This window comes from Panthera onca, chromosome B2 (assembly GCF_046562875.1).
Source record: "Panthera onca isolate mPanOnc1 chromosome B2, mPanOnc1 haplotype 2, whole genome shotgun sequence".
NCBI classification, from domain to species: domain Eukaryota; kingdom Metazoa; phylum Chordata; class Mammalia; order Carnivora; family Felidae; genus Panthera; species Panthera onca.
This window is the reverse complement of record NC_138343.1, coordinates 127384244-127506139: the sequence shown is the minus strand read 5'-3', so window position 1 is coordinate 127506139 and position 121896 is coordinate 127384244. Positions and strand designations below refer to the sequence as shown.

At 35.9% G+C, this 121896-nt stretch overlaps 3 protein-coding genes across 8 annotated transcripts in view; 1 reads left to right on the top strand and 2 right to left on the bottom strand.

Moving 5' to 3' along the window:
• Positions 1-949: 949 nt before the first annotated feature.
• On the bottom strand, positions 950-70024 carry VTA1 (vesicle trafficking 1). Of its 6 annotated transcripts, XM_078447390.1 has the most exons (9): positions 69852-69961; positions 65568-65675; positions 48050-48144; positions 45069-45196; positions 44327-44402; positions 27252-27360; positions 14564-14737; positions 8667-8747; positions 950-2048 (listed from the first exon to the last, which is right to left on the bottom strand). In XM_078447390.1, exons 3-9 carry the CDS (start codon positions 48128-48130, stop codon positions 1903-1905), a joined length of 795 nt encoding a protein of 264 aa, XP_078303516.1. In that variant the 5' UTR covers positions 48131-48144; positions 65568-65675; positions 69852-69961; the 3' UTR covers positions 950-1902. The 6 variants fall into 6 exon arrangements, with proteins under 6 accessions (XP_078303516.1, XP_060472784.1, XP_060472785.1 ...); XM_060616801.2 differs by lacking the exon at positions 65568-65675 and having other exon boundaries at positions 69852-70024; XM_060616802.3 differs by lacking the exons at positions 65568-65675; positions 69852-69961 and adding an exon at positions 69464-69810.
• An 8469-nt stretch (positions 70025-78493) lies between these two features.
• GJE1 (gap junction protein epsilon 1) lies at positions 78494-81249 on the bottom strand. The gene is made up of 3 exons (XM_060614542.2): positions 80940-81249; positions 80074-80256; positions 78494-79537 (listed from the first exon to the last, which is right to left on the bottom strand). Exons 1-3 carry the CDS (start codon positions 80976-80978, stop codon positions 79142-79144), a joined length of 618 nt encoding a protein of 205 aa, XP_060470525.1. The 5' UTR covers positions 80979-81249; the 3' UTR covers positions 78494-79141.
• A 25928-nt stretch (positions 81250-107177) lies between these two features.
• Positions 107178-121896, top strand: part of NMBR (neuromedin B receptor) — an 18040-nt gene continuing 3321 nt past the window's right edge. The window contains exons 1-2 of the mRNA XM_060616800.2: positions 107178-107810; positions 120484-120832. Coding sequence (XP_060472783.2) covers positions 107389-107810; positions 120484-120832 — 771 coding nt within the window. The 5' untranslated portion in view covers positions 107178-107388. The remainder of the gene's footprint in view (positions 107811-120483; positions 120833-121896) is intronic.

Below are 121896 nucleotides of genomic sequence, written 5' to 3'. Positions count from 1 at the left end.
TTCTGAGGAGGCTGGCGATGTGGCTTCCATTTTAGAGATAAGGGCTGTTATAACACAGCACACTTGTCAGCGGACTCCGGGGTTTCCACATTATCTTTTCCCCTCAATGTGCTCTCCCAATAGGGAGCAACAAAGTAGGGTGTGAGATGGGAGGTGACAGTTTTCTTTCTGGTATCCACACACGTTAAAATCTGAATTAAACTTCACTGAATTTATTTACTTCTTACAACATTAAAAGATCATCCTAGACACTCTTGTACTACAATAAAGTGCTAGAGAAATGTTTCAGAGCACTGGAGTTCTAGATGCAAACATCAAATTCCACAAATGATATAGGAATTTAGTTGTGAAAGGTATGAAAATGTTTTTCAGGAGGCATGGTTTGTGGGCTTGTTTTTGTAATGATTTACAATAGTTTATTCTGTCTGAGTATTCATTCTATCAAGTGCTATGCAATAGCATTATACTTACGCAAAGAAAAACTGAAAGACGAATGGTTATGAGATAATGATTCATTTTCTTTGGAATAGACTGTTAGAACAGGTTCAGCAAATGTTTTCTTAAAGAGCCAAAGAGTAAATATTTTAGACTTGCAGGCCATGTGATTCTATAGTCAGGAAAAGCAACCACAGATTAAACATAAATAATGGGCAAGGTTTTAGTTCAATAAAACTTTATTTACATAACTGGTGGTCTGCCCATTGACCATACATAGTTTGTGGACCCCTACGTTAAATGACTCCAATCTCAGTGGGATGAATGAAATAGACCAGATAAATTTCAGGTAAATTTAGCAAATTTATCTCCCTCTTTTTAAAAATTGTTCGCCTTTTACTTTAGAAACATCCATATTCCTGTAACCAAACATAATGACTTAAAAAAAAAAAAGATAACTCTAGCATGCAAATTAAAACAGACATTTGGCTTTGTAATAAACGGAACGAGTTAAAAGAATCCTTGTATTTATTTTTTACACAGCACAAATGTAGGTGACACACAGTAAGTCCATCACTTCCCACAAAACTTATAAACTGAACAACTGAGAGTCTAAATTCTCATAGTCTTCTGCAGCGCTCAGAGCTATCCACTTTATGGAATCCATTCCATAGCAGCAGAGGAGAACCTTAACTTAAAGCACCAAGTTTCCAGGCATTACTACAAATGTCTTCTTTTCATTCCCTAATACATGCAGTCAAATTGCCTATGAATAAATACCAATTCACTTTAAGCTTCAATGGAGAAGGGAAAGCTGTTGGGAAACCAACATTATTCTTAAGTCTGAAAGTGATTCTACCTCTTTACCTTGGTTTCTTCTGTAACAATTTTCACTTTTAATGTAGTTCTATTAAACATGAACATATTTTAATTTTGAACATAATCCCTTTCAAATTCATCTAACAGTTTAGGATGTTCATATTTGTTTTATAAATCCGGGGGGGGGGGGGAGGGTGGAAACATGATCTCTAATCTAGAATATTCTGGCAATTTCTATTAAAAGTTAAATTTAGAATTTTATAGCAAAGTAATATAGCCTGTGCGTCCAAATTATAAGATTTTTAAAAGTCTTTAATTTATGTATATTAAGATACAATGTGAATCCCAATACATTTTATAGAAGTGTGATTTCATTCTCTGAAGCAGGGTTCAATGGGCATTTCTGGATCTTGCTAACATCAGCCCGATATACCCGGAGATTACTGGATCCACTAAATGGACAATGAAAACTGGTTGAGGCTGCTGCTGAATGCTTCAACAGGAATCTGATACACAGACACAGATTTCATTGTTATAGTCAATGCGACTGAAGTCTTCCTTAAAACTGTGCTCCTGATAGGCTGAAGAGAGAGTAATGGACTGTTAGTTCTTTAAGCCAAAAATGTACGGACGTGTGGTACAAAGGCTTCATTCTCTGCCCGTAGTTAGCAACTTGAGGGCCTTCTGTAGATTCTGCACCGCTGTGCTGACATCCTCATACTGCAGAGCACTGCCAGCATACTTGCAGTATTTCTGAGCTCTGGCAAAGTCCTCTGGTGTTAGACGGACATCCGCTGGAAGACAAACAGAATAATTAAGACTATCCGTAAGAATAGAAACGTATTCTGTTAGGTTCAATGCTTATTACATTTAAAATTATAAAAAAAATATTTAAGGTTATATAAAAACATGAAGGCTTTTTTCAACCCCAGGGTATTTAAATAAGTTTTTTCCACGCTTTTCAAATTTTTTCTTACTCATATAAACTATACACATGCCACTACACAATAACTTATATGAAAAGGTTTTTTTCCCCCAAGTAATAAACTAGAGGCCCTTGTATTTTGGTAGATTAATTGCAAAAAAAAATTATATTCTGTGTAAAATAAGGACAGTAGTTTAGGTGTTTATGTTAGAATTGCTAAGCCTCTCTTTTCATGGAACAATACACACAGACTAAACCATTGAACCCTCATTTGAACTAGAATATAAATATAATTCTCAATGACAAAAATAAATAACATTTTTAAAAAATTACATAAGCCATTTGACTTTTATTTTAGCATGAAAATATTTTGTGTTTTTGTGCCATCCGTATATAAAACTCTAAGGTTTAACGAACATACTATCATTGAACTACAAAATTCAACACGTGAACAACTTTTACAATTTATGTCCAAAATTTATTCTTGGCAAGTTTTCCAGTTACATATATGGTTAATATGGGTAGTGCTCAACTAAATAATCTGGGTAAAAAAGAAAACCAAAATGCTAAAAACATTTCATTTAATCTAAAATTTGAATATACCTGAATATATATTTCTAAAGATGAAATTAAAAACTGACTTTATGTCTTGTCTTTTGAAATACCATTTTCTTTAGAATTTTTTATGAGGATTCTAAAAAGAAGTGATAGGAGGCTGAGGCACAGAATATAACGAGCAAATAATATATTTCAAATTCTATTTATAAGTCTGTACTTATAAACAGACTATTTTTGTTTAGTTACCTTTAATTTTGCCAAAGATATATGTGCGTATGTTATACATATCTATACATATAGCAACTGCAGGTATCTGGACACTAAGTTCTGATCCAAATTATTGTTTTCTTTAAAATTTTCAAAAGAGTTCTGAAATAATGGATCATAAAGTTTCTAGGGCAGGGTCAGGCACCGATAAGTGCTGAAGAACTTTAATGAATGAATATGTTTCCACTTCATATTATTTCCTACATTTTAAAATGAATCAAGTTCATACAGAATTACATATTAATTTCTGACTTTAAGAGAATATAAATATACACATATCTACATATGGTAACTAGCCAGTGTGCTACATATAAATTCTTCAAATACTTGTTGAATGCTATTAAAGTTATAATGGTTAATCTTACTATTGTAAGAAATTACACATTCCAATTTTGACAGAACTTACTTCAATTTTCTTAAGTTCCAGTCTTGCTTAAAAAGCAAAAAATACAAATCAATAAACTAATAAAATGTAATTATATATTTAAAAAAAAAGTTCTCCAGTAGTACCAAAAGTTTTAGTACTACTGAAAGTACTAAATTCTTTTAGTATTTAGTGACTTGGCATTTGTTACCACTTAAACTTAAAAACCAATTATCCTGCAGCTCTATTGACAATTTAGTCAGGACACTTTAGGTTGTATTTCTTTCTTGAAAATACCTACTAGATTTTTCAAAGTTTTTTCTAGATATATTAAGAGGCTCTGGTCATCTAGAGCTAGACATACTATCTAGGTGTGTGAGACATCTTTGAAAACTGAGTTTACCCCACTCATCATTTTGTACTTTAACAGCCTATCCTCTTATCTCAGGGCAATTTTTAAATATGTAGGGCATCCATCTAGAATTTACTGGACTTGCTGGAAGAAAATCCAATGCACAGAACTAATATTTTTATACCATTAGCCTTAGCACTGTTTTGCTGACATACCACTTACTTATTAATAAGATGTCTGTAGTGGCAAGAACTCTGTGACTATTTTAGTTTTTACAAACTAAACTTATACACCAATGATAAAACTATTTTAAAACACAAATATTCAGAAAATATGAATGGAAGTATTTTAACAGGAAAATGTCATTACAGATACATATGTATCTTATAAACTTGTATGAAATTATGTAACTAGCAGGTAAAATATCATTAGATAATAACCATCTTACACATTCAGATACAAAATGTAACTTACAGATTTATATAGAGATGTTAGATTTATTTTCAACAATTAAAAGAACTTAAAAAGCCATGTCAAATAGTTACTTTTGCTATTCTGTAACACTTCAGGCTTTCCTTCATTTAACAAATATCATCTAAGAGTCATCAATAATAAAACATGTCATTAAACTTTCAAATTAAAAAAAATAAAATCTGCTTAATTATGATTCTTTTAAATTAGCAGTTGAAAACTGAAGTGGAAAATACATAAGAGAACAAGTGTTCAATTTCAGTATCTGATATTATATTCCAAATTGTAAAAACTTCTTCATGCACCCATATAGAAGCTGTTTTTCCAATTACTAAAATTTACTAGAGGCCATAATCAGACCAGAGAGAGCATATTGTGGACCTAAAAGGTGTTTAAAGGATTAGAGAGGCTGTCTAACAGAATATCTCTTTTCTGAACTCTATGCCTAATATGTTTCCAGTGGCTTTAGGCAAGACAGTCCTCATCACAGGGCTGCTTTTCTCCTTTACAGGGCAGTACGAGAAGGCAGAAGACAGCTAGGGCTATTAGTGAAGTTCCCTATTGCAGCAGAAAGAGCCTGGGTCAGCACTGGATCAAAGATAACATTTTTGGTGTAAAGAGAAAATCTCTGCACACTCAGTTGACAGGATAGAAGAATCCATTTCCAAGGCTGATTTATCTAATGTCATGACAGAGCATAGAATATTTCATTGTAAAAATTTCCAAAATGGGTCTTTAAAGACTCTTTTCTATCTAACTGGGTAATTTTAGAAATTCATGTCAGGGACTTTGGATAATCTGACCCTAGTGGACTCTATAATCCTCTGACTTGAATGGAAAGCACAGGCAGGATCATAGGGGAACCATCTGATACCCAGTAAACCTTAAGGGTAAAGACAAACCTCAGTACTAAACCCTCATATCCAGGCACTGCCAAGATATGTCACTTAAAAATGGCAACAGCAGTAATGATTTGAGGCAGAATTTGACTGCATCGGGCACTGTGCTAAATACTTTTCAGATATTCCATTGAATCTTCCAAAAAAACCTATGAGGTACGTTGTTATTCGCATTCTAATACTATATAAACAAGTTCAAAAGGGAAATGCTCTGCTTCCTGTATCTACCACCTTTCCAATCCCATTCTCTTCTCCACAGTCAGCCACAGACTCACTACAAAAATATTTAATATATTAACACACATATAATATGGGAACTAAAAGGTGATGAGTACTAAGCACTAAAGAGAAAAATGTAGCAGCAAAGGGGTTTAGGGAGTATTAGAGGTGGTGGTGAAGCTAGTGATGGTTATGAGATGACTAGTTGTAGTCTGTGCATTCTCTAGAATTTTTCTATGTACTTAAACACATATGTACATGCGGGAAGATAGAGTTTTAATTTTTTTCCCCAAACAGGGTCATACTATACAGAATGTTCTACAACTTGCTTTTTTAATTCAGTATATGGAGGAGATCTTTCATGTCAGAGTTACTATATTCTTTTTTAATATGTGCTCAGTAGTCCATAGGACAAATGGACCATAATTTTCATTATTATCAAATAATACCATAAGATTATTTTCTACTACTATGATGATGTTGAAATAAAATATCCTTGTAAACATGTTTAGTGTTTATGTCTACGTATTTCTTTAAGACAGATTCCTAAAAGTGGAACATAGCCGGGTCAAAAAATTAGTGACGGGGGCGCCTGGGTGGCGCAGTCGGTTAAGCATCCGACTTCAGCCGGGTCACGATCTCGCGGTCCGTGAGTTCGAGCCCCGCGTCAGGCTCTGGGCTGATGGCTCGGAGCCTGGAGCCTGTTTCCGATTCTGTGTCTCCCTCTCTCTCTGCCCCTCCCCTGTTCATGCTCTGTCTCTCTCTGTCCCAAAAATAAATAAAAAACGTTGAAAAAAAAAAAAAAATTAGTGACATAATACTGCTACAAAAAACTTTACTAACGTATACTGCCCAGCAACAGCATGCCAAGAGTCATTCCCTAGGTCTTCACTGACACTGTAGATTATCAATCCTTTAAAATATATTTTAATTTTTGTAATTAAAAAAACATTACATTCCACGTTAGTTAGCATATAGTGCAACAACGATTGCAGGAGTAGACTCCTTAATGTCCTTAATTCCTTAATTCCTAATTCCTTCATTTAGCCCATCCCCCTCCCACCACCCCTCCAGTAACCCTGTTTGTTCTCCATATTTAAGAGCCTCTTATGTTCTGTCCCCCGCCCTGTTTTCATATTATTTTTGCTTCCCTTCCCTTGTGTTCATCTGTTCTGTGTCTTAAAGTCCTCATATGACTGAAGTCATGTATTTGTCTTTCTCTAATTCTGCTTAGCATAATACCCTCTAGTTCCATTCACGTTGTTGCAAATGGCAAGATTCCATTCTTTTTGATTGCTGAGTAATACTCCATTGTATATATATACCACATCTTCTTTATCCATGCATCCATAGATGGACATTTGGGCTCTTTCCATACTTTGGCTATTGTTGATAGTGCTGCTATAAACATGGGGGTTGCATGTGCCCCTTTGAAACAGCATAACCTGTATCCCTTGGATAAATACCTAGTAGTGCAATTGCTGGGTTCTAGGGTAATTCCATTTTTAATTTTTTGAGAAACCTCCATACTGTTTTCCAGAGTGGCTGCACCAGTTTTCATTCCCACCAGCAGTGCAAAAGAGATCCTCTTTCTCCGCATCCTTGCCAACATCTATTGTTGCCTGAGTTGTTAATGTCCGCCATTCTGACAGGCGCGAGGTGGTATCTCACTGTGGTTTTGATTTGTGTTTCCCTGGTGATGACTGATGGTTAGCATTTTTTCATGTGTTGGTTGGCCATCTGGATGTCTTCTTTGCTTCATGTCTTTTGCCCATGTCTTCACTGGATTATTTGTTTTTTGGGTGTTGAGTCTGAAAAGTTCTTTATAGATTTTGGATACTAACTCTTTATCTGATATGTCATCTGCAAATTTCCCCCATTCCGTCAGTTGCCTTTTAGTTTTGCTGTTTCCTTTGCTGTACAGAACCTTTTTATTTTGATGAGGTCCCAATAGTTTATTTTTGCTTTTGTTTCCCTTGCCTCTGGAGACATGTTGAGTAAGAAGTTGCTGAGGCCAAGATCAAAGAGGTTTTTGCCTGCTTTCTCTTCGAGGATTTGATGGCTTCCTGTCTTACATTTAGGTATTCCATCTATTTTGAGTTTATTTTTGTGCATGGTCTAAGAGAGTGGTCCAGGTTCATTCTTTGGTTTTTTGTTTTTTTTGGGTTTTTTTTGGTGAACTGAGTTTTAGTTATTCATCTGTAGAAGCTCTTTATATATGCTCTGGACATTAATTCTTTAAGTTTCAATTCCCTCCTGGTCTATTAGTTGCATTTTAAGAACGTAATGGGGAAGAGGGAATCTTCCGTGGTATGGAATTTATTATTTTTCACTAGTTAAGCCTGTTAAGATGCAACTAAATCAGATATGAGAACTGGGAGACAGAATCTAATATATATTTTTTCCTGATAACCAACTGTTGTAACATCACTTTTGAATATATATTCTCGCAACATTGCTCCAAATGCCACCTTTATCATTAATTTCCATACTGGGTGGCCTGGTTTCCAGATTCCCTACTGTGTCATTGATCTATCTTTTTCAGATATTTTCACAGCAGATTTTAGACAGAGCTTTTAAAATTGAGGGGGATTAGGGGCGCCTGGGTGGCTCAGTCGGTTAAGCGTCCGACTTCGGCTCAGGTCACAATCTCACGGTCCGTGAGTTCGAGCCCCGCGTCGGGCTCTGGGCTGACTGCTCAGAGCCTGGAGCCTGTTTCAGATTCTGTGTCTCCCTCTCTCTGACCCTCCCCCGTTCATGCTCTGTCTCTCTCTGTCTCAAAAATAAATAAACGTTTAAAAAAAAAAAATTAAAAAAAAAATAAATAAAATTGAGGGGGATTATAGAGGGGAGTCTGGAAACCAAATTTAACAGAGGAATATGGTATTCATTGGGCAAGTGATATGTTTTCCATTATGTTGTTGGGTAATCTGCCAGTTTATTAAAGGTTCTTTTTTGTTTTTATTTTCAATTACAGTCAGTTCTCTTTTCGGATAATCTAATAATTTAATGTAGTAGATAAGGAAGACCATAATCATAACACATGGTAATTCTGAAGTAAAGTCATCTAGTATAAGCTTTCATGATAGCTTTGGCTATATGTTTGTGCCACGATATCCAGCATTATGCAAAAAAAGGAACTGTAAAACTAAAAAAAAAAAGGGAATGCCTTCAAAGTTGGGTATTTTGGATAATATGAAATAATCTTGGCTCACTGGAGAATCTAGTGAACACAGCCATTCAAAGAAATGTGTTTCAAATTACCTAGGCATTCAAATATACAACACTCTTCAGGTAAAATTACCAAACAACGCCCAAAGCAGGAGATACAATATATCACAAAAACAGCTGACTTACCCTGGGACACTGTACTGAAAAGTGCAGGATCAATAGCCGGAACAGTCTGGGGAGTAGGCTGGATAGTATTACTTGTTACACCTGCAAATCGGAGAAGCACAAATGGGCATTACAGTTATACCTCTTAATTATACACTAGGAAAGCGTTTAGAGGATCATGAAGGAATTTCATTTCTTAGTTAGTATTTTGGAACCTTATTGAATTATAATTTGACATACTTATTTGATGTTGGAAGCTGCAATGGAAAACATGCAGGAAAATATATTTTGAGTGCTTACATACGTATTTAACGCAAATGGTAATATGTCTGCATACTATACTATTTTGTACATTTTTCACTTAATATATTTTCGCAGTTTACCTTATTAATTTACATGGGTACATAAGTGTTCCATTTCATGTATGAGCCACAATTTATAAAGCAGTCCTTTACTGATGGACATGTAGGTTGCTTTCATTCTTTTGCTACTATAGATAACACTACAGTGAATATTCTTATACAGTGTGTACATATACATATGTACAATGTGTATGAATTTATTTATAGGAAAAATTTAAAGAAGTGTAACTGCAAAGTCAGGTTTTAATTTTAAACTGACCAATTTAATGACTATCTTTTGCTTGATTTTGATAATTGCTAACCAAATATATTAAACTATCCACATCTGACATAATTGTTCCCACAAAACTTGTTAACCTTTAAAGGCACATAATAAATAACATTAACAAAAAAAAGGGAATGCAACCTTTGGGAGGGATCTTCAAGACGACCTAATCAAGTGTAGTGTTTTGATGTATCTAAAGCATAGAGACATGACTATATATTTTTCATATTGATGTTAAAAAAACATGAGCAGATCAATCTAGATATCATTGCCATTCCTTGCTAAATAATTTGTGTTTCTATCTAAATTAAGTTCTCCAAACAAATCCCTTTCTCTATGGAGAAGAAATATTTTTATTAATCAGCATCTTGCTATTTAAAAATTTTTAAAAATGTTTATTTATTTTTGAGAGAGAGTGAGCGAGAACGAGTGGGTGAGGGAGAGAGAGAGGGAGACACAGAATCCGAAGCAGGCTCCAGGCTCTGCGCTGTCTGCATAGAGCCCGTTGCGAGGTTCAAACCCACAGACCTCGAGATCATGACCTGAGCCAAACACTTAACCTGGACACTTAACCAACTGAGCCACCCAGATGCCCCAATCAGCATCTTGTTATTAAATTTTAAATGCTTATTTGTACATCTTCACATGACTAACTAGACAATATTAATTAACAAGAACAAAACAGAATTTGCACAGAAATTTAGTTATGTAGTAAAATTTTATTTAAGCAATACTAAAAAAAAATTATGTGGTGTGTATTTTATTAAGAACTTGTGGTCACAGTCGTTCAACCAAGACTTGAACTGACAACACAGGCTGTTCAGCGCCTCACGCAGCAGTAAGAAGATACTGCCTCCATTTGTCCTGATGCATGAGCCAAGGGGTGTCCTTTGGCAGCCATCATGACATGTTCCCAGGGGGACCTAGTGTACAGGCCCAACACAAGCTCATAAATACTTGTTTTGTTTTTTTACATTTTATATATTTTTGATAGAGAGAGAGACAGACAAACAGACAGACAGAGCACAAGTGGGGGAGAGGCAGAGAGAGAGGGAGACACAATCCAAAGCAGGCTCCAGGCTCTGAGCTGTCGGCACAGAGACCGACACAGGGCTCAAACTCACAGACCGTGAGATCACGACCTGAGCCGAAGTCAGGCGCTTAACTGACTGAGCCACCCAGGCGCCCCTCATAAATACTTGTTAAATTTGTAAAAATAGCTTGTGGTTTATGTTACTTTTTTTTTTTTTTTTCGAGATGCCCAAATCTATTTTTCTTTCTTTCTTTCTCTCTCTCTCTCTCGGGATTTGGAAAGGTCTCGTTTGTCAATTCATAAATGGATCGCAGCCCCCAAGACTGCAATATGCTGGAGTGATGTGACCATAAAAACATTCCTGGGGAAAGCAGAACTGTGTTGGAAATTTCCTTCCTTCTGTTATTTAACAAAAAGAGGTATTAACAAGTAACTTCTGGTTAATTTTTAAGTAGATGGTTACATAGCTTATTAAATGGCATTAATATACATTCAAGAATTAAACATTAAAAAATGTCTAATTAAGTATTGAATTGTTCTACTGCCTACATGATGTGGGGATTCTGAAAAGGGAGAAAAAATAGGTAGTGGTTAGAAAACTAGAAGATTATCCAAAAAGTATAACCCTAAAGAGTAACATTTGGAGAGGCAAAGAAAAGACATGCTATCTACAAGGAACACTGTAAGCAGAGGTAAGAAAATGGGAGGATTGGGTTGAGTAAAACCTCAGTATAATCACGGAAAATAGCATTGACTGAAATGGTTAGGACAAAATATTAACAACTCTGAAAGCTGTATAGGAGAACTCAAATGCAGTGCTGATACTTAAAAGAACAACAATAAAAGCGCTAAGTTTTTGATCTCTGTATGTGCTGAGCTACATTTATCATCAAAAGGCTAGCATTAATTATAAGACAGTTCTAATATTTAATCTATTTAGATTTATTACTGAGCTCTTCTTCCTGAGCACTTACAGGCTGTGTAAAGCATATGTTTCAAGAGAAAGGAAAAACCATCTGCTCCATCACCTACTTCTGATAGTCCACAGTGTTAACGTTAAATACAAGAGGCAAACACTCCCCCTGCTTAAACAAACGTTATCGCTGCCCTCCTTGCACCTCGGTGCGTTTTTGTGGAAGAACTAAAAACCGTATATTAGTACATACTATTCTTTTCAGCTATCTTAAGGATTTCCCTTTGATAAAAGTGCATCCTGGATCTTTATATGAGGGAAAGTAAATCAATCTTAAAGTGAGTAAGAGGGGAAACATCTGCTATATTTATAAACTAGAAATGTTATTTCATTTGCTATTAGGCAACTGTGGACTTTTTTTTTTTTTTTTTTTTAACTGTTTTAAATATAATAGAAAAAAAAATCTGCCAGCTAAGAAGAGATTCCAAAATCTTAAACCAGTATTAAGGGGTAAATTACTATATGGGAAAAGTAGATTTTGATTTAACAGGGTTTTAGTTCCTTGGAGGAAGAGACAGAAAGGAGGTGCCAAAAACAAAATCAGAAAGACACGGGTTCAGTTTCTAGTTCTGTCACTAACAGGTATGCCTGTACATTTGTTTTCATGGGACAATTGCTTAATTTCTTTACAGTATGTAAATAAGAGACAACAATTTCTAATATAGTTGCTGTAAGAATTAACTTATAAAATAGCTATGGCAATTATTTAAATGCTAAGTCTATTTAGAGTGTATATAAAGTAACACAAGAGAACCTCAACCTAAATAAGTTCCAAGGCTTTTGGTTTTATGTGCTCACTCTGAGGAACAAAAGAGAAAACATAAAATAAAATAAATAAGGTTTATGCCAGTTAACTGGATCAAAATTAACTGCTTATGCCAGAAAACTTCCTAACAGAAAACTACCTCGATATCTATGTTTACGTATGTCATGGATATTCTAAGCAGGAGATACTGTTAGTCTGAACGTATGAAACTACTAATATTTGATCACTTTTGCTGTACCAAACCTAATTCAGCCTTCCTACTAGAAATATGCTTTCCCTCTTCTATGTATGTACTGTAGAACTATATATTAAATATACAAATATATGCCTATACAGAATTCTGCCCAAAGATATTTTGTCTAAACCAACACCCCTCATGCAACTTTTTTTAAGGTCAATATCCTACCCCCAAAGGTGACACTTCCCTTGATTCACAAAATGGTTTTAAGTGTTCATTAGCTTGCTGCTAAATACCCTGTCTTTGGCACAGAAATAGGAAGGAAGCGAAAAAAAAAAAAAAAGGAAAAGGAAACTAATTTGCTGAACACTGATTTTGTGTTAGGCATAGTAGTAGTGAATTTTCAACCTTTTTCCCCTTTAATAATTAAAATCAGTATGAGAGTATGGTTAATTTCATTTTAGAAAGAGGCAAAACCTAGGTTAGGAGAAGCTATATAACAGTTGAGTCTGTGCTTTAGCAAGGGGTAGGCACTAATAACCAATACAATTTGACTTCAAAATGCATTTTATTTTCTAAAACTGGTGTGTCTGAGGCTCCTGGTTAGTGTTTAAATTCAGTAGTATAATTAGAATAGTATTAACCTAAAGCAAATACATATAAGTAGTTGGTGGTGTTGCTTATATTGTTCTACCCGAAAATATTGAGTATATCTAAAAGAAAAGAAAATATTTATAATTCTGTTCCATGATACTTACAGAACAAACTCAAATTGGTGTGCTATTAAAGTCATCATACAGACCGTAAAACAAAGTCAGGTTAAAATATGCAGAATGGTGACACAAAAGAGGTCAGTGTTAAAATGACCACATTCATCAATATTCTTCAAGACAAAAATGACAGCAATATTTGCAGGTAATATAAAACTAAAAGTTTTAAAGGTTTTCTTTTTGTTTGTTTCTTTTATTTATCTGAGAGAGACAGAGGCTCAGGGAGGGGTGGGGACAGAGGATCTGAAGCAGGAAATCCTGACCTGAGCCAAAGTCGGACACTTAACTGACTGAGCCACCAGGTGCCCCTAAAGCTAAAAAAGTTTTAAAATAGGAGGAAAGAAACTAACAATAACTGGTACTACAATGGTCAAGTAGAACACTTTTAGACAGTGGTCAACTCATGCAAAATAACCTAGAATGGTTTGGGTAAACTGAGGCTGAAAATTTAAAAGTCAATGAAGTAATGATGTGTTATTAATGGGACTCAAAGGATGACTTTCCTATCGATCAAATATTCTGAAATGTTTGGGGGCGCCTGGGTGGCTCAGTTGGTTAAAGCGTCTGACCCTTGATCTCAGCTCAGGTCATGATCTCACGGTTCATCTGTGGGACTGAGTCCCATGTCAGGCTCTGTGCTGACAGCAGGGAATCTCTCTCTGCCCTTCCCTTACTCACACGCATGCTACCAAAAAATAAATAAACATTAAAAAATATATTTTGAAATGTTTGTACAGTTTACTACCATAGATTATGCGGAGATAAAAGAAATATCGTAAGAATAATTTTTGGAAAAAAATCAAGATATTAAATCATGGTTTTAAATGCCCTTCTATTTGAAAAGTAAGGGTGATCTTTTGTCAACAATGCAAGTACATGTCTGCAATTTTTAAAAGTATCTTTCATTTACTGACATTGACATTACTAGAGACTAGTGTTGTCAGATCTCTTCCATGAAAGCACAGACCTATGATACTGATTTATTCAAGGATAGTAGTTATCACTTCCCTTTTTTTCCTTTAGTCAACTGTTTGTAATATTAAAGGAAACAACCCAAATCCCCTGTTTTCAGTTGTCTGTGATTCCACTGCTATTGAGATTCTGTGCCTCAGTGCCTGCTCCCTCCATCAATAATGTCTATGTTGAGGGCAGAGGTCAGGTCCTAAGGAAATAAAGCAAGAAAAATGAAATCTTGCTCATACAGTGGGACGCTGACCAACACTTCCTGTAATAGACCAGCTCACCTCACTGCTAATCCTGAACAGCACTAAAGGGCAAAAAAAGGGAGAGGAAAAAAAGAAAATATGACTCATGAAAAGCACAGAAGTTCTTAGTAATAAAATATACAAAGTTAATAGTAACATATGTAAATGTTTTATCATTTCTCAAAAGGAAAGACAATTACTATTAAAACTTCAACAAAAAGGATTTAACATTTTTTGTGGGTTCAAATAGAATTTAAAGATCTTGCCATGTTTTATGACCATCACTATGAGGCATAAACATGAGGAAAAGTGCGGTTCTTGTTTACGAAAGGAAGAGTTCAAAACTGGTTAACTTGAACTTCCTACCTGCGCTGGAAGGCACTTCCGCTGGCGTGTTGGCTGGAGCGTGTGCACCGGGGGGGATCTGGATTCCCGTGAAGCTGCTGGACGGCACGCTGCCTGGGTCGTAAGCTGAAGATGAAGGCCGGGGTGGCTGGGTAGGCAGGGGTGCGGCCCCGGCATCTTCATTTTCTTCAACATCTATCATATAACATATATGTAAAGCGAAATTAGGTATTTTGAAGTAAACATGCCAAATATTCTTATCTCGCTATACAGATAAGACAGACCTTCAAAGGCAATTCTATTTAATGCAGTCGATAAGCAGGCTTTATCTCTTAAAATACTAGTTTTAACTGTTTTCTTTTTTTGAAACACTTAATTGTGCCTGACAATATGATTGTCACTTCTTTCAAGTTAAGACTTTTTACAATTATATAAAATCTTTGCATATAGTATATTTTTCTTAAAAATCAGTTTTCTTTAAACTCACTCTTTAAACTCACGAAAAACAGGATATTTTTGGCAAAACATGTCACATTTAATGCTATCCATAAGAACTTTATTTTTCTGACAGCAGCCTTTTACTCAGCATTTGTTGTTTACACTAGCTATAAAATGATCACCTGTGTGTTTGTTGTTCAAGTATTAGGTTCATCAACAAAAACAAAGAAAATGAAATTTCACATTGAGCTACCTGCACAGAAAGGAGTAGTAAGAGACTTGTGTTGAGAAGTTTTGAGATACAGACTTAAAATATACTATATTATTAGCTGAATTTGATAACTACCTTGGGAAAGTTAAATATTGACAGTCTATTTAAAAATTACAATTAGTGGGGCGCTTGGATGGCTGAGTCAGTTAAGCGGCTGACTTTGGCTCAGGTCATGATCTCATGGTTCATGGGTTTGAGCCCCATATCAGGCTCTCTCTGCTGTCAGCACAGAGCCTGCTTCAGATCCTCTGTGTCCCTCTCTTTCTGCCCCTCCCACTGCTCATGCTCTCTCCCTCTCTCAAAAATAAACAAACATCAAAAAAAAAAAAAAAAAAAAAGAAAAAAAATGACAATTAGCCACTTTTGGGAATCTTAGTAATTTGAAATGCAAACTAGAGCAACAGATTTCTGAAATCAATTTATTTCCTATCAACTTTTTAAATAACATTTTTGTCTGATCATAGCCACATTATATATCCAATGCAGATAATTTTAAGCAACCAAAAAACTCTACCTACTCTGAAATATATGTTACTAAGTAACCGTGTACATGTATTTATATTTTATATACACTAAAATAATTTTCTCTTCTATTAGAGAACTGTAACATTAATTCATCCTAAATGAAAGATAGGAAGGAACCTTTCAGTCCAATGTTTAAAGGCACTAGAAAGTGACTAAAAGCCGGAAGAAACCAGGGTGAAGATGGCCCCCAGGAGAAGAAATCTCACCAGGCAAGGTTTGCTTTCATGTGGCTTTTCACCTGCAGCACTCAACAGTCTGAGCAAAAGAAAGAACTGGAGAGAAGTGAGCCTTGAAATATGTGTATGAACCCCAACTAAATGCTGTAGGACCCTGAATTATGCACGCACAGTCCAGAGAGATTCTTGAGGGTCCTGGTAAAGGCAACAGCCTTAAAGGTGAAAGACGGACGGTGTTCGAGTTCAGGCAAGTTAACTGCCATTAGAACAGTAAGCAAGAACTTGCAGGGGAAGATAACAAAATGCAAAGGAGCTACAAGAGGGGATCAGCAATAAAAATTAATAGAAATATGGGTGGGAGGGAGGAAGAAAATGTGACCAGAGTCAGGAGAAAAAGAGAGTCTATAGAAATAGACCACAAAGACCCAGATACCAAAATTAGTAAAATAAATAAATAAATAAACACATAAATAAATAATCACTTTAAAGCAGGTATTATAAATATGTTCAGAATCACAGAAAAAAATATAGTCATAATGAAAGAAGAAAAACTCACCAGAGAAAAGAAACTGTAAGAGGGACAAAAACAGGACTAACAGAAAACAAATGGTAAAAATAATAGGCTTAAATCTAGCTATAGAAATAATTACATTAAATGGACCAAAAATTATTTTGAAGGCTGATGTTGGCCGACACAAAATACAACAACAAAAAACAAACAAACAAAAAAGGGGCGCCTGGGTGGCTCAGTCAGTTAAGTGCCTGACTTCTTGGGTTCAGCTCAGGTCGTGATCTCACGGTTTGTGAGTTTGAGCCCTGAGTCGTGCTCTGCACTATCAGCATGGAGTCCACTCTGGATTCTCTCTCTCCCTCTTTCTCTCCCCCTTCCCTTCTTGCTCTCTCTCTCAAAATAAATAACTTTTTTAAAAAATGAAAAACAAACAAACAAACCCTATATGCTTTAAGACTCAGATATGTTTATACTAAAATGATGAAAATAGATATACTATGTAAATACCAAGTAAAAGCTGAAATGGCTAAATCCAATAATAGACACAATAGGATTCATTTCAAGGAATATTAGTAGAGATACAAGGAGATGTTTCATAATGATAAAAAGGTGAAGTCATTAAAAAAAAAAATCAAACAATTATAAAGGTGTATGTGCCTAATAAAAATGAAACGAAAGCTGACAGAACTAGTAAAATCCTCACAGTTGAAACTTTAATATGCTTCTATGACTCACATTCATGGGACACCACACAAATAAATGCAGAATATTTTCTTTTCAAATGCAAGTAGCATATTCACCAAGACAGATCATATTTTGTACCATGAAATAAATCTTAGTAAACTCTGATATATTGAAATCTTGCAAAGTATGTTCCCTGACCAAAGAGAACTGAATTAGAAATCAAAAAGAAAAGTCCCAAATATTTTTAAATTACACAACATATTTCTAAATAATCCATCTCTCAAAGAACAAAGGAAATAAATATTTTGAATTAAATGATATCAAAATTTGTGAGATGTCATTAAATCAGTCCCCACAGGGAAGATAAATGATGCTTTAAGTGCTTTTTCTAATAAAGAAAAGCTTAAAATAAAAAGTCTACATTTTCTCTTAAAAAGCTACAAAATCAAAACTAAAAGAAAATTAAATCTCAAGTACAAAGAAGGAAAAAATAATATAAAAACAAACATAAAGGAAATAGAAAATAAAGATATTAGAACAATTAAAAAAACTGAAAAATAACCAGATTAGAAAAAGGACAGAGAAATGGATAATATAAATATTAGTAATTAAAGAGGCACTATCAATACACATTCTTCAGATATTAAAAGGATAATGAGGAAAGAAAGGAAATATAAAGTCAATGAATTACACAATCTAAGGGAAATGTCATTATCCTTTCAATGTCCGTATGATTATCATCATTATGAAAAATACAGACACAAACTACCAAGACTTACCCAAGAAGAAATGATCCGAATAGTTTGGTATCTATTGAAGAAATTGAACTCACAGCAAAAAAACTTTCTATAAAGAAAATGCCTAGCCTAGATAAAGTGGCAAATTCTATCAAACATTTAAGTAAGAGATAATATCTATCTTATCCAAACACATTCAGGAAACAGGAATAGGAATCACTGTCAACTTATTTATGAGGCTGGTCTAACTCTGATAGCAAACCTCATAAATGTGAACACATATCCAAAGATCCTTAGTGTGAGAACCAAACCTGGCTATATATTGTAAAGACATTACACATCATGACCAAATGGCGCTTACCAAGGAGTGCAGAATTGATTTATCGTTTGAAAATCAATCAATGTCATTCATATTGACAGAATAAAGAAAGAAAAACCATATGATAATTCAATAAATGCATAAAAAGCACTTGATAAAGTTTAACCTCCCTTTAAAACAAAAGTTTTCAGTTCCCTGGAAGTGGGGCTTGGGGGGGGGGGGCGGGGAGGGGACTCCTTAGATGAGACGGGGCCATAAACAAAACAAAACCACACACATAAATATCATTGCTGGTGCAACAGACAAGAAAAAGAAAGAAAAGACATAAAGATTGGAAAGAAAGAAGCAAAACTGTCTCTCCTTACAGATAACATGATTACCTACACAGAAACTCTCAAGGAATCTACAAAGCAACCACAACTAACAAGTAAATTTAGCAAGGTTGTACGATACAACATTATACAAAAATCAACTGTATTTCATATTAGAAGTAAACAAGGGAATGAAAAAACACATTTCTTGGAAATTAACAAAAGAGGTTCAAAATCTATACTCTGAAAAATACAAAATACTGTTGATAAAAATTAATGCAGGCTTAATAAATGGAAAAATGTATCATATTCGTACAATTAAAGACTCAGCTTTGTTAAGGTATACATTCACTCTAAATTGATGTATAAATTCAATGTAATATCACTCCTAATTCCAGTAGGTTTTGTTTTTTTTTTCTTAACAGAAACTGAAAAAACCTACTTTAAACTTTATGTGGAAACTCAAAGGACACAGAACAGCTAAGAACATGTGGATAAAGGAGATACCAGAACAGGGGGATGACTTCTGCCAGCTGACCTCAAGATTTACTGTAAAAAGATGGAAGGCAGTGTGCTATTAGTATAGACAAAAAAATATACCAATGTAACTGAACAGAGTCCAGAAATAGAATCACACAATTAACTGAATTTCTGACAATGTGTAACAACTGGTGATGAAATAATAGGATACCCTTATGGGGGAAAGAATCCTGAATCCCTACCTCACACCACGTGCACAAAAAAATTTAAGGTCTCTCACAAGCCTAAAAGTAAAAATGCAAACTACAAATCTTCGTGATTAAATATATATAAAAGAATTTTCGAGGTAGAAAAAAAGACTGGGCAGGACACAAGAAATAGCCATAAATTTTCTAAAATTATAAATTATACTTATCAGTATTAAAGATTCTTGTACTTAAAAGATAATTAAAAGAACAAGGTAAGCAACAGACTGGGAGTCAATATTGGTAAAACATGTATGTGACAAAGGACTTATGTTCATAATTTATAAAAAAAATCAATACTAGAATGACACATAATCCATTAAAAACAGGCAAGTATACTAATGTTCATAGCATTATTCACAACAACCAAAATGTGGAAACAGTCACAATGTACACCACTAGATGAATAAATACAATGTGTACATGCATACAATGGGATATTATTCAGCCTTTGGAATGAAATTCTAAAACATCCTATAACATGGATGAACCTTGGGGTGCCTGGATGGCTCAGTCAGTTAAATGTCCAACTTCAGCTCAGGTCATGATCTCACGGTTCATGAGTTCAAGCCCCATGTCGGGCTGTGTGTTGACAAGTGTGGAGCCTGGAGCCTGCTTTGGATTCTGTGTCTCCCTCTCCCTCTGTCCCCCCTGCCCCCTACTCACACTCTGTCTCTGTCTCTCTCTCTCAAAATATTAAACGTTAAAAAAAAAAAAGGATGAACCTTGAATACATTACAATAAATGAAAGAAACCAGTCACAAAAGGTCAGAGACTATATGATTCCACATGTATGAGGTACCTAGAGTAGTCAAATCCACAGATACAGAAGACAGAATGGTGGTGACCTGGGGCTGGGGATCCACAGTGGAAAGGGGACTTACAGTTTAATGGGTACAGAGTTTCAATTTAAGAAGATGAAAAATGTTTTGGAGATACATGGTGATGATAAACTGAACAAGATGAATGTATTTAATGCCACTGAACCACACAATTAAATAACTAAATGGTAAATTTTATGTTATGTATATCTTACCACAACAAAAAAGAATAGGCAAAAGATTTAAACAGATGCTTCACCAATAAAGATATAGGAAAAGCTAATAAGTACATTTAACAGAGTTCAGTAACATTTAGTCATTGGGAAAATGCAAGTTAAATCACAATGAAGAGTCACTTTACATGGGTCAGAATGGCTAAATTTAAAAATGCTAACAATACCAAGTGTTAGCAATGACATAGAATTACAGAAACTCTAATACATGGCTGATGAAAGTGTAAATGGTACAATGACTTTAAAAATAGTTTGGGAATTCCTTAAAAATTAAACATATATAACCTAGCAATTCTGCTCCAGCTATTGACCCAGAGCAATGGAACACATGCCATGTGTTCACATATAATGTGAAGTATGTCAAAAACCACATGTATTTGCATTTAAATGTCATGTATTTAAGTGTCAAGAAGCTTAATTCTTCATAACCTCAAACTAGAAACAGCTAAAATATTCATTAGCAGATGAACTGATAAATAAATTATTTGTATCCACAAAGTGAACTACTACTCAGCCGTAAAAAAGAATGGATTACTCATACACAAGACATAGATGAATCTCACAGATGTGATGCTGAGAGAAAGAAGCTGGGTGCAAAAGAATATTGTATGACTCCATTTACACAATGCTCCAGGTCAGGTAAAACTAAATTTTGATTAAACAAACAACTAAATCAGTTGCTTCTCAAGGTAGGAATGGACTGGGAAAGAGTATGAGGAATTTTGAGAGGTAATGGAAATATTATTTATGTAGAGGGATGTGTGTCAAAAGTCACCGAGTCACTGAATTACTCTAAGTAAACAGGTTAACTTTAATTTCTATCTTTGCTTTTTTACAGTGGTACAGATTACCAATTCTGACTCTATCATTTGTTTTCCAGACATGAGTAAATGGATGACTAAACTGAAGCTAATGAAAGCTAGAATACTTAGTGTTGAAGAATGAAAATAATGTGTGTGTGTGTGTGTGTGTGTGTGTGTGTGTGTGTCCCTTGCTGTGTTCTGAGAAGGCCTAGAAGCAATGATATATCAGCAGCAATGCAGACACCTAGTGCCTATCATGCCCAGGTTCCCAGGTCTTGGCTTCCATTCTCCAGTAAAAAGGACCAAGGGCTCTTTAAATTTTTTTTTTTTAAACGTTTTTATTTATTTTTGAGACAGAGAGAGACAGAGCATGAACGGGGGAGGGAGACACAGAATCTGAAACAGGCTCCAGGCTCTGAGCTGTCAGCACAGAGCCCGATGCGGGGCTCGAACTCACGGACCGTGAGATCATGACCTGAGCTGAAGTCGGACACTCAACCGATCGAGACACCCAGGTGCCCCCAAGGGCTCTTTAAAGAAAAAGCTGATTCTAGTGCTGGGTCAAAAAAAGAACTAGATGCACTTGTAGCATTCTGATGTGTCAGAAAGCGAGGAAGTGTATACCACCAAGAACGACAGAAACACACAAAAAGGACACAGGAGCCAGACTGAAAAACTCCCACTGTCTGAATCTGGGACAATTTTGACCAACATAAAAAGAGATGATAGTAATGGATTATAATCACTGAATATAAATTCATGAGCCCATACTGATGGTAATAGATAATTAAATGAGTAAATACACAGATGAAAGAGATAGGAACACTCTTACAGTATAATGCCAACTTATTAATATAGAAGGAATAATGGTGTTAGAAAATCATCGGTAGATGCTAACGATGGTGGGGTAATATTCCATTAAAAATACGGTATTTACATAGCCTCAAAGTATCTTCCACAAACAACTTATTAATAACAAAGGGAAAATTATTTTAAAGTATAATAACCCAGAGGATACCACATTATCTGAGTGATCAGTTAATATCACCATTATTTCACCAATATGTCACAATATTATACACTTCCAATGGGAGGTAAGGAACACAATCTCATTCTAGAGTATTTCTGCTAAAAATGCATAGTAGTAATCTAATTATGAGGGACAGTCTATAAGTAACTAGCCTGTGCTCTTCAAAAACATCAGGCCAAGAAACACCTACAAAGGCTAAAGAACCATTCCAGGTGAAAGGGACTAAGGAGACATGAAAAGTAGATGTAATGGGTTGATCCTAGACTGGATCTTGGACACAAAACGCCACCAAGGAGATTACTGAATCAACTGATCAAACTTAATATTTGAAATATTTAGAAGTAAAAGAGTGTATCTCCAATTTATTTTCAAATTCTTCAAAAAATGTGTATTTGTAAAATTATATCCTTTTGTAGAGCCATAAGCCATTTCTGAGAAGATACTGTTAAAGTTATGACATTAACACTAGATTAGGACACTTTAAGATTACATTTTAGATTCATAATGTATTGACTTATTTTATATCTCTCATATTCTTCAACTACAGGTCTTAAGAGCAAATATTTATCGAGGCTAAAAAATGCTGAGGTTAACTGTATCTTATGGTTTGTTGAGAGAGAGTAATTTTAAATCACTAGAAATATGAAATATGTAATTACCTTCTTTAGTTTTTATTGCTGGAGTATAGGTTAATAATGACCAGTCAGAAGTAATACCATTTTGCAGATACTGAATTCAAATGGACATGAAAACCTAGAGTTTGAATGTTAACAGAATTCCCTTCAGTTGAGCCTTTTCCCTAGAATGCTATTTTTGTACTAAGCATGTGGCTTCTTTATGGGCTTAATTCCATACAGTACTATTTTCAGGAGTAAGTATATTTCTCTTTTTTCTTACTCTAAATTAACTAAGGTGTGGTATCTACTTTTTTTTTTAAATGTTTTTACTAGAAATTAAATTCCAGAGAATTAGACTTTTGTTAAATGTAATACTTTTTATGTAAGTCAGGAGTTAATTTAAGAACACTAGAGAATATAATGGTACATTGAGAAAATCACAGTTTAAAGACGACTTTTCTCTTACACATTCAGATTTAAGGACATCCTCTGGTGGAGCCATAAACCACTTCTGAGCATATACTGTTAGAGGTTATGACATTGACACTGATTATGCCACCAGGTTACATTTTAAGTTGTTTTGAAAAAGCATAGAGTGAAAAAAACTCTTCATATTTTAAAGGATTTATTACTGGTATTCTGTAACTCATCATTTTCTACTATCTAGAAGCTCCACAAAAACAGAATAAAAGTAACGAATAGAAATTACAAGCTCCACTTAAGCCAACTTTTGGAAAACACAACAAAAATTATATAGATCTAATATTCTACTAAGGTAGTATTATAGAACCTAAAAGAAACCATTTCAGAACAAAAGTGATCATGATAATAATCAAAATGTAATACTTTCAAGGGCAAAAGTTAAAAATGTTAATATTAGAGAAGTCACTGATACTGAAAGAATGTCTAAAAAATAACACTGATTATTTGTTAGGCATTTTGATGTACCTAAAATGACACATTTGAAATAGTACTGAAAAAATAAAATGTTTAAAACAAAAAAGATATTTTCATGGTATATTTAAGAATATATGTATACCATATACAAGAAGTAAAGTGTCTCCAACCAAATGTTTGAACGTAATGAGAACTAGAACATGAGTAAACTTACTACAAATAATGTGTAAAAGGCACCTTAAATGTAATCAGATAATAGAAGTGGTTCAGCTTCGTTTTCCAATTTAATGTAATTACTGAACGTGAAGAAAGTTTCCATCTCTGGCCTTAGGTCCTAAGCTATCCATTCTCCATGGGTGATCCAACATTTTACTTTGGTTTCATCTCTTGCTTTCAGGCTGACAACTCCAAAGTTCTACCTTTAGCCCAGAACCTTCTCCTGCAATCTTTGGAAGAAGATCTGCCACTTGCGACTTCTCCAAGTAGTAATCACATGACTATCTCAGTGTCTTCTCTTAATTTTCCCCACCAAACCTGCTCATGTTGTATTAGTCATTTCTTTGAAAGGCTGGAAACTTAGGGATCATCTTCCATTTCCTCTGTCACTGAAGTATTCTACGTTCTATTGATTACACTTCCTTCTGTTTATCCTCATGGCCAATATCTCACCCAGGCTTTTGTTATTTATAATTTAGGTCATTAATAGCCCTTGAATTCATCTCACAATATGCAGAATTATCCTTCAACTCACTCCCCAAAATGCTCCTCCCCCCAAACAATACTTACAGTCCAGCCAGTTCTCAACTGGCCTCCCTGCTGCTTTGGAAGATGCTTTTTTCATCCTTTGTTTTTTGTTTACCTGACTTAATTCAACTTCTCTTTGGAGACTCAATAAGCACAATCTCTTACTATCATGTATTTATTATAACTGCTTATTAAACCTATTGCTCCCCATGAGGACGTAAGCTCTTAAGTAAAGGAGCTAAGCTTCTAAGGAGCTCGTAAGCTCCTGAGTAAAGGACCATGTCTCTTATTTATCTCTGGTACTCCCTGGTATCTATCCCTCGTACTATCCCTGGTACTCAGCATTAGCTGATAAATGACTTTTAAAAAATGACATTAAAACAAATTTAAATGACATTGAAAAAAATTTTCTTCAAAAATGAATGAAGAAAATTACATTTAAAAAATCTAAGTACAAAGGTATATCCTGGGAAGTGGGAGTTCATTCCAAATTTAGGGCTCTACATCATGTCTAAAGCACAGAAGTGTTCCTCATAATGTTGGTACTATGCTCTCAAGAGAATGTTAAATTAACAGTTATGTTGACTGGCTGACGTAGAAATTTTCTTGTAACACTCAGTGGGGAAGACAAATATGTATTGTCTTGTTATCTAATGTCAAACTGGTTGAAGGAAAAAATGCATCTGCTTAAATGTATAACAAGAGTACAGACTTCAGAATTAGAAAGATGTGGGTTCCAATACTGAGTTTCATTAACTAGTTATTAGAGCTTGAACAGGGATGTGAAGCTACCTTCAGAAACTCTGAGAACTAAATTATATACATAAAATACTTAGCACAGTGCCTAATACCTAGCAAGTGCCCCATAAATGATAAAAATTAACATAAGTTATGAAGATACTTTATTAAATGCTATGTATTTTATAAAGACTTTACAAACATATATAAACAAAATAGCTCTGCAGAAATTCAGATGAAGGAGAAAATATCACAGACAGGATTCAGATAAGTAAAGAAAGATGAGTATTTTAGGAGGGAGAAATGGTAAAGTAGGTTGATGCCACATTGTGATTACTCTTGCTTTGTAGCCTGAGGATGCTGGCTATTTTCCCATGGACGCTTGTTAACAGTAGGCCTGACATAGAACATTCTGGACTACAGTCGCTATTAAAGTAGGAAAGGAAGAATGTAAAAAACACAGGACTCCGAGTAAGTGGGCCAAGGCTCAAGTTCTAGTTCTCCTCTGTGAGGTTCTAAGTCCTTAGGCAGGCCCAAGCCCCTCAACTTCCTCCTTTGTAAAATAGTAGTAACAATTCCTAAGGGATTTCTGAGGGCTTCAGAAATGTGAAAATAATCTGTAAGTTTTAAGGCACTATATGAATGCAAGGTATTTATTACATAAAATAATTACAAGAAGAATTCTATGTGTAAAAGACTATTTAAAACATTAGATAAGGGGGGGTGCCAGGGTGGCTCAGTCGGTTGAGTGTCCGACTTTGGCTCAGGTCATGATCTCACGGTTTGTGGGTTCGAGCCCCACGTCTGGCTCTGTGCTGACAGGTCAGAGCCTGGGGTCTGCTTCAGATTCTGTGTCTCCCTCTCTCTCTCTGCCCCTCCCCTGCTTGTGCTCTATCTCTCTCTCAAAAATAAATAAACATTAAAAAACACTAAAAACAAAACAAAACAAAACAAAACATTAGATTAAGGGCATATCATGAAGAGCGTTTCAGGAATAGATAGCAAGAAATTAACCTGAAATGAAAGCATGAAATGCATGAAAGCTTGCATCTCTAAGATGTGGACTACAAAATCATTTACACAGAGTATTCATATGCAAAACCACAGTGTACCTTTCTCACCAAGTGGCATTATAACACTCTAAACAGTCTTCTGAATACTAAATAAATAGAACACAAAGGTTTTCTTTGTCTCCCCCCCAACCCCTTTGGTCTTCAAAAGGCAGGTTTAGTGATATATAATTTATATACAGTAAAATTCTTACTTTTTGGGTATACAGTTTTGATGAACTTATATACTGTACAACCACTACATCCCATCATCTCCAAACCTTTCCCGTGTTCCTTTGTAGTAAATCCACTCCCTCACTCTAGGTACTCACTTATCTGATTTCTGTCCCCAGAGCACTGCCTTCTCTGGGATGTTATATCAATACAATCATATAGTATTTAGCCTTTTGTGTTTGGCTTCTTTCACTTAGCATAAGACTTTTGAAATCAGGTGATATGGGCTCTGCTTCAGATTTTCTGTCTTCCTCTCTGCTCCTCCCCCGCTCTTTCTCTCAAAAATAAATAAAAACCTTAAAAAAAAAAAGAGGATATATATTCCTATATACTTGTAAATTCATAAAAAATCATATGGAAAGGTACACAAAAAACTGAAAATAATGTTTATTTGGGTTTTAGTAGAATCTGGGCAAATGAGGGATGTGGTGGAAAGGAGAAACTCATTTCATATATTTTATATCCTCTATAACTTTTGAACCATGTGAATGTACTATCTTCCCCTCTGCCAAAAAAATCTACCTCAAACAGATATGTAAAAAATAACAGTGTCTTTGTGGTTTGGAAATATTTTATGAATTATAAATGGATTACCTGTTCTATGTTGGAACAAAATCTGATTATAGGTAGGAGAGAGGCAGGCCATTTTGTTGACACAGACATTAGAGCAGTTTGGCCCTAATCTCTCACTGTCCCTAGATTTATGATTTCACACTTAACTTTCACAGATTTTAGAACTAACGCGACAAACAAAAGTGTACAGTTTCTTCCAAAAACTTTTAGTAATAATATTTGGAACAATTATGATTCTGCTAAGTCATTTTGCTTAGGTAAATAAATACATACCATTATCTTCTTCAATTCCAACAGGCCCTGCTTGAGGAGTCTCTCCATTCTTTAAACAGTTATGGATATATGTTGCCTTCCACCTTGCATACTTTCTGTGTTTCACATTCTAGAAGGAATATTTTAGTATTAGACTGCAGTAAATAAGTCAAATGAAAATATACATTTGTGATAACCTACACGGTATTTCTCAGATAAAACCCATTTTTGCATGTTGTATCTCTGCAAGAATATGGCAAAGAATCCCCTTTCCCCACTGGATCCTACCAGCTGTCTGGTGCTTGACAGACCATAAAAAGCTATCTTCCTCAAAACACATGCCTAGTTCCCTTTTATGATTTTCTAATTTTAGAAAAGGTCTGCAATGAAAATATGGGAGTGTCCTTCCAGCAAAACTTGTAACTCTAATGGACAGGGGAGAACTAAGCTAAATGGAATTCTAAAATTAAATGTAAAAGATAGTAACAACAGATTCAACTATTTCCACCAAAGAAGAAAAAATTGATCCGTACAAATCCATGAAAACACGTTTATGAAAACAAAAAGAAAAATAAGATGATGCAGTTGTTAAAACAGACACTAGACAGACAGCTAGGCAAATCTGACCTTTTAACTTTTTGACCACCTCCGAATCTCAGTTACCTCAATTCCAAAAAGGGGAAAAATAATACACCTCATGGGGTTGTTATAAGAACTGAAAATATCAATAAAGAACCTACGAGTTGCCTCCTCTTCCTTCCTGCCTTCAAATTGATGCTTACACACTATAAAATTAAGACAAAAATTTATAAATGTGAAACCTTTTAGAATTTTGGATGGGTTAGTAATTTTTAGTTTATATTCCAACTGACCTTTATGATAATCATGACTGGAGCTTGTTAGAAATGCAGAATCTTTAAGCACCTCCCAGACCTACTGAATTAGAATCCGCACCGTAACAAGATCTCCAGGCGACTTGTATGCGGTTTCATTATGTTGGAAACAATTATAATTTGCCTTTTGCAAAGATCCACTGAGTCGCCAATAAATAGAAATACTGCACACAGCACAGATACTTAGTTTTTTATGCAAAATGATCTAGATACTACTACAGATAAGTATATAGATACCTAAAAAAAAAGTTAACTCCCAGATTACTGAATTCGTACCATATTTAATTTCCCTTTTCTTATCAAACAATCCTCATATATTCTACTAAAAAGTCTTTTGTACAGGGTTTCCATTTTCTTCCAGGTATGATTATAATTTATTCTACTTCACAAAGAAGCTCTTCAAAAGAAGCATCCACATTTAAAGTTTTCATTTCTTCACAGTTACTCTAGAGAAAAAAGTCTCTGTTTCTCTTCTGTTTGGTTCTCATTTTCATCACACAGAAGGTCAGAGTCCAGATAGGACTGGCTCACCTACAGTGTTTTCTCATGCTAGTCTCCCTATCTAAGATGGTTTCCTCTTCTGACAAAAGTCTCCTTAGGCTCAGTTCAAATGTTTACTACCTTATCGGGCTCCCTGAATACCAGCAAGTCAACACATAATTTATCATTTATTCAAGTCAGGCACTATGCTGAGTGCTGGGGATAACGATGAACAAAGTAGGTGTGAACTTTGGAATCCAAAGTGAAAGCTGGGCAATAACTTCCATTACTACACGTGGCACTTGTACTACCCAAAGTCTGTAATATTTCCTTCGCCTTTCTCTCTTAGGATTCTGCAATCCCGTTATTATAAATATGAGGAAATGGCAATACAAAAGTAAATGGTTTACCCAAGGTCACACTATTTTGCAGTGAAGCCAACCACTCGATTCAGGGCTGCCTTAATAAGCTATAATTAGCACAGTGCACTTTGCAACTTAGGAATATATGAAATAAGGGAACACTAGCTTTAAAAGGTCAGCTACCAGGGGCGCCTGGGTGGCTCAGTCGGTTAAGCAGCCGACTTCGGCTCAGGTCATGATCTCACGGTCCGTGAGTTCGAGCCCCACGTCGGGCTCTGTGCTGATAGCTCAGAGCCTGGAGCCTGTTTCAGATTCTGTGTCTCCCTCTTTCTGACCCTCCCCCGTTCATGCTCTGTTTCTCTCTGTCTCAAAAATAAACGTTAAAAAAAATTAAAAAAAAAAAAAAAAAGGTCAGCTACTTAATGCATATTATATAGATTGTACTTTGGTATATATAAAGAGGACCCCTTTGAAAGAAAATGAATAAATTGCTTAAGAAAGTTTAATTTGCCTTCTTCAGCTTTAAGAATAGGACAGATTATTCTTGGCATGAAATAATTTAATGCTAAAGACTGAGTTGGGTTAAGTTGTATGGTGTTAACCTCAGGAGGTTCCTTCATTCCTAATATCATAGTACAAATAGTGTAAATATTTAAACCACATTGGGTTCCTTCATTAGTATGTGAAGTTTAAAAATGTTACGCTAACCTAAGATGGCTTCATTTTAGTATATACATTAAAAAAACATTTCCCCAGAGCAGATAAATCCATACAACAGTTTGTTTTTTATTCCGCACTGTTTTCAAAACACCCCTGCAACCTGGAGCTTATAATATATAATACAGAAAATTTTGGCAATTGTTAAAACGAATTTGCTTTTTAATTTTATTTTCTTTAAAATAAAGGATGCTAGATATAAAACAATGTTTTAAGAGGAAATTTTCAAGATGCCAATATTTTTGACATCTTTTAACTCTTTTTGGCTAATTAGACATCCTTTCTGGGAAACAGGAATTACAAAAAGAACTTTTACTTTTGTCCTTGGCCTTTAAGTTCCTGTTTTGTTACAGGATTGATGAGAATCACGGACAACTGCAAATTTGGGCCACTAGAGTCAGCAGTGGTAAGTAGAATTTCCATTTAATTTTTAAATCATTTGCGCTTGTTACACTGAAGAATGGTTAGCAAATACCAAGCACAGGCTACAGCAGAGGTTCTCAAACCTGGTGCATTTAAGAATCCCATGAAAATACAGTAACAAAACTTCTTAGCCTAAACTACGGGAAATCTTATGAAAACATTCTCTATTAGCATACCAAAAAGCCACTTTGAAAAAGAATGCTCCAATTCTTCCTCTTGGATTTTGGTCTTGAGCCCACCCAGTCAAGTTCTTGCTTTTGTCTAGGTTACAGATACTTCTCTCTTGCAAAATCCAGAGTTTAGAGGTCATCTTACTTGACTCCATCAGAGTGAAAAGTTGAGCACTTCCTCCTCTTTGCAACCTCCTTTCACTTGGTTTCTGGGTTATCAAGGTCATCTGGTTTTCTTTGCCTGGCAGGGTGCTCCTGATTCTAGCTCCAGGGTGGGGAAGGCCAGAGGCTTCAGTTCTTGCTTGGACTTCTCATCTTCTCTTCTGACACTTTACCTGAAGGATCTCATCTACTCTTATGGCTTTAAGTACCACCTTAGGCGGCCAACTCCCAAATTCGTATCTTCTGCTCAGTTCTGTCTTGTGAAAGTCAGGACTTATATTCACCGCACATTTCACTTGTATGGCAGAGAGTTGAAAACATTCAAAGTTCAACACCAACTTCTGATCTTTTCCTACTAAATTTGCTCCTCCATATGCCAGTAAATGGCAACTCCATTCCTGCAGTTGTTCAAGCCCAAACCACTGTTGTCATTTTTAGTCCTCAATTTCTCTTACAATCTACCAACGAATCTTTTAGAGTCTGTTAGCTCTCTGTTCAAAATATATCCAGAGTCCAGCCACTTCTCAGCATCTACTACTGCAAATTCTGGTCTGAGACAGTACTACTTCTGGTTTTGATTATTTAGTAATGAACTAATGGGTCTCCCTACTTCCACACTTGACCATTAGAGTGATAGAAATACTTTAAAAATAGCACTTAAATCCTATCAATTCTCACTGAACTCCTCCTTCCCCAGCCTCACCTCCCATTAATCTCTCTCACTCCAGATTCAGCCAGTCTTCACTGCTACTACCTGAACTTGAACAGACCTCCTTTACTATTTCAAAAGGTTTGTACTTTCTCTTGCCTCTTTCTGAACATCTCTGTATTTCATTCCCTTTATCTTTCAAGGCATTGTTAAATGTTGCTAAATGTGAGGCCATCCCCAACCACCTGTTTTAAATAGACCTTCCTATCTCTACCTTGAGTTTCTCCATGGCACTTGCCATCTGACATACTATGTATTTTATTTATTCATTTTTTTCATTGTCTGTCTCCACCAGAGAAATGTGATTCCCACGAGGACAGGGATTTTATTCACTGCTGCATTACTTGTGCCTAGAACCATGTTTGATATATAGTAGAGCTTAATAAATATTTGATGAATGGAAGGATACTAGATTCTGAAATACATGTTTTTTTAAAATCAAATACCCCAAATGATTCTGAAGGTGGCTGTCTTGGAACTATACTACGAAAAACACTAAACTGGAATAAAACATTTTTCACTAAGGAATAAATGTGAATATTACATTCGAGTATACAGTTTGACTTAGGCTTGCAAAGAAGGGTCAGTGGTTAGGGTAGAGGGTGTCTGTGAAACTTGCAGAATTATATGCAAAAATGTGATGCACAAATGCATGGGAGAGAATCCATAGCTTTCATAACATTTCAAAGCACTTAATGATACGAAGGAGAGGAATAATCTCTAACTCTGTGGCAATACCACAGATAATATATTTATACTTAGCCCCTTGATGCTCCCAAATATAGTATAGAAACAAGGGCTCTATTAAATTCCCAGGAACACTGGACAAAATACAATGAGAAATGCTTGAAAAACACACATTCAACAAATTTATTACCACAATGACTCAAACACTGAAGTATTTATAATCACAAATTACATGTACACAATTACATGTATTATTAAGATTTATTTAACATTTTTATACTTTTAGATTTTTCTTTTTTTGAATGTGTATTTATTTTTGAAGCAGAGAGAGACAGAGCACAAGTGGGGGAGGGGTGGAGAGAGAGGGAGACACAGATCCGAAGCAGGCTCCAGGCTCTGAGCTGTCAGCACAGAGCCCCATGAGGGGCTTGCACTCACAAGCCGTGAGACCATGACCTGAGCCAAAATTTTGGAGGCTCAACTGACTGAGCCACCCAGGCGCCCCTACTTATATTTTTCAAAACAACTAGAATTTTATAAAACTGTACCAAAAAATCATACCCATAATACATAAACATTTAAATTTACATGTACTTAATAAATAAATATACAAAACTATAATACACAAATACTTAAATTTAACTATACTAGTTTTATAATATTTGGAATGTACATTCAAATTAGCCAAAAGATTTTCAAAGAAGGTATGATTATTAACTGTTTAATACTTAATCCACTGGGGTAAGAAAGAACCAAAATTATCTTAAAATACATATATATATATATAGAGAGAGAGAGAGAGAGAGAGAGAGACACACACACACACACACACAGCTTTGTGAAATAATTTTTTATACAACTTCACGAAGCTTAGAAGAAAGTTTTACAAGACACTCTCTCATATACTTTTCATTTAGATGCCCCAATTGTTTACATTTTATCAATCCATTAATATACACATATTTATGCATATATCAATATGCAAAATGCTTATTTATATATATGCATTTTTTTTCTGTACCATTTAGGAGTAAGTCAGAAGTCACTGTGCCCCTTACCCTTCCATTGTGCATTTTCTAAGATCAAGGACAATCTTATGCACAATGGTTATTAAAATCAGGACATTTAACACTTATATAAGAATATTCTCTGATCCACAGTTCCAACAAATTCTGTCAATTTTATTAATGCCCCCAGTAGTTATTCCTCTTCTGGGTTTATATCATTTAAGAAGCTTGCATTATTTAGTTGTCATGTCTTTTTAGTCTTTAATCTGGAACCGCCAGCCTTTGTTAGTGTTTGCTTCTCAACCTCAACATTAAAAAACAAAACAAAACAAAACAAAACAGCCTAAGTTGTAAAGCATGTATTTATTAGGATTTGTCTGATATCTCCTTATGATTAGGTTCAGGTTATGCATTTTTAGCAGGATTAGCACTGAAGTGATGTTTGTCTTTTTCACTTTATCTTATTAGAAGGCATATGGTATTGGTTGGTTCCAATACTGGTTGTGTTAGATTTGATAACTTGGTTAAAGTGATGTCACACAGGTTTCTCCATTGAGACTATTTTCTCCTTTAAAATTAGTATGCAGTTTGAGAGGAGACATTTAGAAACTAATAGAAATACCTCACTCTTCATCAAACTTCCCACCCATTCGTTTTAAACCCGATTATTTCTACCTTTATCATTTTTCTACATTTATTAGAATTCTACTGTAAAAGGCCTTCTCTGTTTTTCCATCATTCATTCATTCATTCATTCATTCATTCATTCATGTATTTCATTGTATGTTTCAGTACAGACCCATTGATTCTTATTTTATTCATTGAGTTATCATTAATATCATTCTCATTTTGATTCTCAAATTGTCCCCAGCATGGACAGTGGAAACCCTTTCTAGTTGGTTTCTGGATCCTTTTGACATGTCCCCAAGATCATATAAACATTTTATTTTCTAGCACAAGACAAAGGGCCAGCTTCATCTAGTGTCTTCCCTGACCCAGTCCTAGATTCAGCCTTTCTATAAGAGTCCTGGTTCCTTTTATAGATGAACAGTATTTAGAACCCCAAATCAGACACTGGGGTACTCTCATTGCTATTGGTGCATCATTGCTTCTAGGTCCCTTATAAGAACTATATTTTATGTGCATGCATACACATATCTATGTATGTATGATATATGTATACACACAAATACATATATTATACATACATTTATAGTATATATACTACCTATACTACTACACAATTACTATACTATATGTATCCATTTTGCTCTATTTATCTAATATATTTAATAAGCACAAATAATATGGACATCTCCAATTCCAACCCAACAGCATAACACAATCTGGTCTTCTCCCATCCTATTGTAACTTCTTTCCCCAGAAGTGAGAAAACTGGCTCTCTCAATGTATTTCTACTCCTATGCTCCATCCTAGATTACAGAATAAGCAATTTTGGAATTGCCAACCTAATACCATTAAGAAAAACCAAACCTATAAATGATAGTTCAATATTTAACTTTTTTTTGCAGTAATAGTGATACACCTTGAGATGCATAAATCTTGTATATGAGTTTTGACAAATAGATATACCTATATAAAACATACTCCTATCAAAATAGAATACTTCTAGTTCCCCAGAAGTTTCCTTTATATCTCTCTCCAGATCAATTTGCCCTTGCACACACATACACAGACACAAACCCTAACTTTTTCACTAGAATAAATTTGTATATTGTACTTTATATGAAAGGAATCACAGCTTGCATTCTTTTGAGTCTTCTTTTGCTCAGCATAATCTCTTTAAGATCCATCCGTGTTGCAGGGTATATCGGCAGTACCTTTTTACATCTCAGTAACAGCTGAGATCAATTCACAGGTTGGTAGGCATCTGGGATCTTTCCAGCTTTGGGCTATTATGAATAAAGTTCCTATGAGCTCTCTTGAACAAGTCTTTTTCTGGACATAAGTTTTCATTTCTCTTGGATAAATACCAAGGAGGAATTGCTGGGTAAAAGGGTAGGTGTATATTTAACTTCATAAAAATATGCCAAATCTTTTCCAAAGTGGTTATAACATTTATCATTTTCACCAAGCAATGTATGAAAGCTCTTATTTTTTCTACATTCTAACCAATATTTGGCCAGTCTTTATTAATTTTACTGTTTTTAAACTACTCATTCTAATGATAACTGGGGGTGTTAACATCTGAAACTGTGACTATGAATTTTTCTATATTTCTATTTCTATTAATGTTTGTTTTATGTAGATTACAACTTAGTATGTACACATCTATAATACCTTGTTGATGAACTGAACCCTTTATTGTTATAAAATGTCCCATTTTACCTCTACTAACACATCTTCTTAAAGTTTGCTTTGTCTAATATTAATATTTCACTAAGAATTTTGTTTATTTAGTATTGGCATTCAGTATTTTTTCTGTCCTTTCATTTTCAAAATATGTTTCTGTACTTAAAAAGTGTCTCTTGTAAACAGTATAAAATTATAGCTTGCTTTTTTACATAGTTTGACAGTCTCTACTTTTATTTTTTTTTTATTTTTTTTTTTTTTTAACGTTTTTTATTTTTTATTTTTGGGACAGAGAGAGACAGAGCATGAACGGGGGAGGGGCAGAGAGAGAGGGAGACACAGAATCGGAAACAGGCTCCAGGCTCCGAGCCATCAGCCCAGAGCCCGACGCGGGGCTCGAACTCACGGACCGCGAGATCGTGACCTGGCTGAAGTCGGACGCTTAACCGACTGCGCCACCCAGGCGCCCCCAGTCTCTACTTTTAGAGTGTTAGTCCATTTACATTTACAGTATGTATTGATATAGCTGTATTTGGGCCTAAAATTTGCTAAATTGTTTTATATTACTCCCACCTGTTTTTACTTTCCTCTCTTCCCTTTATCTGCCTTCTTTTGGGTTTACCAAATATGTATATATAGTTATAATAATTTTTTACTTAAATAGGCATAGATCTTTTAAAGAAATGAAGGAAAAGAAAAAATATATAGTCTTTTAAATATATTTACATATTATGTCCAGTGTACTTCATTCCTTCCTGGAAATCCAAGCTGCCATCTGGTATCATTTTCCTTCAGGCCAAAGAAAGTTTCTTTCTGCTGTTCTTTAGCTCTTTAGAGCAGATTTGCTAGCAGTGAGCTAACCTGCCTGAAAATGTCCTTTATTTTACCTTCATTTTTTGAAGGATAGTTTTGCTCTATACAGAATTCTACACTGACAGGGTTTTTTTCCTTGCTTTTTCTTCCTTTTCCCTTTCAGTGCTTTGAATATGTGAATTTCATTATCTTTTTGCCACTACTTTTTCAAAAAATGAGAAGTCAACTATCCTTCAAAGCACTGTTACCTTCAAAGCACATTATACCTTGTACAATGTATTATTTCCCAAGACCACTCTCTCAAGATTTTCCCTTCCATCACTGAACTTCACTGGTTTGACCAAAATGTTCTCAGGTATGGTTTTCTTTGTATTTATTTTACTTAGGGTTCACTGACTTTGTTGGATTCATTTTAGAAAATCTATGGTCATTTATTTCTATAAATATTTTTTCTTCTATATTTTCTTTCTACTCTCTTTCTTGGGACTCCAACTGCACATGATGGGTCTCCAAACATAGTGGTAATGATATATAATGCTTACTTATTTCTGTATAATAAGTATTTCTGTATAATAAGGCATAAATTCATCTTAAGTAAATACATAAGATTGAGCAATTTAGGATAGTTTGCATTAAAACTGCCATGTATTTGCTGATGCCCTTTATAAATATAGTACAGTACAACATTATCCATCAAGGAGTGAAAGCAAAAACTAATGTTTTTAAAGCATCTACTATATGCTAGGCACTTTGCTAAAGGCTTTACATGCAATTTTTCATTTGAAGTCTAGAAAAACTTGAAAGAATAACTATTATAATTTTCTTCACCTTACAAACATAGGAACAGGCTTATATAAATCAAATAACTTACCAAAGTAACACAGTGATGAAGTGGGTATGGAATTGTGAAGCCAATGCCTTAGCATTCTTAGTCACATTGTACTAACACTACATGCAAACATACTCCACTCATTCACAATTAAATGAATATGAGGTGCACACACTTCTTGGCAATTATTACACAGAAACAAATACAAAATATATGGAATTCCTACTCTAGTAAGACATACTACCCTCATATTTTTGTTTGTTATTATAATTGCTGAGACCTTCAGTGTACATACAGTAAAAGTATAAAAACTAAGGTATGGTGTATGTACTGAACGCATGCTTTTGTAATTAGATAAATTACTCCTGATCCACCATGGTTTCTAGGTTAGCAATAAGATGTTGCTTAATTTAGAACCTTCTAGTGCAAATGGATACTTTAGACAGATTATCTCCTTCCCAGCCTGCTATTCATATACATAATCACTGCGGTAAGGTTGCAAAGCTCTGTTTTCTGAGCAGGGAGAGTCAGATCAGGATATAAACAGGATTCCCTGGGGGCTTCAAGAGAAGCCAATGATCGGTGCCAATCAAAAGACACCCAGTACGGGTGTGCAAACTGTTTACCAGTTTGTGACAAGATAGTACAGAAATTCGGAGTATTTAGGAAACTTATAACAAATTAGGCTTGTACTTTATATGTCTTTTTAAAAAATTTTTTGTTTTTAATTTTTATTTTAGAGAGAGAGAGAGCTTGTGACTGGGGGAGAAGGGCAGAAGGAGAGAAAAAGAGAATCTCAAGCAGGCACCGTGCTCTGCTCAGCATGGAGCCCAACATGGGGCTCAAGCCCAGGATCCTGGGATCATGACCTGAGTCAAAATCAAGAGCCCGATGCTCAACTGACTGAGCCATTCAGGTGCCCCTTACACATCTTTTTTAAATTTCACCTTTCTAGTAATTCAATTATTACTTGTATTTTACGAAACTATCAGTCTGCAACATAATGGAAAGTCCAAAGTAAAAAAAAAAAAAAAGAAAGAAAAAAAAAGGCTGGATGTTCATCAGAGTTTGAGAATACTGTTCCGGGCCACAGCACCTGGGGACAAAGTACTTATATTTTTCTGACTGGTGTTCTTACTGTAATTCAGAGTCGTAAAAGGTGAAATAAGGTTCATCTAAATTGTGTAAGCACAGTGCCAGGCAAGTGGCGGGAGTGGAATCTCTTCCCTGTACTTTATCATTACTACACCATATATCCTCATAATTAGTTATTTTGCTTCTCTTTTCAAATTAGAACACAAGCTCCGTGAGGGCAAGAAAACATGCCATATTCATTTGATTCCCCCCCAAATTAGCAGAAACTCAATAGATAAGAATAGTATTTTTACCTTTTACCTACGGTTTTTATTCTCTTCCTAAACTGCAGTATTAAACCTAAACCAAAGACCATGAAGGAAAAAGGGCAAAATGCTGTCTGCTCCTCAACACTGCCAGAAGTGAAACAAATCTAAAATACAATAGAAGTCTATCAACAATACTGGTCATGAACAGACTGCACAAGATACCATAGAAGGAAAATAAAGTATTTATGTTTTAAACATCCCTTGCTTTAAAATACAAAATTAAAAATTTTAATATATACTCTGGTGATTCTATTGCTAAAACTGGGACACTGATTTCCATGCAGCTACAGAAAAGCCAGAAGTTTATTTTAACAACAAATTTAAATACTGAGATGGAATTATAGAAGGCACAGTTAAAAGAGTTACACAGGTACAACTAAAACAGAGATAGCAGAGTTAAGATACAGAATGGTGGCAGATAAAATATTTAAAAAAAAAAAAGTCAAAAACTAAAGAAGATACAGACTTTACTTTTGTGCAACTATGACCTGAATTTAAAATGAAAATTATCAGGGAACAGACCAAGAAAAATGCTGTGAGTAAATGAAATCTATTACATTTTAGAAGAGTTAGGAAAGAAGTTCTGTGTAAACAAGTCTGAACCTTATCTCCATCTATAGATAGAAAAATGAAAAGCTGAACTATAGCAACATCTGAAGTACCAACTAATCACTGTTATGTTAATGGTACAAAAAAGCCACTGTTTTTTACTCTGAGATTTTCCTCAGGGTGGAAATTTACACTTAATGCCAAAGAAGATGTAAGAGTAGAATGAGACAAAGTCCCCCCTGCAAGGCAATACATTATAGAAGACTCAAAATTTTCATATACAAATGTCATACATTAGGCCCCAGGTGGTGTTCAGCTTGCCCACTCTCTGTGTTACAACACTCGGATAATGGTCCCTTTCCTCTCCCTTCCTCTTACTAGAAATTTGTACTTTGTGATATTTTCAGTGGGTCTACTTCCCACTTTCACTTATGTAACGATGTAAGTTAGCTTTTCACCCCTCCTTTTGTAGCTTCTAACCTAAAACTATTTTTGCTTTGCTTCTCTCCTTATTTTGTCTGCTTTTTCATCTTTGTTTTTCATTCTCCTTTTCCCAGCACCTCTCCCACACAAGGCACATATACTCATAGACTGGTGGAGCTGGCCTCCCAGTTTACAGAAGAAAAACCAAGTCCAAAGAGGTAAAATAACTTCTTGGTTTGGAGTTGAGTGGGGCTTGCGTTTGACAACCACTATCTCTTTACTTTTAAAGTAAATTTTCAGGGCTGATAGCAAAAAAAAAAAAAAAAAAAAAAAAAAAACAAAAAAAAAAACACAACATTTTAAGAACTTTAAAAAACATTAATTTAAAAACCACCATTCCCTTGTTTGTAAAGATAATAAAGTTAAAAGATAATTTAAAAATACAAAATAAAAAGTATGAGACAATTATAATGCTTTTCTCCTCCCCACTGTGTTGTTACAGATTTTAGCGTTTCTTAAAACAGCATTCTTTGAGAAGCAAGGAAAACAAGTATTTCTGAGGAAAGCTGCAGATTTGTTAAAAAGCTTTGGCATATATCTAGTTAAATGCAGCACTGCATTCACCTTATACATGAACAAATAAGTTACAGAATCCTGAACTATACCTACAGGAGTATATATTAAAAAAAAAAAATCTGCCTACCTGAAATCCTTAAACTCATTCTTTTCCCACTTGTTTCCTGCTAGTGTTTTTCAAGTGGATGAAACTAAGTGGAAGTGGAAAGGAGGGAATGAGTTAAAACTGCTAAATGCTTCAAGTAGCCAGTTTATACCCATAGCTTTTGAAACAGTTTTGTTTTTTTTAATTTTTTAAATGTCTTATTCAGTTTTTGAGAGGGACAGAGACAGGGCGTGAGTGGGGGAGGGGCAGACAGAGAGGGAGATACAGAATCTGAAGCCGGCTCCAGGTTCTGAGCTGTCAGCACAGAGTCCGATGCGGGGCTCGAACTCACAGTCTGCGAGATCATGACCTGAGCTGAAATTGTGATGCTTAACTGACTGAACCACTCAGGCACTCCTAAAATAGCTCATCTTTTTAACAGTTATTTTGAAATAAGAAATGTTATAAGAGTTAGTGTCTTGTTTTAGGCATACTGGGCTTACATCACAAGTAAATAAGTACAAGCCTCAGATTTTCTTAGGACACCCGCGAAGACGTAGGGGAGAGGGTTGGTGCCAATCACCATCCTGCTCATCTGTACTGGTGACAGCTGGTAAAGTCACAGCCAGAGTGGATTGCTCCCTATTCCACCCAGTGGAGCTTTACCTACAATTATCTGACATTTCAAACCATTATTTGGAAAAACCTAAATCTCAGTAATAATGATGAAGATGCCATTAGCAGACATGGAACATGATGAAACAAAAATCCAACATTAAAAGTAAGAGAAAAGAGAATCTGCAAGTATGCCGATAAACTGGTAGGCCTAGGCATTATGTTAATGGCAGATGGACAGTCAGCCTCACCCTTATTTTACTTTCCTTGTTGGCCGACTCTCTGTATTTAGTTCATGGTCAAAAATCAGTTCACAAGTCATATAAGAGCACTGTATGATAATGAATATGAGAAATGTCAGCACTGTGTGTCAAGCAATTTGTTGATTTTGATATGCACAACTTTCAACGGATGTACAAACTTTGCACGTTATAACATATGTAAGCAGTGAAGATATAATTACACATAAATTGTGCGTACACACATTTCCCAATTTAAATGTGCACAACTGGGCACCTGGGTGGCTCAGTCAGTTAAGCATCCGACCTGACTTTGGATCAGGTCATGATCTCATAGTATGTGGGTTCGAGACCCACATCGGGCCCTGCACTGACAGCGTGGAGCCTGTTTGGGATTCTCTCTCTCTGTCCCTCTCCCGCTGGCACTTTCTGTCTCTCTAAATAAATAAACTTAAAAAACAAGATTGCTTTTAATCAGTCAATCAATATGCATGATTTACATGGTGAAGGTGAAAGAATAAACCTCACCCCAATCAAGTAATTAGTAACACTTTCTTTTCAGGCTGGCCTTAGAATGCCGAACTTCTTTTCTCTATACCATCTTAGACCCCTCCAGCTACCTGGATCCTCTAACCACCAACACAGATGCTATTTGAGTCTAGTACCAATGCAAGGCAGAAGAACTTAGGTAGCAGGTTGTGTGGTGAGACAGGGAAAGAAAAGAGCGTCAACATTTTGGGAAAGTGTCTCTTTACTCTGTTGCTACATATATTCTTCAGTATCTTCAGTCTCTAAACAATTTCCCCTAACTCCTTTTGAAGCCCTCCCATTTACCCAAATATTCAGAGTTCCTGCCCTAGTTACTATATTCAAATAACTAAGGAAGCTGTTCTCTGTTAGGGATACCTAAATGTAAACCTAGATTTTTCTTCTGAAATGCAGATGAACTTCATGCTAATTATATGTGCAAGTATCCATGTATCTTTTAAGTTAAAAAAAAAAACAAAAAACAAAACCTGCATTACTCACTTAGGACTTCTGGACATTTTGTTCTTTTCCCCTGTATTGTTACTTTATCTACTATTGGGGATCCTCACAGTTGGCATTTAAAAGTTTAAAGGACTGTGGTCTTTCTTCTGAAACGGGAACAAAAGCAGCTTCCCTAAGTAAGTAGAAGAGGGAGAAGCAAGGCCAGTCCTTTTGGAAGTCTTGGGCAAATTCGATCTGCGTTTCTGCCTTATCATGATCTTCTCTCATATCTTGACTTTCTTCACTTCTCTATTTCTTAATTCACATCTTCCTCTTGCATTTTCAATAGGTGTTTACTAGGATGTTTACTTGACCATCTACTCTTTCAAACTATCTTCTTCCCCTAGTGTTTGTATAATCTAACTTGAACTGTCACCTCTATTTTTGCAGATTTCTTGTCTTTATTCCTTTTTTTTTTTTTTTTAACGTTTTATTTTTTGAGAAACAGAGAGAGACAGAGCATGAGCAGGGGAGGGGCAGAGAGAGGGAGACACAGAATGTGAAGCAGGCTCCAGGCTCTGAGCTGTCAGCACAGAGCCCAACGCGGGGATTGAACTCACCAGCTGCAAGATCATGACCTGGGCCGAAGTTGGATGCTCAACCAACTGAACCACCCAGGCGCTCCATCTTGTCTTTATTTCTAAGAGTCTTGTGTTGATTTATTTGTGGATGTCATACCTGCATCTCAAATTTTATAATCTGTCTGAACATATCGTTTTTCCTCAGATAAAAAAACCTACCTTGTACAAAGTTCCACAATAATTATTAACAGTTCTTTCATCAAATGACTTGCAGTTCTTCCTCCCGCTAGTCCATTCTACAGATTCCTAGCATACAAAGCACACCCGAGTATAGTTCTTTATTCAAAAAACCCACTAACTGAAGATTCCAGGCCTTCTATCTTCCTTCTGATCTGTCTTATGACTTACTTGTCTAATCTGAAGCCTCATTATTCTCCGTCACCCACCTGCTACTCTCCAAAACCATACTGAACTATCTAAAGCTTTAAACGTGACTATTCCACCATCATGTTTAAGCCACTTCTGTATCCTCAAGTATCTAGTATGTTGCTGCACACCGGAAAAACAGAAAGAACATCAGATCAGCAATAAAAGATGGGAAAGGGAGCTAAAACAGAGTGGCTCTATAGGGACCTCAGAATACAAAGAAGGGATACCCACTGAGAAGCATTTCAGGTTTCACACTCCAAGTCTGTTTTCTCTTACACTACTTTGTCTCAAGGAGACTCAAAACACTGACTTACAATGGGCATTGCCCCATACCCTAGGCATTGTTTTGGAAATATCTGGGGGTGGCTTCTGGTTATCTGAATGATTGGGAAATGCTATGTGGGCAAGGCCAGGGATGCTTGATGTTTTGAAATAAAAGAGATAGTACAGTTCCACATAATAAAAAACTGTTCCTTACTGGGCAGAGCCTTGAAACGTCCTGTACATCTCTGCCAATGCAAAAACCTAGCTTACAATCATCAAGCCTAGAGCTTAACTTAATTTTACATATAAACATAAATAATGGTGGGGCGCCTGGGTGGCTCAGTCAGTTGAGCCTCCGATTCGGTTCAGGTCATGATCTCACGGTCAGTGAGTTGGAGCCTGCATCCAGCTCCGTGCTGACACCTCAGAGCCTGGAGTGTTCTTTGGATCCTGTGTCTCCCTCTCTCTCTGTCCCTCCCCTGCTCACGCTCTGTTTCTCTCTCTCAAAAATAAACACACGTTAAAAAAAATTTTTAAACATAAATAATGTTTTACACAGTTTTTCTATTCTGTTTTATGAAAATGCAAACATCTCATAAGTAATATTCCATTTTGTTTTGAACTTTATACTATGAGCTGCTCATCATTTGGAAAAAACTCACATCACAGAAAGCAATGTTCTCCATAAATTCCAAATCACTAATACAACATGGCTTTATCAGTCTCATTTGTAGCTGTTTTTTTTTCTGTCTCTAGATTAGTATCTCCCCTCTCAAAAAGCACAATTTCCACGCCAATGGTAAAGTCTGCTACAGTGAAAACAACACTGAACTCACAGCAATAACTTCATCACTTAGCCTCAATTTGCTCATGTATAAAATGAATATATGCTCTACTTACCTTAGAGGTTATGAGAAACAACATGATAAAATGGATATGAAGCATCTCAGAAAATATCAAGTTCTATGGGTACTTTACAATGAGACGAATCATAGTATTTCTGACTAGAAATGAAATAGGAAGAAGGTCCTAAAAGTCTCTGCCCCCAGTATATTGATGAAATAACAGTGTAGAAATTTACTAGTATACAGGATTAATAATATTTAAACACTTAATAAAATCAAACCCTAAACCCGTGATACCCAATACAGTAGCTATGCTTTTGCCAAATTATAAAATACACACTAGATGCAAAGAACATATACTATTAAAAATAAAATATATTATTAAGAAATGTTTCATCTTCTTACTTTTACAAATGTAGCTAGTGGAACATTTTTTGCTTACACTGCATTTCTGATAGGCATGCTGCTGTAACTAAGCAAGGCAATAACAAAACCAAAAAAGCGTGACAATACCGATCTTTAGCTAATAAAACAATAAAGAATGCATACTCACTTCATCAGTGAGTTCTCCAAACACTGTTATGACATCTATTAAAAGACTTGCAGTATAGAAAGACTTGATCATGTTTCTAAACAAGAAGAGAGAGCTGGTTGAGTTAAATGAAAACCATTAAGCTGCAGAATTAGTCAGGTAACTATAAGAAAAAAAATTCTAGTGTTTTATAAAAGCAGTCAAAAATTAATGTTTTAAATAAAATCAGATTTCAAGACCACAACAAAGCTCCTTTTATAATCTGTATTGGGGGAAAGTAACAACACTCATAAGTAAATATACTACAGCAAAGTTTTATAGTCTACTTTTCATTAAAAAATGCAATTATAGTATTATTCAAATCTGTATCAAGCTACGTTCATTTCTTTGCGTTATTATTAAAATAATGACAAATCATTTCACTTGGCAGGTTGTGGTAATTAAAAAAAAATCAGTTTCACTGAAACAGGCTGTTGTTGGCTAAAATCAACTCTTAGATTTTACCAAATGTTAAATAATGGCTATTTGCAGAGTATTCACTGAAAAAATAAATCTGCCGTTGGTATTCTTCCTTCAGCAATTTTCTCCAAAAAGGCAGGATTGCTCTTGTAACTTAAAATGATTCTGAGATTCTACAAGTAATTAAAAAAAAATCTAAATCATTAATCAAGAGGTCTGAAAGCATTCAGTGGAAGACTGGATAATTCCAGTTACACAGTAATTTCAATTTTTAAGTTTAATTTAATTTTTCTGCCTTACTTACTTGTGAAATCGTCCAGCACGATCTTCATTATCTGCATACAAAAACATTTTCAAAGCATAATTCTCCAAGTGGGCAGAACCAACTATTTCTTGAGTAATAGCTTCATTATCACCCAACTGTTTCTTAAGCTAAAATTAAATCAGGTACAAAGCTTAAGATTTGGACTCACAAGAAGTCTACTTAAGTACAAATAATCCTATAATCCTAATAATCATTTTATATTTTAAAAATTACACCCATTTCAGTAGATCTATCAATGAAATCTCATAAAAATTGCTCTCCCTCAGCCCAAGGTTTTTAGAAAATCCAATGTTTACAAAATTTTGAAGAAACATATTTATAATAACCTGAAAGGATAATTTAGCTCTAAAAATCAAAATAAGCAAGAATAAAAAGATAACACATCCAACTATCTATGTAAAGCATCAGACAATATTTCAAGATAATAGTCAATATACTATCAGGTATCCTAAAAACAGAATTGGGAAATTCTTATGATTAGGAATTCCTAATTACAATTTAAAATTTTAATTTATTCCCATTTCAATTTCTTCTATCAAATATAAAAAATGAGATTAGGGAAATCATTACATCCTAAAATAGTATCACTCAGAGGATACTTGGAAAAAAAAAAAAAAAAGATCTATTTCTACAGTATAAGATCACAAACTGAGACTAGGATTACAGAAGTTTTTAAAATTTAGCCTAATACCTCAAAGTTAAAACACAATTCCCAACTGTAAATTTTCAGTCAGTACATCCCTTTCCCACACATACAATAATTTAAAATATCTTAAAATTTATTTATTTTGAAAGAGAGAGAGAGAGAGAGAGAGAGAGAGAGAGGGAGGGAGGGAGGGAGGGAGGAAGGGGGAGAAAGTGAGCGGGGGAGGGGCAGAGAGAGGGGGAGAGAATCCCAAGCAGCCTCTACACTGTCAGTGTAGAGTCGATCTTACAATGGTGAGATCGTGACCTGAGCTGAAATCAAGATTCAGATGCTTAACCAACTGAGCCACTCAGGTGTCCCAATAATTTAAAATATTTTAAACACAACAAATTAAGTTCCTACATCTTACCCAGACTGTTCTACTGGAATGAAATGACTTTCTGAAATATTAGATCTGAGTACCACACTACTGTTTAAAAATGGTTTTTCTCAAAGACACCATGAAGTAAAAAATCAAATTTAAAAAAGGCTTCAGGATTTTTCACAAAATCAGGAAAATAAATATCATTAAAATTACAACAGAATAATTTAAGTTCCAGAAGAGATATAATGTTGGAATTTAAGAATGTTTTCCCTATGCTTATCCTGATCAAAAACAGAAAAAACCCACATCTAACACTAGTTTACTGTATCCATACTATGATATGCTTCAATTCTAGATTTAATTCTAGAAAAATTTAGTGGGAGTATGTCATTTCATCTCATCTTCAATGTGAAATATCGGCAGCAAAACCATCATACATTCAGTTTACTAATTGCAATCTAAACATTACAGCTCAGTGGTCACTTCGGCAGCACATACACTAAACATTACAGCACAGGCCGATGGGCTCTCACCATGCAATATGCTTATTCTACCTGCTGTGCAATTTAGGTAATAATACACTCCTGCCGAGTCCCTTTATAAATGTGATTTTACACTTCACTTACTATAAAGAACTATCCTGAGTTCTGTCTTATCCGTAAGCTATTATTTTACCTATTATCTTTATACTGTGAAACTAATAAAGAGATATATGCTATATAGTCTATTAGTGACAGGATTTTAAAAATATATTGTTATGTGTGGAACATATTTCTCCTCTCCTAACCCCACCTTCCAAAAAAAAGAGTACTCAAATTTTTCCTGTACTTACAGAACCCATGTTAGAAGTAGGACAGACAGACTTCAAGGGCAGCTGGGTTTCCATCAGTGGTGCCACTAGGCTCACCATCAGTGGTTAAAAGTTGCAATGACAGGGATTCCGGGTCAGAAGGCCAGATACCCATATCAAGTTATAACCCTACTGCCCATGGCTGTTTAATCTAATAAGGCTTTGATCTGGATAACTTTCAACATTTATAAAAGCTCTGGGCTGACTATTATAAATGTTTTGATTTTTAATATATCTAAATTTTGTCTCTCTAAATAAATAATGCAACTAGTCAAATAAATATTTAGATTTATAATTCTCCTGAGCAGGAGCATATAATTAAATAAGCAAATAAAAAGTTGCAGCTATTAATATAACAGCCTCTGAAGAGATGAAGAGATGAATTAATGAGGAGTAGACCCTGACATTGTTAAAAGAGAAACCAGGACGGCTGGGAGAGGAGGCACAGGGTGGAGCCCTGATTACTAAGAGGGATTACTATGGCTGCCCCTGCCTTCTTGTACTTCAAACCCATTCAATTTTCCCTGGATCGATGCCTCTATATAACCTGTGAAATTATATCATGGTTCAAGAAGGTGACTCATACATTAGTCACCTACCACATTTCTGCTAGCAGGGAAGAATGCCTGGACCATAAAAGTATCTTGTGTCCTGGTACCGAAAGTAAGACAAAGAGACTACAGGCAACTGATACCATTTTCTTCAATGTCCCTTTCACTAAATAAATAGCCTGTTTCATTATTATAAGAGCTATCTAAGAATTCTCAAATCCATCATCCATGTGACTGCATGAAGTAAAGTTAGAAAGGGTCTGTCACCTGTGAAAAATGACTCAAAGGCCATCTATAACATCTATAATAACAAGATATAGTGGTAAATGCAAAGACACTGAAAACTATGCTTACAACTAACTCCCTTAGCAGTAAGATGTAAAAAAAAAAACAAAAAAAAAAAATTGCGTCTAATTTTTTCTCAGCTGTAAAAACTTTGTGGATTGCTGTCAAGGGGAAGAACTAAAATGGCAAAATACACATACACAAATGCAATAAAATGCCACTTAAAACATTAATCAGAAAATCAACGATCAGTGTTTAACTTACAGCTTCTAACTGATCCATTAGCTTTGATAAAAATTTACGACATTCTGGAGTTTTACTATCAATCTTCATTCCAGTTTGCATTGCATATAAACGACCTACAAAGAAAAATAAGATGGTTTGAACAATCTCATTTTTTAATGTTCCTTTCTATTACTAAATGTTTAAATATTTTAAATGTTTTTATTTGTTTTTGAGAGACACAGAGAGACATAGCACGAGTGGGGGAGGGACAGAGAGAGAGGGAGACACAGAATCTGAAGCAGGCTCCAGGCTATGAGCTGTCAGCACAGAGCCCAATGTGGCGGGATTAGAACTCACGAACTGCAACCGCGAGATCATGACCTGAATTGAAGTCGGACGTTTACCTGGCTGAACCACCCAGGCGCCCCTCTACTACTGAATGTTTAAAATACGTGTTCTAATAAATAATTTAAAGTTTAAGTGAATTTAGAAAGAAAACTTTGATTTACTATAGATCTTATTTACAAAAATAAAGAACACACAAATATTATGCAAAGAATGCAAGAAATTCATAATGATAATAGCAGTATTTTTTACCAAGACCTTCTTTTTTGGCATTATGATTAAAAACAAACAAACAAACAAAAAAAGACCAGGTCCTAAGCTGACAAAAGGCCTGTAATTTAATTGGCAAGTTAAGGCACTCAGAGAAACAACCACTTACACAAGAGCACTCATCCAAGTGCCAGTTAAGTGATACTGATAGAATATATAATATGGGATAGAATACTGGGAAATGGATCTTGAGCTCAGGCTAACAGGGAGAACTGTTTTAGTCATTTATCTATCTATCTCTCTCTCTTTATATATATATGCATATATGTATACGTGTATATATATATATGTGTATATATATATATATGTATATATATATATATATAAAATACACACCCTTTCTTTTTAAAAAGTTAATAAAATTAGAGAAAGGCTAAAGCTAAAAACTTTTGTGACACCATGACCCTAATACCTTTCCCAGTGATGGGAGCTATGAACAGTTCTGTGGTAGTTGTTGTTACCATTGGTGTATACATATACCACCTGTGATTTACTCTTACAGTCTATAAATATGTTCTGGAAATCTGTGATAGTGCTACAGTGCTCCACCCTGTGGACAGACACAACATTCACATTCAGGTAGTTCTTGGATTTTGAGGACTACAGATCATATTGTGCTACTACACCTGCTTGTGATACATTCAAGAGTTACCGGAGGCAAATACCAAGAAATGGAATTCCTGGGTCACAGTATATGTATTTTTTTCACTTCTGAGAGCTCTCAGAAGCACTCTCAAGCTGTCCTCCAAAACAGATTACCAATATGCAGTTATATCACCAACATATACAAGCACTCATTTCCCCAAACCCATGAAAATTTGATATTATTAAACTTCCTATCAGTCTCAGGATTTTAAGTGATTTTTCATTTTCATTCCTAAAAAAGTCCTGCATATTTGCTGCATAGCTCTATATTCCCCTTTATCAATTAGGAGTAGTTATCAATGAAAGAAAGAAAATCTGTCAAATTCTGTTGTTTGCTTTTTAACAAATTGTCTTGTGGCCGTTCTTTACACAGTATAAAGGAGGAATAAAATGTTTTCTCCTCAAATGGCACCTTGTGAACACCATCCCTCTTCCCTGCTTTACTTTTCTCCTCAGCACGTAATCATATTCTATTTATTTATCCACTATCTCTACTCCAACTCAAATTTAAACCCTGTGGTGATGGCGATTTTCGTCTACTCGGTTTGCTGATGTACCCTTGCCTTGGCATGTAGGATAATGCTTGGCCTTCGATAAACATTTTCTGAATAGATAAGTACATGGACGAAAGAATGGCTCATTCTGCCCCACTGACTGAAATGCCACTTTTAACATTCATTATCATATATTAAGCTTCCGTGGGATAAAAGGGCCCAATTCTGTATACTGTCTGTCCTGTTTCATTTGTCTCCTGGCCTATCACTGCTTTATTTACTACAGCTTTATAACATGGCTTGGTATCTGTTACTCTCAGGATTTCCAATTCAATTATGTCTACTCGATCATGTCTTTTAAAACTATATTAAGATATATATACATATATAATATGCAGTTATTTACTCTCTCTTTTTAATTTTAATAGCTTAATCTGAAGAAACTACTTTTTAATGCTTAGGCTTTTAGTTTATTCCATGTTACATACAGAGTTTGATGTTTATTAATGTATTTATTTTCATATATCAAATTTAAGGGTCTGATCCATCTAGGTTTTTATGCAAGAAAAAAATGGAGTTCCAAAAGTACTGTACAGATTTATACCGCTACACAGTTTAAAAAGCATGGTGTTTTCATTTTCCCTGCACACCAGCCAGCACTGGGTATCACTTTGACCCAAAACCAGGTTCTAATTTGAAAAGCAAAAAACCCGATCATTTTAAACATCCACTGGTCACAAATGTGACCAAATTTTCTTCTTCTTCTCTCTCTTTTAACCAGTCATATTTCTTTAGCATGTTGTCTGTTAGGTTTCAGTCATCTCTCCCTTCCCCCCACACCTTTTAAAACATGGTTGAACACCCTTTCCTTTTAAACCAGTCACATCTCTTTTGAGCTGATCAAGATCTGTGCCTGCCTTAAACTCCTTTTCTTCTTATGACTGTGACTGAACTCCCCAAGACTTCCTCTTTGTGAGCTGTTCAGGTTTTTTCTTCCAGTATTTTTGCTGCATTTTTTCTTCTAAAGTACATCACATGAGCTCTTTGGAAAACAAACATATTGGCTGCAAATATCATGCCGTCTTTCAATTTTTGAATGCTGATTTGAAACACAGAGGCTTGAAATATTTATGTACTCAAAGCTATTATTTGTGATTTTTTTTTTTTTTCTTGTCAATTCTGTGCTTGGAAAAGTTCTTTTATCTCCAAGGGACTTGACTCATTTACATGATTTTTCTAGTTTTTCCTACATTTTAATTTTTCAACTTTAAACTCTTTTACTTACTTTTCCTCTCCTCCCAAGTTACTAGCACCAATCTCAAATAAACTTAATAAATGATCCTTCCTTTCTCCAATGATCTGTGGTTCCCTCTTTAATATATTTTTATTTTTTAGATTTCCTGGCTATTTGATTTGCTGAAATCACAGATCAAATGCCATCTTTACAAATGACAATATCTGTAACTGGTAATATGCTTTTTCTTCCTCCAAATTTAATCTTGCCATGTTTTACGGTATTGCCAAAATTCTACCAAGAATTTTAAGTATTCTTGCTCTTATTTTTAAGAGGAAGGCTTCTGCTTGGCAGTAGGGATCAATTTTGTGCCAGGCTGTTTATAGTCACACTAACAGAGTCCCCGCCTTATGCTATATTGAAACTGCAGCCTCTGGGACCTACATGATCCCAAGGATTGGCAAGAAAATGAGCTGGAGTGTGGGAAAGAAAATATTAGCATTTCTACTGATAATTTTTATATCATTCTTTATGTTTCTGTGTTTCTGTATCTTTAAAAATACATATAGTGTTTTTATAATACATTAGTACATCAATATGCAAATATAATTTGTAATTTACACAATATAATTAAAGATTAATTAAAAAAAAAAAAACTCATGGATAGGTTAAGAATCACTACTCACAGCATCCTTACTCCTCTCAACTATCAACTATATTTTCTTACCCCAACCTACCACTTACCTCTTCCACAGGGCCCCATTCCTTCTACCGTATCCCTTGGAGCCACTGCTTTATAATTGGGAAAATCCCCTACATGTCCTCAGATTCCTTCTCCCTGTCTTCACTAAACCTTGATGTCACTTGAAGAAATTCTCTTATAGTCTTCGTATCTCGGGACTGGCAAGTATAATGGTTTTTTTTTCTGTGCATTCCATTGCTACTTACAGTTTTCTCTCCATGTTTCCTGAAAACATGGGTCTAGGGCTCAAGCCCCTCTCTTCCACCTGATCTTGTTAATGCCTGTAACTGCCCAAGGACCTCAAGGTCCTTCTGTGTCCATCATTGAAAATTTTCCTGTTCACGTGGATAATTAATAATTGTGGCAGAGACTGCTAACTGCCTACCCACATTCTTTCTTCCTACCTCCTTTGCTAACGAGACCCCTTTATTATTAAGGGCATTGTAATGTACCTAGCCAAAAGTACATTTCCCAGTATTCCTCAAAGCACGATACGACCAAGTAACTAAAACTGGCACCATATTATCAGAAGTTGTTGGAAGAGAATTCTGGAAGTCACCTTAAAAGGGGGAAATGACAGCTGGGGAAAGGTCTCATTGACCCTTTCCCTCTTCTACTTCTGCTGCCTAAAATAGAAATGGTATGACTGAAACTCTAGTAGATACCTTAGATCACAACGCAACCCTGCAAATGGTAATAATCATGTGCTGGCTTGTAGAGCTGAAATTGGAAAGCACCTTGGTCCCTGCAGACTTCATGGATTTGGCACACACTGGGTACTACCAACATCAGACTTTGTTTTAAATGAGGAAGTCAAGTCCTTCTTTTACTTAACCATTGTTATTCTGGATTTTCAGCAATAAGAAAGAAAATCTAATCTTAAAAATACATAGAACCATCTTCTCAATTCTTATTGACCTGGTCTCCAAAATTTGTACGCACTCTCCCTTATATGCCAGTCACTCCAGAATTAAATTACCACCTCAAACTGTTGTACTTCCAAAATCAGTATATTAAGTACCAAGTCTAAATACAATTTCCCTTTTTTCCAACTTAAAGCTATGCCTATTAAAACAGGTGTCCAGTTCACGGGTGTCTATTTCTTCATTTACAATCAAGTCTTTTCTCCTTTAACTTCTCTCGGCAACCAGCTTTTATTTTACAACGTATTTTTCTAGAACTTCACTGCCCTATGTCCTTCTATCCCATAATCTTTTTACTATATTCCTCTGGCAAAAGTACACTCATATATAAACTCAACAATCCTCATTCTCTATGCCTATATTTGAGAAATACCACTAGCAGATTAGCACCATTATAATTATTCAAATTATCAACCTCAAATGAGCTTAACACATGCCTTCCCAACCTCCCAAATAACTATTTCAAACATACGTCAATCTGTGGTTTTTTTTTTTTATGTTTATTTATTTTTGAGAGGGGGAGAGACAGAGTGTGAGCAGGGGAGGAGCAGAGAGAGGGAGAGACACAGAATCTGAAGCAGGCTCCAGGCTCTGAGCTGTCAACACAGAGCCCGATGTGGGGCCTGAACTCATGAACCGCGAGATCATGACCTGAGCCGAAGTTGGACATTTCACCGACTGAGCCACCCAGGCACCCTTTGGTCAATCTCTTTAAAACAACAACCTCAAAAACATGCACTGAAAATGTAATAAACATTAGTTAATTATTCACTACCTATATATACTACTGGCTAACATGATGTCGTGAAAATGTGAGGAAATACAATACAGACAGTTTGGTTTTCCTAGGAGGTCTTTCTCCTTACCTTCTTAACATGGTAGTGAACACTATATGAATCCTACAATCCATGGAGTGTAATTAGCTATTTGGTGAACCAACTTTGGGGATAAATGGCTATCCAGCATAGACAGGTTGAAAAAATGAGATGGATTCTTAGGTTTCCAATGGCTTAAGTGGCAGCCATATAGGACTTAACCATTAAGAAAACACGCAGAAATTAATTGAGCAGTTTTCTTTTTACCACGAGAAAATGATTTAAGTGATTTATTCATATGCAAAAAGTACAATTCTCAGGGGGCACTTGGGTGGCCCAGTCAGTTAAGCATCCCACTCTTTTTTTTTTTTAATTTTTTTATTTTTTTAAATTTTTTTCTTTTCAACGTTTTTTATTTATTTTTGGGACAGAGAGAGACAGAGCATGAACGGGGGAGGGGCAGAGAGAGAGGGAGACACAGAATCGGAAACAGGCTCCAGGCTCCAGGCTCCGAGCCATCAGCCCAGAGCCTGACGCGGGGCTCGAACTCACAGACCGCGAGATCGTGACCTGGCTGAAGTCGGACGCTTAACCGACTGCGCCACCCAGGCGCCCCAAGCATCCCACTCTTGATTTCAGCTCAGGTCATGATCTCAGTTTGTGAGATAGAGCACTGAGTCAGGCTCTGTGCTGACAGCGTGGAGCCTGCTAGGGATTCTCTCTTTCTCTGCCCTTCCCCGGCTCGCTCTCTATCTCAAAATAGATAAATAAACCTTAAAAAAAAATTTTTTTTAAAGTACAATTCTCAGTTTCTAATTTGTTATTTTTAACTACCACTGTTCTTTATAATAAAAATGGAGAGTATCTAAATCTTATTTCTTCGGAAGCAAAAAAATCAAATTATTCTCAATTCACTATCACCACAACCATTATTATACTTCCTCACAACACAGTATCAGCTCCTGTCCTTTACAAGTTAACCTTAACACAGATGTTTGATACTTGCTATAAAATGTAATGACAACACAGTTCATTGGTTTTGCCTTCATGCATTTTCTTTCTTGGTTTACGTGCATAATTTAGTCTTTGCAAATACAAGTAACACCTTTAATTGAAGAACTGGAAAGAATCATCACAGAATTAGGAAATAGGATAAAATTGGCCTGGCTTTAACATTTTTTAATATCTCACATGTTTGATTTCTTAAATACAGAAAATTATCTTGTGATACATTTTTTAATATTAATAAAAGTGAGAAGACCTTAAATCTACTTGTGAAAATTAATATGTACACAAAAAGATCTTTTTGCCAGAAGGGATGGAAAAGGAATCACTTTCATGTACAGCTCGAGACAAGTAATTCATTGTAGCAGCAGCAGGATGATGAAAAATTAATGTCTAACATGGAAAATTACCTACTAAAACAGAACAAATATGTAGCTAAAATCATGTATAAGAAAATATATTTGATTTATTTCATCAAGGAAATGTGTTTATTTTTATGAATAAATATTATTTGAAGATGAGTAATGAGGCACATTTGCAAAAGGATTAACTACTTTCCAACCTAACTTTAATTTAATGTGAAGCATTTAGGAGATAAACATTTACAAATCCTGAAGGTATGTGTAATTCAAAGTTCCATAAAATCTAAACATTAACATTCTAACACATCCTTGCTTAAACATGAGAAATATAAAACTATGAAATGCATGATATAAATATACAAAAAAGAAAAGATATATAAAAGCAGTTGTGAAGAGTGATGCTTTGATAAGTGAAATAAACATGGCACTCAAATAGGAATCATTATGATTTACACTGATGTTTAAAAGAAGATTTTATTCCAATAAATAGAACTGAATATATTACTCTATTTGTAAGTATATTGTAAATATTTGCTATATGGTTAGTATTAGCTTTTGCGAAGGGACTTCTGAGCCAAAGATTAAAAAGAAAGTATGAATGAGTGTCTACTAATAAAGGGTGTTTACTTTGCTCATTCCTTCATTTAACAATATTTTTAAGCTCCTGTCATAATATAGTAGCTTTAAGAAAAAGTGAACTACTCTTGAATTCTTACTAGAAGATTATGCTGGTATAGAGCAAATACTAAGTGACTATTTGATTACTAAGACGAGACCAGATTCAAATTTTGGCCATGATGGAGTAATGAGACTTGCCATTCACCATAAACATCAAAAAACTAGACAAAATATATGAACCACATTTTCACAAATGGAAACAGATGGGAAGACCATGACACCTGGAGAAAGGAAACAAATGAGATGACCACATCAATGATCAGCCCAGCATTCTTCCTGGAGGCACATTTTTCTTTTTAATACAGAGCGCGAGTGGGGGAGGGGCAGAGTGAGAGGGAGACACAGAATCCGAAGCAGGCTCCGGGCTCTGAGCTGTCAGTGCAGGGCTGGATGTGAGGCTTGAGCTCAGGAACCATGAGATCATGACTTGGGCTGAGGTCGGAAGCCTAAGCAACTGAGCCACCCAGGTGCCCCTTTGGAGGCACATTATAAACTAAGGAGTAGGGGGAGACCCAAGCAGAGCATAGTCTAGTAGAGTTGAGAAAACAGACTATAGAGTTCAGGTCTCCGGAAGCAGCTATAAATGGAGGCGCAGAGTTCGGAAGAGTGGAATCCATGCAGAAAAGAACCCCAGAAATCTGACCAAGGATAAACTTGAGGCTAAGCTGAATACTACCAGGTGTAGGTATACAGGGAAACTCCACAAAGTCAAAGAGTGAGCAGAAGCCGTGAGTGGAACCATCGCCAAAGCACATCCCCAAAACTGGGATGCTTTCAAGTTCCAGCCAGGGTGCAGAGCCCTTAATGCTTATCCAAAATATTCAGTAGAGACCCTAAATTTGGGATATGCTTTAGTAGAGGATTATCGTGTCCTCAGAGCTACTTAGACCGGCTGCCAAAACTAATAACAAACAAAATAAGGCACAAACATATCACACTGAACTGCAACGAACTTAACTGTCGGCCAGATCAAATCTGTTCAAAACTATAAACTCTAGATGTTCGAGAACTTAAAATTCACTGTCCTACAACGAATCAAAAATTACTAAGGTGGCGATAAGCAGGAGAATGTGAACAGCCCAATAAGATCAAACACTGACAAAATAACAGAAAGTGACTAAAAATAGCAGTGACATTAAATTACTGGGAAATCATAATGAAGTATTTAATGGAAAACATGAATGAGGAGAGAAACAGAACATATATAACACAAATGGAACTTCTGGAGATGAAAAATACCTGAAATAAAAAATGTATTGGATAGGGATTAACAGAAGTTTAGACACCATGAGAGAAAGATTAGTGTACTTCAGAACACAGCAATAAAAACTACTCTACGCAGGGAAAAAGGGATTGAAAAGAAAAAGAAAAAGAAAACCAGAGTCTCAGTGAGTTATGAAAAAAAAAAAATGTTCTAATGTATGTGTAACTGGATTCTCCAAAGAGGGTGGGGAGGTGTGGTTAAAAAAAAAAAGAGAGAAAGAAAAGAAAAGAAAGAAAAAGAATTGAGTGCCGAAGAAAAATATAAACAAATTAAAATTCTTTATCCAGCAAAAATATCTCAAAAATAGATATGAAATTAAAGTCTGTTTCACACAAGAGAAGCTGAAAGAATTTACCAGCAGCAAGCCTGTGTAAGAAATGATAAAGTTCTTCCACAGGAAAGAAAATGATACGAGATTTAAAAGTGGGATCTAGGGGCGCCTGGGTGGCGCAGTCGGTTAAGCGTCCGACTTCAGCCAGGTCACGATCTCGCGGTCTGTGAGTTCGAGCCCCGCGTCAGGCTCTGGGCTGATGGCTCGGAGCCTGGAGCCTGTTTCCGATTCTGTGTCTCCCTCTCTCTCTGCCCCTCCCCCGTTCATGCTCTGTCTCTCTCTCTGTCCCAAAAATAAATAAAAAACGTTGAAAAAAAAAAATTAAAAAAAAAAAAAAAATAAAACGAGGAGGAATATCTAAGAAGCCCATAGTTGAGGCACAAGGGAATCCAAAGTGCTTCCAAAGAGAAGCAGTAACTGAGGTTACAAAACATCTAAAAACCAAAAAACCCTGACAAGCCACAGAAAAATAAACGATGAAGTGAACGAAAGCAGGAACTTCACAAGCATTGAAGCCTCTTTCATGTAATAACATGCTGCTCAAAAATAAGTTTTCACCTCGAACGTCAAACATAATTGTCATAAAAAAGGCGCTGTAAACCTGCATGGGTGCCAAAGCAAAACGATGACAGTAAAGGACGAATTACCTGACACCACCCCCCTGGGCCTTCAACCTTAGGGACAGACTGAGAATCTAACAATGAAATGATTTACTTCACTCAAAACTAGGAGGAACTATTACAATGATCATTTTAAAAAAATAAAATTCATGTTTGCAACACATTTCCAAAAACAAACAAAAGGTAAATAAATGGGGAATGTTAATGGATAAATCAGCTGTCCAACTTTGCTTTATTATTAACCTGTGATTGCTACAATCATGTAGCCTGAGTCAGCCTGTAATAAAAAATGATAAGTACTCTGACAACAGGACTACAGACTTCCATTAATCACAGAGATTCACAAATCAGTAAGTAAGGGGGAGATCTTTACTGGTCTAGTTAACTTTGTCTCACTGGCTTCAAAAGATCTAATTTCTGTGTGATTAACAACAGAAAAAAAATAATAGGCAACTGGTTATTAATCCTCAAACCCGTCTGATTTAACATATCAATTAAAAACTCCCGTATTATTTAGCCTTTATTTAAACTAAATTACAATTTTACACCCCATGTTCTGTTACAGCTCAGAATTGAAATGGCCATACCTGTTTACAACTTCCTGAACAACTGTTTTTAATTTTCCTATGATCATAAATGACTCTCAAAGAACATCTACGCTTTCATTAAGTCTGTTAATTGTACACTGTCACCCTCTAGAGGAAACTTTAAAAAACCGAACTTGAAACTATGTTTAGTTACTTAAGCTAATACCAAGGGAAGGACTCTTTATGGGGTTTAGCTTTATCTACAACACCAAATCTGACAGAATCAAAATATTTACCATAAAGAGTCCACATTTAGAGACTCAAATATTTTCTGGCTTCATTAAAGGAAAAAAAAAAAGAGAGAGAGACACACACACACACACGTTGCTCAAAATTATGTTAATAACATCAAGCCTGTCTTCCATTTCTACCCTTCAGTTATTACAATCTCCCAGATTACACTGCATTGGCTTTTTGCCCCCCTTTCATTTTTCACCAATTAGGATAGTCCCTTTACCCTCACTCACTCTGCAACTGGTTTTCTAATTACCACCTACTATCAAAGATTTTTCATACAACTATTCCATCACTTACTAACAGAAAAATCAGGATTGTAGGGTTCAAATCAGATATCCTGAAAGAAAGCATTGTTACAAATGCCAAGAGCTACATGAATGTTACTTGTCTGCTTCTTTATCCAGTGACAACTCTATGGCCATAGTTCCCTCTAGGGACCACAGGTTGCCTTACAATCCAAGTCAATTTAACAGACATTTTTGAGCCCTTTTTCTTTACTGTGTCAATATCTCTAGTGGCCTAGCACTAAGTGACACTGTAAATAGATAAAAAGCACCCAGAAGGGTGCTTAAGTTTAAAGCCTAGAAGACACAATAGGCCTCAAGTTTAAAGCCTGGAAGAGACAAAAGAAAATGAAAAGCAGTTAAGGTAAAGCCATACAAAGCACAATGAGGACAAAGAAAAGAAGCACCTTAGGAAGTTTAGGAGAAGGCCTCCCAGAAAAAGTGACATTCAAGTAGTACGTAAGGATAAAGTAGAGTAAGGGTGGTGAAGGAGTAAAGAGTTGTCAGGACAGAGTGAACAAAATGTTGGAAGACTTGAAGAGACAAATGAGAAAGGTTCGGGAAACAATGAAATTCAGCTTGATTAGAACTGCTAAAGACGATTTCAGAGTTCAAATAATTAAGGGCACTTACATATGGAGCTACTATAGGTGGCTTTTATTTAAAAAAAAAAAATTTTTTTTTAACGTTTATTTATTTTTGAGACAGAGAGACAGAGCATGAATGGGGGAGGGGCAGAGAGAGAGGGAGACACAGAATTGGAAGCAGGCTCCATGCTCTGAGCCATCAGCCCAGAGCCTGACGCGGGGCTCAAACTCACGGACCACGAGATCGTGACCTGAGCTGAAGTCAGATGCTTAACCAACTGAGCCACCCAGGCTCCCCTATAGGGGGCTTTTAAAAAACAACTTGGTTTTAATAAAGCTTTTGCTTTGAAATTTTTTATGGTATGGAATATGTTCACTTACAGAACAGAAAACAAACAACAAAAAATTCAAAAGAAACACTATCTATGAAACTAAAAGCCACAATCTTTTTCTTCAAGTATATACACATTAAAAAGTTCAAATTATGTATGTGTGTGTGTGTGTATACACACAATTTTATATCCTGCATTTTCATACAAACTTCCTCCCATGTTACAAAAGATGCTTTGTAATTCTTAAATGATTACATTACTTTCCACCCAGTAGATATGCCATAACTTAATTAACCATCTCCACAGTGATCTGTATTTTGGTTATTTCGCATTTTCCACAAATGTATAAATAATCATCCAGAGAACTCCACATAAAGCCCTCAATATATTTGTGATTATTTCCCAAGGACAAGCTTTCCAAAACTAGAATTACTGAATTACAGATATTTTTGTGATTCAATCCATTTTGCCAAAATGTTTTCCAAAACTTTTGTACCAATTCACACTGCCTTGTCAATGGAGATTTCACTGTATATTCATCTGCACTGTTAAAATTTTACAGCCAAAAAAAGTAAGTGATTTTTTGTTTTAAAAATTTTTTAAGTTTATTTATTTTGAGAGAGAGAGAGAGAGGGAGGGAGGGAGAGAGAGGGGGAGCTTGAGTAGGGCAGGGGCAGAGATGGGGGTTGGGGGAGAGAGAATCTCAAGCAGGCTCCGCACCATCAGACTCAGGGCTTAAACCCACGATCCAGGAGATCGTGACCCGAGCCGAAATCAAGAGTCAGACACTTAACCTACTGAGTTAGTCTCAAAACGTAAGTGATTTTAATTTACATTACTAGTTATGCTGAATTTTATTGATTACCATTCCTTCCTTCAGCAGTTGTATATACATGTTCTTTGTCCATTTCTCTATGGGTATCTTAGGTTTTATAAAATGATTTTATATGAGTGTTTTATATATCACGGATATTCGCCCTTTGTCTCATCTACTGGAAATATTTTTCCTATGCAACGTTTTTAAAATTGTAGTGTGTGTCATACAGAATTTTTGAGTGTTTACAGTTAACTCTATCATTTATTTATTTATTTATTTAAACTAAGCATTTAAAACAGACTACCTGTTCTAATCTAGTGGCTCAAGGGATGACCTGTTTGAAGTAGAAACTTGGAACCTCTGTCAGCAGTTTAGGTGTAAGATAAGGGTATGGCATATACCAAAAGAAAATGAGGAGATAAGTAAAATTTTTAAAATTTAACGACTGATTGATTGTGAAAGATATGAGGGAAGGGAAAAAAGGTTAAGCTTGTAATTTCTAGTTAATAAATTTGCAAATCTGACAGAAATGGAAGATATTTTAGAAAACTTTAATATATCAACACAGGTTCAAGCCAAAAATGTGTATTTTTAAAGTTTACTTATTTATTTTGGGAGAGAGAGAGTGCGAGTGAGGGAGGGATGGAGAGAGAGAGGGAGAGAGAATCCCAAGCAGGCTCCTCACTGTAAGTGCAGAGCCCGATGTGGGGCCTGAACTCACGAACCATGAGATCATGACTTCGGTCCAAGTTGGATGCTTAACTGACTGACCCACCCAGGTACCCCCAAGCCAAAAATATTTTAAATGGAAGAAATTGGTAAATATATAAAATAATTTCCCCCGAAAGAACAAAGTTTTGCTCTACAAGGACTTCTTTAATCAAAAGAGAGAGATAGACCTACTGTGTTTTAGTCCAAGTCAGATAGGAGAACCTTTTCAACAAATATTTAGGAAACCAGCATGACACTGTTACTAAAATCTGACAACGATAACACTCAAAAAAAAAAAAAAAAAAAAAAAAAGAGCTAAATCAATATTATTTAGGAACTCTTCTTGGGGGAGAAAAACAGAAAAAACAGACTAGGACACTAAGAAAAATACACAATAAAGCATACAGATTTGATACCAACAGCATATAAAAAAGGAAAAACTGAAAAACTGGCTAGTAGCAAAATTTAAAACTTTGTGACTCCGTTATGAAGACAAAAGAGAAGCTACAGACTGGGAAAAATATTTGCAAAACACATATCTAAGAACTTACAGTAACTACAATATATAAAGAACTCTCAAAACTAAAGATAAGGGGGGGGAGGGGCAAAAACACATTTTGTTGAAAGGTGATATACAGATAGTAAATAAGCACAAGATGTTAATTTCAGTAGCATGGGGAAATAAAAATTAAAGCCATGACGTTAACATAACTACCAGAATGACTAAAATAAAAATAGTGACACAGGAAGCCTGGGTGGCTCAGCTGGTTGAGCATCTGACTCTTGATCTCATCAGACGCTCTGTGCTGAGCATGGAAGTCTGAGATTCTCTCTCTCTCCCTCTGCCTCTTTCCCCTGCTCACACACACACTCTCTGTAAAAATTAAAAAAAATAAAATAAAAAAAGAGTGACATACCAAATGCCAGCAATAACATAGAGAAACTGGGTCACTCGCCACTCACGTTGCTGACTGGAATGTACAATGGTACAGCCAATCTGGAAAAGTTTTGCTAGTTTCTTATAAAACTAAATACCAAGAAGGGGTAGGGAGCTCTGTGGGATCTCTTTCATAACACATCTCTTTCATGAGGGCTCCATCCTTATGACCTACTTGTCCCCCAAACACCTCATCTACTAATACCATTACTTTTGGGGGGTTAGGATTTCAACATGAATTGGGGAGGAGGGAGGCAAACATTCAGATCATAGCACAACCCAAATGTCCTTCAATGGCTGAACTGTTACACTCTGGTACATTCATACCATGGAATATTACTGAGCATTAAAAAGAAACAAAATATTGATACATGTAACAACTTAGACGAGCTTCCGGGCAATTATTACTTGCTGAGTGAAAAAAAGTCAAGTCTAAAAGGGTATATAATGTATGATTGCATTTATATATTTTTTAAATGATAAAATTTTAGAAATGAAGAATAGGTTAGTGGTTGCTAGGATACAAGGATAGGGTAAGGTTGACAAGAGACAGATGTGGATTTAGAAAAGTAACATGAGGGATCCTTCGTAGGGAACTGTTTTCCTGACTATGGTGATACAGGAACCTGTATCTGATAAACTGCTTGGAACTAAACACACACACACACACACACACACACACACACACACACAGGAATATACATAAAACTGGGGAAGTCTGAATAAGATTGGTGGATTTTCTCAATGTCAATATTCTGGTCATAGTATTACCGTTTTTTGTTTTTTATTATTTTTTTGCAAGACATTACCACTGGAAGACATGGAGTAAAGGGTACAGGATCTTTCTGTATTATTTTTGGGACATGCATGCGGATCTACAATTATCTAAAAAAAAAAGAAAAAAGAAAAAAAAAAAGGTTAATTAAAAAAAAACTAATGGGATTCTTTCCAGGAATGGAAGGATGTTTTAAATGAGAACATTTACTATTTTGTTATAACTTACTAAATTAACAAGTTCAAAGAAGTAAGCACAAGCACATTAGCACTTGCACAAATAGTAAAACAAAGGTAATTTGATACATAGCATTCAATATACATTCCTGATTTAAAAAGAAAACATAAGACCAAACAACATAAAAATATAGAAATATTAAGGTCATAATTTAAAAAATGATAAAACACTAGGGTATTCACATTAAGCCCATAGATAAATCGTTTCTGGAAATCATATAATACCAAAATGGAGGAGGCACAATAACTATACCTTATGCTAGATACTACACCTATGACTTCATCTAAAACTCATTATAAACATAGTAAGGTAAGGGGCGCCCAGTGGCTCAGCTGATTAGGCATCTGACTTCAGCTCAGGTCATGATCTTGCAGTTCATGAATTCAAATCCTGAATCGGGCTCTGTGTTGTCAGCTCAGAGCCTGGAACCTGCTTCAGATTCTGTGTTTTCCTCTCTCTCTGACCCTCCCTCACTCTTTCTCTCTCTTGTGTGTGCTCTATCTCTCTCTTAACAAAGGAATAAACATTAAAACATTTTTTAAACATAGTAAGGTAAATTATAAAACAGAGCATTGGAATTCTTTCCATTACATTTCCTTATTGTAGCTAGAGCATGTCAAAAAGCTATAAATTACTCTCTAGTCACTAAAGAGTTCATTTATTCAATCAACACACAAAATTTACACATATCCACCATGTCTTAGGTACTATATTAGGAGTCAGAGAGTCCAAGATTATCAAGTAAGACATACTTCTTGCTCTCATAGAGCTTATGCTCTAGCAAAATGTTAGTAACATTTAGAGAGTTGGCATTCATTAAATATTTATGAATGTCAGTTATGTGCCAGGTGGTGAGAGAAAACAAGATACTTATTCCCTGTCCTTCAGGAGAATCTAGAAGATTAAAAGGTAAAAAGGTGTTTATAACACTATGTAATTAAGATGAGGGGCACACTGGAACAATTTCTAGACTATCCTTTGGAGGTAATGAAAAACAGCCTATAGAATGTAGAATTTGTACTGAATCAGTACTAGTAAGTTAGCCAGGTGAAGAGGAAGTCAGGGGGATGCCAGGCAAAGCCTCACAAGTAAAAGACAACAGGGAGCTTTACTGGTCAGCAAGTACTTCAGCATAATAATCTTCATTTTTTTTCCTCACCAAAAATTCTTTGCTCTAGGAAATTTAGAAAACTGTTTGCACGAAGATTATAGAAATGTATCCCTTCACACACTTTTAAGTTGACATCTATCACTTTTCATCAGATATTTAAGCAAGTATAAAAGATGTAACTTCTGTACATCAAATTCAGACATCTAAAATTATATCATTCTTTCAGCTGTTAAGTATCATTAACAATTTGGTATCATAATCTCTTTTAAAATGGAAAAAGCTCTTTCTTTAAGAGTCAGAAATGATACATTTTGTTATTTCTTTTAACCTACATTTCCATTTACTTATCCTACTGAATTTTATTATAAAAGAGTATATTTGTATGCTCAAAAGTCCTAACCTGATTAGCATACTTCTCTGCAAAAAAAAAAAAAAAAAAAAGTATCAAAATTGGGGGCATCTGGGTGGTTCCGCCTGTTAAACATCTCTTGATTTCAGCTCAGGTCACAGTTCATGGAATTGAGCCCCACATCCAGCTAAGGGCTGTCAGTGCTGAGCCTGCTTGGGATTCTTTCTCCCCTCTGCCCCTCCCCTGCTTTCTCTCTCTCTCTCTCAAAATAAACATTTAAAACAATTTTAAAAATGTATAAAAACGGAAATTTAAATTTATCAAAACTTCCTGTGAAGTAAGGTGCTAAGCATTAAAGTTTTTCCTCTGGATTTGAGGTTTTTGTGATTATTGTAATGAATAATTGATCAAAACAACATCAATATGTTATACATTTCAATAATAATTAAAAAGAAAAAGTAAAATTTACTGTTAATGTGTCTTACAGTGAGCTAAACTGTGTATCTAGGAATCAGTATGATTTACTGTCATAATGAACCAGAGTAATGTATTGGTTCTATTCCCACTTTTACGAATTTAACATAGGAGAAAGTTCAGAGAAACTTTCTCTTTCAGAGAAAGTTCATTCACATAAAGCAGTAGATGAGAATGGAAGTTTTGTCACAGCAGAATCACAGAATTCTTTTCATTCCTTCTGGGTTACAGGCTAAAAAGCATAAAATCATATATCGTCAAATACTATTTTTAATAAGCTCTCTTAGCTGATACTTCATATAGGTCAGCCTCAAAATTTGTTTTAAAACGAGAAAAGGACTTGTCACCCCATCATTAGAGTTATTCATTTTCTCAATTCTGTGAAGCATACCAAAAAATCTTACGAGGATTCATCACGTCCTTTCATTCAAAGGCTTGTTTATTCTAAGACACTGAAACAAGATTGGGAAAACTGAAATGCTGTTCATTTCAACATGCTCTGGCAGAGAAAACAAAAACGTTAGAAAAACTCAAAACCAATTCAAATGTTTTTATGTTATTACTTGCTTTAAATGTATTTCTGAAAAAACAAAATACCTCAGAGCCGAAAATTAGGCTCATTTAGTTGGAGCATGTCTATCGTGTAACATAAATGGCAAAACCTGCTGCTAATGCCAAACCAGCCTGCCAATGGTGGCTTACTTTTCAGAAAAATACGATTTAATTTTCCAATCAAATAGATGTTAACCCATGTCCCCATTCACCGCATCTCATCTGACTTCCAATTCCAAAATTTCAGTCAGCCACAAATCCTTATGTCACTTGGATGAAACAAGGCACTACCCTTCCCAGCATCTCTCCTTTGCTTTTTGGGGTTTGCTCTTCTATCAGGAATGATATTCTTTCATAATGAATAGAAAATGAAAAGGTGAGGTCATTTCAGGAAGTCTTACATTCTGGGAATTCGGAACACTGCAACTCAGGCCAGGTTTTAATGCGAGGCTTTGCCCTTAAACAGATATATTTATAAACATACGAGACCTCTGAAAGACAGACTTTTCCACTGTGGTCCTTGCATGTCTTTGTCCTCACAGCTAAACCTTTTCACACTCTCTCACACATGACTCTGATCCCAAAATGTCCCTCACCACCCCTCTGGATTAAATCCCAAATGATCAAACAATGGCTACTAATATCTAAGGACAATCCTTTCTCTTCCCCCTCATAAAATGTTCTGCACTCATTCCCCAAATTAGAATGTTGCTTTTGACATCTTTTCTCATGCCCAGCGTTTTCAAATAAAGGCTTATTCTTTGCTCTGATTTTCTTCCATATAAAAAAGGGAAGGGCAGGAAGCTCTCCTTAATACCTTAATTAACAGAAACTCCACTATACAAGTAATTTGAATTGTCCCTTTTTTCCAGACACCCTGGAAGGTTTTCCACCTTCTCCCCCAGGGCAACACACCATAAAAATACTCACGAGGCATGGGAGTATGCCTTTCTTCTTTAAAGTAGGAGAAGGGCAATTGTGAACAGGATGTGGGAAAAGAGAAGCAGCATACTACTTTGCTACCCTGATCAAAGGAGCTTTGTTAGAAAAGAAACACAGAAGTTGAGAACTGGGGATATGATTCCTGTAGAATTATTTGCACCCCAAGGTTTGAAGAACACTGGTTTGGTATGTGTAAAGCACAAATCACAAGTAAAGAGGTCACCACGAGCAGTCTTCTGTTACACAACAGAATCAGACTCACATGTACAGCAGCTACAGGAATGATCAGAACACAAATACAAACAAATATTTATAAACCTTTTAAAGAAATAAGTGTTTAAAAATATAGTAACAAAAGACTATCAGAAACGGCTAGGCCAATTTAAAAACAACAAAAAGAGAACACCCAGAAATAAAAAATGAAAACAGAAATTCAACAAATGGGTTATACAATAGGATATATGGAGGTGAACACAGACTTGCAGAAATTATACACAATGTAGCACAGAGACACAAAGGGATGAAAACATTAAGAGACAAAGGAGAAAAGTGAAGCACGTGTCTCATCAAAATTTCAGTAGAGAACAGAGAAGTAATACTTGAACAGATAATAGAGAATTTTCCAGAATTTATTGAAGACACCCATCTGCAAATCCAGTATGCCAAAGTCCCAAACAAGGTAGATGAAAAGAAATCAAGTCCTGGAAAATTAGAATATAAATCAGGAGAGTGACAAATTGGCTATATTTTAAAATTAAGAACTTTTGAACATCAAAGGACTTCACAGAGTAAAAAAAATCAAACTATGAACTTGGAGAAGACATCTGCAACGCACATATAACAAATGATTAGTATATTATTAAGAAAAGATAAACACTGAAATTAAAAAAAATAGAAGCAATAAATAGGTATTTCAAAAGGGAATCACAAATGGTAATTAACATATGAAAAGACGCTCAACCTCATTAAGACTCAGTGAATTGCAAATTCAGCTTGAATTTCATGCTCACCAGATTGGACAAAATTTAAAAGTCTAATAACTTCAAGTATGGTGGGTACCTCAGTGTTCATTTTATTATTCCTTAAACCATACACACGTTATATGTATTCTTTAATATGCATATGTTTCATAACAAAAATATTCTTTAGCTACCACTTTGATTTAGCAATGCAAATGTTTGTTCATGGCCCTGTTGAGAGCAGTTTTGGTGAAATAAAAGGCATGAAAAGCAGACTGCAATGAACTGAAAAGGCTCTGGGAGAAAGGGAGGTAAAGACAATACCCACGACTATTTCAAGCTTACCTTTGAAGTTAGGCAGACAGGACTATAACTTTACAAGAATATCTAGTGGCAGCTTTTCTTTTTTCTTTTTAAATTAAAAAAAAAAAAAAAAAACTGGGGCAAGTTTAGAAAGAAATAGCAAAAGGGGGAAGATGACGACACAGAAAATAAAAGTCCCTAGGTATTCATTCACAAAGGTATGTAATACAGAACTCATGAACGGGAATTTGTTTTAGACAGGAACAAGGGTTCCTTCATTGTTCCTTCAAGGGTTCCTTGAATTGTTCCTTCAAGGGTTACTTCATTGTTATTAGAAATTACCTCTTTGACCTTATCGCATCATTTTTCTCCTTGCTATAGCCACTCCAGTTACAATGGGCTCCTTGATCCTCCTTCAAACAAGCCCCTGCCTCATGACCTTTGCATATATTATTCCCTCTATATTTTCCAGATGATGCAAAGCCTGTCTTTCTCTTTGTTCAAGTCTTTGCTTGATGTGAACTCAGTGACACATTCCATAACTACCTTGAAAGTGAAATCCCCTCCTTGCTCCCTACCACCCTACTCCTAGTACTCCCTTCTCTTTTCCTTGCTTTGTCTGCATTCAAAACCTTCTACTAGTCCATATAATATGCTCATGTTATTGTTTAATATCCTCTCTTCCTTACTTGTATATATGCTGCATGAATGCAAGAACTGCAACCACAGTGCCTAGTAATGCCTGATACAGGAAGAAGTTCAATAAGTACAAGGTGATTAAATGATTAATAGTCCTTCCTTACTTGTGGAACTGAAAAACAAATATAATGGAAATAACACTGTATGATTTGAATAAAGTGGGAGAGAGCCTAGAGAATAATCAACTTTCTGCCTACAGAAGAGGTGACATTTGGGTTAGATCTTGTATCATGAGGAGTTTGCCAAGCGGAAAAAAAACAGGTAGACATTCCAAGAAACTGAAGAACGTAGAGGTGTGAAAGGGCCTTGAATACTTGAGAAATAGGGGTACTGGAGTTTGACAGGGATGAAAGTAGACCAGATTTTAGTGAACGTTTCAATGTTCACAACAGAGGATACATTATATTGAGCTTTTCAATGCTATAAGTCCTTCACAGAAGATTACAATTGCTTGGTAACATGTTTTATTTGCCATCAAGTTTAAAGTTTACATAAAAAAAACTACTAGACATACTACGAAGCAAAAAATTTGAACAACCTAATTTGTTCTCTATCAACTGTAGATTATAGGTCTCATAATCAACCAAAGTGATAGTATTGCTACCAAATGTCTTGGCCCCAGGTATTATTCAAAGAAGACAAAAAATTCCCACTGGTGGGAAAATGGTCAAATTCAAGTGCTAGTTTCCTAGCAACTCATCTCCATTTCATCATTTATGAGTTTCTGAATGGGCTTTCATGTTGTCATAATTAACCTGCACTTATTACTATGTTTTCAATTAGTCTACCTTCTTCCTTTTGTCCGCATCACTACCGTCTTCGGGACACTCACCTTTGTTTTAGCCCCAACACAATTACTTAACTGTCGAGGTGATTCTGGAGACAGGAGACTTGCTGAGTATACACAGAAAACCTTAAGACAGTGTGTCACTGAGCTCATGAGCCCATGCAGCCAGTTTGGCAATATTTAAGCCCAAGACTGGAGAGGCGACGAAAACCAGGGGTGCTTTTAAGTTTTGTCTCTCTGGGCCTGCGAGGGGGAAAGAGGGGGGAAGGTGGGGAAATCCCAGAGAAGGGCGGGGCCGCACTGTGTTCCCAGGGCAGGCCAGAGGTCAAAGCTCAGGTCTAAAGCTGAAGGGGCGGGGCCTGCCTTAATAACCAAGGGGTGGTGTGTGGGCCCCGGAGGGTAAGGAGAGGCATGGCGACTCGGAAAGACTCACAGTAATAAGCGACCACAGGGTCCCGCTTGTCATGCTCCTGAGCCGTCCTCAGATGATGCTGTATGCTCTTAAACTGGGGGGGGAGTGGGGGCAGCTGAGCAAGCGCGGCCATCTCTATTCCAGGAATCACCACTTCCTACTCGCGCGCTACCGACACTTCCGCTTCCGTCCGGCAGGTCGCGCGCACGAACGCGCAAAAATCCCGCCCACTTTCCGTTGCTCAGCGACAGCAAGTCAACTACGGGCTCCCAGCAGGGACATCCTCAGTGTACCCGGCTCCGGGGGTGGGGGGGGGGGGGGGGTTAGATACCCGTGTAGGCTAAGCGGCACCAGCGCTCTCTGCTGGCTGCGGATGGGAGGGAAAAGAGTTTTTGTTTTCTTTTACTTTCTCGCGTCCCCCAGGCCTTTTTTTTCTTTCCTTTTTTTTTTCTTTTTCTTTTTTTCTTTTCTCTTTAGCGAGACGGAAAGTAGAAAGGGGAAAACAGGAAGAGAATAAAGTTTGTTGATTGGGAGAAAGGGTAAAGTGAATTGTCGTTGACATCATTCAGGAATTATCACTTCCAGTTCCTCAGATTATTTTAATAGCGTCCGTAGAAACCTTTCTGATTGTAGAAACAGTAAATTCAATTATTGCCTGAGATGAGAGATGATGTGTTTAAAATTTTATATTGAATTCTTTTATATTGATACAGTGGATAAAATACCCAGACTTTTTTCCAACTTAAGCACTTAAGCACATAAGCTTAAAGAAAATTGAATTTTCCATCTGAACTGGGTCGGTATCCACTAGCGAATGAATAATCTGGAGGTCATTTATTTCTGGATAATGATGAACAATTTGTCAAGTATTTTAACTCATACCATTGTAGACATCAACTTTTCCTTCTACAACCAATGACTTCAATTCTTTTTCTCTCTTCTCATTCTGTCATCTTCTGGCACTTTACACTTCATTTGCCTCCTCCAGTAACCTTTATCTTTATTGCTTTATTTCCTCAGTTCCCAGTTTTGAAGGTTCATCTTAAAACTAGTTTTCATTGAAATCATACTATCTCCAAAGAAAAAGATCTCAAGCTCTGAAATTTGCCCTGCATGCTGTTTGCTAATCACCAAATCATCCTCCCCTCTCCCTCAACCCCTGCAGAAACTGCCCTGTGTCCTGTGTCCGTATTTTTATCCCTACTTCCCCTCGTTTGTCCCTCTCTGTTGGCAGAGTACATTGCTCTAGGTCTGCCTGTTTTTACCTGACAGAAACTGAGTTATGTATTCTCCCCAATCTCAGTAACACATTCACTGTCACTTGAGAATGTAGGTGCTACAGACTGAATATGTTAAAATTCATTTGTTGAAACCTAATACCCAGTGTGATGGTATTAGGAGATGGAGTCCTTGAGAGGTGATTAGGTGATGAAGGCAGAGCTTTTATAAATGGGATTAATGCCTTCATAAAAGAGACCCCAGAGAGCTAGCTGGCCCTTCCCACTGTGTGAGGATACAGTAAGAGGGCAACAGTCTGCAACCTAGAAGAGCGGTCTCACCAAAACCTGACCATGCTGGAACCCGGATCTTAGACATCCAGCCTTCAGAACTGTGAGAAATAAATTTCTATTGTTTGTAAACCACGCAGTCTGTGGTATTTTGTTATAGCACCCTGAATGGACAAAGACAGTATGGTTTCTCTCTCCTCTTATTCTCACTATTCTAACTTCCAGTCATAAGTTGCTGGATTGGTAGAAACTAAAGCAGAGTGGGATAACCATAAATGTCATCATTCTGTCCTTATGACTTCTCATTTATTATTTTCCTATTCTTCATTCTCAACTGTGCTTATCCTTAAAGTTCACCTAAGAAGTTTGTTCTGTTTTTGTTGTTGTTTTGTTTTGTTTGTTTTAAAGACTTATATCTAGATATCACCCCCAGGCAGTCAGATGTAATTGCTCTTGGTTGGAGCCTAAATATCAGTATTTTTAAAAGGTCTTGGGGAATTTTAATGACACATCTAGAGGTGAGGACTAGTGCCATAACGAATCTTCAACACATAGCTGATGTTTCAAGTCTTCTCCGCTGTCTTTAAGCTAGACCCTCTGCCCTGATTGCCTTGATGGGACACTAAAGTTCCTGCTGTTGAGATTAAGGTCACCAGATAGGAATTGTTTGACCTCGCCTTTGCCACGACAAAGTAATAACAACTAGCTAACACTGGCTGAGCGTCTATCATGAATCATGTATGTTTCTAGGGATTTAACGTCAACTCATTTCATCTTTACAACAACCCTATGAATAAGGTATTATTGTTTTCACTATCTTACAGAAGAGAAAAATGAGACACTTAGAAGTTATGTAACTTGCACCAGATGACAGCCAGTAAATATGAATGTTTGTTATTAAAAATCCATGTGCTTTGGTTTCAGAGCCTGTAAATCTAGTCACTACTACTTGACTTTAATATCTCTAGACCAATATGTTATTGTATTTTATGTTTTTCCTATTGAATGATCCTGTGTCTGAAAATCATGTGTTCCTATTCCTAATGAAGTCTATACCTTCCTGTTATTCTCCTTTTTATTATTAATATCAATATTTAATGTTAATATTTTAAATATTTATTACTTTTAATATATTTAATATTAATATTTTAATATTTAAGTTTTAAATATTTATTTAGTTTTGAGAGACAGAGACAGACAGCGTCAGCAGGGGAGGGGCAGACAGAGAAGGAGACAGAACCCGAACCAGGCTCCAGGCTCTGAGCTTTCAGCACAGAGCCCAACTGGGGCTCGGGCCCACCAACCGTGAGATCATGACCTGAGCCGAAGTCAGACGCTTAAGTGACTGAGCCACCCAGCACCCCTTCCTGTTATTCTCCTGATCTCTCCTTTCAGGACTGGAGGTTGCTCAGGTCTCTTTCTCATTGGCATATGTTCTAGGAAGAAAGGTAATGTAAGCAAGTAAATGAAGTGGTTAAAATTGGATTTTACTCCATCTGCCAACACATGCTCTCTTCTTTTTAAGTAATGAACTCCCATTAGGAGAGGATAATTGATATGAGGAGAAAAGTAACAGAGACTGTTAGCTTAACAGCACATTGGAATTATGCTGTGAAACAAAATTAAATCTTAACATGAGGTTGTTTTTTCTTGTTGATGTTTTATAATGAAATAGTTACTATGAAGACAGACCCAAACTCTCCTCCATCCAGCTCTGAACAGTTGCTCAAGGATCTTACACCACCCTCCAGATTGGGGTTTGAATCTATGCAAGGTAGAGGAGGGCATGGATGGAATTCACCAGCGAAGCTGCCCGGGCCTGGCATTTTCTTTGTGGGAAGGCTTTTGATTTTTAATGTAATTTCTTTAATAAGTATAAAGATATTCATGTTTTCTGCTTAATTAAGTTTTTAATAATATATGCTTTTCAAGGAATTTGTTCATTTTATATAAGTAGCAAACTTATTGGCATAACATTGTTCATGATGTTTCCTTAAAATCATTTAAATATTCTGTTGTGGTGCCCCTTTTTTTTAATTTATGATCTGAGTAATTTTCATTTTCTCTTTTATTATCTCAATCTGTCTATGGAGGAATGTATCAGTTTTACTAATCTTTTCAAGAACCACTTTTTGTTCCACTGATTTTTTTCTATTGTCTTTCAGTTTTCTATTTCAAAGTTTTGTGCTTTTTAAAAAAATTTCCCTCCTATTTAATTTATATTTAAACTGTTCTTTTTATAATTTCTTAAGGTGAGAGGCTTAAATCACTTTATAACTCAATTTTTTTTCCCTAACAGAACATTTAGAACTTTTAATGTTCTGTTAACTAGTCTTCTAGCTGTTTTCCATAATTTTTCAGAAATCATGTTTTTATTAGCATTTGTTTACAATGGTTTTCAATTTTCCACATAATTTCATCTTTAATCTATGGGTTAATAAAATTGTACTGTTAGTTTCTCAAATACTTGGGCATATTAATTCCTAGTTTAATTCCACTGTGATCAGCTTATATACTCTGTGATTTAATTCCTTCAGACTTTCTCATGGCCCAGCAAATAGTCTCCCTTGGTGAATGTTCCATATATGCATGAAAAAAAAATATATATAATCTGCTGTGGTTAGGTGATTTCTAAATATCAATTAGTTCAAGTCATCTACTAGTAACGTTTAAGACTCCCATATCCTTTCTGATCTTCTTTCTATCTTCTTGATTAGTGAGAGATGGATGTTGAAATCTTTAATTATAATTGAATTTATTTCTTTTTTGAATTTTGTCAAGTTTTGCTTCGTGTAGTTTGCTACTCTGTAACTGGTGACATTACAGAACTGTTATGATTCCTGGTGATATTACACTTTAATCATTATTAAATGTCTCTTTTATCCCTGTCATTATCCCTTGCCCTGAAATCTACTTGAGTTTTCTTATATTATAGCCACTTTAGCTCTCTAACGCTTTTGCATGATATATCTTTTTCCATTTTTTTAAATCTATTTGTAAAAATATTTGAATGGCCTAAGTACTAAATCTTTAAGTATTCAAAAATATTTAAAGTGGGGTTCTTGTTAATTGTTTGGTCTGGCTTTTAAAAGAGTGCATTCGTTTAATCTTTGTTCTTGTTTAGGGTGGTAAGAGCTTTTATACGTATTGCTACTGTCGATATTTTTAGGTTTAGGTCAACTGTCTTATCTTGCTTTCTATTTGTCCCATGATTTTTTGTTTCCCTTTTCTCTTTCTGCCACCTTCTGGACTAATTGCTGTTTTATGATTCCATTTAATATACTTTGTTGGCTTTTCAGCCCAAATTTTCTTGTTTTGTTTTATCAGCTTATATGTCATAGTATATATCTAAAGATATATTACCACAATATACTTTAACTGATAATATACAACTTTTATATTGTAAGGACCTGATAATAGTATACTATCACACACAGATTTATCTATTTTATTACTGTTTTCTAGTACCATTTTATATTTGTATTTTATATGTTTTATATGTTTGTTTTCTAATTTATTACTGTACTTTCTTACTTTATCCTTATTAAACTATTTTAACATTTTTCAAAAAAAGTTTATTTGTTTATTTTGAGAGAGAGAGAGGGCAGAGAGAGAAGGAGAGACAGAGAATCCCAAGCAAGCTCCACACTGTCAGGGTGGAGCCCAACACAGGGCTCGAACTCACTAACTGTAAGATCATGACTTGAACTGAAATCAAGAGTCAGAGGCTTAACCAACTGAGCCAACCAGGTGCCCTGAATTATTTTTGTATTTTTAGTTTTATTTTGGAGTTCTTATTTTTACTTTTTAAATTGCATTTATTATTTCTTTTTAATAAGAAATATATTTTCAGCTGTCAATTTTCTGTGTACTACAGATTTGGTCCCATCTCATGGCTTTTAATATGTAGCATTTGACTGTTCGTTTATAAATACAGAAAAAAAATTCATTTTAAATTACCTTACTTGGTCCAAGAACTTTTTATGAAATAATTTTAAATGTATTTTCAAATGGTTAAGTATTTGTTTAGCTTTTACATTCTTACTAATTTTTTACTACATTTGCATTTTGGTTAGAAAGTATATTTTTTATAAATATTTTATATTTACTTTATAAATGCCATATTTATATATATCATTTATTATTCATGAGTATATAGCTGTATGCTAAAATCCTGATATAATTACCAATGAAATGAAATCATAAAAAAAGTAGAATAGTAAGGAATTAAAGATTGTCCAAGTCAACTCTCTCACTGAATCTGTATCTTTAAACATAATAACAGGTACTGTTTGCTGAAAGGAAGCAGAGGTAAGCAGGGTTTTTATGGTGGCTTAGAAATGCCATTACCTGTCCAGTGAGGAGAGAGAGTACGGGGCGGTGGGCAGGGGTGGGCAAGGAGGCTCGATTTTGCAGGGCAAGCTACCTTAGAGGAGAGAACTGCAAAGCAAGAGAGCTCCATAGATCTGTAAAGGGTCTCCAGTGGAGTCCTGATCGGTGTAACATCTTTAAATATCTTTAAAAGAGAAGAACACTTGAAAAGATTGAAAGGAACAATATTCAAGATTCACACAAGATTGAGACTTGTTGCTTTTCCTGATAGCCAAAGTAGAAAATCTCTCTAAAAAGAGTTAAACTTTGACAATGTCCTGGAGGATGAATCAGAGTATAGATCAGAGTGATTAGTGACACTAAGGGGAAATCTGCTGTGGGTTTTTGGGAAAAAAAAAGAAAAAAACAAAAAACAAAAAATCTTCCCTGAGAAAAATCCTAAGAGGCAAACCAGAAGAAGGTCCTTTGCTCTTCTCCCTTCTTGGGTGCAGCAAAGACTTGCTTCCTATAGTTATAGCAATTTATGTTGCATGCATGAGTGTGATAAGCTGAATGTTTGTGTCCCCTGCAAAATTCATATTTTAGAATCCTAACCCCCAGTGTGATGGTAGGAGGCAGGACCTTTGGGAGGTGATTAGGTCATGAGGGTAGAGCCCTCATGAATGGGATTAGTGCCCTTATAAAAGGAACCGTAGAGTGCCCTCACCTTTTTCTACCGGGACAAGTGTGTATCTCAGAAGAGGGTTCTCACCAGAACTTCACTGTACTGGCACCCTGGTCTCAGACTTCCAGCCTTTAGAACTGAGAAATAAATGTCTGTTGTTTATAAGCCGCCCAGTCTATGTACTTTGTTATAGCAGCCCAAAGGGACTAAGAGGAATGAACCAGTTTGAGGATGGGAAACATAACATTTCCAAAATACTAACGGGTCATCTGATAGAGTACTCAGGAAGGGTTTGCCTTGGTAAAGGGGCAAAATTAGCCCTTCAGTGAGAGCTGCACTAGTCCCATCTAACAAAACTTGAAAGGATCAACTGCAAAGGATCAACCATTTCTGAGCAACTTATCCACGCCCCACATTATAGTTTAAGTATATTCATGGGAAGACAAAAGTATCCCACATCCAACAACAAGGTAAAACACACAATGTCTGGTATCAAAAATAAACAAACAGCCTTCCAAAGGTGCAGGAAAATGGATCCAAAAGTGTGTTATCTGTAGAGAATCTGGAAATAAGAATAAAGTGGACTAAACATTGTTGCTGTTTATTAGCACATAGGGCCAGGGATTCTTTTTTTTTTTTTAAAGTTTATTTATTTTGAAAGAGAGAGAAAGCATGAGCAGGGGTTGGGGAGAAAGAGAGAAGAGAGAGAGAGAGAGAGAGAGAGAGAGAGAGAGAGAGAGAATCGCAAGCAGGCTCTGTACTGGCAGCACAGGGCCTGATGTGGGGCCTGATCCCAGGAGCTGTGAGATCATGACCTGAGCTGAAGTCAGACCCTTAACTGACTGAGCCACCCAGGTGCCCTGCAGTGATTGAAACAAAGATAGTGAATACATAAATACTTCTTCCCTTCAGGGTGGGCTATTTCCACACTTTTGGGATGTCACCGACCACTCACTAAACATTTCATAAAGATAGTAAATCTTGGTTATCTTTGTATGTGAACTCTTTTTTTTTTCTAAGCTTATTTTTTATTTTTGAGAGAGAGAGAGAAAGTGCAAGTTGGACAGGGGCAGAGAGAGAGGGAAAGAGAGAGAATCCCAAGCAGGCTCCACACTGTCAGCGTGGAGTCTGAGGCAGGGCTGGAACCCATGAACCATGAGATCATGACCTGAGCTGAAGTTGGGCGCTTAACTGAGCCACCTGGGTGCCCCAATCTTTGTATATGAACTCTTAATGCAGTACATGCTAACTGACAGATACTTAGCAGCTCTTTGTTGAATGCAAGTGAGTTGGCTTTTCTCCTGTGCTTTTTATGTGGAGGAAGCCTCAATTATTTAAAATCCTTAAGTCGAGAAATTCATGATATTAAGCATAGGCTGAATAATAGTTAAGAAAAATTGAAAACCTCAGTATTTGACTGACTATAGTTTCTTTACTAATGAGGCATCAGTACAAGGCAGTCATACATAAAGATTATAAATGAGGAGCGCCTGGGTGGCTCAGTTGGTTAAGTGTCTGACTCTTGATTTCAGCTCAGCTCATGATCTCACTGTTCTTGAGATCAAGCCCTATGTTGGGCTCTGCGCTGACAGCAAGAGCTGCTTGGTATTCTCTTTCTCCTCTCTCTTACCTCCTCCCCCACTTGCGGTCTCTCTCTGTCCCTGTCTCAAAATAAACTTTAAAAAAAAGATTTCAAATGATATCAAATAGATATGATTATTGGTAAAGATAAAAAGAATACACTGAACTAATATAAATTTCTTTGAAATAATTTTATAACTCTTTAGGAAGTCTAACTTAATATAAATATACTTTTCCATTTCAATAATCTTGGCCATAAAAGCTATCATTATTAGGATATCTGTGAGCACAGAGTTTTTTGTTTTTTGTTGTTTTGTTTTTTCTTCAATAAGAAATAAGGAAACGAGAACACCTGAGTGGCTCAGTCAACTGAGTGTCTAACTTTGGCTCAGGTCATGGTCTCACAGTTCTTGAGTTCAAGTCCCACATAGGGCTTTCTGCTGTCAGGATAGAGCCCACTTCTGATCTTCTGTTTCCCTGTCTCTCTGCGCCTCCCCCCCCCCCCACTCAAAAATAAATCAACATTAAAAAAAAAAAAAGAAACAAGGAAACCATTCACAATATTTGTCATAGCATTTTTAATTTATTTGGTGGCTATATTACCATATCATTTGATGTTAAAAATTTCAAGAAAACAGTATAATATTAAAAATGTAATTACTCTATTTCTTTAAGTTAGTGATCAAACTATAGAATGACTTTTAATAATTAATTTACAACTTTTGCACTTAAGTAAATTATATTTATATGAATGCAAATATAATTACACCCTCAAAGTTTAGCCAAAAGTGTTCAGCCTTTATATTTAGGGGACCTTAATTCTAATGTGGTTGTATGACTTTGGGCATACATATTACCCCCCTAAGATGCATTTTTCCACTCTGTAAAAGAGATAATAAAACTTCTCTGGCCACAAAATACTGTGATTAAGATGTTATATGTGTGAGAACTCTATACAAGTTCTATTTTTAAAAGAATTAACATTAGTTCTGTATATATTTTCTAATATGTGACAAAATTAAAATAGAATGAAATGTTTGTTCAAGAATACTTGCCTTGGAACTTAGTATTCTATTTTATATTGGACATAAAGTTTAGACACACTGAGATAAGTTTAAAGAATAGATATTTATGTGTGAAATTGAGATAGTCAGTGAATAAGATGAAACTAAATGAACATGACTGATGAAGAATTGTGACATATCGGCAGGTAGTCAACCTTTTGGTCATTGCCTAATTAGAAAGCATAATCTTCTAAATATGATTTCAAAAATTTCAGCAACACATAATACTACTGTAATTACAGTAAATGTATACATTGCAATGAGAAAAATGGTCTTCTCAAAGTGTTCTGGCACCATGCATTTTATAATAGTAAATTTTTCCCCAAAAGATCCAGCATCACACAAGTAGAGAGGTTTAACTTGGAAACCAAAGAGGTGAATCTGAAGCCAAAATGCTATCACCTCTAGACTAATTCTTAATAAAACAGAGAGGATATAAATCACAGTGTAGACAGGCTTTTGAAGAATGCATTCTTGATTGATGCTTTTACATGCAGCATAAAGATGGAAAATAGCGCCAGGAACCAGGACGATCACTAGTTGTAACGCCCAGAACACCTAAAGTATGTCAGAAATATCTTAGTCAAATCAATCCACATGTTACCAAAAACACACTAAAGAGACTGTCTCTCAACAGAAGCAAACTTAAGAATTCTATGTTTCATAAGTCTTGCAAGCAATAAAAATAATATAATGAAGATAGTATTATTGAACATGTTTACTTACTAAGATATTTAAAATGTTAAACATCTTAGTGATTGTGAAAATGTCATATTTTGCTGTCATCATCTACCAATTATTAATTATAATGAAGTACTTTATTTTAGTAGCTACCCAATTTCCATTTTCCAATTACAGATCTAGAGTATAATTCTAACATCAATAGATAACAGAATTCTGGAGATGGAAGAAACTCTTGACCAACTCATATTAATTCACCTGGATTATACAGCCAGTTAGAGAAAAAGTAATAATTCTACAAACAATGCCTGTTAGGACATTCTTCATCTTATTGTGACATTATTTTACATTTAAAAAGAAACCAATTTTTATCCAGTGTAGAGTAAGGCTTACGTGCCCACAGAAAAACTTACCTGTGGAGTGATTGGCCTGAACTGATTATAACAGAAGAGGTTTATTTCTCTTTTGTCTGGATCACAACTGAAGTGCAAAGCCTCATTCCCATAGACCGCAAAGCCTAACACACCAAGGAAGAACATTCTTACTGATCCAAAGAATAGGGTGTGGAATTGACCAATCACAGTTGGAGGCTTCACCTGTTAGTGATTTTAGGAGAAAAAAATGTTTTGACAACAAACATTAAAGAAGCACATGTAAAAAGGATGTTTCCTTGATCACATTTAAAAATATTTAACATTCATGAATTTCTGAAGCAAGATATAACTTTAGACATCATTAAGCTCAATACAAATTCTGCATTATGAGATTGCCCAGCCCTTTTAACTCTGAAAATATGAAATGCAACTATCAGGGACACGTTGCTAATCAAATGTATAATTTTGGAAATATTTAAACAGCTCTGAATTCAATGAATATCCTTACCCCCCTAATCCTTCTGCAATAAAATCAAGAGAATCTTAGAATATCTGGGACTTCTTTTAGAAAATTAGATAACAAATCTAACATTAAACTCATTGGTATGCATACTATCTTAACAACCAAATGATGTTTATTTAATTGTCATTACAGCTTATTTTCTACTTCTTAATTATTGAATTGAGAGATAGTGAGCTACTTTAAAACACTAATAGCTAAAAGTACTCCCTGAATTATTCAGGATATAGTTTTAAATTCAACATATTTTGAAATATATGGTTGATATTTATATTATTCTCCATATATGTAGATGTTCTCATTCATCAATACTTATGCAAATCAGATTAAAATACAAGACAAGACTCAATTATTTTTGTTTGTTTTTTGTTTGCATAATACTTACACATCCTTCATAGAAGTTTTTGATGTAATTTAGAGACATGTCTCAGGTGTTGTTATCCTGGCATCCCTGTGGGTTAATTCTTGACCCACATTGCCACTTTGCTTCTGCCAGAATCAAACTCATATTCTCCCATGACTCTTACAGCAGAAAACACTTATCACTGCAAATTTCTCTCCCCTCCTCCTTTTCTGTCTTTTTTTTTTTTTTCATAGAATTCTGGGGCCCCAGTCAACTTTCCTATCTCTGTCCCAAAACAAAACAAAAACAAAGAAAAGCTGAGGGCATGTGTTCAATCTAATAATCCCTTGACTTACACTGTCAGCATAGCCAGCCAGACAGACGGGCATGCTAGCAAAGCAAGAGGCCAGCTCAACAAGGGCTCTGAACACTCAGTGCCTCTCAGTTACCTGAGAATTGCCTATTGGTAAATCAGTGGACTCTTAAGCTTAGAGTTTTCTCCAAAATGTCAAGTGATTTTCCCCCTCCCCCTCCATTTAGGTGTATCTGAAAAGATAAGCACATAGAAAATATTCCTGATTCTTTCTTGTTTACCTTTATGGAATAGAACTAATTTCTGGGACATTTAAGAAATTGTAACAGATTATGATAGGTGTTACAGCATCGGATATTACTGATGTGTTGCCATATTTATCTTCTTGTCAAACGCTTACCATGGACATAAAAAATCTGTGGTTAGATCTCTATTCTAAGTAAAAGATAGTTTCCTACCAACCAAGATAAAACTGGGATCTGGCACAAATCGTGTGAACAATCCTGCCTTCCTTTCTTTTGTCCTCCAGTAGATACATCATCTGCTAGGCATTATTATGGGTGCTGAGATCAGCAGAGGCCAAAACAGATAAGGAGATGCCTTCCAACTGATATATCTGTATAATATCTTCCGCCCACTGATACTTCCCTACAGCCAATGGTGAATCCGATCTGCTTTCTTTACCTGCATTTCTCATCTTTGTTTTGTTTGTGATCTGCACTCTTGAGAGCTGTAACTCTAGACAACTGCACTGCTTTCCTCAGCAAGTGAAGAAACAACTGTATAACTAACACATGCAGTTGTAGCCAATGGGCAAGGGGCAGTGGCCTTGTTAAATCGGTGTTGTAGAGGATAGGGAAAAATAAACATGGACAACGTAATGATCCCTCAGAGCTGTTGCATGAGAGTAATTGGTCTATATTCTCATCTTGTTCAGAAAAAGAATTCCAGGTTTGCTGTGTGCCAATTCCTATGAAGAGGCATCCAAAAGCCAAAACAATCTTTTGCATGGGAGGAATCCTTCTTTGATTTCTACCATGTGCAGTAATGAATGTGATCATTTAGACCAACATATGCTAGGGTCAGACAGGTAGAAACCATCAAAGTCTTCCTGTGTTTTTTCAGAGATGAGCAAAATTGGCTTGGACCTTAATTGTGTGAAATTGCATGTGTAGATGGGAGAAACACAGTATCATTTTCATTGTTGGGATCCATGTGAGGCCAAATAAATAATACTGCTCTTCCCTTTATAGGTTATGATTCAAATGAGTCATAAGACAAAGGAGTAAAGCAGTTGGAGGCCAGAATAGTGCCCTTATTATACTTATCACCATAAAGATTATGTTGGAGGAGGAACATGGTTTATCTCTTTGGGAAAGTGCGATTCCTAGGCAGACACAGGTGCAGGCCTGGTCAGTGCTGTATCATGGCTGCCTTCCCTGCATGAAGTGCCTCCCTCCCTCTATGAGATTTATGCATGAGAACAGAGTAGAAGTGCTGATCTCTGTGGACAACTGGCTCCCAAGGGGAAAGTCCCAAGAAACGATGAAAGCCTAGTTTTACCTTCCAAATGTAAGATAAACTCACTAGAGAAGACAGTGGCTATAGTGATGCTGGCCTCGTCGTATGCATGGCAATTAGTAGAGCTGTTAATTAAGACGACAACCTGAGCTGCTTTACATGCTAAGACTTGCAGAGTACCAGGAACAGCAAAAATAAATAAATAAATAAATAAATAAATAAATAAATAAATAAGGGCAATCCCCAATGTGCAAGCATCATTTAGTCCTCTGCTTGCTTTAGGTTTGCTAATATTACATTAGGCAAAGCCAACCCAGATTTGAGAAATGGCTACTACCGCTTGAAGGATCTGCAGTCATATTGCTTAGTACCAATATCCGTACCAGTTAAGAATTATTTCATAGCAAGGCACTCTCAAATTTAATGGCCAAATAGCAAACATTCATATAGCTCATGGTTTGAGTGGTTATTTCTCCTGGTCTGGGTGGCTCAGTGATCTCTGCTGCGTTCTTGCATGCGAATGTGGTCAGGCAACAGGTCAGCTGCTATGTGGATTATCCGGGATGACTTAACTCACATGCCTAGAGGTTGGCAGACTTTGGGGAGAGTGATCAGGGTGACTAAAGCACATGTCTGTTTGTCATTCTGGAGACTGGCCCAGACTTCTGCTTGTGGAGGGAGTTACAGAGTTTCCAAAGCAGAAAGAATTGTAAAGGCCAAAGTGCGAGAGCATTTCAAGCCTCTGCTTGCTTCAGAGGTGCTAATGTCCCACTGGCTAAAGCAAGTCTCACAGCAAACTTGGACTCCAGCTCTCAGCAGGAAGATCTGAAGTTACATTCCGATGGCGAAGAATTTGTAGTGATTTTACAATCAACCCTGAGACTGAAGGGCATTAATTGAGGAAATCTAATATTCAAGAATCATGTCTGTTTCAAAATGCATTTTAGAAATCAAGGATTTGTGCTTTCTTCCTAGAAAAGCCTAGAATCAATTAATGAAAACTACAGTTTGGGGCCATGGGTATATGCTGCCCACTGAGCCCTTTCTTCCTGATGTGAAAGGGACGGGAAAATAACTAGAGCAGATGGGGGAAAAAAACTGGTCTACAATAAACATCCAGTAACAATGTATTAGCCTATGGAATGGTTTCTATTTGCTATTAAATATTTAAAACAAATGGTCTCCCTGAATTCTTGCAATCTGTACTCTTACAGGTCTATTCTACAGATAGGGCCTAGAGAGGTTAAGTAACTTATCCCGAGTTACAGTTAGTAAGTGTTGTAAAACCAGGTAGTGAAAGATAGTGAATGAATTGCCTGTTAACTGGTGGGGCTGCAGGCACATGAGAATATTATTAGGCTGATTACTAGGACCCTGAAACATGAGGAATTAAGGGGAAATAAGTCCAGACTTTCTTATTTTCTCCCGGGAAGATCTCAGGGGTTATTGGGATACATAGCAGCTGGATGGTGCTCCAGAGCTTGGCCATTATCCCATGCTCCTGGCCTGACCTCAACAGGAAGAGGAAAAGCCAAGCAGAGAACTAACAAAGTATAACGCGTGCCAGGGGAGCACTTGAGAACCATGAAGGCTTCCACAGAAATTCAGCTAAGTTGCTTTCTCATTTGGTGTCCATGTGAAGAGGAGGAACCATGTGGTATCTAAGGCCATGGGCTCTGGAATGAGAAAAACTATATTTGAACCCTGGTTTCACAACGTGGTTAGATTTGAAATCTCAGGAAAATTATTTACCATCTCTGAATTTCAGTTTCTCCAACTAGGGTTGATGGTAGTATTTACCTCACAGAGTTACTGTATGGGGATTATTAAAGCATTTGGGAGAATATCCCTCCTTTCTTTAAAAAAATTTTAAATTTTCATTCATTTTTGAAAGAGAGAGAGAAAGAGAGGGAGAGTGAGTGGGGGAGGGGCAGAGAGAGAGAAAGAAACACAGAATCCGAAGCAGACTCCAGGCTCCGAGCTGTCAGCACAGAGCCCGATGTGGGGCTCCAACTCACGAACCGTGAGATCATTACCGGAGCTGAAGTCAGATGCTTAACCAAATGAGCCCCCCAGGTGCCCCAATATTCTTCCTTTCTTTACTGAGATCTGAATCTATTATTTTCTATTAATTTTTCTTTTTTATGCAGATTACATAATGTTAACAAATTAATAATCCTTTTTAAGCAAGGAAGAGTCACTGCTTTCTCTAACGTAAAGAATATTTGTGTTGGCCATAAGAACATTTTAGGAAAGAATGAATAACATATGCAAATCCCATATCTGTTTTGTTTTTGTTTTTTTTTTTAACATTTTTGTTGGGGTATAATTGACATATAACATTATATTGGTTTCAGGTGCACAATGTAAGGATTTGATGTTTGTATACATTGAAAAATGTTTTTTTCTCCAGATAAGAACTTTTAAGATTTACTCTTTCAGTAACATTGAAATATGCATGTCTATTTCCAATGTCTCTCCTCTATCTCTGTTTAATCTTTTTGGGAGGGAGTGTCTCTTTCTTTAGAACCTCCTAAAATGCCAAGATATAGGCTTCTGCTCAGCAAGACTAGTGAGCCTAGCTCCAAAGGTTTTTTAAATGACCAAGTCACTCCCATCAGTTTCCTAAGTAAATGGTCTAAAATTTGAGGCAGTAGCACTAGCTTGCCTAGAGCTTTTCATTGTAGCAAAGGAGTGAAGAAAGGCCCAGGCATTTTTCTTTTTTTTTTCTTTTTTTAAAATTTTTTAACGTTTATTTATTTTTGAGACAGAGAGAGACAGAGCATGAATGGGGGAGGGGCAGAGAGAGGGAGACACAGAATCTGAAACAGGCTCCAGGCTCTGAGCTGTCAGCACAGAGCCCGACACAGGGCTCGAACTCACGGACCGCGAGATCATGACCTGAGCTGAAGTCGGCCGCTTAACCCACTGAGCCACCCAGGCGCCCCAGGCCCAGGCATTTTTCTACTATGACTACTGCTGCTACTTCTTATACACACACATACACACATGTACACACACATACACAAACTGCTGACATTTATTCATTACTACTGTTTCCAGTAGTGCTCTAAACCATGGGAGTCTCGTATAATCTTTGGCCAGATACTCTTATTTCTGAGATTAAAACCATTTAAGACCTGTGTGGTCTAGACCAGAAAGGGGATAAACCTCTAATTTTGTGCAGAAACCAAGATAGGATTGAATGAAATAAAGGTGTAGAAAAGCACTCGTTATGCTGGCTAACACATATCAACACATATATATTTTTTATTATTACTACTTACAAGCTACTCTAAATTAACATTTTAAATTTAGTCACATGTTTTGTTTTGTCTTTATTTTATTTTATTTTATTTTAATTTAATTTTATTTTTTAGAGAGAAAGAGCACACAAGTGGGGAGACAGACAGAGGGAGAGAGACAGAAAGAGAGACAGAGAGAGAGAGAGAGAGAGAGAGAGAGATTATCTTAAACAGGCTCCACAGTCAGTGTAGAGCCCAATGAGGTGCTTGATCCCATGACCCTGAGATCATGACCTGAGCAGAAATCCAGTCGGACACTCAACCAACTGAGCGACCTAGGCACCCCTGCATGTACTGTTTTAGACCTATGCTTTTCTAGAGTTTGTGCTTATTCACCCTTATTTTTTTCATTAACCCAGTAAATATTGAGTACCTACAATGTCAGCTTCTATGTACGTTGTTGAGAATGTATGAGAATAATACAGACCTTGCTTTCATGGGTCTTATAATAGCATATGTGCTTATATGTATAAGTAAGTATGTATGTATGTACATATGTATAAATATATGTGGTTTATATAATGCTGGTAATTTGCTTAAAATGAAGAATGATTTATGTGCAATCCTTCAGAGTATGGTCACAGACTATCTTGGCTTATTTTACATCTGGAAACAAGGAGAAATAATCTCTTTATAAGTTTCCTCTCTAGCATTCTTTGATTCTCAGAAGTTCTCATTGTGTTACAGTAATTTACCCTCCTCCTCCTGAGATATCCAATGACTTTTGAATGGGATGAAATAGAGATCAATTTAGGTACTCCCAGTAGTAGATTTCACAGAAGGACAGCTGAGATAAGGCAATCTGGACATCTGCCTCAATTCATAAATCACAATCCTTAACCAATTCACATCTCACTGAAATCTCTGACCTGCCAAAATTGGGTTTGTCTTTCTGCATGAATAATTTATGTTCTCTGGAATGGAACTGGGAATGCCTTAGCAGAAAGGGTCAATAGCCAATCATGTTATTTTAGGCAAATGATTTAACTTGCTGGGTTGCATTTCCGGGTCTCCAAAAGGAGTAGGCTGGATGCAACAATCTGTAAATAACTTTACAATATTGTGGTTTTAGGATTCTAAGTCTTGTAAACATTCTTGGAGCTACTGTACTTGCTGTGAGATTTATTGTCAGTAATTTGTATGTTGCCAATAATTGCTTGACCTAATGGTTAAATTGAAGACCTCAGTTTTCTTCTTTATCATGAGTTTATACATTTTAGATATTTCCAATATGCCTACATTGTATGGCTTATAGTTATACAACACATATGATTTCTTTCTTTTTTGGATGCTTTATCTATACAGTCAAGTCCCATAGGAGAATACAGTCTATAAATCCAGAAGACCTGAATTTGTGTCTTTTTTACCATTACTAGTTGTTATTTAAACATTCTGTGTTAACTCTGTAAGTTTTAGTTTTTCTAATTACAAACTCTTACCCAACAGATGACATGATTGAGAGAATAGATGAGGTAATATCTAGCAAAATGCCTGACACATAGTTGATTTCCCAATAAATATTATTTTTGTTCTTGTTATGGAGACTCTACTCATTGTATCAAACCTGAGAAGTATACAGATAGGTATACTTGAATCGGCAAACATAGATTGAATCACAGCTTGTGATAAAAATGCCTAGGTGGAGCACCTGGGGTGGCTCAGTTGACTGAATGTCTGACTTCAGCTCAGGTCATGATCTCACAGCTTGTGAGTTCAAGCCCTGCGTCGGGCTCTGTGCTGAAAGCTTGGAGCCCGGAGCCTGCTTTGGACTCTGTCTCCCTCTCTCTCTCTCTCTCTCTTTCTCTCTCTGCCCCTCCCCACTTGTGCTCTCTCTCTCTCTCTCTCTCTCTCCAAAAATAAATACACATTAAAAAAAAATGTCTAGGGAAAATGAGCTAACAACATTAAACCTCACTTTCCTGGGAGTTGCTTAGCTCTCTGGATCTGTAGATTTGTTTTCAATGAATTTGGGGGGAAAACCAGCCATTATTTCTTCAAATGTTTTTCTGTCCTTTTCCCCTCTTATTCTGGACTCCAATTACATATATGCTAGAATGCTTGATATGGTACCTGATCCTCTCTAAATTCTTCTCTCATTGTGTGAATAGTTATTGTAATGTCAACTGATCTTTTCTTCTACAGGATCTCATCTAAAGTTGATCCTATTCAGGGCATTTTTATCTGTGATATTGTATATTTACCTCTGGGACAAGGGTCAGTAAACTGAAGCCCGTAGATCAGCCACCCCTTTCGTGAAGTAAGGTTTCATTGCAGCATAGCCATGCCAATTCATGTTGTCTGCAGTTGCTTTTGTTCTACAAGGTCAGAGTTGAATAGTTGCAGCAGAGATTATGGCCCATGAACCTAAAATATTTACCATCTGGCTGTTTAAGAAAAAAGTTTGCCAACCTTTCTAGAGCCAATCCTGCTCTAGAAGTTGAATGTGGGTCTTTTTTTAATCTTCTATTTCTCATATCATCTTGTTAATATTTTTCCCTACCCTTTTAAAGGTAAATGGGATACATTTTAACAGCTGTCTAATGTCCTTGTGTCTAGTTCCATCATTTCTGTCATTTTTGTGTCATCCTAATGATCGATCTTCCTCATTGTGGGTTATATTTTCTTATTTTTTGTATGCCTGGTAATTTATAACTGGATTCCTAACATTTTGTGGGTTGTTGCATTTTGTTGTTTTCCTTTCAGTGGTGTTAGAATTTTTCCTCACATGCAGGTAGGCTACTCAAATCAGTTGGCTACCTTTCAGTTGTGTTAAGATGGGTTTAGATTAACTTGCAGTAGGGCAAATCTAGGTTCACAACTAAAGTAATATGTATGTATGTTGTGTATTTTACAGGATATACCTTGCATTACAAAGTCTTTCCACTCTGGCTGTGGAGACACAAACTATTATCAATCCAGTTTGTACTTCAACTCTTTGTGGGTGGTTCTTTCTCTGACCCTTGGGAAGTTTCTTCTAGCTTGAGCAGATCAGTACTCAGTCAAAGCCTCAAACGAACCCCCACTGCTGATCTCCAGGGTTCTCTTTGTTTAACTCCTGCCTCTATCGTACTCTGTTCCCCAAATTCTAGCCATCTTTGTCTCTTCAAACACTGATTTCTAATTCCTCAATTCAGTGAGGCCAATGAGCTTTGTTAGGGTTTCCATTTCCTGAACCATGACCTGAGCTGCATGTGGGCTTGCTTGGTTTATTTCCCTTTCCCCAGTGACTTCAGTCCTGTGCTGCTTGTTTTCCAATGGCTGTCTCATATTTTACAATGATCCTTCCTTTTTGGGGTCCAGTTTTCTAGTTGTTTGTAGCAGAAAGCAGAAAGAACATCCAGTCCTCATCACTCTATTTCTACCATAACACAAAAGCCTTTAAAACTAGTTTCATGGTTCTCAACAATGTTCGGTAGACTAAAGGTCGTGGGCACTCTGAATAAATATAATTTCAATTTTGCAGTATGTGTAATACGGTAGATCTTACTTTATACTTAAAATTTAGAAGTCAACAGAATACTACCCAAGTGTCAAGTGGTATAGGGTCAGCAACAAGTCAAGCTGCATTGATAGTTTAGTAAAGTTGCTCAGAATGAAGAAGTCTGAAGTCCTTCATTTCAAGCTGTACAACTCATCAGTTGTGTGATGTTGGAGACGTTTCTTCTTTTTTTCATGGGTTTCAATTTCCTATCTATAACAACAAAATTTGTAATAATCTATATTACAAAAAAGTAATGCCCATCTCATAGGGTTGCTACTGGGATCAAATGAGATAGATTATGTATTTATGGTTTCATGGGTTTCAATTTCCTATCTATAACAACAAAATTTGTAATAATCTATATTACAAAAAAGTAATGCCCATCTCATAGGGTTGCTACTGGGATCAAATGAGATAGATTATGTATTTAACATAATATCTAGCACTGTAAGTACAATATTAACATAGATATTATTGTATTGTTGTTGATATGATTGTTATGGAGAAGGTGGTCATTTATTGTACTGAAAATGAGTCTGTAGGCCTTTAAGTACCCACCGTGCTAGAGTCCCTGGAAATTCTTTGTGCTTTATCATTTGGATGAAAGCAGACCAATTCACTTGGCTGCAACTGACTGGACCAGCTCTTAGGGCACCAGCCAAAGCCATCCATGAACTGACTTAACTCAGAAGGTCAAGCCTAACAAGGTCTTCTTATTTAAATGGGGTTAGCCTGACTGAGTCGTATCTCCCTTCCTTGTGTATTAAAGGCTATGGTATTTTTCCTATATGCTATCCCCCCACCGCTGGGAATATTGGCTGCTGGCCGGGTATGACTACATCCTTCACTGAGCATAGCCCTCTTCTGCAGGGAGACTTCTCACCTGAGCTTGTGTTCCTTCCCAGAGGGTGACACATGGTCAGAAACGTCCTAAAGCAGAGCCGAAAGGCCCACTCCCATTCCATTTCAGAACAACCATGAAGGGCATCTCAGCTCTTGGAATGATGGAGCCTTCAGGTACAGCCACTTTACAGGTGTTTCTTCATGTGCTCAGTCCTGCCTTCCTCATTTCCTTCCAGGGTCAACTCCTGAAAGCACTTCAATAAACCTCCTGCATACATGTTGCCATTTCAGAATTTGTTTCTATGAAACCCAGACTAAGACACTTGGGGAACATGAGAACCTGCATCTTATAAATGTGATTTTGGAGGGCTCTTATCTGAAGTGACCACAAATTGCCATTAGTAAACGAAAACCTTTGACATCCGGATTGGCTATGAGCATATGATTAATATTCTTAATTAGAATTTAACATGATTAACTTCATGATGACTATGAATAGGAGTGTGTTAGCATACACCTTCCAACATGTTCAAGTTTTCATGTTATTTCAAATTATTTCAATGCTAAAAGAGTTAGTGAGCGGGGCGCCTGGGTGGCGCAGTCGGTTAAGCGTCCGACTTCAGCCAGGTCACGATCTCGCGGTCCGTGAGTTCGAGCCCCGCGTCAGGCTCTGTGCTGACGGCTCGGAGCCTGGAGCCTGTTTCCGATTCTGTGTCTCCCTCTCTCTCTGCCCCTCCCCCGTTCATGCTCTGTCTCTCTCTGTCCCAAAAATAAATAAAAAAAACGTTGAAAAAAAAAAAAAAAAAAAAGAAAAAAAAATAAAAGAGTTAGTGAGCATTATGGCGCTGTGACTGGATCCTTTAGATTTATTATTGGAGGTTATTTTCATCTTTCTGAAAAATATTGAATTTTTAAATTTGGGCATGCCCAGTTTTATTTATTTATTTTTCATGAACCAGGTTTCTGTAAAGAGGTACACATCTGATAGCACAAGGTTTTTTTTGTTTTGTTTTTTTTTGTTTTGTTTTAATTATTTCCTGTAAACTCAAACTCAGAAAGCTCATGCCTAATACTACTCTTTGTTGGTGACTTTCCCTTATTTCACACCAATTTTCATCAATATAAGTTCTGTAAATCATCAATTTGTTATAAGTTTTCAATGTTGAACATACTGAGAAATTGTAAATACTCCTGTTGTATGCTTTCATGTGGGGAGAATTTGTGATTCTTTATGTTTGGTAACTGCTGCTTTATTTTACTGTATGTTGACTCCTATTTTGTGTTTTTGAAATTCATAGCATTCCTTTAATTTGTGAAATGCTTATAGAATCAAACTTTAGTGCATATATTCAGTCTTATGTGCACAAACTCCAGATTACTGAATTAAAACCCCGTGCTAAATTGGGCTATCATTAGAATTTCCATTCCTTATTCCCTTTGTGACATGTTACCAGGGAAAATTCATTGCTTTGAATAATGATGAGCTGGAGACAAATTTAGCCTTTGAAAGCTGATTAATGCCTTTCTCTGTTTTGAACACCTAATATATAAGCCACCTTTACTTCTTTTTATAAGGAAAATTTAATGGCCATTTTTCTATGAATTCCTACTTATTAAGTATTGGAATGTGCTAATTTATCTTTAAAATGCTAATATAGATCTTGGGATGGAAATGTACTGGAGCTAGTAAAAGATGAAACCATATGTGAGATGACTTTGTTAATCTGCTACTGACTATAATTATTTGAGTTTTATGAGTCACATGAACTAAAACCATCACATATTCTGATAGTTTCAAAAAAATGATTTTTCCAGCTTTATATGTTAGGAGTATAAACTTTTCCAGGTGTATTAAAAGGTCCTGTGAATATCTAGTCACCCTATGATCACCCTATCACCCTGTGATATCTAGACACTGAAGTGACCAATGCCATTTTTTGTTGGTTATCAAGATACAAATAACTTAAGATGAGTGTTGTGCTGTTTCTAATAGCATTTTTTATCTGTAAAATTAATATGGGACTTCTTCACTTATTTTGGGTGAGGTGGCAGGTTTCTAGCAATATTAATCATGATAATGTTAGAGGTTTATTTATTAAAAGCAATTATATTAAGGATGAAGACAATAAATATGGAGTTATTTGGCTAACAGCCATTCAACTTTACGGTAAGTAACAATAAGCTGAAAGATGACTTTGTGCCAACAGATCTGTTAAAAACTTGTAACACTGAATTATGAATACAAACTTAAATGGATAAGAAAATGAAAATTGTTCATTTGTTATCAAATGACCTGAAAAGATCTTGTAAAAAAGCAAGACTCTTTTGGGGTCAATTCCCTGGAGTTGATAGAGCAATTTGGAATTGAATGGTATCACAGACATGATATAGAGCCCTTCCATTGATTGCTGATACGTGAGAACTCAAAAGTATTAACAATCTATTAGGGTTTTGAGACTGTCAGTAGGGGCACCTGGGTGGCTCAGTCAGTTGTGTCTGACTTGGCTCAGGTCATGATCTCATGGTTCATGGTTTGAGCCCCACATGGGGCTCTGGGCTGGTGGTGTGGAGCCTGCTTAGGATTCTTTCTCTCCCTCTCTCTGCCCCTTCTCCACTTGTGTGCTCTCTCTCCCTCTCCCTCTTTTTCTGTCTCTCAAAATAAATAAACTTAAAAAAAAAAACTATCAGTAGATGTGTGGTTCTATTAGTTTACCCATGAGTCCTTCGTAAAATATAGAAATCCTTGGTCTTCTCTGTGTCCAAATAAGATTTTAATAACTCTTCACACCCCCCTTGGAGCCAAATATCCTATATATATAGCTTCTTATAGTAACTGTAGGCTGAAGATATATTTTTGTGTAGATGTGGGTATATGTGTTTGGGTAAGGGTGTCTTTTTGTGAGATTAAGAGACTGCAGAGAGCCATGGATATTGAGGTTCTTTCTTTGATTTAACATTTTTGTAAAATCACAATTCAAGGTCTTTGGATAGTTTTTCACAACCATTAACCCTATATCAAACCTCAAAAGATCTTAGTGTTTTAACTCGATGTCTGCATGGAAAAATATTAGAATAAGAACTTTAAAAAAAAGCGTTCATAGGAAGAAAGAACAATAATGCATTTCTAGTGATTGATTATCTCTCCCCTCCTCTTCCTCTACTTCTACTAGTGTAGTTCAGGTCTGGTATTAATAGTTTGAGGTTGTCTTCTTACTGCCATATTACCTGCTCAAATGCTTCTACACCCAATGTCAGAATAATTGTCCTACATGTGGTTTTGTTGTTTCCCTCCAAAATCCTCTTTGCTCCCCAAATCTTAATCACCAGAGACTACATGCCTTAATTTAGCATTTGGAGTATTCTACAAGTTGGCCTTTTTCAGTCTGTTCTCCCATCCTTCTAGAAAATTCTATGCTTCAGCCACTTCAGACCATGTTATATACCTCAAATGTGGCGCTTTTTTTTTCCATATGTAGATCCTTTGCATTTTCCAAAAATGTCCTCCTGTTTTATCTTCTGTTTTTTATCATACTGTTTATTTTCCTCATTAAAATCTTACCTATTTTTTATGGCTAAATTTAAATTTCTTACATCTATGATTCCATCTCTGATCAACTGAGCAAACAGCAAACTTCTCTCTGAATTTTCAAAACATTTGGAAACATACAGGGCTAATACTAAACAAATTAGAAAAACGCACTTCATCTGGACGGACAGTCCCATAGGCACACAGCACGGTGAGCAGACTGATTAGGAAAAGGACCTCCTAAACCTTGTAGATGAAGCTCCTTGCCAGAATGCGGGGCTTAAAGAACAGAGATTTGCTAGACTTCAGTTCTCTTTTCTGTCACTGTCTGGCTGACCTCAGATATATTATTTTACCTCTCTAGGTTTAGTTTTCTTCCCTGGGAAATGGGGATAATAATATGAAATTCATACTATCGATAAGAATAATATATAAAATAATGAATGTAGATGTCTAGCTGGATATTTGGCATACAAACTCTAATCAGTAAACTGTATTGACCTTCACAATTATTATGTTTTATGCTACCATGGTTAGTTTCAGGGTTAGTCTGTTTTTCTCCTTGAATTAAAGTTTGGGGTATGGGAATTAAATATATTTGTAGACACAGATGCACTTTTGTTTCTTTGACTGAAATGTTTACTGATGATCATTATTAGATCAGTACCTCTTAAATAAATATTAACAAGACTATGTTTCTTGAGCCAAGATGTTATTTTCTTCTGCTGTTGATATTAGCTAGATACATATAGACATATGAGCCTAGAGAGAGAGAAAATAAATATGAGGAAGGTAGTAGTCTTATTAATACCTTGACCTTGATTTAAAGTTACGATAGATTTTGAGAAAGACATTTGTTAGTATGATCAATCATTCCCATTCAACTAATGAGAACATTTTCCATTTTCTGAAAGACAATTTGTGAAAAAATATCAGATTACTGACCACAAAAATGTCAAAACCACCTAGTTATCTGGAAGAAACAGCGATAGAGATGATTCTCCATACAACACCAAAGAAAAAGACCTTAGCCTTGACCCATGGAGATTGCCTTCAAGGCAACAAAGTAATTTATTTTTCCGACCTAAGCTCATTCAAATTCTTGTCTTCTCTGGCAATATTGCTTTAGGTTATATTCAGTGGACCAAATTCATATCAGTCTTTTAACCTCTCCAGAGCATTTTGTAACTGTATATATCGGCTTTGAGTGGAACTTTTCCTATTTCATAATTGGGCTCTTCATGCCAAGAAACCTTTGGGGGATGAGGAGGGGCAGCCAGGAAGATATGAATGTAGGAGGGAATTGGGCCAAAGGAAGATATTTGTTAAACATTCGTATATTTGCTTTGGGAGAGTGTAAGTGACTTCAATATTTTGGCTATGTTTATATTTATAAAATATGAAAGCCTCCCTGTGAAAAGGAAGCATTCAGGTAAAAATTGACAATTCAGGCAAAAATGACAAATATTTGAATGTTTATAGATATTTAGATGCTCCCAAGTTCTGTAATCTGCTTGTTATAAAACTGGATACTGTGGATAAGAAAATAGACAATGTAAGCCTTTGTTTGACTCCTCAGTCCTGGTGTTCTACCTGTACTATAGTAGAAAAAAAATGAGTAGTAATAAATTCACTTAATCAGATATATGGAATTATTTCCTTTTTATTTTATTAATTATTATTTTATATTATTTTATTTTTTATTATTATCTTATTACTTCAGACAAGATTCACAGGTAGGTGGTGAAAGAACCAGACTTTGTGGGAGGAACTTTTCTTACATGAGATCATTCTGTTTCATAATACTCACCAGCAGTCAGAAGTCAATGAACTTGATACTTAACCACACTGAGTTTTTCATGTGCTTGGTGACTCAGTAGTTGCAGCAAAATAAATGTTTGAATTACCAACTATGTTTTTGTTAATGAAATCATCTTATGCTGTGTTTAGTGTGTGAGACTCAGTGTATTTTCAGAACTGAAAAATAAATATGACTTTAGGCTATAAGGCTAACTCCTTTATTTTTGTTTTTAGAAATGAGAAGATAAGAGAAGGGTGTTCCAAACCGTCAAATGCAGGAAAATGCTTTCCAGTGAAATAAAATATTTCAGCTTTTCGAAGTGCTCAATGGAACTTAAAGTATCAGTCTAGCTTGGATCATAAATTCAGCTATGGAATTTTAAAAATTTTTGAAGTAAATAAAAATAAAAGTGAAAATACCATCCCATTGTGGGTTGAATTATATAGCATGTTTTACATTTTTAATGTTTTGTGGCTTGCAAAGATTTCTTTTTTGCATGCATCATTTTAGGTAATTTATATCATAAATCCATGATGTGTGTAAGGTAACTATGACTTAATAATATTTGTTTTTGCCAAGGTAAAGCCTCTATTAATCAAATTAAGTATCATCCTTATATAAATAAAATTTAAAGCTAATTATTTTTCTGACCTCACATTCAAGGTCTGGTTACTGCACCTATACTCAAATAGCACAGATGAAAGGAAAATGCTGGAGATGTAATAATTCTATTGTCATTCTTTTGTTATTTTGATTTGGTTCTTGCATTTACAAGCAGTTGATTTGTAATTGAGATTTACGAAATGTGAGCAGCACTCAGCAGGTGGCGCTAATGAGACACAAAATATTGAATCGTAAACTACAGCCAGAAATGTGTTAGTTTAGCAATAAGAATGTTGGGGGTAAAGACAGTCTGATCACATTTTTCTCATTTGAGGAGTGCTGAGGCCACATAAAATGATTTTAAAGATTTATTCAGCCCCTACTTTATACTGAATTCAAAGATAATGTTTATTCCTTCTTTTCTACTTCGTAATATTTGACAAAAATAAAGCACCTTCTTTCACTGAAAGCTAAACTTTCAGTTTGCTCCTTTGCCCGTATGAACTTTCTTCCATTCATATGCTGGAAAAAACTGAATCACTTTGTGGTTATTCCTTTAAGCACAAAATGTGGAATTCAAAAGAGCTACTAACTCTCAAGAAATTATAATGCTTTTTATCTTTGAGGATTTTTAATCTTAATCTTAGTAGATTATTTACTAGTTTAAGATTTAGGCCAAGTGTTCCAAGGGGGGAAATTCCTTTTGTCTTGTGGCTCTACTAACCATTCAGAATAAAAACCTTTGTACTGTGGCAATTAAACGAACTTTTCAGCATAAGGAAACACTATTTAATTAGAAAAGATAGAAGTATTTGCTCATTTTGTCAATTTAACAAGCTACACAAATAGCATACACTCCTGTGTTATAAAGTGCCTCGGTGGCCCCTGAGCAAGTTATTTGAGCAATATCCCACCAAGAAATAAAGAGTTGCGTTTTAAATGGGGAATTCAGCAGAGTTAGCACAAAAAAACATACTAATACATGTTTTCTGAAGTTACATTTCTACATAGATTAAGTGTCCATGGACATTTTGGTATCCTCAGTTTTTCAAAGTTTAATTTTCTTCCAGTAAGAACCAATATCATCCCAATTCTATGTTCTATTTTGAATAAAGTGGTCAATTTCACATTTTTGTGTATCCTATTTGAAACTAGTGATAGATAAAACTGCTTCAAGGAAGTTCCCTCTAAATGACTAAGGTTAAGAGACTGCTGTATAAAGGATGGTCTAGTTAGCTTTCTTTTTTTCCCTAAATAACATTGATGATTGGAGACTCATAGAAATCACATTATTATATAACCAGATCAATTTTTTCTCATGAAGAAACATATTTAACTTTGGTTTTTATCAACAAATCAGAGATTATGACTGTTGTATCCATTGCCCTTTCTCAATAGAAATGATCACTTCCTGGTACCAGATTTTGTTGTGCATAGTGGTGTAACCAAAGGCCATACATTAATGAATTCAGGGTACAAATATTTTATGGCCATAGCTATAGATCTTTGATAATTTCATAGGATCAAGTTGAAATGGTTTCTCAACGAAAGGAGTCTGCTAAGACAGCCATTCAACTTTTTGGTAGGATTTTCTGAGAAAATTTTAATGTTTCCTGTCCCCACAAGTTCCCTAATTGGATATGAACTGATTAGTTTAGGTTGTTCTTTTCATTGCTTTAAGATGAAAGGTTAGGGTAGTAAGTTGAGATTTTTCTTTTTTTTACATATAGGTGTTTAGAGCTATAAATTTCTTTCTAAACACTGATTTGGTTGTATTCCTGTAATTTTGGTATGTTGCATCTTTATTTTCATCTTAAAATATTTTCTCATTTCCCTTGTGATTTCTTATTTGACACATTGGTTCCTGAGGAATTTGTTGTCTAATTTCCACACAGTTGTGAATTTCCTACATTTCTTTGTTAATGATTTAGAATTTTATTCCACTGTGGTCAGGAAACATACATTGTATGATTTTAATAATTCTATGTTTATTGAAGATTGTTTTGTGGCCTGGCCTATGATCTATCCTGGAGAATGTCTCATATGTATTGAGAAGAATATGGATTTTTCAGTTGCTGAGCAGATTGTTCTAATGATGTCTGTTGGGTTTAGTCTGTTTATCGCCTTCCAGTTTCTTGTTGCTTCCTTGTAGTCATTATTGAAAGTGAGATATTAATGACTCCAGCTATTACTATTGATTATCAGTTTATCCTTTGTGTTTCACCAATATTTGCTTCATGTATTTTGAGATGTAGTGGTTAGGTACAAATGTGTTTAGAATTGTTAAATATTCTGGATGGACTGACCCTTTTATCATTATAAAATGCACTTTATCTCTAGTACCCTTTTTGTTTTAAAGGCTATTGTTTTAAATGTTTACTTATTTGGAGAGAGAGAGAGAGAGAGAGAGAGAGAGAGAATGAGCAGGAGAGGGGCAGAGAGAGAGAGGGAGAAGGATTCTTGCCTCCACACTGTCACTGCAGAGCGCAGAGCCCAATGTAGGGCTCAGACTCGTGAACCGTAAGATCATGACCTGAGCCCAAATTGAGTCAGAGGCTTAACCGACTGAGCCACCCAGGCACCCCCATTTTAAACGCGATTTTGTCTGATACTAGTATAGCACTCCAGCTCTCTCATGGCTGCTGTTTGCATATATTTTTCCATTTTTTTCCCTTTCAACCTATGTGTACCTTTGAGTCTAAAGTGTGTCTGCCTCATGCAAATTTAGATCTCTCTCTTTTTTTTTTTTACTCCAGTTTGCCAGTCTCTGCTCATGACTTGCATTGTTTAATCCACTCACCTTTTATGTTCTTATTGATACAGTTGGATTTTATGTGAAATTTTTCTTGTTGTTTTTTGCATGTGTCATATCTTTTTTGTTCTTCTGTTCCTCCTTTATTGCTGTCTTTTGTATAAAGTAAATGTTTTCTAGTTTAACATTTTAATGCTTTAAATAGTTGTTTTACTATATGTTTTCTTTCTTTCTTTCTTTTTTAATGTTTATTCATTTTTGAGAGACAGAGAGAGACAGAGCATGAGCGGGGGAGTGGCAGAGACCGAGGGAGACATAGAATCTGAAGCAGGCTCCAGGCTCTGAGCTGTCAGCACAGAGCCCAATGCTGGGCTCGAACTTGTGAACTGAGAGATCATTACCTGAGCTGAAGTTGGATGTTTAACCAACTGAATCACCCAGACACCGCAGTTTTCTGCTTTTTTCTTGGTTTGTCTAGGGCTTATCACATATATCTTATCAGAATCTACTTCGAACTTACACTAAATTAATACCTGTTTATGAGTGTGGTACAAGCCCAACAATACATTGTTATAATTTTTACCTTATATAATTTATTTCTTTTAAAGATGCTGGGAGAGGAAAGAGTGAGTATGTATTTCCTGTTTGTTATAGTACCTTTCCGATTTACCATCCTGGCTCTTTTCATTTGTTTTTGTGGGTTCATTTAGCATATTTTTCTTACTCGTATCTAGGTCTGTTCCTACCCACCTACTTTGTGCATTAATTGTCAAATATTATTATGTTTCTATATAATTGAAATATAAATTCAATTGAAATTGAAAATATAATTGGGCCCAACAATACAATTTTATATGTATTGTTTTATACAACTGCTTTTAAAAATAAGTTAAGAGATACGCTATCCTTTCTAATTAAATTTACCCACATTCTTTAATTTTTCATGTGGATTTGAACTACTGTCAGAGTCACTTTCTTTGTTTCATTGTTTTCAAGACTATCTATTAGCTTGGGCTTCCTCATACTCTGTTCCTGATATGGTTAGTTCCCTTAGGGAGAGCTTTGGAGCCCTCTGCTTTCACAGCTTATCTCTTCCTTGTGCAGAATCTCTTTGTCATTGAGTGCTGATTTGACTATGATGTACCTTGGTACCATTTTTTTTAAACCATAGGTAGAGGTTTTATTAAAAAAAGAAAAAGCAAGGGGCGCCTGGGTGGCTCAGTCGGTTAAGCGGCCGACTTCAGCTCAGGTCACGATCTCGCGGTCCGTGAGTTCGAGCCCCGCGTCGGGCTCTGGGCTGATGGCTCAGAGCCTGGAGCCTGCTTCCGATTCTGTGTCTCCCTCTCTCTCTCTGCCCCTCCCCCATTCATGCTCTGTCTCTCTCTGTCTCAAAAATAAATAAACATAAAAAAAAAAAAAAAGCAAGAACAATCCCCCAAAGACTTCTTTTGACATTAAAATGTAGAACAGATAATTCTACCAAGGAGTTCTTATAGACATAAATGTCCAGGTAAAATGCAGCACCTTAGTAACTAAATATGATTTTATCATAGTTATCTTTTTAAAAAATACTTTATTTTTTAGAGCAATTAAAAAAATTATTTTTAACATTTATTCATTTTTGAGAGACAGAGTGCAAGCAGGGGTGGGGCAGAGAGAGAGACACAGGATCTGAAGCAGGCTCCAGGTTCTGAGCTGTCAGCACAGAGCCCAATACAGGGCTCGAACTCACGAATCAAACCATGAGATCATGACCTGAGCCCAAGTCAGACACTTAACTGACTGAGCTACCCAGGTGCCCCTATTTTTTAGAGCAATTTTTAAAGTGGCTTTAAGTTCACAAAACAAGTTGATTGAAAATTACAGATTTTCTATACATTACCTCCCCTCATAGCCTCACTATCAACGTCCTGCAAAGGTTGGTACACTTTTTATACCTAACAAACCAATACTGACAAATCATTATCACCAAGAGTCCATAATTTACATTAGACCTCACCTTTGGAACATCTATGGCTTCTGACAAATGAATGACATATGTCCACCATTATGATATATGGAGTAATTTCACTGCCCCAAAACGTCTCTGTGCATTGCCTCCTTTTCTCTGCATCCTTCCTAAGGTAACCTCTGGCAACTACTGATCCTTTATTGTTTCCATAGATTTGTGTTTTCCAGAATATCATATAGTGGAATCACACAACACGTAGTCTTTTTGGATTGGCTTTTTTCACTTGCAACATGCATTTAAGTTTCCCCAGGTCTTTTCTTGGCTTGATAGCTCATTTTTCAATGCTGAATAATATTCCATTGTCTGTGTATACCATAGTTAATATGTCCACTTACTAAAAGACATCTTGTATACTTCCAAGTTTTGGCAATTATGAATTAAATTGCTATAAACTTCCTTAGGGAGGATTTTGTGTGGATTTAAGTTTTCAATTCATTCAAGTCAATACTAAGAAGCACAACTGAAACATTTTCTGATAAGAATATATTTAGTTTTATAAGGAAGTCCAAACTGTCTTCCCAAGTGGCTGTCTCATTTTGCATTTCCAGCTGCAATACATGAGAGTTCTAGTTGCTCCACATCCTCATCAGCATTTGATATCATCAGTATTTTGGATTTCGGGCCATTCTAACAGGCATGTAGTAGCATCTCGTTGTCATTGTTGTTTTGAATTTAAATGCATTTTATTTTTAGACAGCCTACATGACATGTTTCTTCTGCTTAAAAACAATTCCTCTGCTTCAAATAAATCAAGGACAAAATAAATGAAGAACTCAAGATGCTAACGTTCCCTTTGTCTAAGTTCTGGCATTGTGTGGATGAAAAGCAGCAGCCAATTATGGCAACGGGCAGTAACATCCAAAGTAGCAGCCAATTATGTTACCATTTTGTCACATGTGAACCGTCCTTATAGAAAATCATATATGGGGCCACACCATCCTCATGGTAATCCAGCAGAACAACCATGTCATCTGGATTTATGTTGTCATAAGTAGAGAATTGGTAGTTTTTGAAATTAGCAAGGATGTGCTTGATTTGTTCTACAGCCCCTGTCATAAACAGTTTAACTCTTTCTTGGTCTCTGTTCTTCAAGTTTGCCTTTGATTGATTTTATATAATCTTTGATGTGCTTCTCGTAGCTTTCTGTTGTGATTCTGGTTTCTTGCAAGTGATAGTTCATGACAATATCAACATCAGCAATTAGCATGCTTCCAGTACCTTTGTCCTCAGGGCCTCCAGTGAAAGCATTTCCACTAATGAGTGAGTCATCAGTCTTACTCTCTGTCTTACAGACCTCATGGTTGATGAGGTCCCAGCAGATGATCATGACAATGGCTGCAGAGAGTCAATGGTGGTGCTAGCTTAGCATGAGCCCAGAGCTGGAAGTAAGTGGGATGCAATCAGAAGGGCATACTGGAGGAGGGGGAAATGGGTGGAAAAGCTCACTGTTTATTAATTTGTAATTCCCTAATTATGTTGAGCATCTTTTCATTTACTTATTTGCCATCTGTACATGTTCTTTGGTAAGCTGTCCAGATTCTTTTACCTATTTAATATTGAGTTTTTTGGTTCTTTATTGTTGAGTATTAAGTGTTTGTATTTTTGAATAACATTTACCAGCTATATGATTTAGAAATATTTCTTTTTCCCACTTTGTGATTTGTCTTCTCATTTTCTTGACAGTAGTTTTGCAGTACAGAAGTATGTAATTTTGACTCACTAATTTAGTCAAGCTTATAAATTCTTTCTTTTATGTATCTAAAAAATTGTTGCCATGCTCAAGGTCATTTAGGTTTTCTCCTATGTTATCTTCTAGGAGTTTTATTGTTTTATGTTTTACACTTAGGTTGATGGTTAATTTTGTGTAGGGTATAAGGTCTGTGTCTTGATTCTTTTTTTTTTTTTTTTTTTTTTTGCATGTGTATGTTCAGTCGTTCCAATACCATTTGCTTAAAGACAATCTTTGCTCCATAGTATTACGTATTATCCAAAATATTATCTTTGCTTCTTTGTCAGAGATTAGTTGATTATGTTTATGTGAGTCTATTCTGTGCTCTCTATTCTGTCCCATTGATTCACTTGTTTATTCTTTTGCCAATGCCACATTGTCTTGGTCATTGTAACTTGATAGTAAGTCTTCAAGTCAGGTAGTGTAAGTTCTCTGACTTTGTTCTTTTTCAATATTATGTTGAATAATCTGGGTCTCTTGCTTTACCATATAGACTTTAGATTCATTTTGTCAATATCCACAAATTAACTTAAGATTTTGATTGACATTGCATTGTAATCAAGGATGGAAGAAGTGACATCTTAAAAATATTGAGTCTTCCTATCCATGAACAAGGATTATCTCTCCATTTATTTATTCCTTTATTCGTAAGATTTCTTTTATCAAGGTTTTATGGTTTTCTTCATATAGATCTTACATATATTTTGTCAGATTTGTGCAAGTATTTTATTTTTGGGGTGCTAGTGTAAATGGTATTGCATTTTTAATTTCAAATTCTACTTATTCATTGCTGGTATATAAAAAAGCAGTCGATTTTTGTATATTAACCTTATACCCTGCAACCTTGCAACTAATCATTTATTAGTTGCAGATTTTTGGTTGTTTTTTTTTTTTTTTTTTTGGATTTTCTACATAAATGATCGTGCCATTTTTGAATAATGACAGTTTTATTTCCTCCTTCCTAATCAGTGTACCTTTCATTTCCTTTTCTTGTCCTATCACATTTCTAGGACTTTCAGTACAATGTGTAATAAAAGTGGTGAAAGAGGATATCTTTTCCTTGTTCCTAATCTTGGTGGGAAAGCTTCCAGTTTTTCTTCTTAGTAGAATTTTCTTCATCTTTCTTCTGCCTGGGATTTGCTTTCATCAAATTTGGAAAAATATGGGGCCATTATTTGAAATCTTTCTCTCCTGTCCTTCAGGGACCTACTTACAGAAAGGTTAGGCCACTAAATGTTTCCCACAGTGTGTTGATACTCTGTTCATTTTTTTTCAGTTTTTTTTTTTTTTTTTTTTTTTTTAGGTCGGTATTTTATTTTGGGTAGCTTCTATTAGTATATTTCAGGTTCACCAATCTTTTCTTCTGCAGTGTTTGGTCTGCTGTTAATCTTGTAATATTTCCCATCACAGACATTGTTTTTTTCCCCTGTGGAAATTTGATATATGTCTTTTTATAGTTATTTCTCTGTTAATGCTAATGTTTTCTTCTCCCTTCTCAAACACATGGTGTACGGTTTTGGTTACATTTTTAATATCCTTACCTACTTGTTGTAGCATCTGTATCATTATTAGCTTAGTTTTCATTGACTTCTTTCTTTCTTTTTTTGGTTGTGGTTTACAGCTTATTTGCATGGATTTTAAACAACAAGGAATGTTTACATATACTTCTGAATAGATTTTGTTCAGTTCAGGGAAATGAAATGTATAATATATATTTTATAAACATTGAATACTTCAGTTAAAATGTGTCCTTCAATTATATAGAAATCACATTTTTTCATGCAATTTTATTCTCTTGGTACAAAGAGATACAGTAGACTTTGAAGGCATATATAATAAACGTCAAAATACTGTTTTACCAAAGTTTTTAGAAAATTAAGCAAGTTATCTTACCTTTATGGGTTTTGATTGTCTCATATGTTAAATTAAGACTCAAATATGTACCTCACAGAACACTTACAAACATTAAATTAGATATGACTCTAAGGAACCTAATGTGATGTATAAAGCACTGACTATAATTTAAAAAATGTCCCTTTGGTAGATGTCTTTCTGATGTGTATTGATTCTATACAAAAGAGACAATACCCCTACACCTAAATATAAGTTGGTGATATATCCAAATAATAACTTCATAACATTTTAGTAAAATATCAGTAAGGCTATCATTATTAAATCATTCATTATACTCTCCAATCCCATGAACCTAAGATTTTGAGTTAATACATATGGACTCACTTAAAGTGCAAAAATTTAGTGATCAAGATGTCTCATTTCTACAATGTCAGGCAATTAGATATTTATTAATCCAATTTTTAGACTACACATTTTTTTCATCTGAATGCTTAGCATCATACAGACACAATTAGAGGAGAATACAGATATTCATAGAGCAATTTAGAGTATAATGTATTTTCATATAAAATAGGTTAAAATGGGATAGTTGCAGGTTGAAAGTGAGAGAGTTCATAATGTAGAAGATTGCTTTAGTAGTTAATTTACTTCACATAATAAGGTTGGATGTTAAAAGACAAAATTTAAATAACTTTGAACATAAAATTCCTAGAGACATGAAATAAGTAATATGAATGGCCTTGATATATGATATATAAAAGTGACTTATAAAAATTGTGATTTATATACATATATCCAAACTTATTTTATTTAGCCAAACTTAACCTAATAACAAATTATTTCAAGTAATGAAATCCAAGAAGAGTATAGTAAAGACTTGTAATCGAGTTAAAAAACATACAATTCATTATAGTGCAAATGTTTAACTTGTCTAATGGAACTACGATAATTAAATGCTGTTCTTGGTCAGAAACATCTGAAAAAAAAATGTGTACATTTTAGAAATGGGTTGGCACATTTCATTAGCTTCTGGCTACATCATTGTAGGTAGTTCTTGACTAATTTTCTTTTTATCACATAATTTTCTTCTTTAATTACCAAGAACCTGCCTAATGTTTTTCCTAATGAAGAGTGTTATTTGGCTCACTTCAGAACTGTGCCACTTCTGAGAAGATTACATTAAACTCAGATAGTGTGAATTTGGAAAGTCATTTTGATTTTAGGAACACCCTATTTAAAGCAACGTTGTCAGTGATGGGGATTAAAGAGTACACTTATTAGGATGAGCACTGACTAACATATGGAATTGTTAAATCACTCTATTGTACACCTGAAACTAAAAAATAGTGTATTACATATATATCAAGGATGTATTTAGGGGAAGCCTTGCCCAATCATAGGCATATGTATGTTCAGCCTTAATAGATATCGTCCAGCAAGTTTCCAGAAGGAAAAAAAAAAAGCAGAATTCACTTTGGAAAATTTCCCATTTCTGCTAAAGTTGAACATATTCAATCATTGTGACATCTACACGTAGAAATCTACACGTGGATTCAAATATGCACCAGAAGACAGGCAAAGAATATTTATGGAAACATTGTCCAAATCAGCTAAAACTATAGAGAATACAAATGTCTTCATCAGAAGGGATAAATACAGTGGGTATATTTATACTGGAATACTATGCAACAATGAAAAAATGCTACACACAAAATCATGAGTGGGTCTCACAGATGCAATGTTAACTGAAAGAAACTGGACACAAGATTAAACACTTTATGGTTCCATTTATAGGATGCTCAAAAGCAGCAAACTAATCTTAGATGATAAAAGGCAGAATAAATAGTGGTTATTTCAAGTGATAGCAGCTAGATTGTAGGTTCTGAATGGTGATTACATTAAGCTGTACATTTAAGAACTGTGTACTTTATGCATGCTATATTTCAGTAAATATGTTTAAAACTAATACACAGCTGTTGGAAAGAGTTTCCATCTTTGGGGTGAGAAAAATGGATCAGAAAAGAAGAGAGAGTGTGGGGGGGGGGGGGGCGTGGGTTGCGGAATTCCGTTCATTTATTCTGTCCTTTGTCACTCATTCTCTTTCCTAAATTCAGTGTTACAGTGCCAAGGCCTTGACAGCTCAGCCCCTGAATCCTGAGGATTGCAAATTGGGGCTCCTCCCGCTTGGAGGCGGGTAAGGATGTAACTATGTAGGGGCGCAGAATGAGTGAGAGAGGACTCAGATCCCCTCCAATTCCGCACATTACGGCAGGCATTGCAGAAACAAGAGCAAAACTGTGCATAGAGCAAAGTGCCTGCCGCCCCCAGGGTTTCACCTGCGGATCGCTGGGCAAGGACAAGGTGACTTCTTCCCCTCCCCGCGAACTGTCCGGCAGGTACTTTTTTTAATTCCGGAGGGAAAAAAGCTTTTTTCACAAAAGGACTGGTTCCTCTGTGAAAGGGAACAAACCGTTGAAGACTGGAACGAAGACGCAATTGCTCTGCTTTTTTTTTTTTTTTTTTTTAATTCGGAGCCAGCGGAAGCCATGTGCCCCTTCCAGAAGTGAAGCCCCGAAGCGTGGGCAGACCTCTCCCCAAAGCCCGATCCTCTTCGGGACGCGGCAGCGTGACTCGCTCTCCCCAGACGGTAAACTTGTCCCCGTGAGAGGGAAACTGATTAAGGCCAAGTGGGTGTTGCACTTTTCAGGGCACCTGGGCGCATGAAAACCCAGCGGACTGTCCTGGAAAGAACATGCCCCCCAAGTCTCTCTACAACCTCTCCCAGACCGCAGGCGCGAATCAGAGCGGCTTCGTTCCCGGGGTTTCCGAGGGGGACTTGCTGGCCGCCGCCGACGGGACGAGCGCCAAGTTCGCGATCCGCTGTGCGATCCCGTCCCTCTACCTGCTCATCATCGCGGTGGGCTTGCTAGGCAACATCATGCTGGTGAAGATCTTCATGAGCAACAGCGCCATGAGGAGCGCCCCCAACATCTTCATCTCTAACCTGGCCGCCGGGGACTTGATGCTGCTGCTCACCTGCGTCCCGGTGGATGCCTCGCGCTACTTCTTTGACGAGTGGATGTTCGGGAAGGTGGGCTGCAAACTGATCCCGGTCATCCAGCTCACCTCGGTGGGGGTTTCCGTGTTCACTCTCACCGCCCTCAGCGCCGACAGGTAAGGGCGCAGGTAGTGGTGGCCTGGAAAAGCGGCGCAGAGGGGCAGGGTTGCCCCTGGTGGGGGGGGGGGGGGGGGGGAGGGAGAAAGGAAAGCCCGCAGGTGGGCAGGGAGAGAGGGAGAGAGAGGGTATCTGGGAACTGGTGTAAAAGGAGTTAAAAACGGACTGAGTTGTGAAGCTTGAAAAAATATATAAGAACAATATTCCTTTAAAAATAATTAACATTGTGTTAGTTTGAAAGTAGTTCTAAAATTGCATAGCCTAGTCTCCTTCCTCCCCTGCACACACTCTGAAAATCTTTACTATTTCATAGAAAAGCTATAGAATAATTGGGCAACAGGGCACCTATCACGTAGGAGCTTTCCGTGTGTGCTAAAATCTTACAAGTGCACTTTCCTTGTTCAGTCAATAGGTAAGAATGTCTAACTTAATATTAGGAAAGTGTTTGATGTTGAGTTTTTTTTTTTTCAAATATGGGGAAACATCATTTATACTTATTAACCAAATTCTGTTATTTATTCCAAGTCAAACAACTACAATAGTAAATGCTCTTCAGACAGTTGACTACACATTCTTGCTTTAATGCCTCAAGTTAAGTGATCCCCCTCCCCTGCAAACAGGTAGGTACTGAATTTTAGTATCTTAAAATGGTGGTGTAAAAATACAAATTTGATATCAAACCTGCTTTTCACATATTTTAAAGGTGAGACATGTCTAGTATTTTACCTTGCAGACCAACTAAGTTCAACCATGTCATTTTTAGGTGTTGAGGTAAGATATTGAGGCCCAGGGAAAGTGAATCCCGTTGGCAGGGCAGGCTGGAGAATCCAGGACTGCTGACTGCTGGACCATGCCTCTCCCTCAGTCTCTCTATCATCATGCTTTCCCGCATTTAAGCAGGAGAAATGTCTGCATGGGGGTGCGGACAAAATGTCCTATTAGGCAACTGTGCATGGAGCCCTGGTTTAATTCTCTTCGGGATGGGGTGTTGACTTAAGCTATTTAGATAAACAATTGAACTTGGATGATTAAGGTGGTGGATGCACTCCTGTTCTTCAATTTACATGTTATGAGTGGAAAATGACTCCATCTAAGTGTCCCGGTATTTGCATTAATACCCTTCCATCACTCTGACATTGAAGAGTTAATCTTTGTTGAAGGAAAGACAACAATCACTGGCGAGTTGAGAGCTTCTGTCTTTTTAAACCAAATATTATTGACTTTTTAGTTTGTGTCATATTCTTTCTAAAACCACATTCCTATAAAAATGGGTGCCTTTGGGTAAATTATATGTACCTCATTTTGCTAAGACGACACTATTTCTGTTACCTTTTATACAGTTTTTTGAACCCTGTAATTAAAATATGACTTTTTAGTTTAGCTGCCCCTCTTTATAGGACCCATTTTAATTAGAAAGTTAAAAGAATACTACTTAATAATTAGAATAAAACATTTTGAATAGCTATGAATACAATAGTTAAAGTTACTATCATTGTGCTTTGATTTCTGCTAGCAGCAAGATCCAGGGCTAGAGTTTTTTTTATGCCATTTTTCTCAATCTATTGTCATGGAGACCCACAGGTAAATTGGCTGGCTCTGACCAAGGTCTGAGAACATGCTATTACTCATGTATTTACTGACCTTCTTGCTTTGTTATATATATCATGTACTTTGTAAATGCAGCGTGGATACTTTAATAATAAGGATAAAGAAAGGTGGGTCGCCTCTTCTGCTTCGTCCACATTCTACGTTGTGTGTTTTGGAAATATAAATTAAGGAACTGGAATCACTGGTGATGAAATTACCCAATACATTCCAATAGTCAATTAAAGTGGTTTGGAAACGTTCTGCTATATATTGTCTACATTTCTATTTTTCTCCCAGAACATAGTGATCAAGTGTTGGTAAGTATTTAATCTCCTCCCATTTTATCTCACCAAATGTTTGGATTTCCTGTGAATTTGGAAACAAGTAGAGGACTAATTGTACTTAGCACTGTGCTTTTCTGTGTGTGAGTTTATTACCCTCGCAATACTATGAAGCAGGCATTATTATTATTACTATTTTAAAGTGAAGAAATCTAAGCCTTGAAATTAAGCAACATTTTCACGATCTCACAGTGATGGAGCCAACATTTGAGCTCAATTCAAAGTCCATACTCTTTATCATTAAGCCACAGTATTACTTTTCTGAGCCTAAGAAATTATTAATGATTTTTCCTATTTAATGGTAAATAGACTGAAAAATTCAATCTAAAGCAAAGCACCCAAGAGTACAAAAGGAACAATGATTTTGAAAGCTGATTCATTAGATTCAACAAAAGGAAATAATATCATAAAAATTCAAAATTAAGCAGTGGTAGTGGCAATAGGAAAACTTTTTAAGCAACAAATTCAATTGTTCATTAAACCAAATATCCTATCTTCACTAGATGGCTTCAATGTCTTTCCTTAAGAAAATAGAGTATAGAAGTAGAAATCACTGTAATGTAGAAAAAGAAACAGGAAGATCATTCTATTTCAGAAAGCACATCCCAATGTGAAGCGGACTTCAGTGTTATAGAGCATCAATGACAGCATCACCGGAGAGCAGAGACTGAAATAAGAAATATAATATTTATGAATCAACCTTGGGCTTAAATCACCTTGTTCGATATGACCAAAGTGTTGGGCGGGTGACACTTTTGGTTCTTGAGATTATTATTCCTTGAATTGCCAAGCTTTTTTGAGAAGTTTCAACGGGTACATCCGTAGGAAAGATCTTTTATGTCCACTGTAGATGTGCCTCAGGGGCATTTCATAACCCCAGTGGAGGAGGAGAGACAGGGCCCGACCCGAGTTGGTGAGTCTGGTGATTTTAGTTTATTTTCTACTTTTATCTTGATGATTTTTTTTATATTTTGAAAATGTACTTGTTTGCTTGCTCACATGAAATAGCTGATTAAAGGCATGTGCATATTCTCTGTGGTATTATGTTTTTAACAGTTTTTCATACACACACACACACACACACACACACACGCTGGGATACTGAGCAGGTGGGATCCCATAAACATACTTTGTTTGTGGTTGGCTTACAGGTATCTCCTTCACTATCTATTACAGTGGCTTCATTTCCAAACTTAGGATATAATTTCTTTGATTCCTGAAGACCATTTGGCTTCTAAAAACCCCTAATTAAAATGCAAATAACTTTTGAGAATGAGTTCTCCTCTTTCCTTTAGAGGAAAAATTTCCCAGATTCCTAGGGCTGAACTATAAACTTAATAATTTTATGTATTTACCAATGTAAAACTAGGCATCAATTCTTCTTATTTTTTAAATACAACTGTTAATTAAAATGCATTTTTATTTTTTATTTAAAAATTTTTTTAATGTTTATTTATTAGACATTTATTAGACATATTTTTGAGACAGAGAGAGACAGAGCATGAATGAGGGAGGGTCAGAGAGAGGGAGACACAGAATCCGAAACAGGCTCCAGTCTCTGAGCTGTCAGCACAGAGCCCGACGTGGGTCTCGAACTCACGGACCATGAAATCATGACCTGAGCCGAAGTCGGCCACTCAACCAACTGAGCCACCCAGGCGCCCCTAAAATGCATTTTTAAATTAAATATTAAAAACCTATAAAATAATAAAAATGCAATTAATATTAATTTAATGTATCAGATTATGTTGTTTTTCTGGTATTGAATAGCCAATGTTGGATTGAATGCAGACATAATTTTTTGCCAAATCTAACTAAAGTGTTAACATATTAATGATTTCAAGCTTTTAGTTGCAAGTTAGGATACTCAGATTTGATTCCATAACTAAGCTAGTTCTGTTAGGTATGATGAACCTTGAATCATTAACATTATTTGGATATTACAACAATGCAAACAGATATTCTCTTCGGTATAATTATTTGTTAAAATATTGAAACAGATCAAATGTACACTGTGGATCTAACAGTCCCAAGGCCTTCAGAAGCATTTTTATGAGTCTTAGTCCAGTGATGGGAGGGAATGCCATAATCTGTTTTCTGGGTTTTCACCAAAACTCCTGAGTGAAGCTCAGGTACTGATTAACCAGCTGGCCCCACTGGGGATGTTTTCTTCTTTGGTCTGGAGCCCTGGATAGTAAGCTGAGAAGCCCTTACTTCTCGGTGCTGAGATTAGCACTTAGAGTGTGTTTCTAAACTCTTCTGGGGAGTTCAGATTGGCCATACCTACCTAAGAGAATACTCCACACTCACCCTACAGATAACCCATTTTACCAGAGCAAGGACTTTTTTTATTTTCAACTTGTTCCAAAAAGAATTTAAGAGAGCTTAAAAACAAAGATACAAACAACACACAACAGATATAAAAAAGGGAGGAAATCCAGGGAGAGGAAAAATAAAAGTTGAAGACTATAAGGTGACCTATACCGTCACAAATGTGAGTCACGTGTTTGTGAACTTTCTAGCTGCCAATGCAAAAAGGATAATTTTTCATAAGAAGTGCTCAGCTGTTATTTTTAGGTAGTCATAAAACAGGATAAATTGAAATCTGCACTTAATTTATCAGTTTTTAATCTGAATTTATATGGTTTTTTTTGCTAAATAAAAGTTGCTATCTTTGACTCCAATAACTCAGATATCTTTTATTCATTAGTCTCAAATGCTTCTAGTTTATGTCCTTTCTCCTTCTCTTTAGAAGGAATCTGAGACATTGGAGAGGCTGTATAATTCTCACAATATTCATACTATTGCCATAACTTGTGTACTACTTTATAGTTTTTGAAGATTATTCATGCACCTTGGTCTGAAACTTTTGGGACACACTATAACTAAGGAGGGATGCCCCGGACATGTGGGTGCTAATCCTGTGTCTGTTAGGTTCCACTGTTCTAGTTGGAGACGATAAAATAGTGCAAAACACATGCTCATAAGGCAGTATTTTCCTCATTTGCAAAATAAGAATAATGTCTTCAACTGTAGAGCCAAGGGACTGTAGATAGGATCCTATTATTTCCCTCCCTGAGTATTGAGTGGAGAAAGGCCCAAAGAGGAGAAGAGACACTATATTGGTGAGGCAGCTGAACGGTGAGTTCTGTCTCTGGGGCTCTATCACTGTCCTCCACGTTGCAACAAGTCTTTCAGTCACTTACGCTGATTCTATTTGGTCCACTTCTCAGTGGAAACACTCTCTGCGGTGTACCTTGTCAGTCTTTTGCCTGCGGTGGTGCATTTAAATAGGGGGCCATCCGCTCCAGTTGAGCCAGGAAGTCAGTGAAGTTCAACACTTTCCCTATTGTTAGCTGTCCCACCAGTACACTTCCTGTTTGTGTGTTTAAAGAACAAACATAAGGATTTACATTGGTCCTTTGGTTGCTGATTCCTCAGGAGGACTGACCGATCTCCAAGGTCTTTAATAGTTTTAATTGCATTTTTATTTTTTCATTCTCAACAAGTCTTTTTTTTAAAAAAACAAAATTAAAATTTGAGTATAGTTGGCAAACAATGTTATATTAGTTTCAGGTGTAGCACATAGTGAGTCAGCTTCTCTATACGTTATGTTATCCTTACCACGAGTGTAGCTATCATCTGTCACTGTGCAACGCTATTACAATACCGTTGACTATATTCCCTATGCTGTTCTTTTTATTCCCGTGACATTCATTGCATAACTGGAAGCCTCTATCTCCCACTCTCCTTATCCATTTTGCTCATCTCCCACCCCTCTTCCCTCTGGCACCCATCAGCTCATTCTTTGTATTTGTAGATCTGATTCTGTTTTTTTTTTTTTTTTATTCATTTGTTTTGTTTTTTAGAATCCACACATGCATGAAATCATATGGTATTTATTTGTCTTTCTCATATGTCTTATTTCATTTAGTATAATACCTTCTATGTCCATCCATGTTGTCACAAATAGCATGATCTCATTCTTTATGGCTGTGTAATATTCCATTCAATAAGTTCTTACTTAAAGTTTTTTAGTTAGTCCTTACTTTTACTTAGTGCATTTCTAGAAAAGTTGATGCTGATATGGGTTGTAGATGATTCTCTTTTAGAAGGTGTTGATCAAATATTCAGTACGAGATAGTTATATGCTATATTTGTGTATTTACTTTCCATTATTACTTTTACTTGTGAAATAGTATGTAGGTTTTAGATAATATTTATGTAACCAGTAGATTATTGTAAGCTCTATGGAGAACCCACCCACATACCAAATATACTGACAACTTTGGTATTTGGAAAGTTTATTTGTTTATTTTTCTATACAAAAAGATACACGTCTTCATTACATTTCCCTTTTTAATTGTTTGTTGTTTTTATGCCTGTATTCTTATTAGTTTCTGTATGACCAAAGTTATTTTCAGTTTCAGTCCAAGCTCCAAAGTGATGACCGAGCTTAATATTGCTAGGTTCAAGCTTAATGAACTGTCTTTTAACTTATTGTTTTAATTATTGATACAAAATATTCAATGCTATTAGGCTCATAGCCCATCTTTGTGAAAGCCACTGATTTATTGATGTGCCGGGCAGTATTTTCTATTTCCAGTTATTCATGGATCTTCAAGGGGAACAAGAATAAACATTAAGCATTTATTTATCCCAAGTCCTTATCTTCATTAATATATGTGCAATTAAGTTTTGATTTTTTTCTTCTGCAGACTTTCATTAAGAATATTTTTTTCAAGGGATTCCTGGGTGGCTCAGTGGGTTGAACGTCCCACTCTTGATTTTGGCTCAGGTCATCTCACAGTCATGAGATGGAGCCCCACATCTCCATCAGATGGACCTGAGCTTAAGATTCTCTCTTCCCTTTCTGCTCCTCTCCCTGCCCCTCCAACTTACTTGAGTGTGTGAATGTGCTTGCTCACTCTTTTTCTCTCTAAAATAAACAAACAAGAATATTTTTTCAACTTTCAATGTAGAGCTTCTTTACTTTTATCATTTGTGGAAATTTGAGAAGAATATTTTGAAAATGAAATTTTAATAATTGTGATTTAATTTAAGTTAATTTTTGGAAAAGAATCACATTTTAAGAGAAAATGGGTAGAAGAGGTAAAGAATTTAGTTCTTCAGTTGCATTCTCTGTGATGTGCCATAGCTGAAAAAATATAGAATCTGAAGTCACAAGATAGTCTTGTGTGAATTCTAAGTCATCTGCCTACTGGCTCTGTGGTTATTTCAACATCACTTAATCCCATAGTCTCAATGAGCTTTTCTGTAAAATGGGTACACCAATCAATTTTACTACACAGGATTATTTTATCAAATTACATAATTAACATGAACATAATTAACATAATTAATATAAACAGTAGGTTGCTGTGTAACTACTTCTGCTATGTCATCTATGTGTCAGGATGACAAGTGACCCATTAATTCAAAACAATATTTATTCACATATGCAGTTAATTATTAGATAATAGGCAGTAAAGTGGGGTGAAAAATGAGTCTATTGTAAAATTAATGAAGGTGATCTCTCTACCTTCTATAGCCCTTCCCCAATTCCTTTAATCATAGACTGGCTAGTTCCAACCTATTGCCTTCATCAACATGACTTGTCATTGTCATTCCCCTTCTCATGAGACTTTCATGTGTCATTTAAGTCACACACTTTAGTGGGTTAAGAACAAAGTGATTTGGCCAGAGGGTAGATCCCTTTGTGTCAAATGGAATTACTGAGCCCTCTGTAATTGAATCCAGTATTTTTTCATTTTTTCCAAGGTGACATCCCACTTACTACATTATTTTTAAAAGATTATCATTTTAGACATTCTGTTCTATGATCATGAATAGATATTTTAAATAATAAATTTAGTAATTTTATTCAGAATAAATTTTACTGCTGTGAGCTATAAATACTTTTTAAAACATGATGTGACGTATCATAAAGGGCAGGCATCTAGTTCTTAACGCTGAACTTTTGCTGGATTCCGGAAACTCTACTGCTGAACATATGTCCTTTGCACCAGACAAGCTCACAGGGGTCTTGCATAAAGATGCTTACTGCCACAGTCAATCTCCTTGAAAAGTGGTTTCTGAACCTGGTTTATATTCAGAACCATTTGAAAATCTTAGTAAAATGTAGAGCCTCACATTCTATATCTTAGAGAATGTATAAGTCTGGAGAGAAACCTAAGACTCTATCTTTCTTCAGCTCTCTAGGTGGTTCTGAATATTGATCCAGCTTGGGCATCACTAGACTTTGTCTCCATCCCTGACATCATTTTCATCTCAACCTAATACCGGATGACCATCCCACTCTACCAAAACTGTCTTAATAAGCAATCTCCTTGCTGCTTGGACCACATTTCCCTATTAGTTCAACAAACGTTTACTGAGAAATGACTATGGGTCAGGCATTGTTATGCACTTTAGATACAACAATGAGTAAGACATAGGCTCCAGTTTCAAAGGAGGTTTTTGGTTTTTTTTTATTTTTAAGGAGCGTTTGACACAGAGGTCTACACTTCTTTTTGAAATTTCCTCTTTCTCTTGCTTCTGTGATATCTTTCTCTCCTTGGTCAGAATGTTCACATTTAAACTCTTTGTTGGCCTCTTATAAATGAAGGAATGACAAGCAAAAAAAAAAAAAAAAAAAAGATTATGGATAGTCTAACTAGTATGTGTGCAGAAATGTGTAGAAGGAGATTTTGAGAAATTGAGATGACTTTATATGAGCTAAAATTGATCTAATTTTCATTATATGTATTTTAATACAATGACATTTCATTATCCCTTACATTAAATTTAGACTATATACAGATATGGTAAGTGCAAGATTCAAAACAGAAATTAATGAAGAAGCATACGTATTTATTGATATTTAATACATGAATGGTGATTATGTTTTCTTTAATCCCTTTTGATTCATTATTTTTTAAGTTTTCAATTAGGGATACCTTTCTAAGACTATCTAAAAGAAAACAAACATAACTTTTCACACATATGTATTATGCTACTAAATTTAATGAGATGGTTTTCGTACTGACGGACTGTTTCATTCCTATATTTTTTAAATGTTTATTTATTTATTTTGAGGGGGGGAGGGGCAGAGAGAGAGAAAGAGAGAATCCCAAGCAGGCTCCGCACTGTCAGTGCAGAATCCAATGTGGGACTCAGATCCACAAAATGTGAGACCATGACCTGAGCCAAAACCAAGAGTCAGACGCTTAACCGACTGAGCCACCCAGACACCCCCTCATTCCTATATTTTCATAAATTTTTAAATAAAGGATGATTAAACATGTCCATATTTGCTCTGTATTGTTTTACCTTTTATCCTTTCAAAGATGCACATGAAACACTGGTGTAAACCTTCTTCTCTGACAATTATAAACCATGGTTAAGGACTAATATTGATGCTTCACTAATCTGTTGCTTTAAACTATAATTTCCAGCTTTATAGAATTGTCAGTACTCCCCTTTCTAGCAAATGTATATCATTTAGAAGAAGATCCAAAGTTTATTTCCCTTTCCTGCAGGACATGGCTAAGAACTGTACCTGTCGAAAAGGCCTTCTCTATCCCTTCCTTACACTCCCACTAGGTTTCTTACTTCCCCTAAACCAAGAATCCAAGAGCTGTTGCTACAGCTCTGTTATTACAATGTTAGCGGCATGTTATTGGCAATGTTATTACAATGAAGGAGGTATAACTTCCATTCCTCTTTGCAGTTTCCCCAACATGCTTTCTGTTTATGTGCTTAGAGATAAGGTGGGAATGGGAATAGGGGAGTGATGTTTTCCTCCTTTTTAGTCCACAAAGGAAAGTTCAGAATATTCTTTGAGTTTTCTGACAACATAACAAGGAAGGCTAGTTAATTGATTAATTTTTGGTAACCATCACCCCCCAAAACTTCCCTGCTCTTTCTCCATCTCCTCTACGTACAAAAGAATTTGCGATCGGCTTTTTGGCACTTTGATCTTAAATAGGAATTGGGAGGTAGTAGATACCTAACTTTTGAGGAGAAATTCCAGCATAAAGAAGCTAAGCAAACATACCACCAAATAAATATCTTTAAGTGTATTGGTTCATTTTTGGTTTGTTTAAAAATCTGATTTAATTATATTTCCATGAATTCCAGTAACATCATTGTAATTAATGCCAAAAAAAAAAAAAGGCAAAGAGACATATCTGAACATGAAAAAAGAAAAACGTGAATCTACAAGTGAAAATAATGTATATTGATACTAAAATATAGTTACTTGAATCCATAAAGGGAATGGTTTCTTCTAATTATCTATTCACTTGCAAAACAAGAACTTCTAGAAATTAAATATATGATAGCAGAGGGACCACTGACTGGGTGGCTCAGTCAGTTGATCATCTGACTCTTAGTTTCAGCTCAGGTCATGATCCAGGGTTGTTGAGCCCACCATTGGACTCCACACTAAATGTGGAGCCTGCTTGGGATATTCTGTCCCTCAAAATAAAACTGAAAAACACATTTAAAAATCTAATGGTGGAAATAAAAAAAAAAATTATAAGAAAGAATGGACGCTAAGGCTAATAAAGCATCTTAGAAAGTAAAACCAATAAGAAGGTGGAGATGAGCTTGATAAAGTGAAGGAGGAATTAGATTCAAGTATTGAGACTCCAATTATAAAGCAAGGTGGTAAAAAAACAGAAAGAAGTAAATTCAGGTACAGGGAAAATTATGCAAAAAAAAGATCAAGTAGCAACTGTAGGTAAATCGAAGACATGTTTAGGAAAGAAAACAATATATTACTTAATTCTACAGTAAGAGATATTTGGTTGGTCATAATAGCAATCTAGTGACTATTTTATAAACATTTAATATAATTTACTGAATTAGGAAGTTGGTAATGGGAGAGATAGAAGTATATAAGAGAGAAAATCTTCAACTTCCATAATAGGATGTCAAGAGCAAATGTCTACAATATTTAATTCAGGAGATAGTGGCAGAAGGACATTTCTTAGACATATGGAGGTAATGATATGAAATTTGGTTCAACTCAGGAGCAGGACCTGAAATGAAATCAGGTCCTGCTTTTCTTATTCTTTACAGGCTCTTAGTGTTCTCTGATTAAAAACAAAACAAAACAAACAAAAAACCCCACCTCTTTGAATGTATTAAGCTAATAAACATTAAAAAGAAACAGAAAAAAACAGCTAATTCTAGTTACCGATTGTAATTCGACTTTTACTTTCTTCTGAACATGTAATTAAGCAGAAGTGGGGGGGGGGTGGGAAACACATGCCTACTTTCTTCTGTCACGTGCAAAGTCTAGGTGAAACAAATGCAGTATGTTCGCTACTTTATTTAATTTGGGGTTGAGGCCCTTTGCTGTTGCTCTACTTTAAGTTTTATATGTGTCCTGGTATACAGGGGTAGACTCTCTAGATCAAAATGCAAACTGTCTTTCTCTGATTGAGGGTCTGGGAATGATGCTTGATGCAAATCAGGAAGAAGAAGGAGAGGCTCCCCTCAGAGAGGTATTGAGGCCAGGAGCTGTTTCTCTCTTCCGGGCAATGGGAAACATCTTTACAGAACCTCAGACCTTATCTGCTTGTTCTGTTGCTTGAAGTATTCTGAATTTTTAGAACAGCATTCTAAATCAACTGTAAATAAGGAGAAGGTATAGAGTCATGGCATGGTTAGTATCTGCTAATTGGCAGGCACAGTAATAGGTAGTCTCTCCATTTTTTTTTTTTTTTATCACAAAACTTTGAGAAAAATGTTTTTATCCCCACCTTACAGATGAAGAAAAAGACCTTAAGTGATTTTTCCAAAGGATATTAGAGTTAAGAAAATGGCTCAGGTTTGTTTGACTAAAATAATTTTTTACTGTGTCAGGTTAACCTCCTAGGTGTCCTATAAGCTGAAATACTTTCAGAAAAATATAAATAACTTGATGTTCACATATAATTTTGGTTTGTTTGCATTATGATTACCCTAAAGTGTGTGATTGAGTTAGCTGTTTATATTCTTTAAGCCCTTGTGTCCTGGAGTGTGGTTCCTTTACCATTATGATGGTGTTATATAGGAAGAGAGAGGCTTTCATGAGGTGTCAACAGGAAATAAATTTCAGCTACAAAGACAGGATGTTATTTCATCTTCAGTGCTTTCAGTTCTTATGATTGAATTATGGAGAAAATCCCAGTCTTTAAGGTTTACTAATGCCCTTAGGGAAAAAAAGTGGGAGACTAAGTCACAGAAGGTGAAGAGCAGCAAAATAGAAGTTGGTAACATTATTTTGTAGACATTTTATATTTTAGGGTTTCTGTCTATTATTGCAATTATAGCAGTGATAGTTTTTTGAAAATGCAGTGATTTAAATAAAAAAAATGAAAATATTCAATAACTGATGATACTTGTACTATGTGTGATTTAGAAAAATACTTGCAAAAGAGGTAAGCAAATTAATGGAATTTGGGGAATGACAATTTAAAATCTTTTCCTTTCTCCGTCTTCTGTGCTAATAAGCTATGGAATGTCTTGTAGACAGACATCAGAGATTTTAAGTATTCCATATACTGCAAAACAGCTAGGGAATAACAGAGTTTTAGCATCTCTCTCTCAGCCAGTAGGATCTCTCCTTCCTTCCTTCCTTCCTTCCTTCCTTCCTTCCTTCCTTCCTTCCCTTCCTTCCTTCCTTCCCTTCCTTCCTCTTTCTCCTTTACATTTTTCTAAGAGAGTAATCTGAGTCATGTTGTCTTCCCAGGTACAGAGCCATCGTCAACCCCATGGACATCCAGACATCCCGGGCGTTGCTGTGGACCTGCGTCAAGGTGGTGGGGATCTGGGTGGTCTCCGTGCTGCTGGCACTTCCGGAAGCCCTGTTTTCGGAAGTGACGCGAATTGAGGGCGTTGAAAATGGCAGCTTCACGGCGTGTGTACCCTACCCTCAGACGGATGAATTACACCCAAAGATTCATTCAGTGCTCATCTTCTTGGTCTATTTCCTCATACCACTTGCTATTATTAGCGTTTATTATTATCATATTGCAAAGACCTTAATTAAAAGTGCACATAATCTTCCTGGAGAATACAATGAACATACCAAAAAACAGGTAAGCTTGTTAGGTGTGTGGGTGGGGGTGTGTGGGTCAGATGCAATAACTGCTGTCTGCTGTTCTATGGCATGGGTTCTCAATACCATGAATGGTTAGAACAGAATCCCAGGGCACTGGCACAAGCATTAGCCTGAACTAGAAGAGATGTTGGGGTGGGAGGAGGAGGGGAGGGCATCTCCAGTATGTGGCCATGTCAGAGCTTTGTAAAAGCCCACTGAGGTCCAGCGTATCTGCCATCTGGGCCTACAGCTATTAAAATTTAATGTCTTTGAAGGCTTTTCCTTACCGGCAAATGTTCATGCAAAAAACAACATAATAAACCAGAAAATTAACTATAAATTTATTTAATTATTGTCTATTCTCCCATTAGCCCATTAAGGATGACAGAAAGTCTGGGACAAGGATTCATCAGGAAAGGACCTAGGATCTGGGGATGAGGTTTGGTAGGATGCCAGAATGGGCCTCTGGGAACAGAAAGTAGAGAACAAAAGTGAGGAACAGCAGGTAGAGAACAAAGGTGAGAGTGATCAAGAGGTGGTTGATGCTGAAGTTGTACTTTCTCTAACTCAACATTATAGCTTTTCCTATAAAAATTATATATTAATTTAAAAATTACAGTATGCACCTTATGTAGTCTTTCTTCCTTAGAAAATACTCAGAGATACTAACTTAAGGTAAAACCAGTTGTGTTAATCCACAAAGAGATGGAAATATTGTTCTAGTGGGACAGTTTCAAGTTGTGCATTTGTGTACACAATTTTTAGCAAAGAACCTCTTCCAAAAGGCTCTGTAGGTACAGGGATATGATGGGTGTCCTTCACCAAGTTAAAGGCAAGTTGAATGGCGGATCATTAAAATTTGCTGGGCTGTAGTTGGAGGCACAGTTTGGGGCTTTGCACACTTCAGCAACAGCAGATTCTGGAAGGGTTTCTTGCATGGAAGGTAACCTCTATTTATTGATGACCATCAGAATCAGAGATCCACATCTTTTTTGAAAGCTAAAAAATCAACCAATCATTAAAATAGTTGTTAGATAAATTAATACATTCATTATCTAAATA

Excerpts from the sequence above, each read along its gene's own strand:
- VTA1 (XM_060616801.2), bottom strand. The coding sequence starts at position 69,963 with ATGGCCGCGCTTGCTCAGCTGCCCCCACTCCCCCCCCAGTTTAAGAGC. Across the intron at positions 27,361-44,326 it reads TTGGAGAACTCACTGATGAA|AATGTGAAACACAGAAAGTA; the intron begins GTGAGTATGCAT and ends TATTCCTTCTAG. Across the intron at positions 8,748-14,563 it reads GGAAGTGCCTTCCAGCGCAG|GTGTAACAAGTAATACTATC; the intron begins GTAGGAAGTTCA and ends TCCGATTTGCAG.
- GJE1 (XM_060614542.2), bottom strand. The coding sequence starts at position 80,978 with ATGTCTCTAAATTACATCAAAAACTTCTATGAAGGATGT. Across the intron at positions 80,257-80,939 it reads AAAACTTCTATGAAGGATGT|GTGAAGCCTCCAACTGTGAT; the intron begins GTAAGTATTATG and ends AATCACTAACAG. Across the intron at positions 79,538-80,073 it reads TCAGGCCAATCACTCCACAG|GTGTTCTGGGCGTTACAACT; the intron begins GTAAGTTTTTCT and ends GACATACTTTAG.